Source organism: Furipterus horrens, unplaced genomic scaffold (genome assembly GCF_987537825.1).
Source record: "Furipterus horrens unplaced genomic scaffold, mFurHor1.1.pri manual_scaffold_15, whole genome shotgun sequence".
In the NCBI taxonomy this organism is placed as follows: Eukaryota; Metazoa; Chordata; class Mammalia; order Chiroptera; family Furipteridae; genus Furipterus; species Furipterus horrens.
In genome coordinates, this window is record NW_028327185.1 from 8,044,492 (window position 1) to 8,186,989 (window position 142,498).

General features: G+C 45.1%; 4 protein-coding genes, 1 long non-coding RNA gene, 2 other non-coding genes and 1 pseudogene across 15 annotated transcripts in view; all 8 read left to right on the forward strand.

The window, feature by feature from the left end:
* Window positions 1–2,933: 2,933 nt before the first annotated feature.
* On the forward strand, window positions 2,934–71,553 carry MARK1 (microtubule affinity regulating kinase 1). 5 transcript variants are annotated; one of them, XM_090263500.1, is made up of 19 exons: window positions 2,937–3,082; window positions 31,267–31,470; window positions 32,650–32,703; window positions 36,919–36,967; window positions 38,300–38,365; window positions 42,078–42,148; window positions 46,045–46,101; window positions 48,061–48,297; window positions 48,389–48,508; window positions 53,170–53,269; window positions 54,329–54,441; window positions 56,892–57,045; window positions 57,354–57,550; window positions 58,955–59,052; window positions 60,216–60,380; window positions 61,525–61,776; window positions 63,179–63,301; window positions 67,650–67,694; window positions 70,930–71,553. In XM_090263500.1, exons 1-19 carry the CDS (start codon window positions 3,032–3,034, stop codon window positions 71,282–71,284), a joined length of 2,511 nt encoding a protein of 836 aa, XP_090119626.1. In that variant the 5' UTR covers window positions 2,937–3,031; the 3' UTR covers window positions 71,285–71,553. The 5 variants fall into 5 exon arrangements, with proteins under 5 accessions (XP_090119630.1, XP_090119626.1, XP_090119629.1 ...); XM_090263504.1 differs by lacking the exons at window positions 67,650–67,694; window positions 70,930–71,553 and adding an exon at window positions 63,905–64,120 and having other exon boundaries at window positions 2,934–3,082; XM_090263501.1 differs by lacking the exon at window positions 63,179–63,301 and having other exon boundaries at window positions 2,938–3,082.
* On the forward strand, window positions 23,937–24,667 carry LOC149992341 (gem-associated protein 8 pseudogene; annotated as a pseudogene).
* Window positions 71,554–78,983: 7,430 nt separating the features above from the next.
* Window positions 78,984–86,984, forward strand: CUNH1orf115 (chromosome unknown C1orf115 homolog). Its single transcript, XM_090263426.1, has 2 exons — window positions 78,984–79,362; window positions 86,235–86,984. Exons 1-2 carry the CDS (start codon window positions 79,084–79,086, stop codon window positions 86,352–86,354), a joined length of 399 nt encoding a protein of 132 aa, XP_090119552.1. The 5' UTR covers window positions 78,984–79,083; the 3' UTR covers window positions 86,355–86,984.
* Window positions 86,985–95,195: 8,211 nt separating this feature from the next.
* Window positions 95,196–96,115, forward strand: LOC149992343 (uncharacterized). Its single transcript, XR_016508329.1, has 3 exons — window positions 95,196–95,302; window positions 95,382–95,529; window positions 95,986–96,115. It is a non-coding gene; the product is annotated as an uncharacterized LOC149992343 (long non-coding RNA).
* Window positions 96,116–97,002: 887 nt separating this feature from the next.
* MTARC2 (mitochondrial amidoxime reducing component 2) lies at window positions 97,003–110,661 on the forward strand. Its single transcript, XM_090263382.1, has 8 exons — window positions 97,003–97,401; window positions 100,890–101,063; window positions 102,780–102,942; window positions 103,942–104,082; window positions 105,943–106,004; window positions 106,093–106,164; window positions 107,153–107,295; window positions 109,786–110,661. The coding sequence occupies exons 1-7, from the start codon at window positions 97,115–97,117 to the stop codon at window positions 107,289–107,291; spliced, it is 1,038 nt and encodes a 345-aa protein (XP_090119508.1). The 5' UTR covers window positions 97,003–97,114; the 3' UTR covers window positions 107,292–107,295; window positions 109,786–110,661.
* Window positions 110,662–111,637: 976 nt separating this feature from the next.
* LOC149992345 (mitochondrial amidoxime-reducing component 1-like) overlaps window positions 111,638–142,498 on the forward strand; it is a 35,164-nt gene continuing 4,303 nt past the window's right edge. For 3 of the 5 annotated variants that reach the window (XM_090263333.1, XM_090263331.1, XM_090263332.1), the window contains exons 1-6: window positions 111,638–112,075; window positions 115,234–115,407; window positions 116,636–116,798; window positions 117,668–117,808; window positions 119,522–119,583; window positions 119,690–119,761. In XM_090263333.1, the coding sequence (XP_090119459.1) occupies window positions 111,789–112,075; window positions 115,234–115,407; window positions 116,636–116,798; window positions 117,668–117,808; window positions 119,522–119,583; window positions 119,690–119,761 (899 nt within the window). In that variant the 5' untranslated portion in view covers window positions 111,638–111,788. Of the gene's footprint in view, window positions 112,076–115,233; window positions 115,408–116,635; window positions 116,799–117,667; window positions 117,809–119,521; window positions 119,584–119,689; window positions 119,762–120,537; window positions 121,133–123,470; window positions 124,640–142,498 lie in introns of those variants that run through there. The other 2 variants (XM_090263330.1, XM_090263334.1) reach the window with 2 other exon arrangements.
* Window positions 118,380–118,514, forward strand: LOC149992346 (small nucleolar RNA SNORA70). The gene has a single exon (XR_016508377.1). It is a non-coding gene; the product is annotated as a small nucleolar RNA SNORA70 (small nucleolar RNA).
* On the forward strand, window positions 133,171–133,295 carry LOC149992347 (U6atac minor spliceosomal RNA). The gene has a single exon (XR_016508382.1). It is a non-coding gene; the product is annotated as a U6atac minor spliceosomal RNA (small nuclear RNA).

Here is a 142,498-nt window from a genome sequence, read left to right on the forward strand (position 1 = left end):
TGCATCATACGACTGTCAGGAGGCAATGCCCTTTTAGCGAATTTCAGTGTGTGCTTAGCAACCACAGTTCTTATTTTTCTTTTGTTTTCTCAAGATTTCATTCCCCACCCCCCGAAACCTTTAATCCCAACATCTTAGGTTAGACATCTCTAAATTAAACATGCCACATTTGGCTAATAATCCTGAAGAAAATTACTCAAAGCCTTAAAATACTCCTTTTGTCATTTCTTCATAGTCACGGGCACAAGAAGCTATCTGTAGTGACACAAGAAAGCTACCTGCAGTGCTTCTGACCGTCCTCATGAGTGAGGGCCAAGGCTACACTGTTTCGATCTAATTACTGCCTCATCCTGTTTTAAGAGGCACACGCTCCTTTTCAAAAATACAACGACTTTTCTAACCTATGCAGAGGGAATTTTCATTATATAACAAACCCCAAATAGCAGGGCATGAATTATTTAAATGCCATTTTTTTTAATAAACTTGTTTCTAGTCTATTTTGTTAACCAGAATTGTGGGTTTGAGTTACCCATCCAATAAAGACTCTTTTTGAATGTAGCCCCACTGTTATAAAACCTTTTCTTACAGATTGACTTAAAAAATAAGTATCCCTTACTATTTTTATGTGATTTTCAGTTAAGTTTCAGTATGTGAGCACGGTGTAGCACATATAGGTAAGGGATTTGCCCTTGACTTTCAGTGTACACTTTGAAGTCTTGGAAGCCACTGTGCCAGAATCCTGGGCTTTCCTTCGAGCTCTGTCTCTAATTAGCCATTATCTCTTACGAGTACAATGAAACATAGGGGATGAACAATATCACCTATCACAGTTATCTTCTGTACACTGTTATCCCGGCGCATCTGTGATCTTGAATAAGTCAACTGAGTGGACTTCTGTAAAAGTAAATATGTTTGTCTGACTCAATACAAAGATAAAGATGGGATAATACGTGAGTGCGCACTGAAAAGCAAAATCCTAGCTATCGGTTGAATAAATGATTTGTAGTCCAAAGGGGTTGAACACCCTTTCACAGATCCCTGTTTGTTCCCGGGTTAGGATGGATAGTATTGTAACACAAGGTGCTCTGGGGTGGCTGGCTGCAGCAGGCATGGTGCAGCCCCTGTAGGCTCTAGTTCATCAGAAAAGTACAGGCTCTGCCCTGGCAACCCCAGTACATCTTGGGGACTCAGGATGTCCGCGGAGGAGCTGTGGGATCTTGGCATTCCCAGTTGCCCACCATAATTCAGTTTGCAGCCTTGCGGTTCCAAAGCCTTACTGGTGTTTAAGGAGTAGTGATCAGCACCCAAGGGAGCTCGTGATTTTTATTTGCTTTGTGAAACTAGGAAGTGTTTACAAGACACAATGCTAAATAAACACCTAGATGGTGTTCTAGAAGTGAACATACATACACTGAGTGAGATTTTTTTTTCTTAGAGGATCTCTGTATTTGCTATTTTTAGGTGTTTTGAAACATGATGTAAGGGTCAAGTGTTAATTTTTCAGAAACCACCTTTAATAAGTCAAGAGAAAAGCCACCTGGTGTAGGGGTTCATTTTTTCAAATGAGTGAACTTGAGGAAAGAGGTGGAATTGCCCATCTTGAGATTCCCATTGGAAGCTTATGGAAGTGGCTCAAAAATGAGATCTGTCTCCTTCTATTGCTCCTTTTATCTGCCCGCCCATCCATGAAAGGAAGTGAAAAAGAAATATCAGAAAGATGGGGAAAGATGGTAGTAAGGGTTTTGTCCTAGAGGCTGAGTGTACAAAATGTAAGCTCTCAAATAAAAAGGCAGCAGCATCGCTTTTTAAGGGGCGGCCAGGCTCCTTTCATAGGGACGGACGTAGCACAATGTGAGAGGTGGCAGGTGGGGGAAGCCGCCTGGAGAAGGTAGGACAGGGCCAGAATCAGAGACTACTCGCCTCTGTCCCTAACCACGCTCGCCTAAGTGACACTTCCTTGTGTCCCAGGAAGTGACGATCAGCCAGTGTAGACGTTGTGACTCCTGGCTGTCCCCTACACCGGGGGAGCAGCAGTGGGCACTGGGTGACCTCTTCCACGGTCCCCATTCCCAAGGAGATCACGCCGTCCTGGCCACCGGGGGCGAGCTGCCTAGCCTGAGACCCTGCTGGCGCCTCTAGGGTCTTTTGTGCCCTGTGCCCAAGCCACCGGCTCCCTGAGAAGGGGACTGAGAGAGGACTCCAGGGAGGGCAGGGATTGGGAAAGCTTGGTCACGGGGGAATTAAGGATCGGAGAAGTCCTGGGGTAGCGGGTTGGCGGTGCGGGAGCCACGGTCCCAGGCACACAGTTCGTCCCCAACGACCAAAAACGAACCAGCATCCTCCCACCGCCACCCGGCAAAACCCAAACACCAAGAAAAAGAAAAGGCACCCCAGGCGCTGAGACTACTGTACTCGGCGGGTGGGGCCCGGACAAAAATAAACGGGGACCCGCGCGCGAGCAAGCAAGCCAGCGCGGGAGGGAGGAGGAGGCGCCCCGCATCCCTAATGAGGGAATGAATGGAGAGGCCCCGCGGCTGGCGCCCGCCCACCCGCCGGCCGCGCCAAGTGCCTCTGGGCGCTGCGTGCCGTGCCCGCCGCTGCTCCGGGCTCCGCGGCGGCGCTGAGCGCGGACCGAGCCGGGACAGGGCCCCGCGCGCGGCTGCGGCACGGCCCGCGGGCGCCGATCACGCAGGCGGGGCGCGGGGCGCTGTCAGGGCCGCGCTCGCCGCGCCGCGGTCGCAGGCGTGAGTTCACCTTCAGCCATGGCCCCGGGAGCCTAGCAGGGCTCGGACGCCGCCCCCGGCGCCTCTGCCCCGCGGCGCCTGCCCGCCCGCCCGCGCGGAGCCCTCCCTCGCCACCGCCCCCTCCCCGCCCTCCGAGGCCTCGTCCCCTCTCTGCGCCGGGGCCGCTGGTGGCACTGCTCGCGGCCTGCGGGAGCGCTGCGCTCGGCCTCGGCCCGCGCCTGCGCCCCCGGAGCCCGCACCCCAGCCCGGCCCGCGAGACCCCGGCCCGACCCCGCCGCCCGCACAAAATGTCGGCCCGGACGCCATTGCCGACGGTGAACGAGCGGGACACGGAGAATGTGAGTATCCCGGGCCGCCCCCCGCAGCGGCGCAGGCGGACCCTCCCGCGACCCCTGCCTTCCCCTCCGCCCGGCCGCCGCGGTCCCCGATCGCCCCCCCTCCCCGCCCCCCCGCGCGCCCGCCAGACCCTCGCCCACTGCTCAGCCCCAGGCAGCATCCCAGCCCTCCAGCGTGGGGCCGGGGGACTGCGAGTGGCGCCCTCTGCCCGGAGGTGGTCCTGCGGGAGAGGATGGGGTGATGGAGGGCAGAGAGGCAGGGCAAGGCAGAGCGGGCAGCCGGTGGCTCCTCTGCGCCTGGTGTCTGCATGCCCAGCCCAGGGCTCGCTCTAGGTCACAGACCAGCCCGCTTGCCTATTTCTTCCACCCTCGCTTTTCGGGCTCTTTCAGTCCCGTGCCCCCCACCCCCACCCCCACCCCCCGCATTGCCCCATGACTCTGCTTTTTGTAGCATTGTGTCCACGCTGGGGTCGGGGATGGAAGGGACGGGCGCGGTAGTAAAGACGGGTGTGTGCGTGGACGTATGCATTTGTGCACAGGAGTTTATTATAGTACTGCGATACTCCTCACTAGTGATGAGTGGAAGAATTTCACAAACAGCTTCTGTGGCCCGGGGGTCACAGCAAAATGTCGAAAAGCCAGAGGAAACCGATCGCTGTTTATTCTCTTCCTCCAGTCAGTGGTGATAAATCAGGGCAGGCTTTACTTGAAATCTCTCTCCTTCTTCCTGGAGCGTCACAAGGTGCATTTCTTTGAAGGTAGGATTTTCCGTGTCTTTGATCAACTTGCCCTCAGGAGTTTTTATCTAGAAGCAGATGTCCCTGGTGTTTAAACTCTCGAAAACCAGAGGGACAGGATCAGTTTGCATTTCCACCTTCCGAAAAGTACAGTTGTGTGCGTGTGTACGTGTGAGTTCTTTTGTGGGAAGGACATTTAAAAAACAACAACCACCAGACAACTCTCCTGGGCTGTACATAGGGCCTTAGCTGATTTTCGGACATGTTTTAAGGAGCTAGGGGGGTAGCAAGTATTGAGGGGCCGTCTGGTTAATTCGTGGGCTCTCCAGGTCTTAGTGTACAGATGCCCTCATAGGGTGGGTGAAATAACATAAGCGCTTGGGCGGTAAGTTCTTAGACTAAAGAGAGGAGCCAGAGGAGATGCAGGCTCACCTCTGAAGTGTTAGAGGGAGGTGTGAACAGATCATTTGACCTTGGACAGCGGGGGACCACAGAGACTTAGTATGATTATATGAAGGCAAAAGAAATTCTAGGAACAGAGTATTGTTAGAAGACCTTGGAAGGTGTTCCAGAATATGCTTTGTCCTCTCCAGGCAGTGCATTTAAAATAGTAAAGATAACGTAAGTCTGCTGCTCTCATAAATTATCACTGAATTTGCTTCATGACTGGTGATATATAGTAATTTTTAATTGAGAAATTGAAGAAGGTCAGGGAAAAAGATGAAAATTTTGATAAAAGATGATTATAAAGCCAACTTGGTGCAGAATTTTTCTAGCAGCAACTCTAAAAAGATTCATGTCATTCGGTGTGCACGAGAAGTAAGACCTTTGCTTTAATTAGCAAAACACTGTGTGTTCTCATTAACCTCAGAAGGGTGAGAAAATACGTTTTTAAATTTTCGGATTTTGAATGGTGCCTAAGAATGCAGAATCACATGTAAGATCCCCCCCCAAAAAAACATCTTTAAGCTAAGCAATAATTATGTGATAAATTTCATTTACTTGTATTTATTTATTTTTAAAGATTTTATTTTTTAGAGAGAGGGGAAAGGAGAGAGAAAGAGAGGGAGAGAACCATCGATGTGCAAGAGAAGCATCAATTAGTTGCCTCTCATGCGCCCCCAACTGGGAACCTGGCCCATAGCCCAGACATATGCCCTGACTGGGAATCGAACCGGTGAACTTTTCAGTTCGCAGGCCCATGCTCAATCCACTGAGCAACATCAGCCAGGGCTGTGGTGCCTCTAAAAATTTGCTGTTTCTGAATATGTTAATTCAAAGTCACTTTTATGGTCTTGTCCCTCGTCATTGTGTTGAACATAACTAGACCTACAAATACTTTACCCATATCCTGATTTTCTCTTAATTGCCATGGAAAATATGTATTATTCAAAGCTGTTAATGTATCAGTAAGTATACACTCAACTTTGGTTTTGAGCTGGAAGGGTCATAATAGTATTTAGGATGAGGCCTCTCCCCTCAAGGAACCTAAAGAGAAAGTTAAGTATAATCCCAAACAGTGTACAGTAGAAAACACAGTGTAAAAAGGGCTAAATTGATGTATAAGTGCTTTAGGTGTTTATCAAAGGGACCACGGTGATGGTTATTGAAATCACCAATTGGTGTCTCTATTCTCTGGCTGGTAGGAAATGTCATCCATTCTTAATTTACCTCTCATCAATGAAATAAAGTAACAAACCTGCCTGATAGCTAATAGATTAAGGCCAGGATTGCAATCAAAAAGTATACATTGGTTGTAGAGTTTCCGGTTAAAGAGGCATATTTTACAAACCGGTTGTGGAAATTTGCATTCATATGCTAATGAAAGACTTTGCAGTCTTTTGGAAGATTAAGGATGTAGCCAAAAGCATTTCATTGCTGCTAGAAATGAAAATAAGCAAACATGGTCATTTCAAAGTCCATCTCGGTATTTTATTGAAATCATTTGCAGTTTGTATAAAAATGTGTTTAGTTATATACAAATGTATTTGGATTTTTGTATCCTTGGGTATATGTAATACGTACCCTTCCCCATGTCACTAATATATATTGAGGATAAATTGTAAAATTCAGAAGAGGAATGTTATAACACTGAGCTTCTATATACTACCACTGTTGATAGAAGGGTGGGAAAGAATTGATTTCTTTGGGAACATTCTGTGTGTTCGTTTTCATAAGTATTTTCTTAGACGAAGGGCTGTTGCTAACAGGCCTCAAATGGCTAAACACAACAGCACAAGCAGTGACTCACTTGAATGGAATAAATACTTTCTCGTGAAGTAGAAAAGACGTGTCGCAGATAATGGAATTAACTTATGCAAAATGGGCTTGAATTTAGGTTGTAAAGAGTAAGTCCAGAAGAAGAATGGGTATTTGAAATATTTCTTTTTTGTTTTTCTTTTGTTAGAGTACTTGGATGATTCCAGCCTGGATATAGATAATATATTACCATTGCTCTTAGGTGCTTTTAAATGAAGCAAGAAAAATTTTTTTCCTGTTTTGGAAACACTCTGATGATGGTAATTTTTATGGATACAAAATGTCCGTACTGAGCTTTCTGTGTGAAATTTTGATCAGTATGAAAAGAATTGATTTGACTCCTTTCAGGGATGTCTTAAAATGGACTTTGGTTGAACTTATTTTGAAACTTTTAATAACACAACTCTGGATGGCAGTTCTTTTCACAGATCTCAGATTCACTGTGATGGCTGTAACAAGTACTGACTAATGAAGGTGGCCATCAGTAGTTTGTACCCTGGGAATCTCTGCGAATAACCACTGTCCTTGGGTTTGCTCAGTACCCTGATGCGGATTTCTCTTGTCTCCTTAATTCTGTATTTGCCAGTGCCCAGCACAGGGACTAGGAGTAACACACAAGGAATCAGTGCTAGAGCATTCCCTTTTGAATTTTTCACTTGTCATCAAAACGTATTAGTGCCTGGCTTTGGGATTCTGATTGGATTATGTCAGACCTTAACCCCCACTGTGCCTTAACTTGTCATGAGTTTATTGCCTCTCTGTCTACAGTCTCTGTGAGTTGTTTAGATCTAGACTCTGTGGATTCGTATCTTTCATTAGTTTTAGAAATGCAGCAACCATTATCTCTTTGGCTATTGCCTTGTCCCTCTGTTCCCTCTGTGCTCTGATTAGAGATGCAAGAAGTTTTTGTTCTATCCTGCCTATGCCTTAAACTCTCATCCATTTCTTCCCCTATGTTATTGTGTCTCAGCTACAATTTATAGAAAAATCTACAGTGCAGTTACTGTACGTAATGTTTCAGTTAACCGAATCTCCTTGGCTGTATTTAAATCACTGTTAACCCCTCTGTTGAACTTGTTTTTTTAATGTGGTAAAAAACAGATAACATGAGATCTGCCCTTCTAACAAATTTCTGAGTGTACAGTACAGAACTGTTAACTATAGGCACGTGTTGTCCAGCAGCTCTCTACAACCTTTTCATCCTGCATGACTGAAACTTTATACCCATTGAAGAACAACCCCCATTTTTCTCCCTCTCCAGCCCCTGGTAACCACAATTCTACTTTCTGCTTCTATGAGTTTGATGACTTCAGATACTTCATTTAAGAGAAATCATGCAATATTAATCATCCTATGACTGACTGGCTAATTTTACTTAGCATAATGTCCTCAAAATTTATCTGTGCATACAATGGCATTTCCTTCCTTTTTATGGTGGAAAAATATTTAATTGAATGTGTACGACACCGTTTCTTTACCCATTAATCTGTTGGTGGATATTTGGGCTGTTTTCATATCTTGACTATTATGAATAAGCTGCAGTGAACATAGGAGTGCACATATTTCTTCCAGATCCTATTTTCTTTTCTTTCTTTTTTCAATAAATACCGAGCAGTGGGGTTGCTGGATCTATTTTTACTTTTTTGAGGAACCCCATACTGTTTTCCAGAGTGGATGCATTATTTTCCGTTCCCACTAACAGTGCACACGGTTCCAGTTTCTCCACATCCTCACCAACATTTGTCATTGTCTGTTTTCTGATAATGGCCACCCTAACAGGTGTGAGGTGATAACTCATTGTGGTTTTGATTTGTATTTCCCTGATAGTGAAGTTAAAACTCTTTTCATATATCTGTAGCCATTTTTACATTTTCTTTGAAGAAGGATTTATTCAAGTCCTTTGTCCATTTTTTTAAAATCAGGATTTTTAAAAATTGAATGATGGGATATTAACCCCCTTTTCAGATAAATAGTTTGCTGATATTTTCTCCCATTCTACAGATTGCCTTTTCGCTCTATTAATTATTCACTTTGTTGTGCAGAAGCTTTTTAATTTAACGTGGTGCCACATGTCTGTTTTGCCTTGGTTGCCAGCGCTTTTGGCATCGTATCCATGAAATCATTTCTAAGAACAACACGTTAAAGTTTTTCCCCTGTTTTCTTTTAGGAGTTTTATAGTTTCGGGTATTATACTTAAGTCCTTAATCCATTTAAAATTGATTTTGGTATATAAGTGAAAGGTCTAATTTCCGGATATCCAGTTTTCCCAGCACCATTGGTTGAAAAGACTATCCTTTCCCCATTGTGTATACTTGGCACTGTTGCCAGTGACCATTTGACTATATGTGCGTAGGTTAATTTCTGGGGTCTTGGTTCTGTTTCATTGGTCTCTTGTCTGTCTTTACGTCAGTATCATAGTGTTTTGATTACTGTAGTTTTGCAATCTGTTTTGAGACCATACATTGTGAGGCCCACAGCTTTTTTGGTTCTTTCTCAAGATTGTTTCAACTGTTGAGGTTCCCAGTGGTTCCATATGAATCTTAGGGGTTTTTTTCTGTTTCTGTAAAAAAAAAAAATGCTGTTGGGGTTTTGATAGGGATTGGACTGGATCTGTAGATCTCTTTGGGTAGTGTGGACGTTTTACCGGTATTAAAATGTTCAATCCGTGAACACAGGGTGTCTTTCCATTTATTTGTATCTTCTTTTAGCAACAGTTTGTAGTTTTCAGTGTATAAGTCTTTTCCCACCTTGGTTAAAATTAATTCCTAAGTATCTTATTGTTTTTGCTGCTATTGTAAATGGTATTATTTTTAAATTTCCTTTTTGTATAATTTGTTCTTATGGTATGGAAATATAAGTATTTTTGTTTGTTGATTTTGTATCCTGCAACTTAACTGACTTTGTAGTTCTAACAAGGTGTGTGTGTGTGTGTGTGTAATCTGTGTTATTTTCTACATATAAGATTATGGTCATTTGTGAACACAGAGGTACTTTTATTTCTTCCTTTTCAATTTGGATGTCTTATTTCTTTTTCTTGCTAAACTGCTCTAGCTAGAACTTTTAAAAGGTACTATGTTGAATGAAAGTAGCATCCTGACAGGCAGGTTATTTTTTTTTTCCCTTTCACCACTTTGAATGTATTATCATATTGTTTCCTGGCCTCCCAGTTTTCTGCTGAGAAATCGGCTGATGGGCTTATGGGTTTACATTGTATGTGACAAGTTGCTTTTTTCTTGTTGCTTTCAAAATTTTATCTCTGACTTTTGAAAAGTGGATGTCTTTGAGCTCTTCCTACATAAGTTCTTTTGGATTTCTTGAATCTGGGTGTCCATTTCCTTTCCCATATTTGGAGACTTTCAGCCATTTTATTTTTTAAATAAGTGTTTTGTCTTTTCTCTCTTCTCCTTTTGGGACTCATCTAATGTGTATATTGTCAATTCGTTGATATGCCTTAGGCTTTATTCACTCTTTTTTTTATTATTTCTTTCTTTTTGCTTCTCTAAATACTTTCACACAACCTGTCTTCAAGTTCGCTGATTTTTTTTCCTGCTTGGTCAAGTCAGGAGTTGAATCCCTCTAATGAAGTTTTTCGGTTTAGTTATTGCATTCTTCAGCTCCCAAATTTCTGTTTGATTCTTTTTCAGATTTTCTGTTTCTTCGATGAAATTCTTGTTTTGTTCACGTGTTATTTCATGAGCTTATTGAGCATCTTTATGTCAGTCATTTTGAACTCTTTGCTTAGGGTTGGTTTATGGAGATTTAATTTCTTCCCTTGATTGGGTCATTTTGCCCTGAAACTTTGTGTCATATCCACACATTTAAATAAATGGCTACCTCTGCATGGAAAGATGTTCGCCATTCAGTGCAGCTGGAGATCCTCCACGCTCTCAGGCCTTTTCTGTTAGACATGTCTTCTCAACCTGTCTGCGTAGATTCCCAGTTAGTGGGATTTGCGGTTTCGTTTTCTTAAATGCCCATAATCTCTTGCTCCCTCTGGTGTCTGTCTGCTGGGCTGTTGTTCCTCTGAAGCAGCAGCACAATGAGCAGCTCTTTTTGTTCCCAGCAGACGTCTAGCATTTGCTGATTCCCACTAGCACCAGGAGTACAGCTGGACAGAAACCAGTCTTTGGGCCGGTCCTTGCAAAACTAGAATGTTACGTGCAAACTCTACTCTCCTCTTTACCCGCCTGTGGAGTTTTTAATTTTATTAATTCTGTCTTTTTATTTCTAAAAGTTTTAAGGTTTTCTTCTCAAATCAGTCTGGCCTTTTGCATAGTCACTTATTTTTGCAATTTCATCTTCCTTTTCTTAAACATTTATAGTCTGTGTCTGGATATTTTGTTATCTGCCATTCCTGGAGACGGAGCTTTATTGTTTGTGGCTACTGATTCTCATTTACTGTGTCTTGTTTCTTTGCTGGGTTTTGCTGATGAACTCCTATATGCCTGACTTTTATGTGTGTGAAATGTGGGAGTCTGAATAGATGGTTTCTTCTAGAGAAGGTTTGTGTTTGTTCCTGCTGGGAGTACCTGCTGACTGGTCCCGTCTAGTCTTCTGTAGGGACCCCGGCCCCACGAGAGAGTTTTAGGTTCAGCTCCCCCACTTTGTAGTGCGCCCGAGGCTTAGTATTTAACCCAGGGCAGCATGCCTTCGGGGTAGCTTTCAGCTGCAGTTTGTTCTGCTTGTGTGTGTTTGTGTTTGTGTGTTTATTGATTTGTTTTTGTTTTGCCCTGGGATGTTTTCTCTTCAGGCTTAGCAATGCATTTTTTAAAAGTCCTGTTTTATATCACAGTACGCTTCACAGTATTTTGTCTACTGCAGAGAGGCTGGAATTAGCTCTTTGAAAGTGGTGTTCTGGAATTTCCATACTTAGGTTATTTCTGAAATTCTCATATCTGTATACTTAAACACGGGGACAATTTTCTAACCAATTTATAAATTTTCCACATCAAAAATCTTAGGACATTTTGGAAGCCATTTGTTATACTATACTTATTTAAATGATTAGCTTTCAAGAACAGTTCATTGTCATCAGGGAAAGTATTTACTAACATTTTTATTAAAATTTCCACATAATTGGTGGATAGATTAAAATATGAACATCATATTTAAATAAATGCAACCAGTGATGCAAACACATTTGTGTGAGGTGCTCTCTTTAGCCACGAGAGACATTGAAATTAAGTGCCAACATAACTGAACTTACTATCTGTCCTGCAAATCTTTGTGCCACAAATTGTAAAATGACGATTTTTTAAAAAAGATCAAGAAAAATACTTATATTGCATAATTAATACTGTTTTACTAATCACCAAAAAGTTGGTATCATTACAATTTAATGTTTCCACAAACTTTCATCTTTTTTGAACTGTTTTTTAATGTACATAATCTGTCAGCATTTCTAAAGTCATCCATTCTTAAAACTTTTAAAGATGGGGGTACTTGATCTACATTTTGAAGACCGTTCCATACCACAGAGTTTAGCATCGTTCTGTAATTCCAGTGTGTGTAAACCTTGTCTTCCTAACCCTGTTGAAAGTGCTTGAGGTCAGGGAGTACATCCAATGTTACTTGTGTATTTCCTATATTTGGGGGGCACTTAACAATTTAATAAGTCAAGGTCATTTATTCTGAAATACAGTGAATTTATGAACCAGCTGAGGAGATTGTTTCAGATTCACAGTCCCTAACCCCCACTCCCTCCCACTCCCTCCCACTCTGTGTTCTCACTCAGTTTCTTCAGGGTGGAGCCCAGGAATCTCCATCTTCATAAACCCCCAGTAATTCTGATGCCAATACTCCCTGGCTAGGCTTTGAAAAGCTGTCAGTTTTGTGATGATGATTATATCATACTGAATCTCATCTTTCGATTAAATTGAAAAAGAATTAGGGTTGATGTTTATCATAGAAGGTAGGGTGGGAACATGAAGAATCAATCTTGTTAGCAGGTGATAAGCGCAGTAGAAAATAACAAGGAATTGTCTGGCTTGGAGAGAATGAGGTACATGTGTGTGGCATCGGGGCGTCTGTGGCTGAAGAAGGGGATGGTAAGGAGTTTCACGCCCTTGCCTACCTTCTTCCAGCTGTATGTGATTAACCCTAGTGGGGGGGGCAGGGGGCAGGGGACAACATAGTAACAGGTCACCCCCAGTGCTTCTGGTTACAGGCAGAGTCTTTTTTCTGAGAAAATATTATCTAATATTGTTCAGATCATGGTATCCGTGTAGTTCCGGTTGTAAACAAATCAGAAGCTCAGAAACAGCCCCAAGTTTTCATGGGACGCCCTGCGAAGGATATAGTAACAGGTTGGTTTAAAATCTTTAAAGCACGAGGACCTTTCTTTTGGGGATCAACAGTACTGCTTTCACAATCTCAAAAGAGGGTTCGCTTTTGTTTCCTTTTCTCTTTGTTTCACCTCAATCGGAGACGCTAGAGACACAAAGGGCAATGAAACCTGTTCCCTGCTCCGGAGGGACTCAAAGCCTGGGGAGGGAGACAGACATTCAGACAAACAAGTGCAGTAGAAAGTGGCAGTTCCTTGTCATCGAAGGGATCAGAACACAGAATAAAGGAGGGAGGGGGAGGCAGGGGGTAGTGCCCAAGGAAGGATCATAGCCTTTGAACTAGGCTTCAAAGGTCAGCCCTCCTGTGCCAAGTAGCTCAGGAAAATTGAGGTGGTGGGAAGAAGAAAAAGAATATTGGGCTGAAGGAGCAAGACAACAAAGGCCCTGAGCGTGCAATTGAAAGGAGGGTGACAATCGCCTGTTGCGGGTGGGGGACACTTCATTAGCTAGAGGACAAGGCAGGAGAATTGGCAGAGCCCTGCATGCCTTAGCCAGAACTGGTCCCGGAGACACTGGTCACCGTTGGACAGTTTATAAGTAGAGGGTCGATATGATTAGATTTGTGTTCTGAGTGTGCCTGCATTTTTAGAGACTCTCCAGTTTTTAGAGTTAGTGGATGCTTTCCCATGGTCCATGGAAAAGCTTTTCATACATCGGTAAATGCCTGACTTGGCATATTGGGAGCAGGGCTGGGTGCAGGGGAAATGTCAGTGCCGGTGCTGAAGACTCTCCTTCACCAGACTTCAGGTTGGCTCCTCTGAGTCTCCTTACTGGTCTTTGACCTCGGTTTTAGTGTCTGTCCTAGCTCTGTAGGACCTGCACGCCCAGTCTGAGAAAGGAATACTGTGAGGTCTTTTGAGTAAGAATTTGCCCACTTTTGATATCTGACCCCCCTGGATAGCTAATCAAGTTCCTGGTCCCCTGCTTTTGATGTCTAAGTTCTTGACCTGTCTTCAGCAAGATTCCTGGTAGGCTGGTTTAGCAAGAATCCCCCTAGCCCTGAGGCCCCCTTTCAGAAATTTTCCATCCATTGACCCCCCTTACCCTTCACCGTGGTTATAAATCCCCAGCTGTCATTGCTGTATTCAGAATTGACCTCTCTCCCCTCTCATGATGCCCTCACTGCAGTGATCTTGGGTACAGTCTTCCTTACCATTTTCACAAGTGTCCGAGAATAATTTTCTTTCATGCCAGTTAAGATTCACATTTCGTAATGAAATTCCATCCACCTTTCACTAGGGTAGTATATATTGAGAGTGAATTTAGAGAAGCCCATAGTAACCATAAAGTTTTTAGTAAACCAGAAATAAGAGCCCCTCTAGACTTAGGGCAGAAGAACAGTGTGATATAAACAGGTTAGTACAAGGATTTAGCAAATGCTAGGACTGGTAATTCATTACCCCTTTTACGGCATCCTGTCTTTGTGATTTTAATCAGTGGTCAACAGTTGACCTAAGGGGGGAAATTGTTTAGCTACTGAGTCACTAGCTTGTTTATCTTGGATAAGTCATTTACCCCTTCTTCCCTTCAGCACTTACTCGTACCTTTCATTTGGTGCTTTCTTATAAACTGGCACGCTTTTCTTTATAGGAACTATTTATTGACTGAGTAGAATTGCTAACTCATACCATTGATCCTTCTGGCCACTCGAGAGCCTTTCTGTTTAATGTTGAAATACCAAAAACTAGAGGGAAGTAAGTTATATGCCAGGAGCCACTTGTCTGAACCTGGGGGACTGACTCTAGTCAATTCTTAACTTCTAGCGTCCAAAGAACATGCCTTGAATAGAGACAGTTGGTAGGAGCTTGGTGGGCTACTTCTGCTTTCCTCTCCTACCTTCCTCTCCGGGAAAGGGGAAAACCAACAGGAGTCTTCTCTCATCTCTGTTCTGCTGGAGTTGAATATTTATCACGCTGCTGATTCTACCTTGTGTGCATTTTGCGACAGTATTTTCAAACTGTCCTGTCATTTCTTAAACTCGCCCCACCTATAATGCCGCAACTCCTTGAGATCAAGAAGGACCCTATGACTGACTCCCAGATCAGTCAAGCAATGGCACCTGGCTCCATTGGTTTTCAGAAGTTTTCAGAATTGCCTGCTGTCTTGTATTCAAAACAGCAAGAAGATGTCAGTAAAATACATTCCCCCTCCTAAAGTACTTTAGCCCAGTGCTGTGCACATAGCAGCTCCTTGATGGATGTTTAGTAAATATATGTGACAAAGATTCACTCAGTCACTGGAAAAGTTTGAAGTACTTTAAGAATCTGAGGTTGTGCTATGTAGATACAATACTTGCTTTTTAAATTCTGATTTTTTCTTTTTAAAAGAACTTCTGAGGTGTTTTCGAGAGAGGTTATCCCCCAAGCCTCTGTATTCATAATCACAAGTTTAAGTCATCGGTTAAAATTTTACTGTTCTTCACAAAATTTACTTAGAAAGTAAAGTGTGTTGACATTTAAGTTGATACGATTATTAGCTTATATTCGGGAATAATTACTGGATTTTGTTAGATTTACTCAATATATCTGAACTGAAGGTTTTAGAATAGAGCTTTGCCTACAGGAGTGTTGAATTAAATCAAATCTAGTGATTTAAAGAACAAACATACATTGTAATGTTTGGCATGAGTTTGCTATAAGGTTTTTGTGCTTGTGGGAGTGAAGGAACTAGGACATTTCTAAAAGAACTTAATACCATCATTATTTTTAGATATAATTTAAGCAAATATTTTCTTTTATCCTCTGGGGACTCGGTGGCTATCTTCTGGCGCGCAGTAGTGAATGACCTCCCAGAGGAGTTGGGGGGTGTAGAGGAGAGTATTTTAGGGACGAGTGCCTCTAAAAATAAAATGCAGGCTCAGTCACCCTCTGTCTACCTCCTGGAGAGGGAAAGTACCCTTTGTACAGCATGATTCAGATATGGAGTCAGTGTAACTTCTGGGCTAAGACCCACGCTCGGAAGTGAGAGTGTGGGTTCAAATCCAAGCTCTGCCATTTTCTTAGTTCTGTGACATTGGAAAGCCACGTAGTTTTTTTATGCCTCATGCTCTGTATCTGGAAAAAGGAATAGCAGTCACGTTCGCCTTATAGGGCTGCTGTGAGGTTTGAATGATTGAACACATGTGATGATGCCCGTAGGTAAGTGCCCGGTACCCAGTAGACACTGTAAGTCGCGGTTGCCGCTGTTACTGTTATTGCCGTCATTATTACTACGTTGAGCTAAAGGAAGCAAATATGCCAGGGTTTTGTTTACACAGTTTTAACTTTTAAATATTTAGGTTTATATTCTTTCTATACCAAAAATAATTGTAACATTGTACTAAACTTTAAGACAAAAATTGTACTGAACTTACGCTGTGAAGTATACTTTCTGGATTGCTGCATTCAGTGTCAGAAAGCCAAGTGGGAAGCCGAGTTACCTGTAGGTGACTCGGTGAACAGGGAGTGACAGCAGCGTGCCCAGGGCCATGGTGGCTCAGTGACACCCATGTCCTCAACGGGAACGGACATGCCCGTCTGTGGCGCCACGTGTGCTCATGAGCACAGACTTTGTAGACAAGACATCCGCGGGGTTAGTTTATCCCCAGTCTTAGTCATTTAAAAGGGTGTAGCTTTGGTATGATTCCTTACCTGCAAAACGAGTGCCATACATATCTGGTTGGAGGGCTGGCTGGTTTTAAGTCATCGGGGGTAATAGCAGCCAGTTTCTCCTCGACAGTCAGGATCAGTCACCCTGGCCAGCATAATTCCCCCTTCTTTGGGTAGTGACTCACAGCCACGGAGCGGTATCAATGTGCAATTTCATGGGACGTTGCGCTGACCCCTGGTATGACCCTCAGGTACTGAGACTTCCGTGCCAGCAGAACCCAGTTGCAGAGACGAGGAAGAAGAAAATCCCTGGTGGATCGCCAGGGTGAAGTAGTGAGAGGAGCCACTGCTATTTCTGTCTCTTAATTCCTGGACCTGTGTGTCTGGGCTGTGGGAGAAACAGCACCATGTATTAGTCCCCGATTCAGAGTCCATGTCTCGACCTAGAGGATGTTACCCCAGCTCTGCAAGGTGCTGTTCCCCCCCCCCCCCCCTGCTGCTGTCACAACAGAATCTTTAAAAAGCAACCCCACTGGTTTGTCACACCAGCTGCCTCAGGGGGTTGGGGAAGTAAAAGAAGGCCAGCGAGTTCTTCTAGCAGAAGCCCGTTCCCAGGCTTCGTTTGCTGTAAAGTCAGAGCCTTTCTTTGAAGCAGTGCGTGCGTAATGCCGTGAGGGTGAAACATGTGTGCTGCAAGTCTGCCCTGCGGGTTCCAGCCTAAGCCTGGTGGGGGGGAGGGCAAATCCGTGTGAGCAGCCGGTGTTTATGCCAGAGACCGGAACCCTGCCCCTCCTGTGATGAAAGCAGTCTAATGTGATCTACCTGCCACCAGGTAACTGACGAGCCTCACTGCGCCCCGGCCCCCGGGAGCTGTGGTATCCTTTGGGGAGCTCAGTAGTATTCTCTGCATTTGGGAGGCTGGAGAAGGGGGCTGACCGCTACCTGCAGCGTCGGTCCTCTGCGGCAAGGACACACCTGTCTGCTCTTGCTGTGCTCATTCAGGGAGACCCAGTCACATGCTTCCTCCTTGGCATGGGTTTTCAAATCATGTTCCTTCTAAGTCCTTGATCGCTCAGCCAAGCCCGGGCACCGGTCTGTGAATCTCTGTAGATCTCTACTTCGCTCTCTCTCTTTCTAGGCAAAACAAACAGCCAGGGGCACTGCCTGCAGTTCCACCCACTGAGGAAGTTTCTTTCTGTCACTCTTTCTTCAGGGCCACCCCAGAGTGGGGCTGTGGCATTACAGCTGTCCTCTTTTGGGTGGGACCAGGATATTGTGCAGAATTAACCATATACGAGACTTGAATTTTTTTTAAATTAGGATTTATTTAGGGTGCTTTTTTTTAATGTGTAATTTTGTGTTCTAAATATTTTATTTATTTATTTTGAGAGAGAGGGAGAGAAACATCACTATGTGGTTGCCTCTCGTGCGCCCCCGACTGGGGACCTGGCCTGTAACCCAGGCACGTGCCCTGACTGGAAATCGAACCCGCGATTCTTTGGTTCGCAGGCCGGCTCTCAATCCACTGAGCCTCACCAGCCAGGGCTAGACTTGAATTTTTTTATTCTTGTATCAGCTGGTCGTAGGGAGCTCCCCACGAGGGCACCGGTGTGGGTTTAGATACACCGAGCGGCGTAGCGGGAAGGCGGCCGGGCGCTTCTCAGGCAGCCGCACATACAACATGTGCCTTCACCGCTGGCCTGCACGCCCACACACCGCTGCGCTGGATGGAGGGACGCTGCCGTGCGTGCCCGACTTCTTGGCCAGCGAGTCGGACAACACCCAGGTCATAATGGGAAAGGCACCTGGGATGGTGACTGGGCGTCTTGAGGGCAACTCTTCAGTCTCTCCTGGGGCCCCTGGCAAGCCAGAAGCTGGTTCCCGGGCAGAGAACAGTTACCTACAGAGGATGGTGTAGCTTCGCTTCCCAACCTTGAACGTCTGCCTGGTGGTTCACTAGCAGGGACCTGCGAAGGCTCCGTACTTGGTCCCCCCTGCCATGTATGCTTTAAGCTCCAGGAAAGGGGTCTTCTGGCTTCAGTGACAGCACAGTGTGACCACCGCCTCAGACCTGTTACTAAGGATGATGTACATTGGTTAGCATGCTTTTTGGCCATTTGTATATTTTCTTTTGTGATATGTACCTGCAAGTCTTTTACTCATTTTAAAATTGTGTTGGTTGTCTTTTTGGTTCTTGATTTATAGGCATTTTCTTAAAAATATGTTCTGGATATAAGTTCTTTATCAGAAAACATGCCTAAAATTCAAGGAAGGGTCACGATTGTAGGTAAAGGTTTGGGAGTCAAATGACTGAGAAAATTCACTTAGGGAAAATATGCAGCTAGAAAAAAGAGGGGGAAACCAATACTGTAGTGGACTGAGTTGATATGCTTCCTCCCTTCTTGCTACAAACACCTGGATAGGCTTAAATACAATTTCATAAAGTTCATTCACTACATCAGTGAGATTTAAAGGAGGCAGGAACAAAGAATGGGGAGCCAGAGTGGGGAGCACAAGCCAACAGCGTGACCATCCTCAAGACTTGGGGGAGCCCTTGAGTTGTGTTAATAAGTGCAAAAACAAACAAGCAAAAGACAGAGAAATCAGCTCCAAGAAACCATCATGGGACAACCGGAAATTAATAAGAATATAAATTTTTTAAAAATAATTTTCTAAGGCAGGAATAAAAAAACATACTGAAGAAGTGAAAGGTATAAGCTAACAAAAAAGAGAGCTAAATAAAAATTCTAGAAATACATCATCCTTGAAGTTGAAAACTCAGTAGAATTCTCAAGAAGATTATTTCTAGCCAAACATAGACTTGCTGGACTGGAATGTGCATCTGAGGAAATGACCTGGAGTGAATCATAGAGAAATAGACATTGAGAATATTAAAGAGCAATTAAGAAGTATGGAGCATAGAATGAAAAAACATAACATACATTTGACAGACATTTGCAGAAGAAGACGGTAATATCTTTGTGAGGCAATAATTGAAAAGACAATGGCCGAGAATTATCTAGAGTTGGCGAGACCAATGCTTTCAGATTGGTGCACATCAGACATCTAGCAGAATAAATTAAAAAGAAAATCCACACCTAGTAGAATCGCAAACTCAAAATAGAAAGAAAATCAGAATAACAGTCAAGGAGAAACATGATTTCCGGAGTAACAACAGTTCGACAAACAGTAGAGTTCGCATCGTCAGTCATAAATGTGTTCGACAATGGGCTGATATCTTTCCATAATGTGAGAGAATATAACTGTCAGCCTCAAATTCTCTTCTTAATTAAACGATCCTTTAAGAGTAAAGGACAAAATAAAGGTATTTTTAGATCAGTAAAGATTGAGCTTTTTCTGCCTACCTTTCTTACATCTTGAACTACCAAATGATGTCATTTACAAAGAAGGGAATAGAATCTCGAAGAAAGTAGTTGGATGCAAGAACTTTTAAGTGAAGAAATTTCACGTTGGTAGAATAAACACTGACTATTAAAGTAACAAGAAATGAGCAATTGCTTATTTTTAGGATGCTGGGGGGGAAGGAAACACAAATGCTAGTTAAGAATAACATGGAAAATGGCAGGCGAAACATTGGAGCCAAAACTTCTGAGGTCTTGGGTTATGGAAAATGGATTATTTTTAAATTTAAGGCATAGCATGACATTTAAATTTAACCAAAAGACACAGAATGTATATCAGTTTGGAGTGGGGAGAAAAATGAAAGTAAACCAAATCCAGTGGAGGGAAGAAAAGGAAAAAAACTTAGGTAAAATAATCATGTAATAAATGTAAGAGGATTAGACTCTCCTTTAAAAGAAAGTGTTTCTCAGCTTGCATAAAAACTAATAAAATCTGACTCTAGCTATTGAAAATTGGGCTAAAGCTTAATGATAATGAAAGGTACAAGAAGGAGATAAAAAATAAAAACCTGGCATGTCACTATCAGACCAAGAGATAAAGGGCATTGTTAGAGGTAAAGAAGATCAGTACTCCAAATAATCAAAAATATTACTTACAAGGAACTATATTACTGAATCTGTAAGTATATAACAATATGACCCCTAAATATTAAAAAAAATTTGATATATTACAGAAACTAATAATGGTTTAAAAATATTTTTATGATGAAACAAACAAATAAAATTAGTAAGAGTAAATAAAATTTGAACAAGCAAAAGAAGTTTTATTCAATGGACAGGTATAGAATTTGATACTCAAAACAGAATATACTCTTTGGACATATACAAAATATTTCAGCTACAGTATAATTAAGATGAAAATTGAATGCACACATTAGAAAATAAGAGGCTTAGAATTAATTATAATTAAATAGATTCAGGTCAGTTTTACAATTTAAAGAAGAAGTTACACAGAGGGATAGTAGAGGAAGGGAATAATGAAATTTAGGGGAGACATGAATGAAACAGAAAAACAAGGGGAAATGAGAGAAATGAGCAACACCAAAAGGTGGCTTTGGCTCCTTGAGAAGATGGATAAAAGAGAGAAGGGTATTCAGGACTGGGCCCTGGTGCGCGCCCGCCAACATTTGAGAAGAGGGGTGAACGGCACTGAGGAAGTGTCCGCAGGTCGGGAGGACAAGCTGGAAGACGTTTTGCAGAAACCAAGAGAATAAGGAGAGGTCAGCTCTGTCAAACACAACTGTCGGATTTGTCCACACAGAGGTAACTGCTGACCGTGACCAGACGAGCCCCACTGGGATGGGGGGGTCATACCTGGTTGGAGTGGGTTAAGGCAAAAACTGAGAGGGAACAACTAACAGCAACTTACAAACAACTACATAAACTTTTAAGGAGTTTGTGTATCAAGAAGCAGAAAAATTGACCCATTGTTAGAAAGGGACATGTGGCCGTGGAAGCATTTTCTCCTTTAAGAGGTGCAAGGGTGTGTGAGATGCTATTGGATGAGCCCTTTGAGGGGAAGTAGTTGCTCCTGCAGGTGAGCAAGTCAGTTCAGGGCAAAGCCCTTGTAAACGTGAGACCGAATGGCACCCAGAGCATGGTGGGTGGTGCTGGCTTTCGAGAATAGCAGGGACAATTCATGAAGGCTGTGGAGAGGCTGTAGTTCTGATGTGAGTTGAACACTGATGATTGCTGTAGTATTAGTGATCAACAAGCAAAATATCAGTGGGCCAGCAAGGCTTTAGGAAGAGGGACAAGAAAGAATGGCGTGGACGTTTCAGTGCAGAGTAGGTGAGCGCCCTTACAGAACGGAGGGCTGTCGGGTGGGATCGAGTTCTCATTCGGGATCTGTAGCCCACATGTAAGTGAAATCAGGTGACCTGCATGTGATGAGTCCCTACGGATCTGGGACTGTTCAGACGCAGGTGAGGAGGAGAAGTGTGACTGAGTGTCACAATGGTGAGGGTTTGCCAAACAAATGTGAAAGAGAGAGTGACAGACATTTGCAAGGCAGTGGCTATAGCAGAAGATCATGGCATGTCACCTTGGTAAGATGAGTGAGGACACGAGAGGAATGAGGGACGGCGGAATGGGGAAGGGTCAGTGGATGAGAGGTTTTGAGGTGGAAGGAAGCTGTCACTATTCCACTGCCAGGCAGTGGGGACAAGAGTTCACTGCATGAAATAAATGCTCTAAATGCTACTCTAGTGCAAAACTTATGTAGAGAAAATACGTGGTAAAAAGATCAGAGAACAAAGTCAGGAGTGCACGCAGTTTGATCATAGGTTATTTATGTCCATGCATGGCAAGATGTAAGCATTTTCTGGAGAAGTCCCTACCATTCTCGAACATATGGGCAGAAGACTGTTAATATTGTCTCAGTCACCATTAAGACCTGCTGGAATAGTATGGACAACGGTTAATGAAGCTTGGGCTTGGGCCAGTGAAGAGGCAGCGTGTTAATGAGTATAAAGATCAAGTATTCCGTGTTTGGAGTCTGGCCAGGCAGCTATTAATGGTATTCTGTTCACTTCTAGATGCTCAGGAGTTCAGAATTTCACTGATAACATTTGTAAAAGAAAGAAATAAACAAATAAAATGAAATACCCTTCGAAAATGGGATGAGGTTACCAACTTTTTGCCAAGTAAGTCGGGAACATACTTAAGCAACCTAATCGCATACAAGCACCAAGCAAGTAGGGCGTGGCCTCCAACCAAGCAGCGGGCCTCCTAGGAGAGAACATTTGGTGGTCTCACCCTAACATACGTGCGTACGTTACACACACACCCAGATGCATTTTCCTTAGTTTCCCGAGGACCTGCATACACGTCCACTTATTTGGGAATATTTCAGAAACTCTGAACTTGGCTTTATCTGAGAAGCCGGGCAGTCAGGAAGCTTGCCTTTTGGTGATACAGCTTTCCACAGAAGCAGTACCCAAGGTAGAATGTCGGCCATGAGGAGTTAAGGAATTTGAAAGTCCACGTCGAAGCTGCTGAGGGTTTCTGATCAATGGTCAAGGCCCTTCCCCAAGTCCCTCCTCCCCCAACTGAGTTACGTTGGGCTCATAGTCCCTGACGCAGGTCGCACGCTGAGTGGCTCTCCAGGTCACGCACGTGGCTTGTCCAGAAGCAGCACCAAACTAGGACACAGATCTCCTGGCTAACTGGAACCGCTTTTCATCGCTGGTCACATAATGTGGTTCACGGTGTGGTGCTCAGTAACTGTCTGAGATGAACTGAAACGGGATACAATCTATGCCAATGGCCACTCCTAACAGGGGAAGGAAAAAATCCTTTCAAGCAGGACATTAATGCTCGATTTTGGTGAACAGTAAATAAAACCTGCAAAGACAATGGGGGAAAGTATCTGAAGAGATAACACAAAATGTTGAATTATTTACCTAAATTAATTATCTGACACATATTGACTGTTCACGAAGTACCTCTCACTCTATTGTGTATTTTTTATCCATTCACTCAATGAATATTTATTGCATTCCTCCTACTTGTGTGTTCTGGGCACCGCTTCTAGGCGCCAAGGACTAGAGGTAAATAAGACAGATGAGAATTTTACTCCTACAGGGGAAACCATAGGAAAACAGGTAACTTTTAAAAATCACATTAACATTAAATGGTAGTGAGCAATATGAAGAAAATGAAGGAGAGTCAAAGGGTGGAAAGGCACTGGCAGGAGACTCTTTCAGAAGAGGTGGTCGGAGAAGGTTCCCCTGTGTGGTCGGTGGGCAGGTGAACGTAGCTTTTCAAGTGGGTGCTGTTATCGCACCGTTTCCCACCGTGGCAACCTAGGAATACCCGACTTAAATGTCCTGCCCAAGGTCACACAGCTGATGAGTCACAAGGCCCGTATGCAAGCGAGGCCGCCTGCCCCCAGGCCCGCTTCTCTTCGTCACTGTGCTAAGTCTGTGGAAATGAGTAATTAGATCATATTTTCCATGGTGAATCCAGCCCCCTTTTTTTTTTTTTTTTGCATAAAAAACAGATAACCCTGTTTACGCTGCATGTCCTCCTGCACTGCGCTGTCTTCCTTTTGGCCATTTCATTGTAAATCAGCACTTCTAGGAGGGGACAGAAGTAGGAAAGAGAAAGGCTGCCAAGTTAAAATGGATGACATGCGTATTCATTGAAAACATTCATTTGGTGAAGAACAAGCAGAACCCATTGCATCAAATGGCTTTTAAATAGCCTGTGGACTTAATTTATCTCTATTCTCTATGATTTTCATTTAATAGAAATACTTTAGAAATGTTTTTGTTTGTTTGTTTTATGATTGTTTGGTTTGTAACTTCCTTTTGGTGGCTGGGAGCGAAACTATATTCAACTCGAAAGGCTCTGTCTGATCTGAAGAGTATCAGAGGCGGACTGAATCCAGGATGCCCATTCATAGGTCTGTGTCCTCACTCATTCCACACGACCCGTAGGAACCCGGTCGTTGCTGTCCCACCACCAGGATCTGCAAGCCACGTGCCCATGAGTTTTGGTGCCCCTTTGGACTTTCACAATCAGAGATGGAAGCAGAGGCGGCATCCTCGGAAACTGCGGAGCCTTGGTCTTCTCATCTGGCGTATGCAAGATATACTGGCATCATTATCATCAAGCAAAGGCTTGGATGCGACGCCACCAGAAGGCCTATCAGGATGCTGTAGAGTCTTCTTTCAGTTCCCTATGGTACCTCGCCCCTGAAGGTCTTCCGCAGGGCTCTTATGCTGAGGAGGGTGGACCTCCTTGGTCCTTCTGTGCCCATCCCTTGGCTTCCCAGGTCTCCCCTTGTGGTTATTCACATTCTCCAACGTCTGAGCAGCATCCACGTGACAGCGCAGTAGACGAGCAAGCGTGGGCCGCAGAGGAGGAGGGGGAGACCGACTCTGATGAGGGGGTCGAGTGCGACCTCGGCAACATGGAGATCACCGAGGAACTCCGCCAGTACTTCGCGGAGACCGAGGGGCACAGGGCAGAGTGGCGTCGGCGGCAGCAGCTGGACGCGAAGCGCCTGGAGGACTACGTGGACGCCGACCACGGCCTGTATTGCAAGACAGAGCGCTCCGTGGAACCCCCATCGGAGAGGCCTGGAGAGCGGCGCCAGGCCGAGATGGAGCGTCTGTCTGGGGACAGCGCCGCCAAGATCCAGGCCACGGAAGCCGCCGCGCAGCTGAGCTTCAACAAGCGCTCCGACCGGAAGCGGCCCAAGCACTGGCCGGCCATTCCGCTGAAGTTCTGAGCCCTGGGCTCCGGGCCCCCCTTCCTCTGGGACTCGCACCCTCATCTGCTTCTATGCTTTTTCTCGGGGAAAGGGGTCTTTATAATGGGAAATCGGCATGTTCACCCAAGCGCTGGAGGGCCCATCCCGGGGGTGACATAATAGGCCTTTTTCAGCATCAGGGTGGGTACAGTTGTCAAACTGAGATGTTTTCCTTCGACGTAAAACATCAAATGATTATTTCATTTACAGAAAAAGAACAAAACAACAAAAAACAAATCAGCCCTTTTTCTGCCCTGTGGAGATGGACGATTAGTTATTTGATTATAGTGACACTTGCCAGGAAGGTAAAAGACCAGATGTGTGTGTGTGAATGGTCTCCTCTGTGTCTTATCCAGATAGGTCTCCTGTGGCACAGGGCGGGTAAGAGATCTATGGAACCACGACTCAGGGGGTCCGGAGCCCCTGCTCAGTGTGGAGAAACAGCTCCAGCTGACACAAAGGCAGCCCCTGTGTGCCCCTGTCTCCTCCTTTCCCGCTTCATGTCCCAACTGGATGCGTGTCCTCACTCACCTCAAATATTTAGGGCCATTTCTTATAATCACGCTTATTCCTCAGCAGTCATCAGTTCTCAATTAATATCTGTTACATTAAACTAAGCAAAAAATAATTGAACTAAACAATGGGATGCTGAAGTGCAGTGGTTTCATCTTAATTCCTGAAATAGTATTCTTTTTTTTCACCTAAGAGAGTTTATTCCAATGCCAAAGAGGAAATTGTCCAAAATAATTTCCTCATTATTTTCATTCTCTTCTTTCGAGGATGATATTTTCTCCTTGTTACTCCTCCTTCTTTTCTTTTTGTTTTTTGAGGGAGGAGAATTCTGCTTATAATTTAGGGCACTACAAAGCTACCTATTTTCATGCAAAAGGGTGTAGAGACCCAAGTGTACCCTTTTGCTTTCTGGTCAGTAAGGTGTTGTTAGCACCAGCTCTTGCATTCAGAATGGAGTAGTCAGTATGAAAAACGGGTATAATTTAAGGGAGAATTTAGCACAGTTAAGTCTCAGCCATCAGAAATGTTTCCGTTCTGTTCTCACTGGTCGCATGGATGACCAGTTTTCTCAGCAGTGACCGTCGCTTGGAGTCGATAGTGTCTTTAATCAGCTGCACCTGGTTTCAGTTGCTGCCACCACCGTGAGGGCCCCGGGGGAGCCCCCAGTATCCCAACAGCAGCGTCCACAGAAGTTCATGTTAGCACTCGCTCGGGGAAACGGGCCCACATTCTCGGCTTGTTGAAGTTGTCTTCAGTGTTTCAGAGGAACAGAGGAAATGCTAGAAGATGCTAGGGTGCTGGGCTTGGACTGCTGTGTGGGTGCTGGCTGCTTGGTGAGCCCCTGGACCCACTACGAAGGGCGCATTTGGGGCTACAAAGCATAAATGGGAGCGGGTGCAGGCAAAGGTCTCCCAAGCCCAGAAACTCTGGCCGTGGACTCTGCCAGAGAAACTACCCGTGTCGTGGTGGCCCACGGAGTCCGTCCCCGTGGGATTTCTCCTTGTCTCCATCCTTCGAGCTCTCTTATCAGATCTCTGCCCCTCAGCTTCTTGTGTTTAGTGATTGGCAAAGCTGGACACCCACGGGCCTCTGGTTCCCGAGAGGTGGTAAGGGCTTGTGTTCTCCGTGGACACGTAGCTCCAAAAGGCGGCCTGAAGGATGGCTTCTGATATTTTCAGACACTGTGAAGCTGGGTAGGAGGAAGGGCTGGGAGGCGTGGCATTCTAGTGCAGAGCCTGGGCTTTCGGGTAAGGCGGACCTGGCTTTGACCCTGGAACTGCCTTTGGTTGACTGTGGCTGGGAGCAGTTTGTTTACCTGCCAGGCTTCTGATTTCTCATCTACAAAGTGGGTGATGTTATAGCTTCTCAAGTTCCCAATAAGGATTACATGAAGTCATGGCTTAAAGAAGCATTCTTCACAGAGGACATTGTCAGCGTTGAGTAAATGATGGCTGCTGTGACTCTTGTAGGACCGGGGTAACACCAGTCCAGTTCCCAGGAATGACAAGTAGGTGTCAGCACGTGCTGGGCAGAGTGCGATTAAACAAGAGAGGAGCGGCCAGGGAAGGGGACTTCCATTTAAGACATAGGTGTATGCTTTTCAGCTTGATATATAAATATATCAATAAAATAAATAAAAGGAGCAAATGTGAAGTAGCTGTACCTAACCTTTGCTTATTCTTATTTTCTCATCGATTGTTTATTATTGATTTAGCAAAGGTTTTAGTATTAAAAAATTAACCATTTGCCTGCTATGTGGTACGAATGTTTTTTTTCTTAGCTGATTATTTATCATTTTACTTTGATTTAAGGAGACTTTTTAAAACACTACCCAGTTATTTTTTATGATTTCAAATCTAACAACAAAATTTTATGGCTTCTGTTGTGTGTCATACTTGGGAAGGCATTTCCTGCGCCGAGACCATAAAAGTGGTGGCTAGTCTGTCATTTATTTTTTCTAGTGCTTACTTTTATGGCTTCTTCGTTTTTGTATTTTTTTTTTTACATTAATATCCTTAATTCATTGGAAATTAGTTTTGGTGTAAGGACTGATATCCAACTTATTTTTTTCTAGTTGTTACAAAACCAGTTGTTGAATAATTTTATTTCCTCTCTGAGATGAGATACTAACAACCCTGACACTGACCTATCGCTTATTGTCCTCTGTCTATGAGTCTGTTACTTAGATAAACTTCTGTAAAAATTTTCTCACCTGGAAATTCTATAAAATTTTCTCCCTCTTTTATTGCTTTGCCATTCATGAGTCATTCTCTAATGGCAATGACTTTCCAGTTTTCACTAAGTCATGATTCTAAAAAATTCAACCTTCTGAAACAAATCCAGAAATAAATGGGAAGATGTTCCTTTGTACCTGTTCTATGTCCAACTGAATTATTGTTTATATGTGAAGTTAAAGAAAAATGTGTGATACCACACAACTATCTGAACAGTTTTTCACAAACTAGAGAAAGTGAATCTGAAAGAGAGAAGTACAGGGATGTAAGAAACTATTGTGAATAATGTAACTGGTGAAAACTATAAACAATTAAAATAATTTCTAATCATGTGGCTATGATGTTTAATGCTAATCTTTAAAACATTTTAAAAATTAGAATAGGCATGTTTTTAAAATCTGAAAAAATGCGGAACAGTTCTTGGTGGTTTTGCAAACCGTCCTCGGCTGCTAACATGTGCTGGTCACTGATCCGGTCACCCGTACCTCTGACCGCAAGTACTTGGCCTCATAGCGGCGTTCTGAGCTCGTCTTGCTGTGATTATCCGCCAGCCTCAGTGCTGTGGTGATGCTGTGACTAAGAACCTCTACACCTATGGGCCCTCCAGGACACTGGCGTCTCCTTCTCTCTGTCCATGAACGCTTTCTGTCTGCGTTTCCTTCACTCTCCAGTTTAGATGTTAGAATCCGTCATTTCAATAACTCGCCCATAACCTAACTCATCCTGCCACTTTCTCATTGTTGGTGCCTGTCTGGCAACCCCCAGACCAGGATGCACTCATCATCCGTCTGCTCCCTCAGCCGTTTCTGTGGGCGTTTGAGTATTGCTAAAGAAAATGATACTACCGGACCGATTAGAGCCGCAATAAATGTGTGGTCACCAGTGCAACTAGACTGTCACTGCGGCCCAGCAGCCTACTGGGCTTCTTTGGTTCATGCATTTTTCCTCTGCAGAAATTATTTCAGATCTCTTCTCCTCTCTGCAAACCTGTGGCCTCCCTTTACTCTTAGCAAGTGACCTTACCTCCAACCCCACAGAGAAAGTTCGAGCTATCAGATTGGAACTGCCTCAACTTCCCACTACCAAGTGTACGGACTTTTCTACACCTAAGCCTGATTTCTCTTCCTTTCTCTTGTGAGAGGAGAAGCGATGTCTTTCTTCCTGAAGGAGGGCCAGCTCCCCATCAGTGCGCTGCCTCTTCTCATGTCCCACCTTCCCAGGAACTTCACTTACCTTTTCCCTCTTGTCTCAGCAGCTCCTCTCTCTCCACTGGATCCTTCCCTTGGGGTTTCAACACACTCAAGCCTCTCCCATCTTAAAACGAGCACATGAGCAGTTCCCGCCCCTAGCTGCCCCTCTGTCCCACCGGTGCCTCTTCGGCCAAGTCACGCTTCTCAGGGGCATCATCTGCCCTCGCTGCCTCCGTTTCCTCATTTTCCGCATTTCCCCGGCACACTGCACCGGAACTTTCACCCTTCAGATTTTTAAATAACCGCCAATGGAATAGACACTGGAGATGGAGCTCCCAGTACACTGGAGGAGAAAAAAGGGACAAAGGAAAACAAATGAATAGGAAAAATAAAGAAAAGAGAAAACGCTTAAACACACAACAAAATGCAGAAGTAAGTCCAAGTGTGTCAGGAATTGCTGTGAACGAAACAAGTTCAGCTCTGTGTGGTGTGATCGACTTCTCTACCATTCTAGAACAGCAGAAGTATGGTGTGAGAGAGGGGGGCGTTGACCGCAGTGGGGTGCAGGAAACTTTTTGGCATGGTGAATAGTTTTACATATTTACACTGATCGTGTTCCATGACTTCATCCATTTGTCACCAGTCATACTGAATAATGAACGTTGGTGGATTTCATTGTGTGTTATTCATACCACAATGAAGCTGACCAAAGAAAGTTTAATAGAAGCATCATACTATACTACTTGGCTTCCAGTGAGTTAGTATTTACAAGTCATAATTATATAAACACAATACTTTTTAACTAAAAATGTGATCATATTACACTAGGAGGATGAGAAGGGGGGGCTAAAAAATCTTAATTTGCCATAGTAGGAAATCGAGAGACTAAGACTGATGGACTAAGAATGAGCAAATACTAGAAGAAAAAGCTAAAGGAAAAGACTCAGGGGAGCGGGCTTGACGTCTGGAAAGGTGGTACTGGGGGCTGATATTTTATGTTAGCAGCTTATTACAGTTACTTGAAATATTTGACCGTGTATATGTATCATTTTAATAAAGATTAATTTAAAAATTGGAGGCAGTGAATTGCTAGAAATAACTATAGAAGGACCAAAAATGGGCATTGAACCCAGCTTAACTGGGGCAGGGGATAGAAGCTCTGATCTGCTGTCTGACTTTTCCTGGGTGGTAACATCTAAACCGAATGTGAAAGGATGAGTTAGGAGTTCACTGAATGATTCTTTCCAAATGTAATTGATCATTAAGGATGTTTCCTCTCTCTTGTAACTGTTGGACTCAAGTGGTGCTTCCAAAATATTATACTGATTTACTTGCATTTTCTAGGTTTATATTTGTGCCAGGCATGGAGGGATGATGTGCATAAACCTTCTTAAAAAGCACACCGGTCTCTGTAGTACTGCCATAATGTGGGATGAGAGCATCCCGTTCTTGTGCTTTTCACTCAGTGCTACTTCATGTTTTTCAAATGGAGGTGATAAATTGTCATATTTTTCTTGCGTACAGTTAACTTGGCCTACTGGCCATATATCTAATTTAATCTCGAGCCGAGTTTTTTTAAAAATCAGAAAGTAATAACAGAAGATGACTAACCTTGAGCCATGCTTTGCATGAGACTGGTAAGTGGGGTCGCTTTTAAGGTTGCTTTTAAGATACTTCTGATCAAAAATTTTTAGACAAGCTTTGGTCATGTAGGCAGGACAACCGAAGTCTGATTTAGTTGCTTGACAAATAAAAGGCATCCCCTTCTTTTGCTAATTTTTTCTACCCATCTTCAGTTATTTTTGCAAAGCTAATGGGAAGAAGATGTTATGTTTATGTGTGATTCTGTGTTTTCCCCCAAAACAGCTGAAGTTTTATATACGTAGGAATGCAGACAAAACTAGACCAAAGCAGGAACAGTCAGGGCCGGTGAAGTAGTTTGTTCGCAGCCCGAGCTGGGACCGCAGGTGCGGAGCTGGCAGGTGCACAGGATCCGCTCCGCGCGCCCGTTGTCAGTTAGGGGAAGACTGAGGCACGGGGAGGTCCTTGCCCCGGGAACCGCGGTGGGGGGAACGCAGTGCGTGTCAGTCACAGAGCCAAGCAGGACGCTCAGTCACTCTTGCCTGGGCGTGGTGAGCCGGGAGGCTGGGGGAAAGGAACTGATCAGACGTGTACCCAAAGTGGGCAGCTGCATGGTCAGCTGGCTGACTGACACGCCCAGCAAATGAAAGCGTGAACATGGCAAGTTTAGAGAAATAGAACTGTGCTCGTGAGGTTTTTTTGTCTTGGCATGAAACATATTTTAATGAAGCAATCCTGGACCATGATAGCATCTGAACTAAACAAACACACCCTCAGAGGAGTCACGGCCTACGGGGCTCCTTTATATCCAACCAGTTATGGTTTTGAGTCCTAAACGTATGCCTAAAGCTATGCAGAACAATTCATTTTCAATAGCTCTGCTCCCCATGGCAGGGGAACTAAACTCCAATAGAAATTATAAGTAGAACACCCAAACTGTAAAATCACGTACAGCCATGTATTTTCCTTGATGATGAATTATGAATGAAAAGTGGTTGTAGTCTTTTTGACTGTCCTTTATAGCGGAATGAACAATGAAATCGTGGATCCTTTTTCTTAGCATACCTCTGTGGATGGACACACTGAAGCACACGTCCAGCCTCCCAAATCGAGCAGCAGACAGAACTTCCCTCGGTGCAGAAACTCCATCACGGCAGCAGCAGACGAACAGCCGCACATCGGAAATTACCGTTTACAGAAAACAATAGGGAAGGGGAATTTTGCCAAAGTGAAATTGGCGAGACACGTTCTAACTGGTAGAGAGGTAAGTCTTCGTGGTGTCTTCTAATGTTTGCGTGGATATTGAATATTTTCCTCTCCAGAGTCTTGTTAGAGAGCTTTCCTAGGGCTGGTGCTGGGACTAAATGACACGGGCAGCCGGCAAAGGCTGGGCTGTGCTCGCTAGAACATGTCATAGCGGAACAGGTTGACCTTTAATGTTTAGGGAAGAGGCATCCCCACAGCGGCATCTCAGAGACAGAGTCGTGTGCCGATGAGCTTCTCTCAGACCTCTGTCTTCCGTGATAACACTTCTGGAAATATTTTGGATTGCCTTTGTCCCCCAACTTTAGGAACAGGGCAGGGATAAGTTTTTGTTAAAAATTAGGTATGAGTGTGCAGAAAGTAACTCACTAATTTTTATCTACATAGAGACCACCTTGAGCAAGCCTTGTTATACAGAGGTTTTATAAGAAAATTGGGTTTCTAAAATCCCATGTGTTTTAAGTTATGTGTATTTATATAAAATTTATCAATTTAATAACAATTATTACTATCAATATATTTAATACTTTATATGTTAAAGGTTAAAAATAGTTAAACATCTAATATTCTATATTCCATCATGCTTAGTGGATCCAATTAGGACATTATGAAAAATCTCAGTCACAAAATGTTTTTAGTAAGTTTTGATTTTGCTCCATACTTACTATTACTGTCACCTTTCCTTGAACTTAGTTTTCTCTGTCTGTTCTGACCCCAGGAGCTGCTTATACACAGGCTCTATTAGCCAGAGACTGAGAGGACATTCAGATCCATTTTCTTCGCCAGCTGAACTAAGCTTGGGTGTCCAGTTTCTCTACCCACCTAATCATTTTACTCAAATAAAACTTAAGTTACTGAAAGTTGATAAGCCCTCCTATCTGATCATTGTAATTTATCCAGAGCATGAGTAAAAGATTAAGATAAAGATGATTTTTACTTAAAAAGAGGAAACTTGGAAGAAATAATAAAAGTATAATTTCACTGACTCAGAATCAAACAGGTTAAAGACTTGGGTCAATGGAATATAGTCTACAGCTGCTAAATTGTCAAAACTTTGCCATCCAATTATGTGAACAATAAATTATAGCTAGTTAGAAATAAAACAGAGGTGTTTTCTTCATAAGATTTTATCCATTAAAATGTATATTCTCAAATATAGTTTAATGATTCTCTTTTTCAGGTTGCTGTGAAAATAATAGATAAAACTCAGCTAAATCCTACCAGTCTGCAAAAGGTATTTAATTATTTTAATAATAAGGAATTAGAATGTGAGTTTATTAATTAATATGAGTTCTCTAAAGTCAGATATCCTAAATTTTTGATTAGGTGCAACACTGCATCTCATCAATATATTAAGAAAAGACATGATATAAAATGCATTTATATTTAATATTTAAATAATGTTTTTCAAGTGGTTGTTGGAAAAATACCTACAACTCAAATGCATGTGTCATGTGAAAGGAATTTATGCATTTAATTCAGTGGAATAAAACTTGGTACCAAAGATTTTGAAGTATTCAGGATTCTGCTTCGTGAAACATCTATTTATGAGTTAATATTGCACATAGATGGGTTGCCTTTTATTGCTTCGCTTGCTTTTCTTCCTTCTTTCATAAGAACTAGTGTTTCGGCTGACTTATTGTAAAAGATATGAACATTTCTTCAAAGGGCGAAAATATAGAAAAACCGAGGAAAGAATAAAAAGCAGTTAGGATGGAGAATGTCCTGATAAAGCTGTTTCATGTTGCTTTAGTACTTGCTTTTGTGGGAAAACTTTCTGATACACATTTTACTACTTTAAAAATGAAACAGATATTTTAGCATTTCTGCCATATGCATTAATTTTGTATAGAGTGAGATAATATCCGTTGTGATTTTTATTAGAATATAAAGGGATCACAGTCACATATGTAAATGTCACATAAATAACTTTGGATTCCTAAACCAGAGAGAATCTTCCACATAAAGCCAGTCAACCTCTCTGGTAAAGCTAGTTAAGTTTTCCAGAATAGCTGCAAAATCATTTTTGTCATGTAGATGAGTTTGGTCCCTAAAGGTAGAGGAGGAGGATAGAACCGTGGAAGCAGTGTTAAGAATGAATAATTTAGCAAATGATCAAGAAACCAAACTTATGCAACCGATCAAAGTTGTTGGCAAATACTTTGATTGAGGAAAAAGCAGAAAAAGCTCTTTGGCAGATTCATCAACAGTCCCTCTGTTGGACAGGTCTTGAAATATCAGTTACTCACAGAGTCCTGCTTTCTGGCATGTTTCACTCCATAGCAGAACAGAACCACTTAGGTGCCAAGCACTACAGGTCATTGCACGTCTGTGGACCACTGGACAGAAAGGCCTTGTCCACTTCCTTTGTGGGTCAAATGAAAACCTGAGCGGTGAGAGAAGAGTTAGCGTTCTGTGAGCTTGGTGGGGTGGCCTGTAAGCATCCTTGCATCAGTGATGAGGAAGCACCAGGAGGGCCCTTTCTGTGTCTGCAAGGAACCCTACTGCCTTGTGATGAAATAAGACTCTCCCCAATGCCCATTCATCATGGCTTCAGTCTCCAGGAAATGAGTGCTCAGCAACACGCCCCTGATGTCCATTCGGTTCTGACGGAAATACTGAAAACAAATGATCATAAGGTCATGGCTATTGAAAGATGTGTCTCTCTAGCATGCAGTGGGAAGAATTGGTGGGAAGTGTACCTTCCCCACTGAAATATGATGGATTTTGAGGGGAAGGGTGTTTAAACAACTTTCTTTTAAAAGGTGGTACCAATAATATTAGTATCTAGCTGAAACACCAGCAGTTTAAATGTAAAGAATACCAGGTTTTCTGAAAAGACCACACTGACCAAAATCTGACTTTTCCAAACCTCGTGGGTGCACTTTCGTTTTCGGAGTCATTTCATCGGGGAACCCCTTCCTGCCTCTACAACAATGTTAAAGCCCCCTGTCCTCCTTAACACCGAGCACTCACAACCAAGGATTATTCATGAAGAATCGCTTAGTTTTTATTGGCTTTGGTTTTGACAGTAGTTTTGTGTCTTGTTTTTGTGGCTTGTATTCTGCCTCTGACTTTTAAAACCTCTGCTCTCATTGCGTGGACTTTATTGGTTGTAAAGGATGCACGTTCATTTCTATATTCTCAAGACGCTTTCAGATGCACTGGAATAGATATGGAAGAATTCTTTTCTTGGAACCGAGGAAGCTAAAATCTTTAAATCACCTATGAATTTTAGATTAACCATCTGATTCTTTTAAAAGTCAGATTCTCATTTAGTTAACAGTCAACTTCTATTTTTTTCTAAGTTGGACAGTTTGTTGACATAGTAAACAAGTCTATTTTTAATTTTTGGATGGGGACTTCAAAATGCCTTTCCCATTTGAGAAAAAAGTTGCTTTCTCATGATATTTTTTATTGGACTAAATTGTTTCATTTCTAATCTCGTTTCTCTTTTTTTTTTTTTTAAATAATGAGACATTGCAGATACAGTTGCAGGCCTGTGTGTCATTTCTTGGCCCTATTTCTATCTTTTCCTATCTAGAAAAGAACTACCATTCTGAATTTGGTCTTTCTCAGTCCCATTCAACTTTTAAAAAAATGTTCACATGTATGTATCTGTACATAAAAATACTACAGTTTTATTTTTAAACTCCCTATCCTCCTGCAACTTGCTTTTTTCATATAACATTGTCTTTCAGTTGCATTCAGGTCAGTCTGTATAGTTTAGCTCATTTATTTTTACTACTAGTATTGTATGAACTTGCCACCCTTTGCTCATTCTCGTATTAATAGCTATACGATAGTTTGTCCTTTTTCTGCTGATGGATATTTTAATTGTTCCTGGTGGTTTTGTGTTTCATTTTGTTATTTTTCTAGTTAGTTAACTTCTTGTTTTTGCTATTACGTACGCACTATGTTGCAATGATCATTATTGTGTATACCTTTTGGTGAATATATATATAGAAGAATTTATCTCTACAAGTGGAATTGCTAGGTTAAAGGGGGCACATATTCTCAGCTTCACTAAATATTGTCAGATGGCTCTTCAAAGTGGATGAACAAATGAGGACTTTCGGTAACACGGTATGAGATTTGCTCTACTTTCTTGCACTGTATATTCCAAGGTTTCTTAATTTTGCCAACCTTATGGATGCAAAATGATACCTCGTTTTCATTTCATATTAAAATGAAATCATACAATATTTGTCCTTATGTGACTAGCTTATTTCACTTAGCATGATATTTTCAAGCTTTGTTCATATTATGTGTCAGAATTTCCATCCTTTTCAAGGCCGAATGACATTTCATTTGTTTATTCGTTCATCCATCAATGGACCCTTGAGTTGCTTCCACCCTTTGGTTATTGTGAATTGTGCTGCTGTGAACATGGGTGTACAGATACATGTTTGAGTTTCTGCTTTCAAGTCTTTGGGGTGTGCATATTTTCTACACAGCCTTATCAACACATTATTTTCTGGTGGGTTTTTTTGTTTTTGTTATAATAGCCATTCTGTTGAGCCTGAGGTTATATCTCATTGTGACTTTGACTTGCATTTCCCTGATAATTATATTGAGCATTCTTGTGGCCACTTGTGTATCTTCTTGATAGAAACATCACTTGTGAAAGCACCAACTTTAGATTTTATTCTGACAACACACTTACATCCTAATATAGACTTTTTGGAATATCATCAATTACGTATCGGTTTTCCTACTTTCTATAGAATTAGTTGTTTGATTTTGATTTTAACAGATACTCAGAGGTATCATACAGTTAAAAAGAAAGCTAAATCATGCTTTTGAAAAGCAGGCCTTATATTGTTTAAAAGTAAAATAAAAGGAAGGGAAATTTTAGCATTCATGTTTCAAGTGACTTATTTTCATCTTGTTTTTGTTTTATATAAAGTAAATATATTTTTATTATTCTTTAATATTATGCGTCTCCCTTAAAATGCTGCTGAAAATAGTTTCCTTTTCAAATGTTATTTAAATAGGTTTATATCACTTAATCTTTAAGAAGCTATCTGATCAACCAGTAGAGATGACTTAAAGAGTCCACCCCTTCCCCAAGGAAGGTTGTTCATAGATAAAAATCATGTGAAGGATCATTTAGTTTCATTTCCACAGTATTTTTCTTTTATTCTTGGTAATGAAGAACAGTCAAATAAAAGTTTAAGATTTATTGTATATTGTTGGGAGAGAGAGATGGAGAGGGGGAGAGTGAGATAATTATTTGAGTACATCTAGATAAAATTGTCTTGGGAACCAAGTCTCGGCAAAGTTAGAGATGGGACTGAAAAACAAATCTCTTGTTTCTTAGTTCATTACCAGAATCCTGTAGCATGTTATAAGTAGATGAATTACTTCAAATGGATGTTTTGATTGGTTCTCTGCTTGAGTGTCTTTTTTTTTAAACAGGAGTATATCTACCTGTTTTCTTTAACAGTTGTTTCGAGAAGTACGAATAATGAAGATATTGAATCATCCTAACATAGGTATGAAATTTATATATAAGTTAACGATGAAGTATTTTTCTTCAAGTGAAATTGAAAAGATATAAAAGATATAATTTTAAGGGTGTTTTATATAAATTAGGAGGAAAGTGATAACCTGAGAAAGTGACACTTGGGTAAAATAGACCCTAAAGGTGTTAACTGAGAGCTACAGTGTACTGTTTTGTACCACCTTGCTCTCTCTGCTTTTCATTAAAATAATGGATATGACTTGGAGTTAATGCATATACATAGTTTTTTTTTTTTTTTTTTGTATCTCCTTACTTGATCTCTCTAGAGAGAGATTACGTGCCCTTTAGATATTTGTAAAAAATAAATTACAAGTGATTTGGTAATATACATTGTGGTTTGATCATAGTTTAAAAGCAAAATAACTAATTTGAATTAAAAATAGAGCTGATTACAATTTTAGTAAATTTATTTTCATAAATTCTGGTTTACCCTTATATTTACAAGTAAATATGTTGATTACATGTGTTATATGAAATCATTGGATTGTAAGCAGTAGAAATCAATTATTCTTTTAATCTGTTTTTTAAACATTTCTTTCTTGCACACTTAAAAATCTTATGTTTATTAGAGATGTTAATATAATTATTTGTAGTATATAATTTCAACTATATAAATTTGATAATTTGGTAGTTTTTAACTAGAAACTTTTATATTACTACATATTTATAGATTTTTTTTGTTTCTATACTAAAGATTATTTAACATCTTTGATATGCCCAGTACAATATAGCATCTTTTAAAGCTTTAGTTAAAATTTTATTATTGTAAAAAATATTTATCTTCTGATTTTAAGATATTCTTTTTATTACATTATTCTGATTAGGAAAAGTAATGGTTTTTTAATGCCAAAAACCTAACTCTCTTTTGACCCAGGAGGTGGTATCATATCACTTCATAGTAAGTAGTTTTCTTCCACAATAGTAATAACCCTTGAGAGACTTTTTCAATTTAAAATTGTTGCCCTGGCTGGTGTGGCTCAGTGGATTGAGTGTTGGCCTGCAAACCAAAGGGTCACTGGTTCGATTCCCAGTCAGGGCACATGCCTGGGTTGCAGGCCAGGTCTCCACTTGGGGACCTCACAGAGGCAACCACACATTGGTGTTTCTCTCCCTCCCTTTTCCTCTCTCTGAAGATAAATAACTAAATAAAACCCCTTTTAAAAGTAAATATGTAAAATTGTAATTTATAATCTGTAATAAATACTCAAAAATTTCCCCTTGTTTAGTATTACCTTAAATTTTATTAAAACATGTCCAATATGTGATGACAATTACAGAGTTATATTTCTCATTTCTTTTTCAGTAAAATTGTTTGAAGTTATTGAAACAGAGAAGACCCTGTATTTAATCATGGAATATGCAAGTGGGGGTAAGGATGAGGGGCTTGAAAAGTGATCTTTGGTACGACATAGAGCTGTCAACACCTAAGATTAATTATAAAATGTATGTCTTCATTGATGCTAATGAATTTATAGTTTTATTAAAATGTCCTTAAATGATACCATAAGGAAAATCCTGTGTTCACTTTCAACACCTATTGATCCTACATTTAAAAGTTGGATTTTTGGCTCATTTAAAAATTACTTAGGTACATTTTTAAAACTAAGTTTGCATTGTTATCTAAAAATGGTTTGAATCTTTTATCTAAACAGTATAATATGATATAATATGTCCTATTATGATGATGATTAGAAGCTTTTGGCTAAAAACAGGAAATCTCAAATTCAGAATGTATTTATTAAATCTAAGGCAAAGGCATATTCTAGGTCAGATGTTTATTCCACTGATTGTTCATGTATGACAGATTCTCAGTATATGTGCATTTTCAAGATAATCCATAAAATGTTTTAATTTAAACAGGTGTTGATCTAAATATTTTCTAAGTTAAAAGAGTGAGTTGACAGGGAAATAGTAAGATGCATTTGTAGTAGAATATAATATGTATTTTTAGTACGTAGTGTCAAAAATAGAAATGATTTTTTAAATACTGATACATATAGAAAACTATTTTCCTCTGCTTTTCCCTCAAATGATATATACACTGGCTGAAAATCACAGTTCTGTCGGGCATAGGACTTAAGTTTCTTAGAAGCAGGTTTAAAATATATGGAGTTAAATCATTCAGTAAGTAAAAAAGGAATACTTGAAGGTTGTAAGGGTTCAGAAAATGTCAGCAATTAAAGAAGAGGGAGGGAGGCCGTAAGTATTTAAACCACTTTGGCTAATTAAGTCTTTTGCTAATCAATAGAATAACAGTGTTAGTCCTTTTAGCTGATAAAGTATATAGATTTTCCTGGTGATTCAGATTTTATGTAACTAGAATAAAAGGATTTATTCTAGTCCACAGCATCTAAATTTTTAAAAACTGAAAGTTTTGGTAGATTTGGTGTTTTACAAAGCTTTTTTTCTATCCTGAAGATATTTCAGTGTAGATTTCTTTACTTAACTTGAAAACCTATGTTATTAATTTTTAAAATTTTAAACAGTTATTCAACTGTGGAAATTTACATAAAATGAAGGTCTATAATAAAATTAACAAACCTACAAAAAACACGTAATGAACTATTGTTCTACTTTCCAACCTTTAGTTAGATTTATATAACATTTTGTCAGCGTGGGAACCCTGAGTGTTATTTTTAGTTCAGTTAGACCCTTTTTTTTTTTATTTTAGTCATCTAAAGTCTAGAAAAGGGGGCTAGACATGCTTTGACAGGAAAAATTACAGAGTACTAAGCCTCTGTGGACACCATTCTGTGTTTATGAAGGTCCACTGCAAGCCGTGGTAATAGGGATACTGTTTTAATGATGAACAGTGGGTACAGTCAACTCTCTATTGGTGCTAATGAAGGGGGTCGATGGCTGGAGAGACGGAGCACACAGTGTCCCCGCTGCCCTCCTTCAGAAGCGTAGTGGGAAGGAGCAGCGTAAAGTAGAGGTGGTGTCCTGGGATTCAGCCCCGACCAGGTGGTCCCTCCTTCAGTTCGGATTCCTAGGGACCGATTGTCTCTGGTCTTGCCACTCAGTGATCCTGGAAATAAACCGTCATGGTTCTGGCAGTAAATCTGAAATCATTTTCCTGCCCTTTTAATCTAACAGTGGCAAAACTACTCTGAATAGTACACTTCATATTTTTCCTCTGAAATGTCCAGATATTTTAAGGTTGCATTTGACGTGCATGCACACAGAAATCTAGCATGAACCGGAGGAGCGGAGTCAGCTGCCTCTTGGCCAGGAGTGGACCAAGCGATTTTGGTTCAATAATGGGGCAAACGATTTCCAGTGATGGGGAAGGCCAGGATCTCCTTTATGATTTTGAACTACATTTTGTCCAAAAGAACCTTTTCAAAGTAGGTGTCAGAGCTACTCTGGAATGGTGCATTTATTCCTTCTCTCCTTCACGCAAACAATATTTATTAAATGTTTTCTATGTACTAGGTAATGTTCTAGGTGCTGGGTGAGCTAAGACTAAATCCCTGCCCTCAAGAAGGATACATTCTAGCTGAGAGAGCAAACCATAAACAGACAGTACATAATAAGTGGAGGACGGAGTCGTGTCAACATTTGGGATCTGAATGTTCCCGGTAGAACTGAAGAGCAGTCCAGCGTTTTGGACTCTTGTGTGTATCTTTCCCAGCCTAAGCTCACACATCCCAAATTAACTCCTATGATGAGTCAACTGAAGCATTCCTTCATTTCTCTGTCGTCGTCATCCCATTCAATCATTTAAGTAATTGCCGTCTGACATCGTAGACGTATTAGTTTCATCTGACATACATCATCGCATATTTGATTTTTAATATTTTACTTATATCCTAGGATTGGTATTGCATATCCATGTATATGTCATATATCTGTATACCTAGATACAAATATATAATTTATTGAGTGCTTTCTATATGCCAGTCACTGTGCTAAGCACATGCATTATCTCATTTAACTCCCCCAGAAGCCACGTGAGGTAGGCAGTAGATAGAATCTGGGTCTTAATGAAGTTACGAACCCTTCCTAATGCCTCCTGAAAGCTACCTTGGGCCAAACCAGGATTGGTACCAAAATCGGCCTGATTCTAAAGCCTGAGTTTTTAACCACTTTGCTGTACTTTACTCGAACCTTTAAGCCATTTTGTGAGTTTTTAGCATGCATGTATATCTATATGGTGCAAATGGTAAAGGACACAAAAAATAAATTTCTGCCTTAAACGGAGATTATTTTTTTTAATATTGTAACTAAACATTAATTTGAGGGTTTTTTTTTTTGTTTGTTTGTTTTTTGCTTTTTTACTATTATTGACTAGGAAAAAAATGAAGTAACTTACAGACATGTAAAGTAATGGAATAGAAAAATTTCTACAGTGTTCAGTTGTCTATAACTTATTTCAACAAATACGTATGTTTGTCCACTTTGTGTTCTGTCATGAGGCTGGGGGTACAAAGGAAGTACAGATTTGATGGTGTCCGTGTAGTTGACGTTCATTTGGGGTAGTAGAAGATGCACATAAGGACAATTTAATTCTATATAATAATAGTTAGATACAAAATCGATGAAGCGAGTATGAGGAGAATCAGTGTAATCAGAGTGTAGGAAGGAAAAGAAGGAAACCAGTGTGTGTGGAGATGGTGAGGTGGAATTTGAAAAGGCTATGTGAATTGAAAGAGAGACCCAGCCTACTAAGACTTTGGTTATTTTATTTGAAATGTAGGCCCCAGATTCAAAGCCAAATACAATTTCTGACTGCCCGTGCTGTGGCTTCCCTTTATTAGAACAGATAATAAAGAGTTGACTGTATTTTTCTTTTTTACATAATACTTGAAAAGCAGAAAGCAAGTTTTCTTGGTTATGTTTTTATGACTTATTCTTTAAAGAGCTTTGCGAAATCACTAAGCTGCTACCAATACTCCATTCTTTATGTAATCTTTTCCTTTTTTTTTACTTCATGGGATAGTTTGTGATTTACATAGAACTTTCAGAGAAATGTGGGCCAGAAGCTTCTTTAAAAACAAGGCAAACATTTGACATTTGCATATATTGTTAATTGAAAATCTTATGTATATTTTACTGCCTGCTTTACCTTTCTGATTCAGGTGAAGTATTTGATTACTTAGTTGCCCATGGAAGAATGAAAGAAAAAGAGGCCCGTGCAAAATTTAGGCAGGTATGGAAAGTAGTTTTCAACTTTGTTTTGATGATATTTTTAGTAATGTACAATGGACAGCGTCACAAACTGAACTTCAGGGTCTGTGGTATTTTAAAAAGGAAAATCCCTTGCTTTCTTATACTTTTTATGAATGGAAAACTGAAAAAGAAATCTGTTCCTCCTGAATTTAATTTAAGAGAGTTGCAAATGGTTATTTTAGATGATCATAAATAGTGAAATGCTTATAGGTGAGACTCATTAACTCTTTGATAGTCTTGGAAATATAGACTGGACTGGGATAGAAAGGAAATACTTAATCCTTTACCTAATAATTATTATCAAGTATTGTTAGCTCTGTGTGTACAGTATATATATGTGCTGTATAAAGAGGTTATTGTGTTATGTTCTTTTGTTATTAAAGGTGCCTTGGTATTAGAACTTATATTTTTATAGCTTTAAAGACTATGGTCAATTTTATTTAGTCAGGTAGGCAAGGAACCTTTCAAGTGTGACAGAAGACTATGGTAAGATATTTGTATTTTCTGTTCAACCTTAATATGACTTGCTACAGAACTGATAACATAAGAAAAAGTAATTTAGGTTGATTTAGGATTTTATTTTCAATTTTTAGGAATAAAGGGATTAAAATTAGCATGCTATATAAATTACTATAGAAATGACACATTAATACATTATAAATTGTTTTTAACATTTACTGAAGTAAAGTTTCAGCAGACCACTTACTATATCTAAAATCAGCTGACTGAAAAAACAGTAAGTGAGTAGTTAAGTCTTTAAAATATGCATTAAGATCCCAGTGGGAATATTTAATGGCAATTGGGATTTTCTTGCTTGTCAGCTACTAACTAAAACTACAATGACTGATATTGAAATCACAATGACATTAAAATGATGACCATACAGCACGTTACTTAAGGCAAGCCTGACCTGGACAGCCAGCTCAGGACAGGAAAGAGTTTAGCAGTACGTGAGCTGAACACCATTCAGTTTCTCAAAGTTGCTCCCTTATTACCAGTTGTTTTTAGATTTAGCTGTTGTAAGATGCATGATTCTAGGACTCTATCCTGAATAGAAGGTCTATGTATACCTTTGGCATGAAGCATTTTGGAAATTGTGTTCTGAAAAGTCATGATTCTGTGAGATAGCAACAGAGGTTTCACAAAACAAACTCACTCTGTGATTACTTTGGAGAATGCTATATCCAAAAGTTAAACAGGTTTTTTTCTTGCCCTCTTCTTCAAGACTTCTCCAACTGTTGATATTCTATGTCCTTGGCTCTACCATTAGACACAGCAAAGGCGCCAGACAGTTGAAGGCCACGTTAGCAGCCATTGCTTATACAGTGCCTCTGTATTCCTTAGGATTTGATGGCCTGCAGGAAAATTGTAGTATTGACTCAACTCTTCCAGTATCAAGGCTGTTGCTTCAAGCCTGGGAATTCCTGACCCACTTCATAACTAATTGCAAGGGAACCCTAGCAATCATATCACACTGACATGTCTGGTCTTAGGGGCAGTGTAGGGCTCACAGTGGTCCATGTTTTCACGATCTATAACTGAAGGACCATAGGGAAATTCCTACATCCTATTCACGGATGTTTTGAGAAGGAAGGGTCTGGCCACTGAATGATGCAGTAAAACTTGGACTTGTGGATGGGGTTCTCCCAATGAGTCAGAGTCAGACTTTCTTTCATGGCAGAAATTGTACCTGCTAGGTAAGTGTGGTAATACTATAAACCACACTGTTTGACTGCTAGAGGCCAGAGGTCATAGAGGTTGGGGAGAATGAATGCGTAATAAGGAGCATTCTCTTTAATTATCTTTCCATTCTTAGGACTTTGAGGCCCATGGGGTTTTTATTTCGTAAGTGCCTGTAGAACTGCTTTCATAGATTGTTCTGCTGACGTGAAATGCGTGTTTGGTAACCAGATCATTGTCTGTAACACGCCTTCACTGTATCAAGACAAAGGAACTTGAAAAAGATAATCTTATTAGCAAATTTCTGTCATCCACGGTACAAATACAGTCTTATAGTATGAACATACTATAGCCATGTATTATGTTCAGTAAGAAGTATTAATATCTATATATAAATATGTAGCTCTCTTGGCTAATGACCATATTTCAGAGGACATTGGATATTAGAATTTTGAAGCATATTGATTCAGCAAACAGGCTGTAAATATTCATTGTAAGGTTCTTCTGTATTCTGGGGACTCATGCTTCAAATTGACCATTGTCATCCATAATCTTTCTGCTCAGAAACACCTAGTGGTTATCTAGTACCTGCTTAGTTTGGAATTCAGAGACTTGCCAACCTGTCTTTCAAGGTTTACTATGACCATTTCCCACCAACTTTTCAAATAGTGTGTATCCTCAGCATCGGTACATTTCACCCCCTTCACCCCTTCCACCTCATCACCAAATCTGCACGTTTTAAAATATTACTGCCCTTCAGGAATGGCCTAGCTCAAGTATCACCAACTCCAGGAAGCACTGCTAACTGAATGGATTATATATTTTTTTGGTCTCCTCACTTCTTTGTACTTCTGCTTCTATGACTCTGCCTTGTATTATGGTCACTCACACACATGTCTCCTAAACAGACTGCCAGCTCCACAGGGGCAGGGGCCACGTAGTGCTAATTTTTGTGTTTCTGTAGCACATTTTCTTGCACATAGCAGGTACTCAATAAACTGACTGTTGACTCAAAATAAATTTAATCAAATCACATATTACTCATTGTGTGTTGATTTTGTGTTGAATTCATGTCTTCTCTGTCTTTGAACCATTTTAATATGCATCAGGATGATTTCAGAATACTGAACTGTCAGTTTCACTTCTGTTACCTAGAAGTTTTGTTTTAACCCATGTTCCTGTTCACATGGTCATACTCACATCATCTTTAGACTTTTTGAAATCTCATTACTATCTCCATTTGTAAATGCCTAACCAATACTCAATATTCAAACTGTGTTTACATTTAACTGAATCCACAGAATTGAATGTTCTGTTGTGCATTAAGATGGTTATCTTCCTAGACATCAGATATAATTATTGGTACAAAATAGCTCATACTTGATTGCTATAAGACTCTTTTCCAATTCTGTATGTAATGTAGTACATTACTATGAAAGAATTGCTATAACCTATTCTCATTTGTACCTTTGGCTCTTAATCTGTTGGGTTCCTCCCTATTTAGCTCTTGTCTCCAACAAGCCTGAGCTAATGGTTGAAAATTATGACTGCATACAAAGTCTAGTTGCAGATTTGCCCACCTGACTTAGTGACAGGTTTAAAACTAAATTTTATTTTTTTATTCTTTTCTTTGGATAATAGCGTTTATTGTGAAGGCACAAATTTTCCCCATATTTTTATATTCAAACACACAAAGGACAGTGCTAAATACCTCACTGATAAGTTCTCAGTCAGTTGGCTTCACTTAAGAAACATGTGTTGAACACATTTTATATAATTCCTAGAAGAGAGTTTTGCTTTTGAACTTAAACCAACTATCTTGGAATACTGATTTATGTTTGCCAGAGTTCTTATTCCAACATTAGAATAAATAAACCATTTGACCAAAACTATAAATTATACACAGCTGATCATGTAAACAGAGAAATACAATAACCCATAAAAATCCTCACAATTCTGATAAAGCAATAGTTTTTGTATACTTTAGCAAGCCAATGCTCCTCTTCCACATTTTCTATATTAAGAATGAATTTCATCACTTTAACTTTGATGTGTCTAGTTTTCTAAAGTAAAGGAACAGTGAAATTATTTAATATTAGTTTAAAATTCAAGTTAGTCATTTATCTAAATTGGAGGAAATTGTGATTTTTTTCCTATAAAATAATATTTAATCTTTTATCCAAATATTTATTTCAGATTGTATCTGCTGTGCAGTATTGTCATCAAAAGTGCATTGTTCACCGTGATCTTAAGGTAAGCCATTGATTTTATAACAGAAAATTTTAAACTACTACCTGATAGTTTATAATATTAGAGCTATCTGGTTGCCTAATTGTGCCAGGCACTATTCAAGGAAATGAGTTTTTATTTAATCTTCACAGCAACTTTATGAAAGGCAATATTTTCACTGAGAAAATGAAAATCTATGAGTAGATATCTAGCATTAAAGACTAGAGGATTTGATTCACCATTAATAAGCTTGTTTTAAATTGATAAATATGGAACTTCATCTCACAGTAAAAGTGCCTAAGATCGCATTCAGTCAGAAGCAAGGTCAGGGCACAAACCCAGGTTGATCAGATATAAGAGCCAATTCTCATCTTTACATTAAAGCGCAAAGAAATAAGGAAAATTTTTAAACATTTTCAAATGTGTCTGATCAGTATAAAGTTACGTACTTTGATGTAAGAAATGTTTGAAAGGAAAAGTTTGTGGCAGGAAACATGAGAGCACAGATCTCTTTGAGGTACCGATTTTATTTCCGTCGGGTATACATCCGAAAGAGGGATTGCTGGGTCAAAGGTAGTTCCGATTTTAGTTTTTCGAGGACCTCCATACGGTTTTCCATAATGTCTGTACCAATTTACATTTCCATCAATAGAGTACAAGGATTCCCTTTTCTCTGCATCCTCCCCAACACTTAGATTTTTTTATGCTAGCCATCCCCGACAGGCAATTTGGTACCTCACTGTGATTTTTGATGTGCATTTCCCTGATGATGAGTGATGTTGAGCACCTTCTCCTGTACCTGTTGGCCATGTGTATGCTCTTCGGAAAAATGTCTCTGGAGGGGCTTTGATTGTTTTTTGAGGGTTTTGTTTTGTTTTGTTTTTGCTATTGAGCTCTATGAAGTCCTTATATACAGGGTGGGGCAAAAGTAGGTTTACAGTTGTGAGTCCATGAAAGAGAGTTTATTCTCGTGTTATTATTTATCCATTGCTGTATTATTTTCCATATGAACAACTGTAAACCTACTTTTTGCCCCACCCTGTGTTTTGCATATTAACCCTTTATCAGGCATGTGGTTTATAGATATTACCTTTCAACCCACAGATTGCCTTTTAATGTTAATCAAATATTACTCCTTTTTGAAACCTGATAAAACACACCTACAAAGTACCCTATAGCTTTGTTAGTCGATCAGTTGTAACAGAGTTTAATGTTTTAAAAAACTTGTACAAAAGCAAATACTTTATTGAATCACTCGCAGTTACAAAAGGCACATTTCAAATTTTATCTGAGTGATTCTGATTTAGGATTTTAGAAAACTAGCGTCTTAAAGCACAGAGGGAGGGAGCAGAGAATCACTGCTTTCTACCATAAGATACCTCCAGAAGAGAACCTAGTTTTACAGCAGCAAAAGGAAGCTTGAACATGCAAGATCTAAAGGAGTCGGTATTACACAGTATTGTTTTAGTGAAGAACAGAGCTTTGTGGAGGAAGCATTCTATAGGAGAGGACGAAGGAGTGAACTCAGGAGTCCCAGAAGCCCCAGCGGGCAGTTACTGTAGGCATAGCGTTGCATTAACCGATGACCCTCTATTAAAATAGAGCATTGTTGGGTAAACTTGAGGATTTAAGCCCAAAACAGTTTGGTTGTTATGTTGACCGAGGTTCTTTTGGCTAAGTCATATGAAGATACAGTTCCAGGATGTCACTTACCTTGAAGAAAAAGTGGGCTTTAAATAACCGTTCTTAAATAGTTGCAGATATGCATAAAAATGAGCACTTTCCTTGTATAGTGTTAAAATCAGCCCTCTGCAGATGTAATTCTGAGCAGACGCCCAGTGACCCACCCTGCTGGGCTCCCGTATTTGCTATCACATCGAAAACCGGGAGGCAAAAGATACGTGTTTGGGATCTGAAAGTGATAACGGATACCTGATGTTATGTGGGTTCTTCACATTGTCCTTTTTATTATTTTTTTCTTAGGCTGAAAACCTTCTCCTTGATGCTGATATGAATATTAAAATTGCTGACTTTGGTTTTAGTAACGAGTTTACAGTCGGGAACAAATTGGACACGTTTTGCGGGAGCCCCCCCTACGCCGCCCCGGAGCTCTTCCAAGGCAAGAAGTACGACGGGCCCGAGGTGGACGTGTGGAGCCTGGGCGTCATCCTCTACACGCTGGTCAGCGGCTCCCTGCCCTTCGACGGCCAGAACCTCAAGGTACCCGCTGAGCTCGGCGGCCGCGCTTTCTCCGCGCGCGTGGGCTTCTTCGCAGAAGCCAGTGACACGTGCTTCCTCTCGCCTCTTTCAGGAGCTGCGGGAGCGCGTCTTGCGGGGGAAATACCGCATTCCCTTCTACATGTCCACGGACTGTGAAAACCTTCTCAAGAAGCTGTTAGTGCTGAATCCCATTAAGAGGGGCAGCTTGGAAGTAAGTCTGTTTTCTGTACTCCGGATTTACAGTTAACGATTAAACTGTTTCAGGAACTGAAGAGCATTTTAAAATAATTTTTTCTGCGTGTCTGTGTGTGTGTTTTAAGAAAATTGCCCAATTATCTAATTTGTCTTTTTTTTTTTAGAGCTAGAAAAGTTACATATTCTTTCACTATTCGCAAGTTATCACAGTACATTTCTGTAAAGACCGTTATTTCTTCTTTGTCCTGAAATGAAGTATTAACATTAAAACAACGTAAAAATAGGGGGAAACGGACTTTTAGTTGGGGAAGGAGGAAAACCTAGCCTTGCCAGACATTACCTGATCCAGTGCAGAAAACTTGTATTTAATAAGTACAAACGTTTTGAAGATAAAAGAAGATACTGAAATTTTTAATCTGGTAAATACTTCATGTCTCTATCTGAAATTAGGATCTGACATTAAAAAAAACGTTAACAGAAATCTCTCAGCATTAGTACAGAAAACTTGCAAATATTTAAATGAAACATTGGAAACAGGTATTTCATTTCTTAATACACTGTTGTTACCTACTTGTGAGTTTACCATATGTGAGGTTATTTATAATAATACATGCTATTATAAATGTACTATGTTATAGCGGAATAACCTCAGAGATTCATATAACCAAGATATCTAACTTCTGTTCCTTCTGATACTGCAAGTAGAACAACTTATTTTGAACTATTTTGCCCATCTCATATTTAAGAGTGATGTTTTATCTGTACCGAGTAAATTTCAGAGATTCAGCATGAATTTTTCACTGGGACTTCTTTATCTTCATTTGTTCGCCTTAGCAGATAGGGTAGGAAAATTCAGACAATTCAGCTCATTGAAACTGTACTTTTTTAGTGTAGCAATGGGGCTTTCTGGCATGGATCCCATGCCTTAGAGTGAGTAATGGCTGTGTACAGAGCTCCCAGCTTAGTATGGGCTTCACAATTTCATTTTCACAAATATTTTTCACTACAAGACACGGGATGTTTTGATGGAAGTTAAGGGATGATGACTTCCATTGTGAGGTTATTTTAAATGCTTTGTATCAATGAATCAATTATCAGATATTTTTTACTGACTTATTTAAATGTGATGAGTTTCTTCCTACGATTTCCGCCCCCCTTTGGGGGCGGGGGGGGAGAATATGTTAGTGTTTTAATAGAGAAATATGTGCAGTAGAAAAGCCACTTCCACATTGCTGCCTTTCTAAACTTGCTTTCAACCATTTTTCATAGAAAATTATGGGAAATAGTTAAAAAGCTAAAATGATTCAGTGTCATATCAGTTCTAAAATTTTATGGGAGCATAAGTCTCTCCTAATCTTGCTTTATGACTCACTTTTTATCATAAGAGCCCCGTTCACCTGAATGTCACTAAATAACATGTCCAGAGTTGAGGCATCAGCTCAGTTCATTAGCAGAGCAAAAAAATCATACAAAAAATTATTTGGGAGAATAGATGTTACATATATATATATATATATATATATATATATAGACAGTTGAGAAGATATAAGATGTACTTAGTGTCTTAAAGATGATTAATTTACAGTAGGCAAATATTAAATCTTTCATTTTTAGCATTAAAAGTCAAAGCTTAAAGTATTAAAATTCTCTGAGTTGAATTTAAGGGCCGAGTTATTATGATGAAAACATTTGATCATCAAAAATTCAACTTGATGTATTTGAATATAGTCTGGAACCTGTTCCAGTTTATTAAAACTAAGGTTTTAGCCCCAGAACCAGGAATCTACATTGCGAATGTTATAATATTGCAGATATCACCCTACAAAGGCTAGTCTGCTTCAAAGTTTCCAGAAATGACTTTCCGGGGAAACCTGACGCTATTTTTGAAGAGAGAGATTTCTGATACCAAATCTTAAGCAACTTGAAATAGCAGGGATGTCAAAAATTATATTAGTCTTCACTTTTATTTTTTCCTACAAATTTTATTATCAACTTGACAACAACAACAAAAACCCATAAACTATAAAAAACTGCTATTTTCAAAACACTACTCTTTAGTGCAGAAACATCAATTTTAATACTGCTGTACTGTTTTCATATCACGGTGCAGTCTTTTTATTTTTAACCTAAAAGTATCGGGTCCCTGGTTTTTGCTTTTTCCGACGAGTGAGCACCTTCCCTGTTGTTAGCAACGTCATTGTCCTTGGGTGTGTATCATACGATATTTAACTATTCCCTGCTTTTTGCACATTTGGGTTGTTTTCATTGTTTTTGCTAAAAATAATGTGACATACTATTTTCCCTTCGGGATATATACTTGGATGAATTCTCCAGAACGTAATTGTTGCGTCAGAGGGTTCTAACAGTGTTGTCTTGGTTGCCAAAAGATCGTGTGTGGCCCAGGGCATCTGAAGCTTCCTGTTCTCCACAGCTTGATTCAGTATCAGATATAATAATTTCTACAGTTTGATGCCTTTATGGTAGGACTGCAGTTCGCCGTGATTGCTTTAATTTTCATTTATTTCATTAAAGACAATGCTCAGTGTTTTTAATGACTAGATTAACCTGTTCTTCACGTGTGAGGTCTCTGTGCCGCTCAGCTGCTTGTCCCCACGGGTCTGATTCCTCAGCCTTATACATTTGTATTAGCGCTGTACATTTTAATATGAACTAGTTCCCATTAACCCCCATATTTTTTAAAAAATGAAACTTTATATATTTCTTTTCGGTGTTACTTGCATATCATGAGTTATTTCTTAGAGTAAACGCTAGTCTTTTTTTCAGTATATAATTTACTAACATTAAAATTTTACTTAGACAATTTTTGGTGGCGACTTATTTTCTTACTGAACTTCTTATTTAACTTATTTAACGCCTTCCTGTTGCTTCTCAGATACGAGTGCAAACTTTATGGAAGTATTTCTTAAAGCCTTATGAATGAACTACCTCCATGAAAATAAAATTAGCGAAATTAATTTTCTAGTCTGTTTGCATGACCTGTGTAGTTATTTCTGGATTTTAAATTGTTATATAATTTTGGGGGGTGAGTATATGAATGCTATCAGCTCTTCCTAATAAGGTACTAATAATGGGATGGATAATATCACACCTGATTTTAAAAGGATTTGTGTTTTTATGTTGTGCGCTAATTTTTTATTTCCTATTTATTTAAATATTGATGTATCTAGTATTTTTTTTTTTTATTAGAAAGAAACGGCAAAACTTTTGGGCTCTTCCATGTAAATATTCTTCTATTTTCCAGTTCTTGACCAGGACGGACTGTTACCTTTCAAAATAATGCAGAATTTGAGCTAAAGCCAAGCTCCTCCTTTCTGCTCTTTCTCTGCCATGTTCGGTCCCCCTGAAAAAGTACTTTAATACCTTTTTTTTTTAGCTGCAGCTAAGATCATCTTAAGCAATTTATTTATGTCTGGTTGGTACAAGTGACGGTACAGCCAGTAACCCTACTACTAATAAAAGTCCTTTCTTTAAAAAAATGAAAGATGCTTAAGTACAAACTCAGAAGCACAAGACGTACTTTACAAAGGTTGAAACCATTTAAGAAAAATTATTTCCATCTGGCCGTCCTAAAGTCCATAATTTTTTTTATGTGCACCCAAGTGGAAGGTGTGGATTCCCATTGTTCATTTGTTTAATTCCTTATCATCCATCTGAATCACTTATTTGGTTAGAATTTCCCAGCCAGTAGGCCATTCATGCTCATTGGCAGCAATGGCTAAGGTAAGCTTTCTTCTGTTAAGTTTGGGATCTTGTCTGACTTATTGTTTCTTGCTTTGAGATCTCAAGTGAAATCTGAAATGGTTTAGGCTAAGTCAACAGGTCCAGTGCGTTTTGGGGTCCAGGGACTCGTCCTCACCTGAAACCACGCAGCCGGGGTCCCATGAGCACCCCGCTGTCACCCAGCACCTCTGTGTCCTGGCGGCACTTCTCCCGTGGCTTTGAATGTTAACTGTGGTTCCCACGGAAGAATTTTGTACAGGCATAGGCTCACACAGCCAAGGACGGGTTCTTCTGCACTTCTCTTCTCTTTCATTGTGCATATTCTGTTACTTTCTGTTGTTCTTGGAAGAGGTCTTTGCATTTTGAATGAATAGCGTTGACTCCCCTGTATGCTCCCTTAAGCAGACCTTCTTCCCACCTTCACCTTTCCTTCCTTGCACGGAAGGAAGTTTTTCCTCACCTTTTGCCCCTTCCCTGCCTCCTCAAATGGCTCCTTTCTCAGTGCCATTTCAAAAATGTCGCTTGCTTTCCTCCTTAACAACACTCAGTTACCTGAACCAGAAACCTGGGCCTCCCCTTCGGTTCCTCTCAGCGCTTCCTCTTCTCCCCCCGCATCCAGCCACAGGGCCCTGTTGTTCTTATACATTGAAAGTGCTGCTCTCCTTTGCCGCTGCCTGCCTTTCATTGAGACCAGCCTCGTCCCTCCTACATCCCAGCGGGAGCCTCCGAGCTGATGCCGTGCTTGCGGCTTGAACCCTCCTGTCCACTCTCCCCACACTCTGTCCAGGGAGACTTTTCAAAGTCACACTCTCGCAAGACATTCCTGACGTGATTGAAAGAAACCTTCGTGATTTGGTCCCTGTTCACTGGGGTAGAGCTGTCATTAGTGGCTGGATGTTCTGGTTGGCCAAGCATAATATAGAATTTATTTCCTAGCAAATAATGAAAGACCGGTGGATGAATGTGGGTCACGAAGAAGAAGAACTGAAACCCTATGCTGAGCCTGAGCCAGACTTCAATGACACAAAAAGAATAGGTAAGTATTTAAATATTGTGAGAGGTGCTGTCTCTAGGCTGTAAGAAAGGGTTCTTTCGTGGTTAAGAATTAAAATGGGAAGTAATTGTTCTTTGACAAATACTTGCATTATCATCTTTTCTTTCCCCAAATATGCACTAAACATTGCAAATTTCGAGTTCCTTATTCTCATGCATATTATAATCTAATTCAGTTGTTGACAACAGTGATATAAAAATCAAAATGATGTCGATAAACCTCATTCTTTCCTTAGAGCAATTTCTAACAGGAAGAATGACTGATTTAAGTACGAGTGCACTGATCAGGCTGATAAATATCAGCAAAACATAGGGTGTGTTTCAACTAGAAATGTGGAGGCCCTGAGTTAATAGGGCCTCTTCCTTTCTGTTTTCCGAATCTCAGCAGGATCCTGCCTCCCAAGCCCAGCTCTATTCTGCTTCCAAACTGTTCTCTTCATTTCTTGCTCCCTTCCCACAGCCATTAGAGACAAAAAACTGAGTCATCTCACCTGTGCTCCTACCTGGCTTAGAGCGAGGGCAGGGGGGTGTTCTAGGCTGTGAGGAATCTATCCATAGAGCAGCTGTGGAATTCAAACCTTGCAAAGAGGAGTCAACCTGCCCTCAGATCAGAAAGCAGAGTGTTAAAGAGATGAGAGAAACCACTCCATGAGTGTCTGAGGGTGTGTTGGGGGGGGGGGGCGCGAGGGCGGAGAAGAGATTTTGTGTGTGTCACACACAGATAGACAGATATGGAGTCTCTGGGTGGACACAGGAATTCAGCTCAGGAATGTGCTGGGCAGTGAGAAGGGTACCGGGCCCCATCACGTACAACCCATGCTATAGATCATTTCTGCCTGGAAAATTGGGACCAGACAGTTTCTGAATGTACAGCATCTTAATAATCCAGAAATTTTTATAATTGATATTACACTTTAAAATTTCAGAACTTAGTTTTCATATTTAATGTTGGCAAACTTGGCTGATTTGTGTTCATTTGTTTACTAAAATAAACCCATTTTCAGAAATTTTGCGTTTTCTTTTTTTTTTATTTTATTTCTAGATGTCATGGTGACCATGGGCTTTGCACGAGATGAGATAAATGACGCCTTAATAAATCAGAAATATGATGAAGTTATGGCGACTTATATTCTTCTAGGTAGAAAACCACCTGAAGTAAGTTTCTCACTTTTTAATTGAACATAAATTATTTCTTGAGCTAGTGACGGCTAAGTATGAGATACAATGTGAGCAGATATATCCTGTGTGGTATCAGAAGTAACATACAGCCCCTAACATTGTTATGTATTAGAATTCAAAATTCAAGATGCTAAGTTATACACTGACTTCATTTCTGGGTACCAAGAGGTTCTCTTATGAAAAAGCAGGCCTGGTGCCTTGGCTCAAAGAGGCACCATTCACAAGCTAGCCTTTGAGGGTGGCACCCCTAGACTTGTGCACCCAATGGCAACAGCCCTGCCCAAGGCAACATGGTTGTTCTGGGTGTGCAGAAAAGGCAGTGACCTGAAACCAGAGGCAGTGACAGCGTTTAAAACAAAGTGTATGTCTTAAATGATTGGCATAGGTGGGGACCCAGGAAAAGGCTGGTGATATTTACCTTATAGCGTGTTAAGTGGCTTTGGTGCATTCCGGTGGGAATTCTCGAGGCCAGCACAGATCTATCATGAGATAAATTTAGGAAATAACTGTTTGCAAATGGCGACTGAACCAAATAAGCAAACGATCCTCTGGGACCACAGATGCAACAGTTTCAATCTAGAGTCAAGGACAGAGCCCAGAGCATTGATGGGTTGTTGGAAATCTGACATCTGTCAGAGGCATTTTATAGGATCGGCTGAAATTATTAATAATTAGATGGTAACTATTAATGAAGCAGTGCATTCAGCTGACATACCGAACCTACTCGATGTCAGAAACTAACTCTCCTCAGTACCGTGAATGGCAAGGCGAGGAAGTGTCTGCTCTCGGGAGCCCGCAGGCCCGCAGGCACGGGAGCAGCCGGCAACGTGTGATTAGCGGAAGGAGCTGGGGGCTCCGGGAGCTGGGGGGGGGGGGGGCGCATCTGCAACGGGCCACGCCGTATGAGAATTCACAGTACTCAGGTCCCAGCTGGAAATGAGGGCTAAAAGACCTGCAGATTTCTAGCACAAGTGCCTGGTTTCTATGTGCATTTGGCAAGACGGGAAAGGAGTAGATTTCAGGGGGAAGGCGAGAAGTTGGTTGAATTGGAGGTTCCTGTTAGGCGGAGCTGTCTGGTAGACATTTGGGCATGGAGACCTGGGTCCAGTGGGAGGGATTGGAATGACATGCGCAGATCTGGGAGTCATCCTCAGTAATGTGCCGGGCACTGTCCTAAGGACTTCACAAGTATTGATTCATCTAACGCTCTCAAGAGCCTTTCCAGGTCGGCACTCATATTGTAGCGGAGGAGAGGAGTCTTGCTTTACAGGTGGGGTCAGAGGAAGGAAGGAGAGGGAATTTTCAGAAATGGGAAATGCTGCAGACGGTTATTTGTGAAGTCTCTGAACTGTTTCTACTTGGATTTTAGGGTTGACTCATGAGATCTTTAACTTTCCTATTAACTTAAATATAAAGGAAGTACTGATCTGACAAGTGTGTAATCCAGCCCATGTGTGAATTAAAACGAAGTTTGAACTATATCGAATACAAACTACCGAGGCTCCTGTAAGTCATCAGAGCCTGACCTTTGGAGCCAAGTTCACTGGTTTTGAATCCCCACCCAGCCAGCTACTAACTATGCCATTCGGGCAATTTACTTCATTTCTCTGGGCCTCAGTTTCCTGTCCATAAAATGAGGATAATAATACTACCTACTACCTTGTAGGGTTTTGAGAGTTAAGTGAGTTAATACTTATGATGTCCTTAGAACATCTCCCGTGTGCTATTACCTATTATAATTTTCATCATCATGCTATTTGTCATTAGCATATTTACATATGAATTTAGGTTACCCTTTGGGATGCCAGTGATTCAGTAAAAAGTTGGCTGGCAACAAACATCTTTTACGTTACAGGGAGAGGGATAGCGTGTTAATCTCCAGTGTGCCTTGCTTAGTTCTCACTAGATGCAATGTCTTGATCAGAGCTGATAAACCACATTTGGTTCTGTAAATGTGGTAGAGAAGACAAAACACAACAAAAAAATATGTGCAAACTTTAGATTTTATCTTTACCTTGAATCCAGAGATGTCCCTTGGCTCTCTTAACCTCCACTTCCCATCCATAAAGTGCAGATTAATAAATCGTCGGTTTTTGGGTAATGATTAAACAAAGTAACCTATATAAAGAACTTAGCACCGTATATAATAGCCATTCAATAACTGGTAGCAGTTATTTGGTGTTTTGACTAAGGATCCAGAGCCATTTAGACAAGATAACAGAGGATCCCACGTGCTCCTGGGAACTGTGACATCCATCCCCTTCCCTTCCCGTTTGCCAACTTCCAGCTCTAGATCCAGAGTGATTTTTTTTAAGTTCCAGTGACTCCTTGTATGGCTGGGAACAGATTAGAAAATGAAGAGAGCATGTCGTTTTCATAAACATTGCTGTGTTTTGAAACCCTGGTGGTCTTTCTTCTTCTTCTAGTTTGAAGGCGGTGAGTCATTGTCCAGTGGAAACTTGAGTCAGAGGTCCCGGCCCAGTAGTGACTTAAACAACAGCTCTCTGCAGTCCCCTGCTCACCTGAAGGTCCAGAGGAGCATCTCCGCCAACCAGAAGCAGCGGCGTTTTAGTGATCATGGTGGGGGATGAGTCACATAAGTGAACAACACCCAGACTGATTCCGCCCAAACTCATATTTTTTAAGCGTTCTACATCCATGCCTTCGTGTGCCTGTGTCATTCCCAGTCACCGCAGATGCTATTATTGGGTGACAAATAGAATCCCTTCTGCAGGGACTGACCTCATTTTTGTAATTAGACACCTTCAGCTTCCTTCAGTGTAAAATATGCAAATAAAGGCACTTTTAATACAGAGTCCTTGTGCGTGAAAAGAAACTATGTCAGCTGTTGTGTAGCTAACTCGGCTTTTTTATTCTTTTCACTGTAGCCGGTCCATCCATTCCCTCTGCCATATCTTACATGAAGAGGACTCAGGCCAACAGCGTGGAGAGTGACCAGAAGGAGGAGTGGGACAGGGATGTGGTCGTGCGTAAGCTCGGCAGCACAACGGTCGGCTCCAAGAGCGAGGTGACCGCCAGCCCCCTCGCAGGGCCAGAGAGAAAGAAGTCTTCAACTGCTCCCAGCGTGAGTGCCCGGGCTGCCTGGCCGGCTGCCGTCCGTGGCGGCTAGCTGTCGTCGGAATTATTTGTCTAAAGGCCTTTTGTTTTAATTTTTTTTTAATCTTTTTAAAAAAAGCATTTCAAAATTTTTAAGTGGATCATGCATTTAAAGAACATGCCAAAAGGCTCAACCTTCTCCTACTTGCAATTTAAGAACAAAAAAGTAAAAGATGAATTCTTTCAATTGCACTGAACCTCACCACAGAATGGCACCTGCAATTTCCCTCTGTGATACTTCCTGACTATTGGTGCATTTAATTTTATGTTTACACATCAGGTGTTCCGTGAAGGCAGACTCTGTTCATTATTACTTTATAAATGGGGCTCACGTTATTCACTGAAAACAGCAAACTCAAGAAATTATGTAATGGGAGTTAGAAGGGAGGTTGTGACGTTCTGTAAGGCAACAGGAAAGAATAAAGATAGAAAATATAAAAGAGCACTAAGATATATATACATACACATACACACACATACATATATATACATATATGTTATGTCTATTACCTTTCTAGACCTTATGATTAAACACAGTTTAAGCTAATGAGTATTTTTAAAGAATCCTGAAAGCCGGCTTAGGGGAAAAGTAGGGAAATTTGGTCTGTAAGCGTAAGGGCTAAGCAGAAGAGTGTTCGTCCCTTTCAGAAACCATTCCTAAGCCAGCGAGTGCTTGTCCCGCGTCCTGGGCGTGGCAGGGGTGTCCTGCACGCTCAGGAGGGTCGGACCCACAGTAAGGAGACTCTGTCCCTTTTTCCCTAGTCTTTCTTTTTTCTCCGAGCTCTCGGACTCAGCCAGCCTCCCGGCTCAAAGCCTGCAATGAGGGTGTATTCTCAGAGTGGGACTGGTGGCCTCTCCCTCGGTGGCCTTGTGCCTTTGACCACGTGCTGTATTCTCCTCGGCATTACCCCGGGCTGGCCCACCATCTTCCCCGCTGCGGGCTTCCAGTTTCTGCTAATATTTCCGTGGGCTCGACCCTTGCTCCTAGTCCCATAAAGCTGCCTGTACCACTCGCCTGCCCTGTCCTGTCCTGTCCTGTCCCCACCCCTGGCTTATAGAGAAGAGAATAAGGCCCCTGCTTCTGGGCTGCTTCCAAACTGCTGCTGGCTGCTGCCGGAGGACAGTGAACTGCAGCGATGATGACCTTATGTGCTCTCCCTTTTACTCCTACAACCTACTGGAGGGAGGGAGAGAGAGAGAGGGAGAGGGAGAGAGAGGAGAGCGGGATGACACAGGACTCGTTCAGACATGGTTCTCGTCAATTAAAACCAACCATGCGTTTTTATCAGAGTCATTTGCAGCTTCAGTTATTTCTTTGACTTTCCACAACGGCAGTTAGGATTTTTAAATGCTCTTTTTTTCCCTCTTAAAGAACGTCTATGCTGGAGGCAGCATGGCCAGGAGGAATACGTACGTCTGCGAGAGGACCATGGAGCGATACACGCCCCTGCAGAATGGGAAAGACAGCAGGTAACGCCACAGTGCCAGGTCACGCGACTGTGCGACTGTCCTGCATCGGCGCCTCGCCCGCAGCCCCGTGCTGATGGGTCAAGAGGAAAGGGAGTACAAAGCAGGAAGACTGCAGGCAGCCGTTCTCACTGGGGGGCCTTCCATTCTGGGCTGGGGGGGTCGGGGGGGATATTTAGGGAGAACAGGAGGTAAATCTCTTAACCTGAGAATTTCTGTATAACATCTTTTCTAAAGTTACGTACTGCTTGCCTGGAACAAAGCAGATCATAATCTAATCTTCATCATTCGGGTCTTATTCTCTGTGTATCCCCTCTGCTCCCTTCTTCCTCTGAAGAAATGTGGCCATCTCCATGGATCGTTGAGAACAGTACAATTCTCCAAGGGTTTTATTTCAATTAATGATAAGCCATGTTATTTTCATTTTAAAATTTAGCTTCTTTTCATCATGAGTTATAACGCAGGACTGTTCATCAGCGTAGCACAAAAGGGCAGAGAGCTTATTCTAATAAAATTCTGTGCTTCGCTTCCTTACAAGTCATTTCAGTAGACTGGACAAACCATTCTTACATTTGTTTCCTCTCAGGTCATAGATGCGTAAAGTAAATGTCTGTTAATTGTAAGGCATGGGAAGGTATTTTCCTTGGACACAAGATCCTTGAGACTAGAAAAACAGTTGGGGATTGGTTTCTGACTTACTATGTTTCCTGTACTAAGTGCTAATCTGGAGTTCCTTTATAATCTACAGAAGTTAGACCTATTGATTCACGACAGGAGCTAAAGGTGTTTTACTGATGCTCCCAGCAGTAGTATGTGTGCTCCAATTATGAATGACACACCAGACTGTGGTTTTTTTGGAAAGTGAAAGGTGTCCCCAGTCACAGTCATCTTATCCATCCATAAACATCATTTCCTACTGCCGCAGAGGCACGTGCAGAGAGAGGGGCAGGGCGGGCAGACCCTTCCCATGGAAGGTGGCGGCAAATCACCCTGCGCCTCTCTCCCCAGAAGAGTGACTTGTCCGCTACCGACAATGCACAGATGTTCATTTCTCTTAAGTGCTTTGGTTATGAAAGGTGTCATCCATTTACTTTGAAGTGTCTAGTTCTGAAGTTTTAGTGAACTGTAGTTTCCTTCTTCTCTCCGTTTCTGCTCCACGCCGAAAGCCTCTCGGAGATGTCGGCCAGCAGCATCTCCTCCGCGGGCCCCGCTGTGGCGTCCGGCATGCCCTCCGCACGACCTCGCCACCAGAAGTCCATGTCCGCTTCTGGCCACCCCATCAAAGTCACACTGCCAACCATTCAAGACGGCTCTGAAGCTTACCGACCCGGGTAATGTGCTGGCTGCATTTTTTTTTCTTTTTTTTTGGTTTGTTAGAGTTTTTAAAAACATGGCAGCACATGAGAAGCCATGGTAGACACCGTGACAGTAACAGCGTTGTGACAAGATGCAGGTGTGACAAGATGCAAAACGCAGGAATGTGACAGAAACTTACCACATCCCCTGCTCTTCAAGAATATTGCTTATCATGAGGTCCTTTCCTAGAGGCATTTTCTTGAATGATTTTATTTTAAATCCATTCTTAAAAGTAAAGCATTGCTACCTAATTGATCATTTAGGTAAATTGAGTGTTTTATGATTTAGAAACAAATCCTGAGATGTGGGGGTGGAGACCTCTGGGCGGTGGTCCTGGCTCCTGCCTGTTCCTCCTTCTTCACAAAACTGGCCTTTTAGTTTCCCTGTTGAGGAAGCCAGTGCTCTCAAAGAGCCCTTCCGGGTAGAAAAGTGTGAGACTATCTTTTTTAGTATTTGCCTGCATTAGGATTTTTTCAGGTGGGGGAACGTCTTTGACAGTCAGGTTTGTTAATCCTCCTGGTGGTGTCATGGAGCTATGACCGAGGCCTAAATTGTAAGTAGGAAATGATTATAGTCACATGCTTTTTCATAAACAATAAAATTCATATTCCACGTTGCTAGTGCATTAGATTAAGATAAGAGTAAAAAAAAGAAAGAAAAAAAGAAAAAGCGTATGCAAGCACCCCTGTTTCGGCATTTCTGATACTAAAGAGTGTGTTTATCTTTGTATACCTGTGTCGGTAGTATCTTAATCTTTAGTGGCTAAATGGTAACATTTCAGATGGAAATGTTATCCTTCCGCATATGATAACACATTAGTAAGTCTGGTTAACCCTGCACCACTGTCTTATAGGAACACACAGAAGGGGTCAAATAAAAGTAGCCGTAGCTGAGCACACAGCACAATCAGTATACAGCTGGTGCATTATAGAACTGTACACTTGCGACATGTATAATGTCATTAACTAATATCACTCCAATAAATTTAATTAAAAGAAAAAAGATAGTAATAAAAATGCTTACTGCCCTAAAAATAAATAAATAAGTGGCCATAGCAAATTTTGTCTAGTTTCGGAGTCGGTCACTATTCTGAACAGTGTGTGGTCACCTGTCCCACAGGATCACCCAGAGAGTGCCTGCCGCTTCCCCGTCTGCCCACAGTATTAGTGCCGCCACCCCAGACCGAAACCGGTTCCCCCGCGGGAGCTCGAGCCGAAGCACCTTCCACGGGGAGCAGCTCCGGGAGCGGCGCAGCGCCGTGTACACCGGGCCGCCCGCCTCGCCGTCCCACGAGCCGGGGGCCTTTGCCCACGCCCGGCGGGGCACATCCACCGGGATCATAAGCAAGCTCACCTCCCGGTTCGTCCGCAGGTCAGTACCGCCGCGTGTCCCTGCGGCCTTGGGGGCGTATAAAGGAAGGGTACATGTGTTTGGTTATTTCACCTTTATAGCGCTTTTCCAAAACGGTGTCATGACATTTTATTAGAACTGCTGTTTTACAGCTGTTGGAAGAAAACAATCAGTTCTTTTCCCTCTAGAGAAAGAAGGAGAATGGACAGAATGAGAATTTAAGATTTTTCTAGAGTGGGAAGAGCAAAACTTGACAGCAAAAACGTGCTTTAACAAAAAGGCTATCCCCTACTTAGAAGCCTTGATTTAGAAAAAGGAATTAAGTAGTTTACATTTATCCTTGACATATTTCTTATCTCCGGAATAGTTTAAGATTTCTCACTAGTAACAGTTGCCCTTTTTTTCTCCCATGTAGAAAGTCAGTATACGACAGCCACATAGATTACTTATAAAATTTAACATCATAAACTCTTAACCTCAGAACACAGTCAACACGAAATGCATAGCAAGTTTCTGCTCTACTAAAACAGTAAGATTGTACTTTTTTCCAAAAAACAAGCCTAGACGTGCAGTACACATTGATTTCACAGTGCAGGGTGATGTCAGCGTGACCCGTTACGAGTTCCTACTCAGAGCCTTCCGAAGCCCCGTGTGTCCCCAGCACGGTGCCCATGCCCCGCAGAACGATTCACAGACGAGTGCGGCAGCGCCTGTGCCCTGCGGGTGTGCACAAGCCCAGAGGAAAGGCCTGCACACAACGAGCCACGACTTAAAGCAGAGTATGCCCGACGTGGCCGTGCGGGCCCCGTGCTGCGGTGCCCCGACACCATGTCTGCCTAGGGAGGAGGTTAAGGCTCCAGGCCGTAGAGGAAGAAACTATGGGTGTGAAATTATCACCCTTGCTCTCGAAAATATTAACTTCCTCCTCGGTGTCGTCAGCGTTCCTGGGATTTCAGAGAACGGGCATACAAAGAGAGGAGGCAGCTCTAGTCTGTTGGCTGTCTGTGGAGCTTTATGGACTTAGTTTATAGGTCAGTTTGCCCAGGATCCCACAGCTGAATTTAAATGTTTAAACATTAAAATGCAACATCAATTTGTAATGAGACCAGTCGATGGTTTTGTGCCATTTGGGCAGTTACCATGCGGCATGACACCTTGGTAGAGAAAGACCTAGAAGCTCACCGACAGTCAGTATGACAGGCAGGCGTGCATGCTGACATCTGCGGGGTACTGGTGAGGTTACCCGTACTTTCTGCTGTGGGAGGTTGGCGGACTATTTAAGGACATTTTAAAAGCCAGTACTTCCTCATGGTTAAGCTGGGATTAATTGTGAAATGAAGGTAAAATAGATTTTGAGTTTAATGCTTGATTGCTAATAGTACATGGAGCATTATGCAAAATATTTCTCTTTACTTTGCAATAGAAATGTGGATTCTCGAGAACACGCAGTAAGGAGCAGTGGACAAGAAGTCAAGGCAATGTCAGAGCACCAAAGTCTGCTGGGAGGTTGGGATCAAGGATTGCCATATAGTCGCTTCACAGATAGGTGATGACCTACTGCGTGCTGACGCGGCCCCTCCCTTCCTGTGAGCAGCTTGCTGTCTTACAAGGTTCCACACAGTGGAAACATGTGTCTCACTTGGCTTCTGGTTTTCCTCCTGCCTCTCAAAGGAGCTGTCCCTTCCCAGGCTCCTTCGCGGGTGGTTGTTAGGTCCCCTTGCCTCTCCTCTTGACCTCTAATATCAGCACTGTCTTTGGACACATGGTCTTACTCACTCTCTTGGTGACCCCATGCACTGAATTCCATCTTCCATGAACAGCTCCCAAGTGTATGTCTTCAGCCCAGATCTCTTCTCTGAACTACAGACCCACATACTTTGTTGGCTACTTAGCCTCTCCACTTGGGTCTATAATAGAGTCTCAAACAGAGCTTGTCCAAAAATTCACCTGCCTCTCCTCTTCCCCAAGCCTGTCCCTCCTCCTTGGCCCACATTGGAGGTAATGGCAATTCCATCCTTCCAGTTGCTCAGACCATGACCTTCACTTGTCCTTGACTCCTTTTCTCAAAGACACACCAACTCCATTAGCAGATTGTGTTGGCTCTCCCTTCACAGTATTTCCAGAATTTTAATCTTTGGCCTCCTAATAGGTCTGCCAGCTCCAGCCCTCATCCTCCTGCTCTGTTCCCAACAATGTAAGCCCTCGATTGAAATCCCTCAGCTTGCTTTCATGTCACTCAGAATTCAGCTCAAAGCCTTGACAGTGGCCTCCGAGGCCCTACCGATTCCAGCTGCCCTCTTCTGCGCTGACCTCTCGCCGGCTCCCACTCTTCGCTCGCTGACCCCACACCTGTCATCAGGACACCTGACTGTCCTCCAGCACACCTGTTCCTTCTACCTGCAGCCCTCTTCCCCCAACACTGGTAGGGCAGGCTGCTTCTGCACCCCCTTCCGGTCCTTGCTGAAATGCCACTTCCCCAGTGAGGCCTTCCCCACCCTCCCTGTTCAAAATCGCAGCCTTTTCCTCCCAACGCTGCTGCTGTCCCCTGCTTTATCCCTCTCTGTAGCACTAACGCTCCCTGAAGTGACAGATGCACTTCATTTATCTGTTCATTATCTGCCGCTCCCGGCCAGAAGGGGAGCGCCATGGAACAGGGCCCGGTTTGTTTTCTCTGCTTTATGCCGAATCTTCTGCTGAATGTTGAGTGCCTACCGCGACACCAAATACGGCATTCAATAAACGTTATCGAATGAATGGTTGAAGAGTATGGAAGGCAATTTAAAAAGCCAGTGAAAAAATGAGGTTATAATAAATTCTGGTAACGGCTTAAAGGAAGCAGGTTCTGAACCAGAGAATGAGGTTGAGGGAATAAAGATAGATCAGAGCCCCCTCTGATGGGAGCCAGCATGAAAGTTTCCATAGTTCCCCAATGCTCTTCAATTTTGAACACTGTCACTTAGTAGAAATTGTGGGGGGCAAGCAGGAGGAGAAGCGGGGGAGGAGGTTTTTGCGATCCTTTGTCAGCAATTTGGTAGGGTTTTTCAGTGTCTTGATTTTTGACACATTTCAATCAATTCTGCATTTGGTTAAAGAAGAGAAAAAAATATCAGTTATCCTCCAAGGTCACGTGTCACCAGCTTTGGCTTTGCGGATGTGTTTGTGTTCCCTGCAGTCTGTAAGGTCTGCCCTTAAGTCGTATTTTGTAGCTTGTTATTGGGCTACATAATCTACCGCCACGATTTAATGCAGGAAGACAAGCAAAGCATTGCTTTCCGCCCCAAGAATGAACCTGCTGCGTCCTGTAGCAAGTGGGAGGCAGAACCCAGTTGTTCTTTCTGCATTCACAGCATATCGAACTTCAGGGGTGGGCTTGGAGGCTGGGAGATTAGAAACTAGAGGATTTCTCAAGTTCAAGATATAGCCCAGCCTTAGTATTAAAGACTCTCAACTCATCTCCCAGGTGATCTGTTCTTCCCATTTGTCTCTTCTTCTTAAGTCTGTCATGGGCTCCAGCCCTGTTTTTCTCTCTGTTCCTTCTGCCTTTTCCCACTTCACTGTGCCTAAGGCCTGAAGAAGGGGAAGCCACATGCTGACCCCCTTGTGTGACCAGAACAGGGTGTACTCAGAGGCAGGGCTGACTCGGAGGGCAACTTGGGAGCCGAGACACCTCACAGACTTTGGGACCAGCTAAGTGGACGTACCACTAAATGGTTAAAAAGATGAAGAAGTAGGGTTTTTATTAGGGGAAAAAATTAAAGGAATTTGGGTTGCTAAGCTTTAAGGAGGAAGGGATAAAGAATACTTGAGGATTCTTCATTCATGTACTTGGAAACTATTCTCACAAAGAGGAAGCCAGGCAGTAGTTCTTCTTGGCCAGTAAGAAGACTATTCACTAAAATGACCACATGAGAGAGTTGTTTTCTGGTCTTAGGGAAATGTCTTACCCTACAATCATCTATCAAGGGAGGATGTAGATGCATTATTTCAAAAATTCGTTAAATAGCCTTTAGGCCCATTTGCTTTGGGTAGGTCTATGTAACTACTCTGTAGGCTGGAGATTACCTCAAACCTGCCCACTTTGTCAACCATAGCTCACGCTTCTATAGGGAATAACCTGATTCATGATTGGATCCTAGGTGGCTATGTATACGAGCCTTGGCTTGTTTAGACATTAATGTTGAAGATCCTGCAGCATTGCATTCTGCTGTTAGGTCCTTCCCCGCTCTCTGCCTCCCACCGTGGCTGCCTCCAGCTGCCTCCCTGGCCTATGAAATCATTGCCAAGGAGCAGACATTCTTCCAGTCACTGCTCCTGGCCGCATCCAGGAAAAGCAGGACCACGGCATGGGAGTCGCTGTGACGGGGCAGTTGCTCCATCCATAGCCACAGCAGGGGAAGGCCCGCGGGAGTGGAATTGGTTTCTGCTCACAGTGATGTATCAGGCAAAATACAAAGAGGACAGAGAAACCCAGTCAGACAAGGGCCCCTCCCTTTTAAAGGAGTTGGGTCTTCCCAACACAAGTCAAGGGCGTGACTCTTGCCGGGTTTTCGGTCGGCCCTTCTGTAGATACCAGCACAACCACCTGCTACTGAACACGGACATTTCATGCTGTGCCCCTCACATCACGTCTTGTTTATGTCAGTGTGCTGTGATAAAAATAGACTGGTGTAGGTGGGATTGAATTTTTACTCTACTTCTCAATGAAAATGCCAGTTACTAAAACTAGAAATTTAAGAAACCATATTTGAATGTGAGAATATGTCTATTACCCTTTTTAATTCAGACAGGAACATGATTTTTATGCAGTGTGTTTGTCCAGAAAAGCCTGTAAGTAAAGACCCTGAGAAGCAAAAGACAGTCATAGCCTTTTAAATTTTGTTTATTTATTTACTTTCAAAAGATGTATTTTTAACCACCAGGTCGTTTTAGAGCTCGATGAACGGACGTGTTTTATAAATTTGGGGGGTGAGGAAAGTGGCACTGATTTTATTCCTATTACATCATTTTAGACACATGTTTCAGGTGTGGTTAAAACACTAATATTAACTTGCAGGTGCAAGGTGATCATTTTTCCCAGCTATTTATTAATATCTTGCTATCCCACCCCATCTCTTCCTATATTTAAACTGGTTTTTAACTTGATACTCCTATGACGATATTTAATTACCTTTGAATATGACAAAGTAGTTCAGCTTTTGGTAGACTTTGAAAATGTTAATTACATTCAACAAAAGGACAATTAGTAGAGTTTTCTGGTTTTATTTCACAGGTGGCTATCCAGGTAAGATCAATGTTTCTGTAAGATTGAGTTCATATTTGTAGACTCACCCGCTTGGATAGGTTGTTTGTCAGCTGTAATATTCTGTTATGTGCATGAATCATTGGCTTAGCTTCTGAAATAATTTAATTGCTTATTTAAAAACTGGTATTGATTTTTAGAAAAACTTATTATTTGTTGAGCTTTATTTCTAACTGCAAGGTTAATGTATATGTTTTCTAAATTGAGCGACTACTAGAATTCTGTTTTATAATATGAAGTTGAATCTTGCTGTTGATAATTATTAGTTTTAATTGTAGATTGAACTAAATTAAACCAAAAGATAAATTATAAAGTGAAAATTACGTCTGAGAATTGGAAGATCATGTAAAAAAATCCTAACCTGTCACCTAGCATCTCCTCGTGACAATACCCAGTAGACGCTCAATAAATGACAGTGAAGTGTGGTTATGTTAAAAAAAAAAACATGAGACGTAGTGTGAGCCTGACTAGTGACAGAAAACTGTCACGCTAGACGTTTGCTCAACAAGTTAATTTTAAGATCATTTTAGATGTAGGTTTTCTTGGTATATTTTTCACTCTTATCATTAAATCTCAACCTTCACTTTGTTTTGAGGGATCCAAGTGAAGGCGAAGCCAGTGGCAGAACAGACACCTCAAGGTGAGGAGCCACTACTGATACTTCGCTGCAGGGTCCCTATGTATGCAGACATGCTCTTGAAATACCAACAGCACTTAATAAACACGACTAGAGCTAATAACTAGCTAGTATGTGTATTTTACATTTTTATATCGGGATGGGTTTTCCTAATGTTGCCTAGCATTTAATGATGTGGAAGTTAATTAACTGTCAGTTTGTGCTTTCTAAACATTATTTTGAATTGTATGCTTAGTAGAGAAATAGCCTTTCTGTCCTATAATAGATGTATTGGCAAAAGAATGAATAGGTTAAAATGGACCGATCCTTTTCCCACTAAAATGATGTAACTAAAATTAGTCTTAAATGACCCCGAATACTGAGGTACCCACGTGCGAAGGAAGACTGGGTATTGGTAGTGTGTTTTAGGTGAGTATCCAGTGGCGGACCGCACTTAGAAATGCTTACCCCGCTGTATTTCTGATTTTTTGACATTGAATACTGGTTGTGTGTTTGATCTGGCAGTGGGTCTCGAACTTGAACACAGTCAGAACCTGATAAAACAGATGGCTGGTCCCCTCCATCAGGGTTTGTGATGGGCAGCCTGGGGGGTCTGGGACCGTGTTAATGACGTGCTACTGCTTGGGGAAATTTAAGAAACAGAGGCATTCTATTATTTTGAGTGGACAGATGCCCTGGCTTCCTTCAGGAATTATTTTGACCAGATGAACACAAGCCTTATTTTAATTTCTACTTTTTCACATCCTTTGAAATGTAAAACATCCTGAGCTTTGGGAGAACTTTATGAAGCGTTCCCATGTAGTTCTTTTTACAGACTGTGCTGTATTTGTGTTTAGTCATAATAGCTGAAATGCTTCTGTCTTGAGTTCGGTACCCAACGCACTCCAGGGAAGGAAGCCAAAGGCAAGCAGCAGAAATATTTTTAACTCATTTCTGCCTGTTAAGTAAACACGATGGACTTCAGTGGTCAGCCCCTCCCTCACTCATCCCTTTCTCGGTCTCGTCTCTTTTTCCTAAATTCCCTCGGTGACATTTAGTGGTGTGTACTGTCACAGGTGGCTGCTAAGGCTGCAGTTCATTTGCACACATCTTATCCTTTTAGTGTGACTACATGGCCCTTCTGTGCAGTCCTTGTTGGCCTTTTTTTTTTTTTTTGCTTTTGAACAAACTTCCTGAATCCCTCCTGTCCGGAAGGTACTCGTTCATCATTTAATCCCCACAACCACCAGGAGAAGAGTAGCCCGTTTTGCAGAAGCAGCAGTGAGGAGCACAAGAGGGACCACACCAGTTCTAACGAGGTCCTGTCACTGCAGAGAGACAGCGGAGGGCTCAGACCCCGGGGGCCCAGACTGTGGCGGCGGGCTGTGTTCTACCACTTAGACGTGACTGTGTCACTTGAGCAAAGCGGCTAGAACTCCTTGTGCCCCCAGTCCCTCGTTCTGACTGTCTCCCAGGGTTGTTGTCAAAGGTGAATGAGGAGGTAATACACGCTGGGCACTTGGAACAGTTCCCGGCACTGAGTCAGGGCTCAATAAATGTTAGATGCTGCGATTAGGATCAGCATTTCCAGGAGCTTTCTACGATTAATGCCCCCATTGGCGATGCCTCTGAGACACCTGTACAGAAACATCTTATATGTGCTTGTTGTCCTAGGTCACCGGCTTTCCTTGGTGGAATGCAAGGGAAATCAGACTTAGAATAGGACAACTGATGCCTGGTCTTTCTTTTCGTTCGTTAGCTGTGTGACTGTAAGAAAGTAATTTACGTTTCCTAGCCATCAGTTTGTTTTGAAAGTGAGTGTTGGATCAAGTGACCTTTTGGGTCCCTCTGGCCCTCTCCTGCTGACTGAGGGATAGTATTGTACCCCGGGGTCCTGATAAATGACTCCCGTTGGGTCTGCATACCCAAGGCCTGTGGCTCAGGGAGCCAGCAAGCAAAAAGGCAATGAGAGAGAAGACACTGGAATATGTACTGTCCATAGTTAGCTGATAGTCTTTGAAAGTTTCCTTTCTCTACTTCTTTCTTGCCTCATTGTTTTCGGGCTGGCATGGTTTGTAGGGCTTTGGGGGCTCAGATACCTAGGAATGAGGGGGGAAACCAATAAACATGTATCCATGTCAGTTCATTTATGAATGTATACCTGAATAGAAATTATAAGATAATATTGATATAAAATGTTTAAAATATATATATAGTAGATTATAAACTCCTTTCAAAGTACATCATTTCTTTCAATCCCATGTATGTGAGATGGGTCAACAAGTTAAAATTATAACATCTATAGTTGAATGATTGCTCATTAAATTTAATAACAGGGTCTTCTGAATCATATAATCTATTAATTTTACCTTTCTTTGATTATGTGAAATAGGTTCTCGGGTTCTGTGTTATTTACGGGAGACCGATAGGAAGGAAAAGGCAGCAAGGTTGATGCATTTAAGAAATATATGTTGATCCTCTGCTCTGGCGGAGGACACAGCCAGACAGACCCTGTGGCTACAAGGAACAGTGGGGAGGCCAGTCGTAGGCAGTGAGGGTCGGGTAGGAGTCGGGGTGCAGGCCACATGGAGCCTTGCAGGCCGTTTTAAGGATGTCTTCTGAAGGGCGTTGACGCCACGAGGGGACCCACGTCTGCACGCCTGTGTGTGGTGCAACCTGACGTCTTTGCCTCATTGCAATGCAGCTTTTTTCTTTTCAACATTACCAGGTATAACTAATCTCTGTGTAGCACTTAATGCTATCCTGTCCCCAGTCTTTCTGCTAGCCCAAAATAAAGATAGAAAAAGGAAATTTTTCTTTATATTTCAAAATTGTGTATTTACAAGCAGAATGCTAGTGGGCTTTTTTTTTTCTTTTTTTGTACAAATTTACAGAAAATGGAGAATCCACTTTTGCAAACTTAAACAGAAAAATATGGAAGGCCCTGAAGAAGTATTAAGTCCTTCTCTTATGGCTGCAAACTGGTTTCCCACAAGCAAATATATTTCGGAAAATAGACCATTTTAGAGGGGAGATTTCGTTAATGAAAGGCAGAACAGATGGCGTCCTGGGTCCGTTTTTGTAACAGCAGGACGACACAAGCCTCTGTGTCTGCCTGAAGGGAGTCTGCAAATCAGGCCGGCTTTTTGTTGTTGTTGTTCTAAGCGCTGAAGCGTGACCACGAGCGCTCAGGCGTGTCTCGGTCTCTTTGCTGAACGAGTTTCTGTTTGCGTTCTTCCCCTCTGCCCTGTTCCTCCAGAGGCGCAGCAGGGGAACCAAAGGAGAGGGACAAGGAGGAGGGCAAGGACCCCAAGCCGCGCTCCCTGCGCTTCACCTGGAGCATGAAGACCACCAGCTCCATGGACCCCAGTGACATGATGCGGGAGATCCAGAAGGTGCTGGACGCCAACAGCTGTGACTACGAGCAGAAAGAGAGGTTCCTGCTCTTCTGCGTCCACGGGGACGCCAGGCAGGACAGCCTCGTGCAGTGGGAGATGGAGGTCTGCAAACTGCCGCGGCTGTCCCTGAATGGGGTCCGCTTCAAGCGAATATCAGGAACGTCTATTGCCTTTAAGAACATTGCATCTAAAATAGCAAATGAGCTCAAACTGTAAAGAATCTCACATTTGCAGGATCAGGGAAGATACGTCCGTGTGAGGTACAGTTTTTGAATGTACTGGTAATGCCTAATATTATTGGCCTGTGAATCCCCCATGTAGAATTTGCCCTTAATGCAATAAGGTTATACATAGTTATGAAATGTAAAATTAAAGTCAATATGAACTATAATAAATATCTGTAGTTAAAAAAACAGTAGGCTCACATGTACAGGTAAGTATATTGTGTATTTCTGTTCATTTTCTGTTCATAGAGTTGTATAATAAAACAGATGATTGCTTAAAAACTTGTATAGTTGTCTAGATTTCTGCATAGAAATGTACGTTTGATGCTTTGAGTTCAAAATATTCTTCCCTGTTATTTCCATTCAGGTGGGTTTTTTAAATTCTTACCTCCATCATGCAATTTTGAAAATTGTGTCCAGAATTAAAAGTGTACAGAAATAGTCTTTACTATTGTGGCATGGACTTCTAAAATTTATTTTCAAATCATATTTAAATGGAATCAAGAAGCTGATAAATAGATTGGCTTTATTATACACAGGATTATTTCTGCTTATCTTTGCTCTTTTCCTTGTTACCAGACAAGGTTTTAGTTGAGAAGATATAAAATGTTTACAGTATTGGCACTTCAGAGTTTTTAAAAGAAAGTACATGAAAATAAATGACAGCTTTGCCTTGAGCTAGCTAGAAAGCCCTGGGGGTGGGGGAGGGTGAAACCGACATTCAATTTCATTTGAACTTGACAGTGTTTTCTGACCCACTGCTAATTGTAGCAGCAACATGAAAAAAAAAGAATCAATACTCTATCCGGCTATGATCATGTCCGCTGCCTTCCCAATACTGCCATGTCCTTGTGGGAATATAGTAACATCGGGACCGTTCCACAGCACAGACCCGTCTCGACAGTGTTGGTCAATGCACCGGTTAAGAAATAATGCCACCTCAGGAATTAACGGGCCTTGGGAAGGTTCGCCTCCTTCTCTCCGCCTTTGTATCAACCCGACCCAGCAGTATCTGTAAGTACTTAAGAGATTTTTGAGCAAAACCTCCTATTTATAGCAGTATATGATGAACGCTTATGTGGTTCTTCAGTTTGTGTTGACTGTTTTGCCAGATCTCTTGTATTTATTCCCCATCGTTATGCCCACACTGTGCAGCTTTGTAATTGAGCATTTGCCCGCTTTTCTTTCGTAATCAGTGGTCTTTGCGATGTAAAACCACTAGTAAAGGTACATTTTAATACGTGCTATTTTATACTGCATTAGCCTCGGAGGTTGGCTGTGCAATGTTATTTAATGTTGTAATTACTGTACTCTCCACGTATGGGCCCGTCTGCACACTCCTGAGAACTAGCAAGTGTATTCACATGTTATCCGTTCGAAGAAAACTAAAGCTGTGATCAATCCTGTCGTTCCAACCCACGTTCGAAGACTCTCGCGTAGGCGACGCGCCGTTCCCCAGGGCTGCCGCGCCGGGATGGGTTTTACCTGCTGTGCTGAACTGTGCCGTCGCGCTCTTCTGCGTCAGTTCTGTTCAGAACTGGAGTGTAGTTTTGCCTGAGCCAAGGGTAGTGTTTGGAAAACAGCCACCATGTAGCCCCTTTTTAACCTAGTGTTCATTCCAGACGACGGATACAGACCTTTCCACTTCCACTGGTGTGCACTGCAATATTACTTGAATGGTTATAATAAAGCACTTGTCTTTGACTCTTTATCAGCATGTGAATTCCCTGTTTTCTACTACAGAAGTATTCTCCGTGGGGGGTTTATTTCGTGTATTCTAAATTTAGTTGGGGGGAGGAGGAGTTATGTAGGCTTTCAGGGTGTCGTTATGACAAGTAAATTTTAAACTTTTTATAGGCATTTCTGTTGTTGAAATGGTTTTATAAAAACAGACATTATGCCTTTTTCAAGGTAGAAACTGGTGGTTTTTTACATTTTATCACTCTGATCAACTCCTCTGTGTTTGTGGTAAGGAAGTGTACTTCAATATTTTTTATGAACTAAAAATGAAAATCTTGATAGTCACTTTAGATTTCCGGTTTTATATATTCACAACAACATAATTTTTGTTAAAGATTTAAAGGAATTTTATAATATGTTTACATAAATAAATACCAGTTTATGCTCACTGGCTATGTGATATCAGGATGTCCTTGGTCTCTGTTTAAAGATTATTTGATGTGACATCCCTAATATTAAGTTAATTATTATGTGGAGACTGGGGCACAGTATTAATTTGAGAAATTAACATTTGATAGATAATATGAAATCTGTTTTAGAACCTTGGCCCAATAATATTCTCTAAGGTAGAATTTGATTTAAAAACCCTTAAGGCCTTATAATGAGGTGATTTTCATCAACTGCCATTTGGGCAACAAAAATAATTGTGATGAGTGAGGCACCAATTTACTGTAAATAAGTGACTTTGTTGGCAGGTATAAATTAATCAAGGTGATCTCTGCCTTAATTTTTAAAATATCTGTTGAGGTACTGGCTGTCTCTTAAGAAATAGAAAGGGATTATCAAAGATGGTTTTTCTTCCCTAAGATTTTGTTCCATGTGGGAAGACCAGGTATAAACACACTCAACAACAACAACAAATCATACCCAAACAGGAAACAGCAAAAGTGTTCAAACAACAATAGGTTCTCCAGAAGTTCAGAGAAAGGTCCTTCTGTTTGGCCATGAGAAAGAAAGGCCTTTTGAGGGATGTGAAGGGTGGATAATACTTAAGAGGTAGAATGCAGAAGACCCTTCCAGGGGACGGAATATGTGAGAAAAGGCTTGAAGTCAGTCATGGTTGTCAGACATGTGTCAGAAATGAACTACATATTCTACGGATCGTCAAAGTCCACATAGGCTGGTCAAGAGCAGATTTTGTAAAACACTGATTGGCAGCCTCAGCTTGGACTTGGTCTGTGGTTAGAGGGGCAATTAGGAGACACAAATAAATGGAAAGATGTTCTATGTTCATGGACTGGAAGAATTAATGTTGTTAAAATGTCCGTACTACCCAAAGTGACCCACAGAGTCAATGCAATCCCTAGAAGAATTCCAATGGCATTTTTCACAGAAATAGAAATGACAATTCTAAACAGCATGGAACCACAAAAAACCTGAATAGCTAAAACAGTCTTCAGAAAGAACAAAGCTGGAGACAACACACTCTGATTTTAAGCTATGTTACAGAGCTATAGTGATCAAAACAGTCTGGTGCTGTAATAAAAACAGACATACATATCAATAGAACAGAATAGACAGCCTAGTAATAAACCCATGCATTTATAGTCAATTAATTTTTGACAAAAATACACAAGGGGGCAAGGCCAGTCTCTTTGATAAATGGCGTTGGGAAGACTGGACAGCCACATGCAGAAGCATGAAACCAGACCCTTATATTACACCACACACACACACACACACACACACACAAAGATCAACTCAAAATGGATAAAAGGACATTAACATAAGCCCTGAAACTGTAAAACTCCTGAGGAAACCAAATAGAGGTAAACTTCTTAACATTGGTCTTGACAATATTTTTGATTTGACACCAAAAGCAAAGGAAACAAAAGCCAAAATCAATAGGTGGGACTACGTCAGACTGAAAAGTTTCTGCACAGCAAAGGAAACTACCCACAAAACGGAAGAGCAATCGATAGATGGGAGCACATAATGCAGACCACATACCTGAGAAGAGGGTCATGTCCAAAATAAAGAAGGAACGCATATGACTCAATAGCAAATAAAAGAACCCAATTTAGAAATGGGCTAAGGACTCGAATGCACATTTTTCCAAAGAAGGCACGCACATGGCCCACAGGTACGTGAACAGGTGTTGAACATCACTAATCATCAGGGAAATGCAAATCAAAACCACAACGCAATGTCGCCCCACACCTGTTAGAATGACTGTCGTCAAAAAGAGGAGGTAACAGGTGCTAGTGAGACTGTGGAGAGGCAGCCCTTGGACCCTCTTGGTGGGCATGTAAACTGCTGTGGCCGCTCTAGGAAACAGGATGGAGGTTCCTCAAGAAATTAAAGAGAGACCTACCGTATGATCTGGCCTTCCCATTTCTGGGAATATAGATCCAAAGGAAACAAAGTCATGATCTTGAAGACAGAGCTGCACTCCCGTGTTCATGGCAATGTTACTCACAATAGCCAAGATACGGAAACAAACGAAGTATCCAACAATGAACAAATGAATGAAGAAAATGTGTTGCTATTAATAAATACAATGAAATAATATTCAGCCCTAAAAGAAATCTTGCCATTTTGACAACATAAATGAATCTGGAGGACATTATACTAATGAAATAAGCCAGAAAGACAACTACTGCATGATATCACTTATATAGGAAATCTTAAAAAAAAGGGGGCGGGGAAGAAAGTCAAACTTATAGAAACAGAGACTAGAATGGTCGTGGCCAGGGGCTGGGAGGTGGGGAAAATAGGGGGAGGCTGGTAAAAGGGTACAAACTTTTATATACATAAGATGAATAAGGTCTGAGGGTCTTATGTACAACATGGTGACTGTAGTTAATAATACTGTATCGTGCGATTGAAATTTGCTAAGAGTAGATTTTGAGTGTTCACACCAAAAATAAAAGTCTATGAGGTGATGGATGTGCTAATTAACTCTATAGTAGGAATCCTTTCATGATGCATACGTATATAAAGCCATCCCGCTGTACACTTGAAATGGGTTATAATTTGTCAATTATACTTCAATAAAGCTGAAAAAACAGAATTACAATTTCACTCCTAGGCCGTGTCATTTCTTACACACTTTTTGACACATTGAAATTGTTGTTAGTTCCAGTTATTATCAACAGAAGCATAGGGCTGAGAAGAACTGGAGACAAGAACTCAAACAGGTACTGGTACGCCAGCGTTCACAGCAGCATCAAGCACAAGAGCCCCAAGGTGGAAGCCACCCAATGTCCACTGATGGCTGAGATGACAAACCAAAAGGAGTGGATGAACAGAGAAATATGACTCAGCCCTAAACAGGAGGGAAACTCTGACACATACTGCAACATGGATGAACCCCGCAGGACATTGTGCTAAGGGCAGTCAGCCACAGAGAGAAAAGCACGGTCTGATCCCGCTTCTGTAAGGGAGCTCGTAGCCAGTTTCATGGAACAGAAAGTAGAACGGTGGCTGCCAGGGGCTGAAGGAGGGGAGAACGGACCGTTAGTGTTTAACAGACGTAAGAGTTGCCGATTTGCAAGATGACAAGACTTATTTCTCTCTCCGTCTCTAAAAAATTTTTTTTAATTTAAAGAACAGTTGCCTTTTCCTGTAGCTTTCTTGCAGTCTTTTCCCCCATCAAATGAAAAATGCATCATCATCATCATCATCATCATCAGAAAATTAAATGGTCTTAAACAGGCATACAGCAAACAATTCCTTTTTTCTCAGTTCTTTGCAAAGGGGCTGAAAAGGGTGGACTGATCCCAGCCCTTTGCTCTGGAGGTTAAGTGCGGAATGAGTTCTCACACATGCGCAGTAATGTTTTCTTTCTTTTAAAATATAATCCAGTTGGTGAAAAGGTTTTACGTAACTATGGGAAGAAATAAGTCCAGACTGAGAAATTGGTTCCCATTTTTAAACCTCTACACTTTGTCTTCCCGGAATACCAGGGATAGGTGTGGCCTGAGAAACCGTGGCACTCACACCCTCGTTTCTGCTGAGGAAACTGGGTCAGAGATGTCGTGAGTGATCTGGTCTCAAGCCTGGCCCAGCAAGGTTCTGCACCCCCGATTCTGAAACCCCGGCTTGCTGTGCTTTCCATCATTTTCATCCACGACCATCCCCTTCCTTGCCCCTTTGTGAACCCAGTTTTAGAAAGTTTGGTCTCTCGAGCTGCATTTCGGTAGCAATGCATTGATCAGTCAATGTGAAACAGTCCCGTTCCCACGCTGAATGCACAGCGTTCCAGCCCAAAGCCTGCAAGGGCCACGCCCTTCTAAGCTTTTGGACACATTGAACTTGTGGTTGGCTCCTGTTATCACCAGACAGAACCACCAGGGGGCAGAGCCAGGCTGCATGGCTGGGTCCTACCACCCACAACAGTTGAAACCCAGTGGACCTAGCTATAAAACAAGCACCCCACTGCCCCCCCCCCAAAGTGCTTGCTCCTGTGGCCTGAATTCCCTAGATTGAACGAATCTTATTCTGTCTGCTCACAGATTTGATGTAACTGCTTCAGCTGGATTTTGTACCTTTCTTCATTCGTGTGGGACATTTAGATCTCTTTCTGTCTGGCTACAAAGGCACCTAATTCCATTCCATTGTACTCCTCATATCCAAATGTAGTGCTTTCATTAATTTTCTAGAACTTTATGGGATTCTGGTTTTTTGTGTGTGCAAATCTAGCAGGGTCAAACATGGAGATAATTAAAATGATACTCGGAAATAATACAGTCTTATAGCCATGTTCTTTTTATATCACATACTTATTTCTCTTAGAATAGTGGGATGAACCAATGGCTTTTCATGCTGTCAATTTGTTTCCATTATTTGTAGTCACAAGTGCTTTTAGGGTGACCAAAATATCACAATTCTGTACACAGAAAAGGGATCATTAGGATCTGCTTTCGTTTATAAATTAATAGTTACTTCAGTGAAGTCACAAATCTACAAGTCTAGCTTCCAGTAACCTTTGAAATTAAACTTATATATTATTTTATTGTATTTACAAATCTAATCAAGTTTAACAATCACTACAAGGGGCTTTTTACCAGTCACTTAATTTAATTATCTCAAACATTTTAAATGACTTTTACAAACTTAATATACTTGATTTTCTTTTCAAGTACTTCAACTGTGTACAAATCATTAATATAGTAAATTAAACTACTTGTATTTTTTTCAATTTAACTTATTAGGTACTTGATTATACATTTTAAATTACAATCACAAAACTAGTTTTTAATATTTTAGTATGCTAAATTATATTCTATGTATTCATAGCGATATACAAATCATTCTTAAATGCGTCACACGTTTTAAAAGTATTTAAATAGTAATGAAATAATAACCCATATTATTTTATATTTAACTCTAAGCTTCCAAGAAGTGTAAGATACTCGTCCATGTAAGAAATCAGGCCGCCTGAACAGGTTGACATCACAGGCACTGAGAATGTGTATCTGCCAGAACTGAGCTGTCCCCACCCCCTTGGTCCGTCCCACTTTTTCCCTGGAGGCGGACTGGGCCTCACACCACGGACACACTTGCTGCGCCTGTCTGAATATTCCCTTAGAAGAGGCACCTGGAAAGGTACAGCCGTTTTTCAGGACTCTTGGTAACTATTTTCTGATTGCCTTCCCAAAAGCTTGTCACCAGTTTGCACCCCCAGGAATATTGTATTGTCACAACCACCTCGCGATACCTTTAGCAGCACTGAGTATAATAATGTTTATGATCACTGATCATCATCATCGTCATAGCAGCCAATTTGCACGTGGGCAAACGAAGCCTCATCCTTTGGGGTTCATCTATTTGGTGGCAAGTGCAGTTGGACGTGGTGTAGAAGTTCACGAGGCACTGCCCTTCCGGGGTGTCCCCTTGGCCCACAGGTGGGACGCCGGTAGGTGGGGCCGAGCGCGCGGGGCATCGGGAAGCCAGGCCCAGGTGGAGGCGCCGCAACCCCAGACCCCACGGCCAGGGGGCGCTGCGTCCTCAAGGCCCCCGCCCCGTCCGGGCTGGGGTGGTGCCGCGGGCGGGGAGCAAAGGTTGGTGTCTCCACTCCCCGAGCTCAGCCCGAGGGGCCGCGGCGTCATGACGGTGGGAGCCAGGCTCCGGGGCAAGGCGGCGAGCAGCCTCCCGCGCCGCGGGCCCCGGGGGCAGGGGGACGAGGAGGCCACCGCGATCCTGGAGCACCTGGAGCTGGAAGACGAGGTGGCCGAGAGCGCGGCGAGCGCGGGGCGCCCGGGGGCCCGGAGCGCGCGGCGGGTGCACCTGGCCGTCCTCCCCGAGCGCTACGAGCCGCTGGAGGAGCCGGCGCCCTGCGACAAGCCCAAGAGGAGGTACCGGCGGAAGCTGAAGAAGTACGGCAAGGTAGGCCCCCTGCCCGCTGCCCCCTGCCCTGGGGGTCGGCGGGGCGGGGCGCCCCGGCCCCGGCTTCCCAACTGTCCCGACGGAGAGCTGGAGTCCGGCCCCCCGCCCTGGGACTGCGCTCAGCCTCTCTGGGCTCCCCCTGCGTCCCCTTCAGCCCCCCGCAACCACCCTCTCTCCAGCATTCACTACTAAAGCCCCCCCAGACTGTTCCTTCTGTGGCCGGAAAGTGAAGGGAAAGTTTCATTAAGGGTAGAAACTGAAGCAGAAGTGTCCCTGGGCACCAGTCCACCCGCTACCCGCTGCTGGCTCGTTAATGACAGCCCTCAGGGTCGCTTCCCAAGATGGTTCTTATCCTAGGTGTGTCTTACCCTCCCTGTGTGTGGTGGGCAGGGCAGAAACCAGCGTCCCCAGTGTACTGGTGGGAACACTGAGGCAGGGGTGTGGTCGGCCGGCTTGCAGAAGGTGGCCCAGCTGGAAAGTACTGAGTTGCAGCCCAGTCTGTCCCTCCAGCTGAGAATTGTTGGAGGTATTGCTTTCAATATCCCCACCGTTATTTCAAGGGCCTGGGAGCTGAGCACATACACAAATATGCACAGTTACCTGTGTGTTCTGGGGCCTGTAGACATACTTCCACGTGCCTGGATTGGGGGTGTAGGGGTGGAGAGACAGAGCAAGGAGAAAGAGAGATGGGTATGAACATGGAATAAAAGTGACTGTTTCTTCCTTGGAGATCCACCTGGAAGCATTTGAAGTTGCCCCCCTGTTCCCTGGGGCTGGAGTCCACCACCCACAAGAAAAATCACAAACTAATTTTGTCGTGGCCAAAGGCCAAGGGTCTCATCTGATTTATTGCCCTGTTATCTGTGTCCTCTAGTGGCCCTTATCATACCTGCAACCAGCCAGTCTCCATACCTAGAAGCTTAGGTTTATCAGCCTCTCTAAAGGCATGTCAGCAGCTTTGGGAGCAGTATACAAGCAGGCAGTTGTAAAATATATTAATAAAAACCATAAAGCTGGGACTTGCAGGCTGAGTCAGGCTAGAACTAATCATCCTCCTTCCTGGCCCCAGTTGAGCACAAACAAGCCATCATTTTCCTCTAAGCAAATGGTGAACAGAGAATGTGGAAACCTCAGCTCAGAGGCTGGTTCAGAAGATGCTTTTGGGGGTTCTTACTATGTGCCAGTCACTGTGCTAAGCGCCAGAGATATAACAATGGGTACAATGCAGCCGGGCCCTAGAGATGTCCACAGCCTCTCCAGGCATAGCCGGGGCTGGGTGTTTCAGAGCCCGGGCAGGCAGCCCTCCGGGATGAGGATGGAAAGACAGGGAGATTTTCAAGTCAGTCGGGACAGGAAGACGGCACAGAAGGATGCATTAAGGTTTCACAGGTTAACGATGAAGTATGACTTCATACTAGCATGGCTGTTATCAACACACACACACATACACACACACAACACAGAAAATAACAAGTGTTGGCGAGGATGTGGAGAAATGGGAATTCTTGTGAATTGCTGGTGGGAATGTAAAATGGTGCAGACGCTGTAGGAGACAATTTGGCCATCCCTCAGAAATTTAAATATAGATCTGTTATATGATCCAGGAATTCCACACCTAGGTATACGCCCAAAAGAATTGAAAACAGGTATTCAAACAAATACACACACACACATGCACACACACACACACACACACACACGTTCATAGCAACTGTATTTACAATAGCCAAAAGGTAGAAACAACCCAAGTGTTCCTCAACTGATAAATGAATACACAATGCAATGCACATGTACAATGGAATATTATTGGGCCGTAAAAAGAACAAAGTACTGATATGTACCACAACACAGATGAATCTCTAAAACATCATGCTAAGTGAAAGAAGACAGACATACAAAGTCACATGCTGTATGTATGCATGATTCCATTTGTACAAAAGATCCAGAATAGGTAAATCCAGAGAGACAGATCACAGATGGGTGGTTGCCAAGGACGGGGGGCAGCGGGGGTAGGACTGGAGCCGTCTAACGGGTGTGGGTAGTCCTTTGGGGATGATGAAAATGTCCGGAAGTAGGTAGAAGTGGTGGTCACACAACGTTGTGAATGTACTCAATGCCGCTGAACTGTCTGCTTTAAAATGGTTGGGTTTTGTTATGTGAAATTTCACCTCTATGAAGGAAAAAGAAGAAATTCACCAGGTAGACAAAGGGTGACATTCCCCACGGAGGGCCCGGTGCAAGCAGAGACGAGGGTCACACACTAGGTCACTAGACTAAATCAGGTGAGATGACATTGTCACACCGGAGCTGGTGTGTCCTTTCTGCCTTTCAAAAGAGCAACTTCTCCCTGCATTGTTTTCTGAAGCACCTGAGAAAGCAACCCATTGGGTTTCAGCCTGAACGCAGAAGACAGCCAACTGCTCTTTGCTGAGAATCCGAGAACAGCCACAGAAGGGCCAGAAATGTGGGGAGGGCGTTCTCTCTGCTTTCTTCACTAGGTGGAAGTTTACCTCCCTTGGGCCCCATGGAATAGGGAGGGACCTGCAAACATCTCCACGTGACAGCCATGGGCTCCGTAATGGCATTTCAGCCGACTATGGATCGCACATCCCATGGTGGTCCCATGAGATGATAACAGAGTGAAAAATTCCTGTCACCTCGTGAGGTCCTAGCCATGGTTACATTGTAGCACTGGGGGGAGGGGGGCACCTGTCGCTTGCTGCCTGCCCTTCCTGTCCAAGCCCTTTACTTACCACTGCGTAGCAACTGCCCACATATCCAGTGTGTCACGCTCTGTACAGGCTTGTAGCCTAGGGACAGTGGGCGATCCCGTGCCCACCAGGTGTGCCGGAGGCTAGCCTGCCCCGGGCTGTGTGAGTGGGCCCTGTGGTGTTCGCACCAGGATGCCATCACCTAAGGGTGCGCTTTGCAGAAGCTTTTCCATTGTTACCATGGGGGGCTGGCTTTTCCTTTAAGGAAGGGCAGTGAAAGTTGCTTTTCGTGGAACGGCTCAGACTCTTCACCTAAGTCCCTTCCTGCTTCTATGTAAAGAAACATGTTTGGCCTTCGTGACTTGGGGAAGAATTGGCTCGCACACCCCTGCCACCCCGTGGCCGCTGCCAGGGAGGCTGTGCCTGTGGAAGGCGGTGCGTCTGGGGCCGCGTGCGTCCCCAGCTGATTTTGAGTAATGACACTAGTGTGCTCTTTTCGGGGCTCAGGGAAAGGGAAGGGATGTGCATGTGCCCGTGCTGTGCTCCCCCAGGGTACCTGCCTCATGTTCTGTGCACAGGTTATACCTGGTATCCCCCCCCAAATCCTCGCAACAACCTTGGAAAACTGGGGACCCCGTTTTCCAACAAAGGAAGGTGGAATGAATGAATGTTACACTATTTGTTCAAGGCTGCACAGCCAGAGAGCAGCAGAAGCCATTGGGGTGAGGGAACCCACCCCAAAACTTAGCTTAAAATAAGAGGTGACTTTCCAGGGCACCTCCGAGAGCCACAGGGGAGGTGTGGATAAGGAAAGGAATGAAGTTTTGTTAATGGAGCAGTTAGGAGAGAGCTGGAGAAGGAAAGCATAGGGCATGGAGTAGCCTTTAGCTCAAGAGGGAGACAAATGTCACCATGTTCTAAGTAGCTGGTAAGGACCTGGGCAGTGAGGCCACGCTGCCCTGCCACCTCAGGCTGTGCTCCCCTCTCTCTGCCTCAGTTTCTTTCTCTGTCGCATGGACTAACTCCAGGGTTGTGGGGTGGGGTAAATGAGTGATTGCATGTGGAGGTCTTAGAGCCCACGTGGCGTGGGACAAGCGTCTTGCAACTCTGGTTCACAGGTGGAGGAGAGACCCCAAGGTGCTTTTTCTTTTCCGAATAGTTTTAAATGAGCTCTGACTCACAAAATATCAGCTTCTGTCACCGACTGTCCAGCTCACTTTTGTGCCTGCGTCCTGACACAAGGTCACAACTGAAGACTCCATGTTTATATTTAGGGGAGTGTGAGCTTTGTTGAGAGATGGTTCCCCGATTGAGTCAAGGGGGCAGGGCATCCCCAACATCACTGGGGGTCGGTTGAGCCCTGAGGAACCCCCAGACAGCTTCGCTGTGACGGCTGTGGCGAATGACCACAGAGGTCCAAGGCCACACACATGCATTCTGTACAGTTCCGGAGTCCAGAAGTCCAACTCAGTCTCCCTGGGCTACAGCGTCAGCAAGGCCAGTTCCCTCCAGAAGCTGCAGGACAGGGCCCATCTCTTGGCTCTTCCCAGCTTCCAGAGGCCCCTCCCCCATCCTCACAGCCAGTGGCAAACCCCTGTCCCTCTGCCTCATCTGACTCCTCCTCCTTCCCTCTTGTAAGGACCTGGTCCTTATGCAGAATCTTCTAAAGCTATAAGGATCCCTATGACTGGGCCTACCTGGGTAATCCAGGGTAATCTCCCCATCTCAAGACCCTTAATTTAACCACATTTGCCAAGTCCCTTTTTCCATATAAGGGAACATGTTCACTGATTCTGGGGATTAGGATGTGGACACCTTCAGGGTGGGGCTCATTCTTCCACCTGCCACACTCTCCTGTGCTCCCCCACACCCCTCCGCCCCTCTGGCAGATTATTTAGGCCGAAAGCTCTACTCAGATCAAAGAATTCAAAATCTCTCTCCGATGACGTGGAAAAGGCTGTCCATAGATGTTTCCCATTTCTTTGCCTCCCGTTTTCTCAACTCTGTGCATTGACAGTGTTCCCATTAATGAGCTATTGTAGTAGCTTTTTTCCCCTAAATTGCAAAAAGGAATGACAAGCAGTTTTTTAAAATAGCAGGTTGAGGGAAATGGAGGTACAAATACCCCAAATGTCAAGTTTAATGCAGGCCATCTGTGACTCTGGTGGCATTACTTCCAAAGGATGCTCTTGACTTGAAATTGCTCCCAGGGGACGACTTTGTCATTGCTGTTATTTCAAACAGGTAAATAGAATTCTCCCGCTGGGTCTTATCACACGTTTGTAGAGCAGTATCTCTCAGTAGCCTCACCCCTAACACCCACACGCATGCACACACACGCACCCCAAATTCTCATTGAGATGTCAGCTGGGCAATGCCCCGGGGATCAGTGTATACAGAAGCCACTGACGCACCCGGCTCTCCCAGTGCTCCTCCTTTAGTCTCCGAGTAAGTGAAGGAAACCCCCAGACCCGTCCTGAGTGCTGGGAATGCAGTACACGGTCCCCACCCTCGTTCTCTTGTCCTGAGGACATTCATAGGGCAGTACGCGCTTCAGGAACTTTCCTGAACAGAGGCTGAAACATCTTAGATTTCTACAAAATATACCACCATAAACCTAAATTACCATGGAAGAGCTCAGGGCTCAGGCTGGCAGAAGGGAGAATCCCATCAAGAAGGCTGAGCACAAGGCTGCATGCGAGGTTGGGGGAAACGAAGGGAATATGGCGTCCAAGAGGTCAAATGGTTGTTCATGAAGTGTCAGCAGCTGCTAAGAGGAGGGAAGGGGAAGGCAGAGAAGTGGCAATTGGATCAGGCAACGTGGCGGCGGCCGGCGGCCATGACCTAGTGTCCTGGATTGGGGGGGCGGGGAAGGCAGCATGGAGGCCATGCGTGGGGACAGCTCTTCCCGTGGGTTTGGCATGAAGGAGAGCGGAGACCCAGGCAGGATCTAGCGGAGGATGTGGAGTCAAGGTAACGGGAGGAAGAGAGCGATAATTCTAGAGAAGGTAAAGCCAGGGCCTGGGTGACAGAGGGCACTGGCAGCAAGTGTCCCAGGAGCAGCCGTGGGGGAAGAGGGCCGTTCTCTGCACGGGAACACAGGCCAGGTGGGAGCAGCCAGGTCAAGGTGGGTGCGAAGACGGTGGTGGAAGGCGCCTGGGCTGCCCGGCCTTCTGACCTTTTCAGTGAACAAGGAGGTGGGGCACCTAATGCAGGCACGGAGATGGGGTGCGTTTGTCTGTGTGTGCTGGAGGTGGGGAGACCTGCGGGGAAAGAAAAGGGCGAGAAATTGTACCTGGGAGAGAAGGAAAGTTGGCCCACTGGACAGACAGACAGGTATGCCAGGCCATGTCAGAAGTCCCAGTGAGGTTTGCAATTGTGATTTTTACATGAAACCAGGTTACCTGGTTATAGGAGCTGGACAGGTCATCAGGCTGAGAGACAAGGTGGATAATGACATCAGGTCACCTATGTGAACGTGACGTCATCGAGAATGATGAGCGAAGTTGGGGGTAAGGAGAGGAAGGTTGGGGACAGGGACAAGCACACAATCAGTGTCAGTCCATGGGCCGTGGACTTCACTGTCCTGTTGTGATTCCGTTTGGATCTCTGGAGGTCCCCCCGTCTAGTACCAGTTCTTGCAGAAAAGAAGGAGGAGCAAGAGTGGAGATCGAGAAAGCCCAGCCCAGTCCTTACCCTTTAGGGGTCTGTAACTGTGTCTGAAGTCAGAGGCTTTAAGGAGACCAGGTGGGTCAGGAATATGTCCCAGAAGAGAGGCAGGACCGGGTGGGCTTGGGGAGAAGGAGAATAAAGGGGAACTGGGCCCCGCCTCCAGATGGCCTGGTAACGTAGCTGGAACAGAGAAGAGGAGTCAGCTCTGGTTAAAAAATAGAACAAGCCCCTTCGGTTTTCGCACAAGCAGGCTGTCTGCTGTCTCCCAGGCTCTGAGTTACCTGGAAATGTGCTGGAGAGCACTTGGCACGGGGATGACATCTGTCCTGAGCCCCCACATGTTCCCAGGCTGGGGGTGGGCAAGAGACAGACATGGGAATTGCTGATTTGCCCTGAGAGAGTGAAGCCGAGGGAGCCTTTCGGTACGTCCCTTCTGTGCAGAAGTTGCCTAACCCAATTCTTTGCTGTTGTCTTGGTTCCTCCAACCAGAATGTGGGGAAGGTCCTCCTCAAAGGATGCCGCTACGTGGTGCTCGGCCTGCAGGGGTTCGCCGCGGCCTACTCTGCCCCCTTCGGAGTGGCGGCCAGCGTGGTGGCCTTTGTCCGCTAGCGGGAGCCACCGGGCGCAGGCACCCCCGGAAGGACGGGCGCCTCCGCTCTGGGAGCCGTGCGATCCAGGAGCACCTCAGACTGGAAGCAACAAAATACTTGGAAGAAAAAAAGTCTTTCTCTGTTGACTCGGACTGCTGCTGCGAATGGGACCTCTTTGCCCGTCTGCTGAGCTTTTCACATTTCTTGGTCACGGGTGGCACTGAGGGACGATCCTGCAGAGAATGAGGCTGAAGTTATGTCTGGGGTCAGAGTCAAGTTTGATCACACTGGAGCCTTCATGCGCAGCCTCCAGATGGGAAGGTGTGAGCACTCTCGTGGGCAGCAGAGTGGGGGTTGGGGGTTGGGGGGACTTTGACCTGCAGTGAGATGATTTGCTACCTTCCCCTGGAAAGGTCGCAGGCGGGCTGGCGCTCACAGCCCCTCGCAGCCTCTGTTCTGAGGGCACCGAAGGAGCAGTCTGCTTCTGAAGTCACGTCCCCCATCTCCTCTCCCATCCCCTGTCACCGGGAGTTTAATTACAGGCTGGAGAAAAAGGAAGGAAGAAAAATGTCTTTGAAGGCTGACACTTCGAAACTGTGCTGACAACGTGTCGTGACTGTTGAAAGTAGATAAAAGCTTGTCATTGTCACCTTTCTCTGACATGAGTGTGCAGCGGAGACAGGGGAGGAGGAAGGGCAAGTTCAAGTGCAGGCTGCGTGGTGGGAAAGGCTGGGCGAGGGAGTGCTCCTCGGGGCTGATGTGCCGGTCCAGCCGGTCTGGCCCAGCCCTGGGTTTGAGCCTCAGCTCAGCATGTCTACGCCGAGCCACCAAAGGGGGCTTGGTCTTGGGCCCGAGGGAGATGCTACATCTGGGAATGAAAGTGTGTGATTTAGAGAAGGAACCAGGAAGTAGGACGCAGGTGCAAAGGAAGTAGAAACAGGACAAGAAAGGTTGGGTGAGCGAGGTGGACGTACGGGACCGGGATCTGGGTTCTGAGCGTTGGGAGGTCTTCGGTAGGCTGGGCCTTTGGCTCTGGGAGGGAGCCAGGGGCAGCTCCACGGCCAGAGGTGCCGTGGCTGGTGCGTGGACGCCCTCTGGGGCCCATGAGCTCACGCCGTCTGCCTCTGTAGCCTCCTTTCCTCTTCTGTGCTGCGCACTTTGACCACGTCTCACCTGGATTCAAAGGTTAGGGTGAGCGTGGGCCTGACACTCCCCCAAGCTGACCCATTGACTGACTTTGGAGCACTGGACAGGGAGGTGGAAGAACGAGGAAGTCCCTTGTCCCATGCCCTCTGCCAACCCCTGCGATTGGCCACCATTCTGACTTTGATTCCAGAATATCCAAAAGTCTCACATAGTTATTGGGGATCAGTCTGTAGGATCAGTGGCAGCACCTACCTGTTGCCCCTAGAAATTTCCAGGCCATGCAAAGGAGGCCTCGGTGCTCATGTTTCACCAATCAGGCCCAGCCAGGTGGCACTGGGGTGTGGAGAAGGTGGGAAGACAGACAGATGGACAGAAAAAGGAGTGGGCAGAGGAGAAAGCTACGGCCAGGAAGCTAGACTCTGCTCCCCGTCCCGGAAGCTCAGTGCGGGGATGAACTTGGATCCCATTTCTGCATCATTAAGATTTGTGAGGAAAAGAGAAAGCAGATGTTCTTGTTTGAGCCCAAATGCTGACAGTTGATAATGCCACATGTTTACACATGTAAGGTCATCATAGCTTGCCCGGCCACACAGCGAGCTGCGGGGAAGAAAGGTGTGTGCGGAAGAAAAAGCGAAGAGTAGTTTGTGAGAGAGGCAAGCCTGCTGCTCACAGGAAGGAACCCAGGAGGGATTCTGGGGGGGCTGGGAGGACGCCCCTCCCCGGTGGCGCAGGGCTGCCAAGCAGCCCCAGAGCCACACGCTGAGTCTCAGGAAATGAAAACATCAGTCCAGGAAGGGATGAGACCTACAGAGGCCTGTGCAGGAAGGCCTTCCTCACCCTGCCCCCAACATCGGAGACTCTCAGGCCAAGTTCATTTGGCTCTGAACTTCTTAAAGTCCGGTTAAGAATTAACCCAGAAATTTCAAAAGTTGAAACCTCATGGGGATTGCCCTGGGAGCCATTTTCATGCGACAGAAGGTGAACTTCAGACTGTCACTCCGCCTGAGGGGTCATTGACTGCAGGATAGACCACCCATGTTGCTGGTGGCCTTGAAGCCTTTTCTTTCTCTTCGATTTATTTTCAACACCCGGGTCTGCACTCTACCGAGAATTGAGTTTTAGGGGTGTTTTTTTTTCTGTATGCTTGACTTTGAGGCTTCTTTTGTATCCTTTTTCTTGCTCAATGATGTAAATAAAACCGCAGTTGGTTGAATTTTCTGAGCGTGAAGATTTTCTGCCAACTCCCTTTCTAGCCTTGCCTTAGAGAGATGTCTGCAGCGTCCAGCCAAGACTGAGGACTTCATGCAGCAGGTGAGGGCCAGGCAGGGGACCTCAGTGGGACAAGGCAGGAGGAGCCCAGTGTTACTCTGAGGCCCACGGACAGGGAGAGAAGCCTTGACTCACCTGGAACTCTGCTCAGGAGGGGTTAAAGGTGGGGTCAGTTTCTAGAACCCGAGCAGAAGAGGCTTTGTGTGCAGGAGTCTCAGCTCACACATTTGTTACAAATGGAAATTTATAACAATTTGGAATTAAACATTCGCCACAAGCAGCTTCTGGAGGAGCTGTTGCTCTCCCCAAGCTGGGAAATGCTGGCTCCTAGGGACTTCTGCCCTCTGCCATTTGGGGTGGGGGGGCTCCACAGTGGGAGCCGGCGTCTGGCCTGAGCAGGGGCACAGACCTGCCGTGCTAGCCCCAGGCTGGGCGTGCATGCAATGCCCACTCACTGAGTCCTGCCCCCGGGGTGCTCGGTGCCTTCCACCCTGCAAGTCCCTCTAGAGACACAAATTAGGATCAGAATTCAACACCTCCAAGACAGGCAGTGCTTTTTTAAAAGGCGTTTCTCAGGTGGTTCCTCTTGCATAACCCTGTTGACAAGGCCCGAAACAAATCTGCGTGGTTCAGAGCAGCCGTAAAAATCAGGGCGCAAGGCTTGCAGACAGAGCCCAGGGTCACCCTTCTGGCCACACTCTTAATTCCAGAGCGAACCGCCTCCACCCAGATTTGCTGCCTTCATCCGTCTCCATCTCAAGTGGAGAGAAATCATTGGTTTGGCTTTGCTTCCCGTGAGAGATGTTTAGAATTCCTGCAGGAGAAAAACTGTGAGGTGATGCTTTTCTTTCTTTATTTTTTGCAGGGGACTTACCCACTGGAAAAAACCAAAAATCAAAAAACCACTATACCTGTTAATCTTTTTTTTTTACACTTCTTAAAAACTGAATGTATTGGGGTGACCCCGGTTAATAAAACCATACAGGGTTCAAGGCTGCAGTTCTATAATACACCTGCATACGGCATCGTGCGCTCGCCCCCCAAAGTCAAGTCTCTTTCTGTCTCCACTGACCCCCCTTTGTCCTCTCCCACCTCCCCCAGCCCCCTTTCCCTCTGGCCGTCCCCATACTGGTGTCTGTTTCGTTTCTTTTTGATTTTGCTTTGTCCCTTCACGTGTATCACCCAGCCCCCACCCCACCCCGACCACTGTCAGTCTGTCCTCTGTCTATGCGTCTGTTTCTATGTTGCTTGTTAGTTTGTTTTGTTCATGAGATTGCACATGTAAGTGAAGTCACGTCGTATTTGTCTTTCTCTGACCAGCTTCCTTAGCTTGAATCATTGAAAGGACCCTGCGTTAGGTGTTATTATCAGGCCCCCACTCAGAGCTAGGAAACAGGGAGTTCGTGTTGTGGGTGATGATTTGCATATTTGGAGATCTTCAGAGGTGGGGAGAAAAAAGGCATAGAAGTTACTTATGAACTTTCTTTATCGCCATCATTTTCCATACAAAATGAGACTTGTCTTTCAGTGTTTTCATTGCAGTAAATTGGTCCTTCATTTATTTTTTCTCTGTTCTTTTTATTTTGTTCTTTCAAGTCCTGCCTGGTGGGAACTGAGAACCATCTTCTGCCAACATGGGACAGAGGGAGGAGGGGTCTGGGTCCCTTTCTCCTGCTCTCAGCCCCAGGAAGTCACTGAGCACTACACAGCGACTCAGGAAAACATTTTACTGTGTGGCCTTGACCCAGTTGTTCCCCCTCTCTGGGCCCAGCATCTTCTGTAAAATAAGGAGGAGTTTGTGCATTAGTCTGTCCTTGCTCTGTTAGAGTCTGAAGGATTTTCTAGCAGCCTCCCTCTTGCAGAGGTGGACTAAGGTTGGTTGAGGCCCTGGGTACAGAAGAAAATATTGGGCCCTTTAAAAAAAGAAAGAGACAGGGAAAATAAAAATACATGGTTTTGCAGGGCTCTTCAGAAGTCAGGGCCCAGCGCGTGCGCCTGTGTGCCCACCATTAAATCCCCCTCTGCCCTCTTGATCTTTGGGAACTCTCAAGGCCACTTGGCGGCAGCAGCGGTTCTCAGCAGCCCCAGGGAGGAAACGGGAACAATAGGAATCCCTTCCGCAGCTGCCTCTGTCCCAGGCCAGGAGAGGCATGAAGTTGTTTTTCTGGCAAAGCTGCTGTTTTCCCCACCGTCAGCTCTGCTGTCCCTCCTGCCCAAGGTTCCCTGTGGCAGAAGGAGCGTCCAGGACAGGCCATCCCCTGGCCTGTGCCCAACCCAGCCCTGTGCTTGGAACGCTGCTTCTCTCTCAAGACTCAGCTCAAGGACCCCTCCTCCAGGAAGCCCTCCCTGATCTTAGCCTCTGGAAAGCATCAGTTCTCACGGACATGGCAGCCTCATGCCTATCTGAGTCCTAGTCCCCTTTTATTCTGCTCTGTGTTAGAATTAGCTTCCTCCATACCTGCCCCAGCCTGATGTTTGCATGTGGTAGGTTTGCATGCTGGAAAAGGAAGGAGGAAGAAGGATGGAAAGAAAAGAAATGGCGTGGATTTCTGTAGGAAGCTGAGCGGTGCTTTCCTGGCCAACAGAGAACAAAAATCTGTGGAGAGCACCCGAGCCCGGCCACTTCCACAGGCCAGCGCTGTGCACGAAGGTGGGTGAGCAAGGTCTCCCCGTGTGATTACTGCAGCACTGGAGCGGCCGCTGGGCGTGAGCCTGCTGCCGTCTTCACTTGCCCCGTCCTGAGTGCACAGACATGGTGTGTGGGTTGGGGGAAGGGAGGGGCCCTGACCAGAAGGTTCTGAGGCCCCGTCATCCTGGGGTTGCCCAAGGCGTGGGAGGAGTGGGGTGGGGGGCGGCCTGGAGCCTATTGAGAAGACCTCCCCAGTGACGGGATGTGCTGGGGAGGGTGCCGGGGTGAGGAGCAGAGAGGAATTGAGGAATTCTCTCCGATTCTGGCCTGAGCTGGGAAGAGAAGCAGAAGAATGTCAAAAGTCTTTTGAGTTCAAGGCCAAGACCGCTGCTTGTTTCATTTGTACAAGGCCTCTCTGCTGGGCCCGAAGTACAATACACAAAGCCGAGGCCTAGGGTTTTCTGCTGTGGCCACAGTCTTTCCTGAGCTGTGGTCATTTGCACCTTGGAGCCTGGGCAGTTACGTGACTGGCCCAGTCCTTGACTTTGGCCTCTGGGTGGGGGGGGGGGGGGGAGGGAAGGCGGGGACTTACTGTACACTCCCCCCAGTCTCTGCTGGCATTGCAGTCTGCTGAAAGGCACATTCCAGACCCGGTGGGGGGTGGGGTGAGGAGAGCCTGTGAGGCAGGGCTATGTGGAGGGGAGTCACACCCCAGTGGCAGCAAACTCCAGGCCCTGCTAGGTGCCTGGTCCCACCTGTGGCTTGATCCTCCTAGCAACACGATGACATGGATGTCATTACCCCCATTACTGAAACATGGAGACGGAGGCAGAGGGGCCTCACAGGCACATTGGGCCTTCTGGGGCCAGCTCAGTCCTTAGATTCCAAACCCCACCCTTGGTCTTGCTTTTCTTCTAGGTGGACCGCAGCGATTGCTTTTCCTGCTCCAGCCTGCCCCCTCCAGCCCTGCCCCCTCACATAACTAATGGTGGGTGTCCGGGCAGTCTTTACACTAGACTTTATGTGGCTCCCACAATGACAATTGGCCCAAACTCTTAGGAGAACTCTGGATTCCCCCTCCCTGGGAAATACGGGGAAAGCTTTGGCAGGTGCATAAACAAATGAAAGGGAGCCAGGCAAATGGAGGTTATTTTGTGAGTTAGCCTGGGGGAGGGGACACTTTGTATATTTTCATGGAGTTGGAGGGATGTATCAGCCAGCAAAGAGACTCTCTCCCTTCCCAGACACCGGATCCAGCAACGGTCCTCCCTCCCCCACTCTGAGCAAGGCACACGCTGCTGAAATGAAAAGTGTGTCTCTGGCCACAGCCAAATAAAGCAATCACCGAGAAAAAGCAGCTGGAAAGGGAGCAAGGAAGCAGGACTCTGCATCCTGGCTGATTACAACCTCAAAATCAAGCCGCAGAGACAGGCAGTCACGGTCATCGAAGGAGCCTGGGGGACCCGGCTGACCAGAGGTGAGAAGGTCTGAGAAGGTCCCTGGCCCTCAGACTCATGAACTTCAGTCCCCACAACTCTGCCCTTGCGGGACCAAGGAATATAAGAGATCCTCCCATCCCAACGAGCTCCTTAGAGCACCATTTATTGATCAAGTATGAACTGAGATTTTACTGTGCCCAAGGTACACGGGTACACACACAAGTCCCTGCTGGTAGGCAGAAGGTCACCTTGCACTGAGGAAGTTTGCTGTGACAGACACAGCTCCACTTCTTCCTTTTGGCCTGTCCATTCCTGGCTCCCTGCCTCCAGCCACACATTCGGGGCCCCCTCTGTTTCCCTGGGGCTTTGTCTCTCCTCTTCCTTCCCCAAGGGCCAGTGGGAGGAAGCCACCGTGGTGGGGACCTGCCTCTTTCTGGCTGGGTGCGGGCTCTTAGCTGGGACAAGGGACTCTGAGTGTCTCAGCTGGTATAGGAATAGACACCTTATCCTATTTCTGACACAGGATGGCTGCGAGGACCGAATAACGTTCTGTCTCATAGACTTTTAGAGGCTGCAACAACATATTATTCAAATGTAGGGAGTAGAATCAAGTGTGGCTCTTTTCTCCCCAGTGTATTCCAAAATACCCGGCCTCCATGAGACCCACAGTCCTGACTCTTTACTGAGTTGGGTCAAGGGAAGTTGGGCCTTAGAATTTATTCTCCAGGAAGGAAAGGAGAACTTCCTTTCTCTGCCCCAAAGAACCAGCTGCAAGCACTTCCTCCCCGCCCTACCCTCCAAAACGCTGGTGGCAGTGTCCCCTAGTGACCATCTGGAGCAACTGCCTGGAAAAGCCCCCATTCACCCAAAGGCACAGAGAGAGGGCTGGGGTCCATCCACCTCAGTCAGGAAGGGCAGGAACCGGGTGTTACATAGGGTGTGATGGGGTGGGGGTTTGAAGCTCAAAGGGAACAGGCTCACCGTCCTGTCCAGCCGATTGTTGTCGTGAAGAATTAGATTTCGCATTATCAGATATTTTGGTTTTTCAAGACAAGCTAGAAACTTCCCTACTGAATAAAATGAAACCAGCTGTACAAGCCAAAGAAAACAGGAGGCAGGCCACAGTTTGGGGCTGCAGACCACCAGGAAGCCTTGATTTCTGCGGAAAAGATGAAGCAGTAAAAATAGTGAATCCCAACACATAAATGAGGAGCTGTCTTGGTAACAGAAACATGTTATATAAAATATAAAAGTCACAACCAGACACATATTTGACAAGGAGAAAAAAGTAAGCTTATCCACTCACTTCTGAGTTGTCCCATTTTTATTTGCTTGTTATACTTTTTTTTTTTTATTTCTTATATTAAGCAGCAGAAGTTAGGAGGTTTCAGTAAAAATTATTGGAGAAAAATTCTAAATAGAAAAATTATTTTTATTAAGTCTACCCCCACCCCCCGCTAGTTGTAAAAAAATAAATCAACTATCTTAAAGATACACATTCACCAGCTTCCAGAATACCAATGTCCATGAGGGTGTATTTGAACTTTTTAGGGAAGAAATTCATATCCCTTAACCCAACATGCGAAGCCTGGACACTTTGGTGTCAGGCTGCCTGAGAGCCTCACCTCCTACGATTTCCCAGGCTGCCCTGACCATCATTCCAAACTGTTTTCCTCTGAGAACACTTCAGGCTTTTTCAGAAATGTCTATGTCTCTTTAAAGAGCTCTTCTTCACTTTTCCATTTAGAAAAATATGCATTTTTCAAAACCTAGTTGGCATGTTACCTCCCACCAAAACCCTGTTGACAGAACACCTCCCAAGCCTTCAGGCCCAGTACCTACCAACCCCCAACCAGTGCTTTCAAAGTTCTAAGCCCACATCTCTAGGATAACAATCATGTTGCGTATGTTACAATTATTTCTTTGTACATCTCCTGAAATCTACCCAAGATATAAAGCTTTGAAAATACCTCATAGATTAGAAGCTGGTAGAGTATGTCTTCCGTCTGTTTTGCTCACCCAGAGCCTAGTCCCTGGCCAAACTGATTGCAGTAGAATCATTAAAAATATATTTTTTTAAAAATTATTTTAATTTTGAATTTTTGGAACAAGTAATAATTTTCATGGTTCAACATGCAAAAGGTGCAAATGTGTATAAGAGTGAAAAGTGTCCGTTTCTCCCATGTTTCCAGCCACTCAGTGTCTCTTCTTATTGGTAAGTAATGTTACTCCTTTTTTTTTTTTTTTTTAATAATCTCTGGATGAAGTCCACATTCCTTTCGACAGCGTAATTCTTTCTCCCCTCTGGGCTTGTTTTTCTTCCCAGCCCGCTCCCTGCACTCAGACTTTGCCCTCTGCTTCCGCGTCTGCACTGAATTTACCCATGTGCTCTGTTGCCCTCTCCCCTACCCTCTCTGAATTTAGCAAATGTCCCTCATCAATCTGGCCTCAGTGTCTCTGTCCGCAGTGGGTGCCCAGTGTCCTGTGGGTACCAGGAACCCCCGCCCGCTCCTTCTCCAGTTCTTTTCTCCTTGTAACTATTTGCTGATGGGATTCTTTGCAGGCTCCTGGCTGCTTGAGGTCAGAGACTCTCCCTCCGTCATTGCTCAAGACTGAAGACGCAGCACACAGCAGGGCTGGGCCCCGTTGCCCTCCCCGTGAACAGTCATCGGCCATTGTGCCGGTTTCCTTGCGTCCTTCTGAGCTCTCAGGTCAGAATTTCTGGCGCTGGGTTTCCTGACCACAACCCCCCAACTCTAACATAATCTGGGTGTGTCTCTTCTGGCAGCTTGGAGCAGGGACGCACCTGACCCACAGCACCCCTGTGAGCTGGGCACCCTCCCTGTGGGAACTGGACACGCGGTCACGGGGATGCACTAGCTTATGGGCGCGCGGGGGTATTTCTGATTGTGGGTGAGGAACATGGCAAGGGCGTCTTTAGCATCAGTCTCTGATGCACGTTGTTAGAGACGCTCCTGCCCCTGAGCCCAGGGGAGTCTGCACACACCTCATCTCCACTCCGTGCTTGACAAAGAAAGCTCCTGAGCAGGAGGAGGATGTGTCCTTATCGAAGAAGCAGATTTCACTGGCCTGGGCTTTCAAACAGGAACTGTCTGGGGGCGGGGCGGGGGGTGAGACCCAGGCCAGTTTTGCCTTTCACTTTATAGAAGAACCACCACAGGCAGCTTCTCCCTTCCAGTCTCTGCCCGCCCCTGGAAGACAGAACTCTCATCCAGACGACAGCCAATCAGAATTGGAGAGGCGCCCTCCTTAAGGTCTCCGAGAACGTTGCCACGACATCAGGGACAACGTTTCAAAAATAAACAAATGACCTCACACCTTAACTTGTCGAAGAAAAGCCACCATTCACTAAATAGCCTGTTTGAACGGAGGCGCAAGGAACAACGAGCCAGACATTAGTGAAAACGTTTTACTCAGCAACTATGAACAGTAGCGGAAAGGGCTGAGCTCCATCCAATTTGTTCAGAGGTGACAAGGCCTTTTTTTTTTTTAATCCTCACCCAAGGATATATATTTATTGATTTTAGAGACAAAGATGATATTTGAGGAAGGTGGGGGAGAAAGAGAGAGAGAGACACACATCCATGTAGGAGAGAAACATCAACACCCAACCTAGGTATCTGCCCTGACCAGGGATTGAACTCACAACCTTTTGGAGTACAGGACGACACTCCAACCAAGGGAGCCACCACCGGCCAGGGCAGGACGGGGCCTTTTAGAGGGAGGGGCAGGGAGTAAGGAGGAGGAGAGGGCAAGGGCTCTGTGAAAAGGGAGAGGCCAGCTGTGTCTGCTAGCTGGCAGTGCCTGAAGGGATGACGGTCCTCCCCCAGAGACTGGGAGACAGGCCCTGTTCTTCTTGCTGACATTGCAAAGAGATGGCTTCAGGTCCTTGAGAAGGCCATTTCTGAGTTGCAGGCCGTACATACGCATCCCCAAGGGACACAGGAAGGGTCAGTGCGGAGCCCGGAGCTCAGATTCCTGAGCGGCCAGCGGCGGTGGGGAAGCAGAGCCCCGGACAGGGGGGAACTCTCCTTCCCAAATTTACAAACTAGCCTGGGAAGCAGGAATGACAGAGCGCGCATTTGGATGCGCGCGCGCTCCCTCCCTGCGCGTAACCGGTTGGGCCACCTCGGCGCGCGCGCGCACAGCCAGTGTCCCAGTCAGGGGTTGTCCCGGCCAAGGGCTGGGCCAGCTCTGGCTCCGCCCCGCCGCTGGGCCTTCCGTGCTTCTGCGCCCGCTCCTGTTGGAAGTCACTGTCCAGCAACCTCTCCGGCCATGGGCGCCAGCGGTTCCTCGATGCTGGCCCGCTTCGTTCTCCCCGTGTCGCGACGCCCAGCGCAGCTCAGGCCCGCCTGGCTCGGGGCGGCCGCGCTGGGGCTGGCCGCGGTGGCGCTGGGGACGGTCGTCTGGCGTCGCACGCGGCCCCGGCGGCCCCGGCGGCTGCAGCAGGTGGGCACCGTGGCGCAGCTCTGGATCTACCCGGTCAAGTCCTGCAAGGGGGTGGCGGTGAGCGAGGCCGAGTGCACCGCCTTGGGGCTGCGCAGCGGCCACCTGCGGGACAGGTACAGCGGAACCCTGGAGTTGGGGGTGGGGTGGGGAGCGAGGGACCCGCTGGGGACGCAGTGGGGCAGGCGAGGTGGGGCTTGTCCCCCGTACCTCCGGAAGGAGAATAGAGGTTCACCACCTGGTTTTCCGGAGCTGCTTGTTGTTGCATCTGCCTTTGATCCTTGAGCAGGGAAGGTCAAGTTCACGTCTGATTCAGATTTGGAAAGGTAGGTAGGGGCAAAGTTCCTTTTGTGTAAAGGGGATTGAGCTTTATATCTAAAGCTCTTGCTCCAAACGTTCTTAGTTTATGGCACAATAGCAGACAAATGAAATGCCATTGGCACTAGTGGGCAGGCTGGAGCAACGGAAAAACCAACTTTTGTTCAAGGACACTGGCTTTGGCCTTGCCGGGGCTTGTTCCTCACCATCTCCAGTCCTGGGCAAGGTGGGGGACACCTGACCCCCTTTCATGGATACTGAGCAGAATGGAGTCCTGTGTTGGGGAGAGAGGCTGGGGCTGGGCGTGGGATTTCAAGGGAAATAGTTATCATTAAAGAAATAGTGTGTCTCTGGTCTCCCGGAGCTGGAGTGGTCTTCAGGGTCTGGCACGTAGAAATGTCATTCTCCTTCCTCAGAGAAGACAAGGCGTCTTGTCATTTAAGTCACCCCAGAGGTGAGGCGCAGACACAGCATTCACAGCAGGATGCAGCTGGATACCTGGAAGGCTCAGGGTGCCAAACCCTAGAAAGAGTGGTGGAGGAAGAGCGTGTGAACCCCGAGGAAGAAGACACCTGCTGAACAGGGCCCCTGGCGGCTAACTGGGCTCCGATTAAACAGCAACAAGAGAGCTTAGCAGCCAGTTCTACACAGGCCTGCACTGTGCTTCTGCCACCTGAGAGCCCTTACGGAGGAATTAGTTACTGACATCCTATGTGAACCCATAGGAATGAGGCTTTCCCATCCAATCTGAGCTGCACAGCCCGGAGCAACCAGCGGCTCTTTTCTGACCAATCAAGGACAGTGCCTTTTGGACCAGTCAAGCTGTGGGGATGTGGGGTCCTTCCTTGCAGGACAGATCGGCCTGGGACGGCGGCAGACACTTCGGTCCATAGGAGCCAGCTTCTCTCTGGCTCTGCAAGCGTACTTGCCCTTTTCAGCAAAGATTGCGGCTCCCTGGCGGAGCTGCGAGACCAAAGATGTTTCATGGAGCAGAGCAGACCAGCACAGACCAGAGCAGACTGGCACAGAAAGGAGCAGACCAGTGCAGCACAAAGCAGACTGCCAAGGGGCAGAGCAGAGCACACACAGCTGATCTAGCAGGAGAGGGCTGCCTGGCCTCAGGGCTGCCTCCCAGCCTCGCTGTCTCACAGTTGAGCTGTTTTGCAATGAATAAACTTTCCTTCTTCACTGCGTTCCACACTGAGGATTCCTGCTAGTGTTGAGTCAGCAACCATCAGTTGACAGACGAGAACCTCCTTCTTTGCTTCCTTAGGATTCAGATGCCTTCACATCTGGCCAGGATGGTTTAGCTGTGGTCCTGTGCCTTGGGAGAGGGAGGTTTGCACGCTGGTTGTTCAAGGAACCTTCTAGCAGAGGCAGGCTGGCTGCCCTGAGTTCACTCTGGGACACACACACTCACTGTTCTCTGAATACCACTGTCCTCTTAAGATGTAGGCTCCCAGGGCGTGGGAAAACTTCAGCTTGGTTTAGGAAGTGTTGTGTTTGCAGGCTAAGGAACTCACAGGGGATTGTCCAGCCCCCCACACCCCAGGTGTCTAAACATGGAGAAGTTTTTAAAGCTGTAATTTCCTGAGACTCCCCTCCCAGACCTACGGAATCAGAATCACCAAGAGTGAAGTCAGCCAGCATCTCCCAAGTGACTTTGATGCTCTGCGTGAAGGCTTTATCGGGGACTATTAGGAAGAAGAACATGTTTAGGGTGTGTGCAAATATGAAGGTCTAGAAAAGGTTTCTTCTTGAACTTCGCAGACCTTGCTTGAGACCCCTGTCCTGTCTCTTTGGCATGTCATCAGCATTATAAACAAAACTACATTGAAGAAAACAGTGTGATTCGAGGACCTATTGTATCTCACCCAAGATCACAAAACCGTTATGTGCTGGGTGGACTTGAACTCGGATCTCCATGAGCGCAGCCTTCATCCTCTTTCTGTGAAGCCAGTGTGTGATCTGGAAGGACAAGGGGTGCAGGCCAGCATTGGGAGACCCTGAGCAGAGTCGTTAACCTCCCCGAGCCTCTTTTTTTTTTTCATTTTTCATTTTCTTTATGAAGGGACCATTGAAACTCAAAGGCAGGCTGGAAGGAACTCTGCTACATGAGCCCTACTCTTGTCGCAGCCTGAGACTTCAAACACAAAAGAACAAAGAGCTAGAATGCAGGAAAAGTCCTTTATTTAATTGCATTTGAACCTGAGTCTTTGCAACTGGTCTAAGAAGCTGGGACCTTCCTCTCTCAGTGCTCTGTGTCTGGAGATATTATATCTTCGTTGAAGCTCTTACCACATTCGTGAATGCTTGGCTTGAACACCCGGAGCTGTGAGCAGGTTCAAAGGCCACCCAGCGGAACCCTGGCACGAGCTCTCTGCACAAAACATGGCTGCCCTCCTTGACCTTGTACTTGCCCATCTCCTCAGCTGCCACCTAGGACTATACCACATATGAATCTGTCCAAACCTTTGCTGAAGTCAGCCCCCTATTCTTCTGCACAGACTATTCGTATTACGCTCGGAGAAAGGAATTCCCCAAGTTCATTATCCCAAGTGTCCTTTTCTCTTGGATTCTCCCTGCCTGCACCCTTCTCTCTGTGGTGGGGTCCCTGCTCCCCCCTTTTTCAGCCTCTGGCATTCCTGCTTCCCAGGCCAGTTGGCATATTTAGGAAGGAGAGTTTCCAGCTGTCTGGGGCTCAGGGTACTGCGGCTCCTTTGGGGAATCTGAGTTCCAGGCTCTGCACTGACCCCCACATGAGACCCTCATGTTTTATGAGTGAAAGGAAAGTGCTGGGTTTTCAGGTGGCAGACCAAGTTGGGATAACTTGGTCATTAGGAAAAAATCCACACTCCAGACCTATTCTTTCTTTCAGACCTGGCAGAACAGAACTAATTCTTCATTCATGGGCATCAACTTGCCTGTGAGAGGTGAAGAATATCATTACCCCACTGAGGAGGCAATGAGGCTGGTTGGGGTACGTTAGGGACAGCAACTTTGTGTCTTTTATTGTCGCCTCTGTCGACTTTGTATCTTTTATTGTCGCCTCTGTCTTAGCCCAGCGTTAGACTGCTTGCAAGTCGCAGTGGCCAGCACAGAACTCCTGGGGGTTAATTCCCACATGATCACACCACAGGCTGGGGCAAAGTTGGGGTCGGCAAGCCAGAGTGAAGGGTTGAAGTTGAGGGGTGGATGGGAGGTGAGAAAACTCTGCTCAAGGAGGGACTGGCTGTCGGAAATAACGGGCAAGCAGATGTGTGACTCTCGACTGGTGTCTCGGCAGGTTTTGGATGGTGATTAAGGAAGACGGTCACATGGTCACGGCCCGGCAGGAGCCTCGCCTCGTGCTGGTCTCCATCACCTACAAGGACGACTGCCTGACCTTCAGGGCCCCAGGCGTGGGCGAGCTGGTGCTGCGGAGCAGGCTGCCTTCCTCCAACAGGATCCATGACTGCAGGTACCCTGCCTGGGAGCGTGGGGGACCGGCGCCGGGCCTGGCTTCCCTTAGGCTCCTCCCCACACTCCACAGTTTGTACACTAGGTGGTGAGATTGGTAAAGGAAATATTTACGAGAAGTCTAGTTTGGGTGAGGCTAGAGCCAGGGGTCAGGTGAGAGTGGATGAGGCAGGCTGTTGCTTCAAGGGTACCTGGGAGTTGTTTTAATCCACCTGATAAGACGCGCAGACACAGAAATGACTGTTATAAAGAAAGGAGTATTTTTATATTCATAGATCCCTACAAATGGGCAGCACTTGCCGCCCAGGGCTCCGTGGGGAAGCCCCTGGGATTGGTCAGGAGGCGGCAGAGGGAACGGGAAAAATGTGAGCCAGAGCCTTTTTTGTGGTTTTGAAGGCAGGACTGCGAGGCAGGATAAAGGCTTAGGACTGGCCAGTGACAATAATTTCTGTGGTCTCGGGGCCCTATGGACCAGAGGAAATCCTGACATTTGTGACCACACGGATGGACCTCGAGGACCTTGTGCTGAATGAAATCAGTCAGAGAAGGACCCACACTGTGTGATCCCGCTTCTGTGTGGAATCAAACAAACAAACCAAACCAACAAAGAAACAAAAAACAAACATCCAACCCATAGAAAAAGAGATCAGATTTGTGGTCACCAGAAAGGTAATTCGAGGAAGATGGTCATAAGGTACAAACTTCCAGTTACAAGATAAAGTAAATACCGAGGAGGGACTGCACACATGATGATTCTGGTTAATGCTGCTGCATGTGCTGTCTGGTATATTTGGAAGTTGTTAAGGGAGTTGATCCTGAGAGTTCTCATCACAAAGAAAAAAACACTCTTCTTTTTTTTTGGTACCGTTACAAGAGGATGCATGTTAACTAAGCTTATTGTGGTGACCGTTTCACAATATGTGTGAGCCAAGGCATTATGCTGCACACCTTAAAATAATAGAGCTGTGTGTCAATTATATCACAATAAAACTGAGAAAAAATAATCTTTAAAAATGTGGGCCATAAAAGAAGACCTTAGTCATGTATTTTTTAAAAAGCAGAAGGTTGGGTATCAAAATGTGGTGGCATTTAGATTCCATTGCATACTTTTAAAAGCATGATTTTAAAAAAAATTTAACATGTTTTTCTATATTTAAATATTAATATATAATATACTTTATAATATAATTTTATTTTGAATGTTACTATTTATATTTCAATGGAAATTATATCTCTCAGAACAAATTAAACTTGTAAAAGTTCCCATGTCATCTTAAAATTCTGTGAGTGGTACAAAACTTTAAAACATTCTTTTCAAGTTACTTGAGCAAAATAACCTTGAAAGTCATTGTGTTATCTAATGAAATCTGCATACCAGGTAGCGTAGGGACTATATTATTATCTCCGATTTACTGCTGGAGACAGACGGTCAGAGGAGTTAAATGACCTGGTAAAGGTCACAGACTAGAGACCCGGGGAGTTCCATTGGAACCAAGTCTGCAGACTCCCAGCTCAGGGTGCATCTACCACACCTGAGATGCATCTTTCTCCCCCTCCTGAAAGTATCCTAAATCCTTGCTACTCAAAGTGTGGTCCACGGAGCAGCAGCTTACGCATTCTGAAGCTTGTTAGGAATGCAGAGTCTCCTAACCCAACCTACTGACCCTGAATCTGTCGATGCGAGAAGTAACCCTGGTCCTTCTTGTCCCCCTTCCAGGGTTTTTGGTCTTGACATTAAGGGCCGGGACTGTGGCGACGAGGCAGCTCAGTGGTTCACCAACTTTTTGAAAACGGAAACTTTCAGGCTGGTTCAGTTTGAAAAGAACATGAGGGGAAGGGCATCAAAGAGCATTTTCCCATCTTCTGTACAGAATTACGAGGTGAGCTGCCAGAGAGCTGCCCTTCACCTCCACCCGTCAGTCATGCACCCCTTTCCTCCTCGCTTGTGGCCCACGGAGGGCCTCCTGGGGCCCCCAGTTAGGAAATTGCAGGCAGGACCAGGTGAGTGGTACTGAGGCGCCACCTGGGCAGGTGTTAAGGATGGAGAGGGAAGTGGGTACCAGAGCCCGGAGGCACTCCAGGGTGCATGAGGACGGAATACAGGAGGCACCTGTGCAGGGAGAAACCAGGGTCCACTCCTGGGGAGATGGGAGCTTAGGAGAAAACGGGTTGACGAGGCAAAAGTGAGAGGTTTGTTTGGGATTAAATCCAGGTTTCCTAAAACTACAGACTCTCAGGGCGCTGCCTTCACGGTGAGTGCTGCGGTTATTTCGGGTGCTGTGAGAAGGCGCCTCCTCTGGAAGTAAACAGCCCTCTGTGCCTTTGACCCTGCAGTAACATTTGCTGTAAAGTGCAAGTTCCTTGGGGTCTCCCCCAGACTCCCTGATGTCAAGCTTTTGAATGCAGGGTGTTAAATCTGCTTTGTTTTCTGCGGTTTCCCCACCTAGAACAAGGCTTGATAGATACACAGTAGGTGCTTAATAAATGCATGTTGAGGGAATGGTGGCGGCTGAAAGAAGCCAATTACTAGAGTCAATTGGTCACAGGCTCTTCTCGATTGATGATGATGATGACGGCCTAGGAAGGGGATCACCTGTTAGACACTGGAGCAAGGAACAGGAGAGAAAGTGGGGCCGGGGGGGGGGGGGGGGTGAATTCGGCCCCAGGCCTGGCTGCTGCCTTGTGTGCGTGGACCAAGCCCCGCCCGAAGCCCGGAGCTGAGCTGGCGTTTCTGAGCCCGAAGCATGGCCGCTCCTTCCGCGGCCGCCAGTCCCCGTCCTGTACTCCCGAGGTTTTTTTCTGGAGTTCGCTCAGCGTTGCATTTGGCCCGAGGAATTTCACGGGCAGCTGGGCCTGATGCGGGCGCGTTCCTGGCGCAGGTGGCCTACCCGGACGGCAGCCCCGTCCTGATCCTCTCGGAAGCCTCCCTGGCAGATCTGAATAGCAGGCTGGAGAAGAAAGTGAAAATGGACAACTTCAGGCCAAATATCGTGGTGGCAGGCTGTGACGCCTTTGAGGAGGTAAGTGGCCCACTGTATTTGCGCGTTACGCTCAGACGAGCTGTTCAAGACCCTAACGGAAACTATCGTCGCCTTTAGCGAGCACCAACTCAGACCCTCCAGGGTTGGCAGTGCGGGGAAGCTCCTTCCCCAAATGACCTTAACCTTGTCCAGTCGTTCATGCGTTGCTGCCGCCATCTCCTCGCCGGCCTCAGGGGGGCGCTGCTGACCCTTTAATGCTCAGGCCCCGAAGCCAGGAAACAGAAATCCCAATTGTAGCAAGTCTGGGACTGGGTTACAATGTATAATCATAGCTCAGAGGCAACTACAGGGACCTGAAGAGAACAGCCATGTCTTTCTTTCCTGGACCACTCACAAGTGGTTTGAATCCCAGCTCCCGGGTACGATCCGTTGCAGTTGTTGAGAAACAAAGCTTTTGCAAATGATCATAACCAGGATTTCCCATCTCCAGTAACCAGAGTCGGGATGAGTTAGGATTTTATTTGGGTGTTCAGATGAGACGTCTCTGGTCCTGGTATAAGGACAGCAATCCCTGCCTGGCTTCAAGGATTTCCAAGGTAGCAACAATAAAAATAACGATACATAAAACCGTAACAAAAGTAGTAACAGTTATGGCTCGCAATTATCAAATGCTTATTATATAGCAGGCACAGTGCTGGACCCATGGCATTGCATTATGTCATTTAATCATCCTCGTTACCCAAGCCGCAGGTCACAACCCGTTATTGGGTTATAACATCGCTTCAGTGGAGGCTGACCAGCATTTTTTTTTCAAAAAGGAATACAATAGAATAAACAATATCAGAAGAGATATCAGAGTAAACTATATGTAGAAAGGGTAAGAATTGTTTTGCAAAACTTTTGTTTAAGTTATAGCTTGGATATGTGTGTGAAAGATCATTAAGAAATGATATAAAATGTAATTTTTAAAAAAGGCTATATTTAGAGCAATTGTAGGTTTATAATAAGATTGAGAAGAAGGTAAAGAGGTTTCCCATATAACCCCTACTCTTATATTCACCTACTGAAGGCCATCTTGGATCCTTCCAAGTTTTGACAATTATAAAATGCCATTTTCTACCTTGGTTCATAATAGAAAATGCTTGGTAGTCACTGAGGTGAGTAGTGTTTTCCACATGTGGAAACTGAGACTCAGAGAAGCTGAGCAACTTGCCCAACATCTCACAGCTAAGGCGTGGCCATGGGAGGACCTGTGCTCCACTGCCCTTCAGAAGCTCAGGAGTCTAAGCTGCCTATGCAACTCCGCCTCCTTCAAGCATGGCCAGGCCTTACAGCAAAACCACATCAGGCCCCCTCCCACCCTGGCAGGTCTCTGGCTGTGGAAGAGGCAGGACAGTCAAGGTCAATAGGGAATGGACAGGAAGGGCAGGGCCGGTGACAATGGGATGCCAGGACCTTGCTTGGGCTCCCTCTGTGCACAGATGGGAGTGTTGAATGTGTCAATCTTATGACTGACTCCCTTGGGTACTGTCCCACTCACCAAAAGTGTCCAGTCTTAACTTGCTGAGCTGTGAGGAGAGAGTGGGCTTGTCTGGCAAGCTTTCCATTTCTCATTGTCTGCACTTACATTTGCCTTTGAGTTAATTTATGATTTTCAAGGCGACTGTCCCCCAGAGCAGGTCTGTTCTTGTGGCTAACGGCCATGTGTCCGAGGCTGAGTCAGAGGTGGAGCCTGGTTTCACCACCACGCTGCCCACCTTTGAGTCTTTTGGGGAGACATTTCTTGGCGGCTTCTTGTGCTGCTTTCTTCTGCTAGCTTCTTAGCTAGTGCCAGCTGAAGAGGGAACTGCTTTAAAGACAAAGCCTGAATTCAACAGCTGCTGTTTCCTTTTCTCCTAGGATACCTGGGATGACATCCTAATTGGCAACACAGAGATGAGAAAGGTTTTGGCTTGTCCCAGGTAAGGACCCTCGGGGGACTTGGCCTCTGGGGTGTGACACGCCCATTGGTTCTTGATCATCACCTAACCCTTGGTTACTGCATGACAGGTGCATTTTGACCACAGTGGATCCAGACACCGGAGTGATAGACAGGAAGGAGCCACTGGAGACCCTGAAGAGGTAGAACGCGTATCCAGTGTAGTGTTAATATTACCTCCACCTGGAACTACCTGTGGGTGGAGGTGCTCTGCCTGGGCGCCTTTCTCTCTGCCTCCTGGTGGGTTCGGTCTATGGAAGTGAGTGTTGCCTCCTCTTTCTTTTCTGGACACGTCTGGTGCTTTGGATGAGTTATTAATGGCAGAATAGTATGTTTTGAACTTCTCATATCTCTCATATCAATTTCTAATAACATTTACATAGTATTCATTTTCCCAAGTGAAGACATCATCTCCTTTATTTTTATTGCAACTCAGATTTCTTTATAAGAATCAATGTCAAGGACTGTGAGGCTCATTGAAGTTGTATCACAAAATATTAGAAAAAATAGAATGTAATGAGTTGTTTATCCAGGAGCCTCTTCTATGCCCGGGTGTTCACATTTGTTCTGTTTTGTTACTTAAAGAATTTGGGCTGCCTTTAGTTCTCAATATAAAATGTGTTTCTAAACCCAAGTTAACACTTCGGGGGAGGTGTATTCTATTTCCTTTCTGCTCCCTCTATTTTGTTTTTGGTTTCTCATGAGTTTGGGTTAGAGGAGAGGTTATTTCTTAAAGCATTTGGAGTTATAGTTCTGTTCTGTTTTGCTTTTTTAAGATGCAATGAGGTTTTTTTTGTTTTTTTTTTTTCCCCATGAGGTTGCATGCACATTTGTTTCACTGAGTTGTGAAATTGGAGGTACACAGAAAAAAAGTGTTTAAGTAACATATCCAAGTGTTTTCCTCTTTGGTCTCAAACTGAAGTCATGGAAAAGTTGTTCAGCCGCTCAGAAAAACTTCTATTTCTAGAAAACCAGTGTGACGCATGGTCCCTAGACTTGTCTGTCAGCATTTCAAGAAAGGCTGGCCCTGTCTTTATAAACAAGCTGGGAGTGAAAGCTTGAATTCTCTTGAAAGCACTTAGATTATCGTTCACCTTTTGTGCGCAATGATCCATTTTTGCTTTTTTTCAGCTATCGCCTGTGTGACCCTTCCGAGAAGGAAATATACAAGTCATCCCCACTTTTTGGGATCTATTACTCGGTGGAAAAAATTGGAAGCTTGAAAGTTGGTGACCCTGTGTATCGGATGGTGACGGAGCCCCAGGGCTGACACGGTAAAGGGCCAGCTAGGCTTCTGGATGGTGCTGCCTTGAAATTACTGCCACGTTTTATCACGTGATTGTCATGTTTCACTGCTTTCACTGTTGGGAGAGTGAGTGGCTTATGTGCTGATCTTCGGAGTTGGGAAATGCCCTTTGTTTTCAGGGCCCTCAGTCCTCAGCTTCATCCCACTTTCCCATTTAGTTATAAAATGCAGAGGCTGTGGCCTATGGGAGGACAGGTAGGTGGGCTCGGCCCATTAAGGGATATTAATCAGGGATAAGAACACAAAGGTGGGCGACCCTCCAGAATTACATACTGATTTTTTTTTTTTTCTGTCTCTGACAAAAAAGCAAAGGGGAAATGTTGAAATTATTCAAAATCAAGTTGGGGGAAAACACATGAATGCTTTGTATCAAATGAGTTTTTAAAGTACAATCTAAAGACTTGAAAAAAGTCAGTGTATCACAGTGCCTGGATTCTGAATCAGAAGGTAGAAAATCATGCTCTCACAGTGACGTCACTGGGCCAGACACAACCTGGAAGCCCTGGAGCATGAGCCTGACCCGCATGTTACAGGGAAGTCAGTGTGAAGACCTCACAGTGAGGTGGTTTTAGTAACTCTTCTTAAAATCCATAACCCAGGTATTAAAGTTACCTGATGTCGAGAACGCTTGCCCATCCTCCTCCCTCACTGTGGCCTGACCTTCTCCACTGTCTCACCTGACCCTCCTTAGTGACAAGGGGGCTAGTGGCCCAGACAGTCTGCACCTCGCATAGGACCTGGGTTCCTAATCCCAGCAGCATCGTTTTCCCACTTGGCTGAGTATTTAACTCAACCCTTTAAGCCCCAGTACCCTTATCAGCACAGTGGGAATAAGGACAGTACTCCAAAACAACCAATAAAAATTATATGGAGGATTAATTCATATAAAGGTACAGCATTGCCACCAAAATACAGCAAATACTCCACCAATGTTAGCTATGGTTTCTATTGGAGTCATTTCCAACAACGACTCCATGTGGGACCCCATCTTAGGCGCCATAGTGTTTATAAAGATGAGGTGGTCTTGGCCCTTGTGCTGAGCAGAAAGGAGAGAAACTTCTATCGGCTACCTGTCCCGATGTGGCATTTTCATCACCATAACCATATGTCTTCCCTTCTAAAATGCCAACTTTGCCCCCATTTTCACATCTCTGAACTCAGAAAGATGATAGCATTCAGGATGCCTGTAAAAAATTCTTTGCGATACATAAGAATAATGGTAGCTCTTAGGATCTGAGGAAGTGTGGCAAACACTGCGGTGAAAATCCCTAAGAGCCTCCCATTTCTAAAGCCCCGCCTGGGGAGCCGGGCCCAGCCCGAGCCTGCTGAGTCTGGGAAGCCTGTAAAGGAAACAGCGGTTCCTCCGCGCACCAGGTTACCAGACCGGCCCACTTGCCGTTTAAAATTTAATTATGTAAACGTTTATGTGTTCCATTATCAATGCCATACATGCTCACCATCGCAAATTCAGAAAATAGAAAATAAGAGGAAAGTGGAAGAAAGAAATCACCAATTGTCCGTGTTTATAAATTTTATTCTGGTTGGTTGGTTGGTTTGAGGTAGCTATGTAATATGATAATTATGTATAGTCCAGTGATCCCTCACTTATCGCGGGTATTACGTTCTAGACACCCCGTGATAGGTGAAAATCCGCGAAGTAGGAACCTTACATTTATTTTAGTATTTACTGTACAGTCAGTACTGCAAAATCCTGCAATATAGCGAAAAATCCATGCTAAATAATTAAATATAATATTTTTTAAAATCCCGCAATACCGTGAAGCCGCAATAAGCGAACAGTGATATAGAGAGGGACTACTGTATACATCATACAGATATATAAACAAATATATATCATATGCTATATATACAGATATTGTACATATATCATGTTTCAGTCATATCACATATATGCCATTTATTTATATATCTATAGATAGATATATCATAAGCACTTTGTAGCCTTCCAATCTATTCAAATGCCATTTTGATGGTTTGTAACATTACATTATATAAATATGACACTTTTCCAACACCATTTTACAGTATTTGACGCTTAGACTATACCCAGTTTTGTTATAAACAATACTGTAGTACCTGTGTTTGTACACAGAGCGTTTAAAAATGAAGAGTTTTTCTGTAAGTTAGATTCTTAAAGTGGAATTATTCACTCATGGGGTACAGGCATATTTCTTTTAGCATCTTGACCAATGGCTTTCAAAAGGGTTATTCCCGTTTGCACCCCCTCATGTCATGTGACATCCCTTGCTGGGGGCTGTTGCCCAAACTGGGAGGGTGACTCTGTCTGAAGGCTGCTTTTTTCCATTATGATAATTTTGTGCAAGACATGGCTTATGGTTCCTGCATTTCAATAAGTGACTGTTTTGTGGGCATTTGAATTATGTATGACCGGTAGGAGAAATAAGCAAATAATTAGAGATTCTTATTATTTATTCAGGTTCCAGCATCCAGGAGACATTGCTCTGGATTTTAACTTCAATAGCAGCACCTCAGCAAACCCTTACCCACCAGCCTCTGATCATCTTCGCCCTAGAAACGAATCTCTGTTCTTGACTTTTTGGAGTTATGCACGTGCCAGGTTAATGCAAGGAAAGTATAAGAGGTGATTTTTGAATAAAAGGTTATGTAGATTTTAGATAAGGAAGACTTTTTAAATAAATAAAATTGTCTTAAAATTACTTTGAATGTTAACTGCAGCTCTCATACTTCTGACATTGATATTGATGAGTTAAGAAAGTATAAAGAATCTTCTCAAAAGCTGCAACATTTTTTCTCAATGTTTACATTTTATTACCTACCATTTCGTGTTTTAGGTGAAATGAGGAACAACAGGTTTTTGGCTGTGCCTTTACATGGGAACACACAAGATTCTCTTAGTTGGTTTTTATACGACTACTGAGTCCTGGTGACTTTCCGCTCATGTGATTTTGACCCAACTGTAATGGAATCAGGTTGTACTTGGGTATAGCAATTATTTTATTGACCTCGTTTTTATATTCAATTATGCCGCTCTTCAGCCATATTAAAGTAATTGTGTGTAATTGCCAGACCCACCACCTGGAATTCCAGGTGCGATAAAGAAGAGACGGGGATTTAAAAGGGAATGGAATTTAGTTAGAGTTAAGTGGGAAGAAGGAAGGCTGCCTGTTGTTTTTTTTTTTCAGGTGCAAATAATTTTTTTTTTTTTGGTAACAGAAATGCACTCTTTTGGTGTGATTAAACAAAAATTCTTACTGAAGTAATATGTGAATGAATTAACCTTCTTACAATTTTGTGATTTCTTTGGTATTAATAAACGTGGCTTTCCATGGTACTTTTTGTTGGGTATTGATGAGTCTGTGTAGCGGTCTTTCTCATTGTATACTGAAACTTAAGTCCCTGCCGTTCACCCTTTTTGATTGCTCAGCAGATACCATCGGACTCCACAAATGTTGCCTCCTGTCATTAGTGGGGACAGGGGACAATCAGGAAGGACACGGAGAGCGCATCTGAAGCAGGTGGCCCGTGACTGGCCGGCGTCTTCCCAGTGGCCAGCAAAGACCAGCTGTTCCCTCTCTGTTTTCCTTTTTGGGGACCGGAATTAACCTCCTGTCTTGTGAGGGGAAGGTGTTCGCTGCGCTATGAGGGAATTGAAAAATCATGCCAACCTGAAAGTGAACCATTAACACAGAGGCAAAAATTTCCCTGTAGGGAGAGAAACAGAAATACACAACATGTACTGTTCTGAGGTGTGTTGTTACTCACTCTGTCCCCCTGGGGCACCAGCATTCAGCCTCCATCATAGACCCTTGGCCTTCTGGCTCATTCCTGGAAGAGGGGACTCATGGATGGACCTGATGGCTGATGTAACACTGACCTGCCGCTCTGAACAAGTCCCTAATTTCACAGGCGTGGGGAGAGGCAGAGAGTGACTGGAGGTTGGAAAGTGAATAGAACAGATTAATCTTTTCCCCAGTTTCCCGCTGGCAGCAAGTTCCCCGCCCCTGGAGGGAAGGGGCGAAGGGGGCGGGGGTGGCGGGAGCCCGCTGGACGCTGTCCAGACCACGTTGCGCGCTTCCCACTCAAGGACAGGACTCTCTGCCCGCTGCCTGATTTCTAACTCAAGTCACGCTTTGTGCGCAAGTTTTCTTTTTGTCCCTTTTAGGTAAACAAACAACCCACAGATACGGAAAGCAATCGGTCCCCAGCAGCGCTCTCGGGTGCGGGGTGGGAACCCGGGAAGGTGGAGCACCGGAGGCCGAGCAGAGCGGCGCCCGGGACCCACCCCTGCGGAGAAGGGCGCGGCCCTCTGATAGGCCCGGAAGGGGTTCCGGTGCGGCCCTCCCTCTGCGCTCCGGCCACGGGTCGCACCACCGCCAGCAGCCCCGGACTGTGGCCGGCCTGGGACAGCGGTGACCCAGCGCAGCTCCGGCCTCCTCCGCTGCCCGCAACAGCTGGACCATGGGCTCCGCCAGCTCCTCGGCGCTGAGCCGCCTCGGTGTCCCGCCGCCACGCTCGCCCGCGCAGCTCAGGCCCGCCTGGCTCGGGGCGGCCGCGCTGGGGCTGGCCGCGGTGGCGCTGGGGACGGTCGTCTGGCGTCGCACGCGGCCCCGGCGGCCCCGGCGGCTGCAGCAGGTGGGCACCGTGGCGCAGCTCTGGATCTACCCGGTCAAGTCCTGCAAGGGGGTGGCGGTGAGCGAGGCCGAGTGCACCGCCTTGGGGCTGCGCAGCGGCCACCTGCGGGACAGGTACGGCGGAGCCCTGGAGTTGGGGGCGGGGGATGTCACAGGTCCTGCCAGTAACCGAGAGCTGGGTGGCTCAGGGGCGAACAGAAAGGGCCCCATTACCGCCCAGCAGCACGCCCCGGGGTCCCGACCCGCTTTCCGGGTGGCTGTCCTTCCACCTCCACATCCTGCGCCCTGAGGAGGTGTGGCCTCGGTCCCCGGGTGTCAGCCAGGACAGGAGCAAACTCAGTTTACCTCCGTCTAGCAGGCGCCGCAGCCAGGACTGGCCTCCGCCTCTGTGTTTAGTCCCTTGGTGCCCCGAGCCCAGCCCCGGAGCGCGCACCGAAACCGAGCACAGGATCGCATCGAACGGGCGGCAGTTGAAGCTCACGTCTCTCGTAGATTATTCGCCCCGATTCTCTCCAGCACGCTTTCGTGGACTGAGGAACTGAGATTCAGAGCCACACTGCAGTGGAAGCCGGTCTGGGGTTGGTTCTCTGGTGCACTCTTGCTTTGTGGAATAGCGGTGTTATTCTTGCCTTAGCTAGGTAGGCGCACTCGGTGGGAATTCCCAGGGTTCAGCAAAGGCCGCGAAGGCCCAGAGCAAGTGGCTTTGACCTCTTCTGGGTCTGACTTCAGGCCATCCCCGAGCTTTATTGTAAGGCTGAACCTCAAAATCCTTCCTCCCAGAGCGGCCCTCACAGCTTCTGGGGGTGACATGCAGACGGAGGGGCTGTAACTTTTCTCCCAGCTCCCCAAACAGAGGACAATTCATGAGACATTTGACCCGTGAGCTATGCACCTTTGCTTCAGAAAGGAACCGAAGAATCCCAGCAATTCCAGACTCTGAAAGATGGTAGGCCCAGAAGCCAAAGGACATTGTAATTTTACTGCATCAGTTAAAAAAAATGTATTGAGCTCATATTACAATGGATAATAACAAGAGCTGGCATTTGTACGAGACACTATGGTAAATTCTCTATTGTCATGCTACCAAGAAATGTGGCCAAGAGACATAAGCAAAGGCATTCAGTCCGATGTGACCACTGATGCAATGTGACAAGAGCTGGGAACCACGGAGAAGGGAGCACCAGAAACTGTCTGGTATGGTCAGGAATGACATCAGAGCCAGGACTGAGAATTTTAAAAGAATTATGAATTTTCCAGACAAGTCAGTTGAGAGACAATCATTCTAGAGAGAGGGAACTCGCCGGGTCAAGACCCTGGGTTTCAGAGGACTGGTGTGCCAGGACAAAGGCTGGTGTCCTCCTACGTTTTGGACATTTACTGAAATAATCGAAAGCAGGGACTTGAATAAATACTTGTCCCCCAGTGTCCCCTGCAGCGCTATTCACAATGGCTGGAAGGTGGAACCAACCCAGGTGCCCCTCACAGATGAATGGATGAACAACATACAGTATATACTCACAATGGAATACAACTCAGCTAAAAAAAATGAATGCAGGTCTGGCACATGCTATAGTGTAGGCCAGTCTTGAAAATGGTATGTTAAGGGAAGTAAACCAGACACAAAAGAAAAAAAATATGACATGAGTCCACCTACATGAAATAACTAAAATTAGCAAATTCATGGAACTAGATCAGAGGTGACCAGGGCCTGGTGGGAGAGCGGAATGGCAGGGTTCTTGCTTCATGGGTACAGAGTTTCTGTCTGAGATGACGAAAAGATTTTGGACGGAGGTAGTGCTGGTGATTGCACGAAGTTGGGAATGTGCTTGATGCCACCGAGTGGTGCGCTTAAAAATGGCTGAGATCACATTTAAAAAATACTTATTGATGGCCATTGGGTGGCTTCCACCCTTTGGCACCCTGCATAATGACGCTGTGGGCTCTGGTGTACAAGTCTCTGTTTGGGTCCCTGCTTTCGATTCTTTGCAGTATATACCTAAGAGTTGATGTCGCATATATTATACTGCCATCAAAAATGAGAAGCTGGAATGTCCGAGGGCGCGGGGAGGTGACAATACCTGCCTTGCTGAAGAGTTTGGGTTTGATCCTGACAGCGGGAACCGCGGAGGGACTTTGCAGGAGGGGGGGACGTGATCAGATTTGTGTTTTAAAAAGATCAGACTACCATTATTACTAGGGAGAATTGAGAATTACTAGAAAGGATATTCATGTGCTGGTCTCAGGCCAGAGCTCCGCCGCCGCCCAGGATGAAGGGCTAATAATGAAAGGGCATTTCCAGAAAAGGCTTACATTAACCTCTTTCTGCTAGTCTGCTGGACACCTTGACCGTGATCACTGGCTGGAGGTGATGATCCGAAGCACCTGCCAGATTTTTCCCCCTTACACCTATGGATCCCCAAAGCACACATTCACTTCTACAGTGGTAACCATCCGATCCAGTGTGGATCGAAACGACCAAAACATCTACATGTTTAGCTTCCTCTGTAGCTGAGAAGCAACTCAAACAATTGCCTTGTTCTTTTTCCGGAAACGGTTGTTTCTATTGCTCTTATTTCTCGCCCCCCTCCCCCCCTTTTTTCCTTTCTGGGAAGTACCTCCAGACCAGGAGTACTGACCAGAAATAATATGGTCCATGTTAACAATAGACCTTTCAGTAAATTGCAGAATTCAGAGTTCTGCATGTGGAAGCTTTTTTTTTTTTTTTTTTTTTTTAAGGGAGGGCGAGTTTGGCAAGGTGTACGTGGCATTGAATGTGACCAGCTGAACTCCAGGCTCTGCGAACAATACAGCAACGGTGTTGTTACTGCTGCTGGCAGGAGCCCAATGCCCACTGTGTGCCAGGCACCGTGGACCCTTGAAGTCTTTCTGGGAAATACATGAACATCACTTCCTTGGGGCCAGCTGAATGAAAGTGATCAGACTTTCTGGCACTTGAGCTGAAAATAGAATTCACATCTTTGATTTCTCTGCCATCAGGGAGCTCAGAGTGGCCTGTAGAAATGATGTCGGATGCTGAGTGGTTATTAAACCCTTTGAAATGAACTGAGAGGCTCAGTCCTGCTGGGCTGCTGGTTGGTGTTTCAGACAGAGAGACACACACGAAGTCACACATACACAGACACACACACACACGCACGCACACCACAGGCTGATGGGCAGGGATTCAGAGATGACAGTACCTGACTGCAGGTCCTGTGGACGGGTGGCTGATCCCTGCGACCCACACAGATCTTGTGCTTTGATAACGGCAGGTTCTGGCTGGTGATCAATGAGACAGGGACCATGGTGACCGCTCGCCAGGAACCTCGCCTGGTCCTGATTTCCCTGACCTGTGACGGGGACGCCCTGACCCTCCATGCACCCTCCACAGAGGACCTGCTGCTGCCCGTCAAGATGCCCCCCACAAATGCCGTGTTCAAGTGCAGGTAGGCAAAGGCCATTCCTAGCCCTGGCCTAGGGCTTATTCATGCAGTTTCGAGAAAGTTCGAATTATGGAGGGAATCCTGAGAGAGGTGATCAGTAATTAACCATTGATTGCAAGTGCCTCACGGGTGGGGTCCAATCCTCAATATCATGATGATCTAAAGGCAGGAGGAGCAAAGGAGCAGTTTCAGAAATGTATGTGCATGGGGGGGTGACAGGCAGAAAAGTCCTGTGTTAGAAAACCTTAGGGACAGAAGTGAAGGGACAGGCTAAAGGCCCAGAATGGGGTGGGTGTGACCGGGGGGAGTGTCCGGGATGAGGTGAGAGTAGATCTCTGTATGAATTTAGGACTTGCCCTACTTTGTCTGGAGAGACTAGAAACCTTCCCAATCCGAATGCGGAGTCACAAATGGCTCTGTGACCCGTGACAGGTCAGTCTAATAAAAGGAAGGTCCAAAATAGAAACAAGCCACTGCCACCAGCAGGGTGATCCAACCTGCAGGTGCCCAGGGGTCCCAGCCCCAGGGAGTGTGGAGAGTCAGCCAGGAGCACCTCTGTACGGAGGCTCCTTCCCTAGCATCAGGAGGGCTGCCAGGAGGCAGTGACTCCCGGAGAACTGGCCTTGCTTCTAGGAAATCATGTCCAGAATTGAATTTTTATCCTCTCATGGCAAAATTAAAATTTGGTCTAATTATACTTTTGTTCCAGTTTCTGCCCTTTGAATCAGAATGCCAGATATTCTTCATCGCCTATTTAGACTGTATCACATCCCTATCAGAATTCTAATGGCATTTTTTCACAGAAATAAAAGAATACAATCCTAAAATTTACATAGAATCCCAAAAGACCCATAAGTGGGATGCCTCCAGCATCTCACTTCCTCATTTCAAACTACACTACAAAGCAAGAAATAATCAAAACAGTACCGGCATAGAAACAGACAGTAGATTAATCAAGAGCCCAGAAGGAAACCCATGCCTTTATGGTTGAATAATATTTGACAAGAGAGCCAGGGATAATCCATGGGGAAAGGACAGTCTCTCCAATGAATGATTTGGGGAGAACTGGGTATTCACAGAGGCAGGGACAGGGTAAAATCGCGTCTCCTGATAATTTAGGAATGACAGCGACATCACGGTCTGGTGCAGCTTTTCTGTTGTGGGCAGGCCATGGTACCGTATCCAGGTTTTCGAAGCCATGGCCATTCTTTGCTCCTGCCACTCCCCGCAGAGTTCACGGCCTGGAGATCCAGGGCAGGGACTGTGGCGAGGCCGCGGCCCAGTGGGTCACTGGCTTCCTGAAGACCCAGCCCTGCCGCCTGGTGCATTTCGAGCCTCACATGCGACCCAGGAAGTCTCACCAAATAAAGGACGTGTTCCGGCGCGCAGACCAGGTCAGAGGAACGTTCCTTGGCTTTGGCCTTTGGGGCGTCCTTTGGAAGCCAGGCTCCCTCTGGTGCTGAGAGCCTTCTGTCTGCAGCCCATCAGACAGGGTGCCCAGCTCAGCTCTGTCGTTTTGCCAGGCAGCCCCCAGGCAATAGCAATGGGCAGTGGCGTCTGCATTTCCTGATTTGGGGGAGAGGCTTGCGTTTTGGGCTGGGAGCGTCTTCCTGCCTACCTACAGGAGCCTGTTGTGCTATTAGGGTTTCCAAACTGTTCTGTGCAGTTCCGATTCTGCTCCATCCTGCCATTGCATGGGGTGTCCAGCCTTTTTACACTTTGATTGCACTTGGGGTCAGATCACAGTGGAGCAAGGGTGTGTGGGTGTGGCAATCCCCAGGCTTAAACTGGCCAGACTGGCCCTTACAGGCACGAGGCTGCAGTGGGGAGTTCAGTCCCTAGGGCCATTAAGAAAGTGAGGCTCAGCCAAAGTCCCTGACGCTGATGGGCAGGTTGCATAAGAAATAAATAGCCGTGGAATCAGTGAATAATTTTTTGTTCACGCATAATGAGGTCATTGAACCCAGCCGCCTTACTGAAATGTTTGCGAAAGTAGAGGCTTAACAAGGTGGATTGTCTCCAAGGGCACTTGCCCACTGGCCACTCCTGGGATCCCAAGTTCATGTCCTCTTCATCCATCATATAATTCCTGTTCTCTGCAAGGTTAGTAAAGCTTCTGAATCACTGGCTTTTCTGCACAATGGACTAGAGAAAGACTGAGAAAGATGTAGCTGGGGGTGGGGTTTCCAAGGACTAGACCCGCTTGGCCTCTGAGAAGTCCCCTCATGCTCCTGGCGCGGTAACAATTCTGTCTCCTTACCAGGTCGCTTATGCGGACGCCAGCCCACTCCTGGTCCTCTCGGAGGCCTCGCTGGCGGACCTCAATGGCAGGCTGGAGCAGAAAGTGAAAGCGGCTAACTTCAGGCCCAACATCGTCATTTCGGGGTGTGCGGTCTTTGCAGAGGTAACACGGTGCCTCCCTTGCCCTTTTCCTTGACTGTTAAGGTACGAGAGTCTCTGGCGTTACATGAGATGGTTTGGGAAGATGGGTTATTTATTGGCCCCATACGACACAGCACCCACCTCTTCTATTTCCTGAGCCCCGGGTCAGTGTGGGGGATACGAATGCAGAGGAGGTAGAGATGTGGTTTCAGGGTCCAAGGCTTGTGAGGAGAACCCCCAGGAAGCCGGAGAGTCTCTGAGCCTGAGTTTCTGAGCAGAGCGCACGCCAGGTGTGCGGACCAGGGCACAGAGACGGGGGCGCTCCGTCTGGTTGAAGGGGGCTTTCCTGTTTAGTCCATGGCCTGGGAGGCGGGGGGACACACTGTCATTCTTTGAATAGACAGTAGTTTCTTCTTTTCTTCCCCTTTGCCGGATAGATTCTTTCCTTCTCGTTCTCCGCTTTATGGATTTTTTTTTATGACAACAGTGCCCTCTGGCGGGGAAATGTACACAGTACCGGCTGGGGCTGTTCAAACCGAAGTGCCCAGCTTTCTGGATTGTTGAGAAAGAGGCCGTTAAGAGACCCATTTCAACTGCAGCCAATTAAGCCGACCGAGCTCTTTTACCCATGGGGGCCCGGTGTGCAATGTCTGCAAACAGTAGCATCCTTGGTAGTGTATGCAGCCTATTGCTAGTATGGGTTGCTTTAAGGGACCTTGGATACAGCCCTTAAAAAAGAAGAAAAAAAAAAAAAAAAAAAAAGAGACCCATTTCATGATTGAAGAGAAAAATCTGTGATACACATATTAAGAATAATGCGCGGTCCTAGAGTTAAAATTCTGAGTCTGGAACTCTTCCTCTGGGTTGTGGTCAACAAAGCCCTGGGCAGGTGCGTTTTAACTTACGGATTTTTATCTTCAGCCCAAGGTCAAGGCTTTAGTCAGATGGTCTTACCTCCCAGGGTCCTCCCTTCTCATGACTGTCTGGAGCCCCTAGTGCTTCCTTGGTGCCTCTCAAAGGCTCCGCCCTGGAACTCAGTTCAGACCCCGCCTCTTCCGCAAAGCCCGAAGATTTGTTCTCTAACCCCAGAACAATTCTCTCATGCTGTGGTACCTTCTAAGTTCTTTTCTCAGCTTTTCTGGAACGTTTCAAAAGAACATTGATCATTGACTTTTCATATCTGTATGTCGCGTCTCCCCTCCCTGGTTTGAGGGGCCTCGTCCATTGCTTTGATTTGTCCTGAATAGCAGGGACCAGGGTCGGATGCTGCGGACCTTCCTGGGCTGGCACGTTTTGTGCGTCGCCAGTGAAGAAGCTGCAGAGAGGGCAAGGCTGTGGGGCTGGCTGGTGATTCGTTTCTTTCTGGCTAGGGGAGATACAGACTCACATATGCAAAGACTTCTGGGCCTTAATCCACCTTCATCATGCACGAGGCGACCTGACCCAACCCCTCCGGGTCCCCTGCTCTCTTTCACCCACTCCTCTGCCCCCTCCTTTCCCCGCCCCCCACCTCGAGACAAGCAGGATCAGTCCTGGAGACTTCCTGAAGGAGGCAAGCTTCACTCACAGTTTGACAAGCAAGAGGAGAGGGAGCATTTCATTTCAAGTGAATGACCTGACCCAGCAAAGGCACAGGGAGAGGGCAGGAAGGTGTGTGGCTTCTCAGGACTGATACGAAGCTGCTGTCTTTGACGTGAGTCCCCAGCTCATGGGAGCTCTGTCTTCTGGCCCCTAGGATTCGTGGAACGAGCTTCTTATTGGAGACGTGGAATTGAAGAGGGTGATGGCTTGTACCAGGTAAGGTGCTTCCACCGCTGCCTACGACGGGGGTGGGGTGGGGGTGGGGGGTGGAGACCAGGTCACTCCACCCCTTGTGTGATGCTCTGTGGGTCTGTATGTCCAGGTGCGTTATAACCACAGTGGATCCCGACACTGGTGTCATGAACAGGAAGGAGCCGCTGGAGACCCTGAAGAGGTAGGAATGGGCGATTTAATATCTCTGAGAAGAAGCAGTGAAAGGCCACCCCACATACACCTTGGAGCTGGCGGGGTCCTGGTGACTGATAATCTGGGAAACATTCCTGCAGGTTTGGGTCCCGAGAATGCCTGCTGGTACTTATGATTTTAATTTTTATTGAGAATTCATGATTCAGACAAACCAGTCTTTAAAACAAAAACCAAAAAAACACTACTCTGGCCCCTCCCTGTTGGGGACCCTGGCTCTGCCACACTCCACTGATGTGATTACTAGGTCCCCCTCTCGCTCAGGCACTGGGCGTTCTTCTCCAGGAAATGAGCAGGACAGGACAGAACTGGATGGTTCTGGGTCAAACCAGCCAAGTGACTGGGGGAACTGGCCATGGCCTGGTTTTATACGCCTGGTTCTCTCTGCCACCGACACGAGGCTTGGTGTCTGGTACCTTGCCCTCTGGGTGTGGACAGTGTCTGCCCCGGCAGACAGAGCCTCCTGAGAGCATGCTCTGTGTTTGGGCCGCTCCTCTGAATCTTCAGTGCCCTCCCGCCCCCCACATCGGGAGCCTGTGTTTATAGAGGATAATTGATCTCAAACACAGGCAGGCTGGGGTCACAGGGACCGGCCAGCTCTCCTGATCTTCTGAAGACTGTCCCCCAATCCCCCCTAATTGCCCCTAAGCCCCCAGGAGACAGAGCAGCCAGACTAGGTGTCTTCTGCCTCTCACTGAGATTTAAATTGCCACAGAGGTAGTAATTGATGATCCCCCCCCGGGACAGGTAGCCATAAATCGTGCAGAGGAAGGCCCAGCCACAGGACATAAATCACGGGAAGCAAAGCCAACGTGGGGTCCAGAACACCCCCTGGTGCGGGGCAGGGCACTCGGAGCCGCCTCCCACCCTCCTGTGTCCTCGCGGTGCCCACGGCCTGTGCTGCTTCCACATGCAAGTTCTCAGCAGGGGGCCTCTCTGCTGGCCTGTCACCCACGGCCTTTGTCTGTAAAACAGTCAGGAATTAGTCTTTTTTTTTCCTTAAGGGGCAGTGGCTTCCATGCATACAGTGGCAGGAGGTTATTGTTCTTGCTCCCAAAATATCTTGCTCCGAATAGAAAGGAGGAAGCCCCTCTGCCTCGTGGCTGCATCGGCTTGTTGGCTAAATGAATAGTGTGACAGTAAGGACATTGGCGCTGGCCCCTTGTGTCTGGTTGAGCTGAGCCCCAGGTGGAAAGATACAGGGATGGTGACACACCCCACCCCCATCTGGCTCGTCACCTGCTCAATGTGTGACGTGAAGTCCCTTGGCTTCTCCAAGCCTCTCTTTATTTGCAAAAACAGGACTCATAATACCTCTCCTGGTTGATCAGAATAAGGCAATAAATATGATTTTAAAAAAATAGATGCTAAAATATTGTGCACCGTGACCACATAGGCTGTGGTCACTGATGAACTTGACCCCTGCTGGAAGAAGGAGAATTCTGGAGACACCTCTCTGCCTTCTGAGGCTCTGTTAAATGCCAGCCGGACCCAGCTGGCCTGGCCTCTGACACTTCCCTCTCCATGGACAGCGCTGTTCAGGCCCTCACCGTGCTGGTCTCAGCGGCGGCCTGTGACCCTGGGTGGGGACCCAGCAGTGGCCAGAGACGCTGCCTAGTCATGGCCAGCGCATGGACCCGTTACTGAGCCAACCAGGCAGAGTACGGAAGGGGTGTCTAAGCTACACAAAACGGCTTGCTTGGGTCTCTCCTGCTGATTAGCATAGTGGCATGTTTGGTATTCACTGAGAGAGGCATTATGCGAGGGAAGGAGCTTTTAAATGTTTTTAATTTATTAATCCCGACAGAAATCCATGTATATTTGAAAAAAAGCATGTAAGATCCGTGGGTGCGACAATACTGTTCCCTCTGTTGAGCCAAGGTTGGCGTGCGCAGGAATTCATAACCGCCCGCAATACCGCCTCATGCCCACGAGAGGGCGCCGCCCACCGCATTTATGGCGTCCCCGCAGCAGGGCGTGTGAGCAGGAGCTGGCGTGGGGCGAGACTAATTCCCACGGAGGCTTGTTGTGAAGATGGAGAGAGAAGCGGTGTGATGTTCCTGATAAACTGTCAGTGTGTGATGCCCAGAGCGCCTCCCGGGGATTATCGGAACCCCAGACTCCAGAGCTTGGCAGTGAGGTGAAACCCCAAGTCATAAAAGCAGCTGGCCCACCCCCCGCCCTGATCCTGTAGAGGCCACCCTGCGACATACACAACCCCCAAGTGTCCCTGGCGTCACATGCTGACAGAGGAGAGGCAGGCTGGGAGAGGTGCCTGGGTGCATGGCAGAAATCTGGCTGTGGAGATTCAGCCCTCACCGTTTTCTCATTAGCCATTTCTTATTTGGAGGAAGAAATTAGGACCGAGTTGTTGCAATAGTTTTTGGGTTTTTTTTTTAAGTGTGATAAAATGCAATGAATGCTTTTCGTACAAAGTGTTTTATATATGAAAGTGATGGAAAATTGGAGTTCGTTTAAATGAGGCACTGAAAGAAAACTTTCTCCTGGTGGGGGGAGGGGGCTCTTATTCCCACGCCTTTGCTCACTCCTCCTGGGGCCTCTTGCGTCCTCTGTCGGACAAAGATGTCCATACCACTGCCGATAGAGGATTTCAGTCACCCACACGTTCATCTGTTCCACAAACGATTCTGGGTCAGTGGTGACACTGGGCCCACGTTGGGTGGGGTGGGAGCAGCACAAAGGACTTAGACATAGTTCCTGCTCTCCAGGGACCCCCGCCCCCCATCTTGTCGAACAGAGACATGTGCCCTGACACTGCCTGACCAGGCATGTGATGTTCAAGGGGCAGGCACAGAGAACTGGATGGGTCTTTACTCCTGGCAGGGGTGTCCTGGGCATCTTCCTACCTGGGACTCTGCCATTTGATCTGGGCCTTGAGGACAGGGTCGAATTTGAATGCGTGGGAACGGGGGTCGGGCATCACACCGAGCCAGTAACATGCAAAGGGGACAGGACATTGAGAGTCCAGGGCAGAGTTGCCTAGGAGCCTGTAAGGGGCAGGGAGTGACAGGTTTGAAAGGGCTGCCCCGGGCCAGGTAGACACGCTGAGCTGCAGAGCTGGAATGTTATCCTTTAGGCACCGGGGAGCCATGGAAAGTGTCGGAGCGTAGGAATGACCAGACCTGGGTAAGATTAAGGAAGTAACATAGTGTCGTGCCAACAGTGAACTGGGAGGGAGGGGGAGGAGCAGGGGTAAGAGAGACTGGGTGGGAAGTTCGTACCACAGGCTGAAGCATGATTGTGGGAGAGAACGGAGCAGATCCACAGGGTGGGGGCCGGGAGGAATCTCAGGACTTGGCAACCGTGCACGAGCTGTGGGAAGCCAGGGCAAAGGTGTAAGGGATGGGCTCAAAGTGACTAGTGGGGTGGTGGCCCGGGTGACAGACATGAGGAGTCAGAAGGAGAGATGTCTGGGAAAAGGCAGGTGGTGACATGGCTGAACATAGACGTGCAGGAAGCATTGCATGGAGAGGAGATGGGGGGGGGTGTCTGACTGTTGGTTGCACTTCTGCAGGGTGTACACTGGGACGCGCTGTTCTGTTAGACTCGACTGGGCAACGCGGCTGTGGCTTCTCACCTCAACCACCAGGAGGCCACGTGCCGGTTGAGTTCTTGCTCATATGTGGCTGTGACTCATCCTAATCTCTCTCCTGCTGTAGTTATCGCCTGTGTGACCCTTCTGAACAAAGACTGTATGGAAAGTCACCTCTCTTTGGACAGTATTTTGTTCCGGAAAACGCAGGGACAATCAAAGTGGGAGACCCTGTGTACCCGCTGGGCCAGTAAGAGGCATCACGGGTCCCGGAATATCAGATACCCTTAAAAGACGTCCTCAGAAGTGACAACGCTTGAAGTACAGTGTTTAGGAACTGACACCTCTGCGCTTTCTTCAGATCTGTGATTTCCAAGTCTTCCCTCTTTTGGACTTCCTGTATCTCAAGGCTTCCAGGGTTCTTGGTGCTCAAAGCCAAGAAATACATTCTCCGTAACGAAGTAGGTCTTCAGGAAGTCATGTAAATGACAAGATTCTGGAAACTCCATGTTTATAACTATGATTGTGGAATAATTCTCCTTCTTCATTTGTCTACCCAGAGCCCTAAACTCTGTCATCTCATTACCACTCCCTACGGAAAGAGAAAAGAGGAGAAAGAGGAAGGAAGGGTGACTGAAAGCAATGTTCTGGAATGTTCTGGAAGGTTTTATTGCCTCATGCGCGGGGCATGTAATGGAAATTAAATACCTCCCCAAATAAGGCTGGAATATCCCTTCACTTTTCCCCTCAAGCCCTGGGCCAGCTTTTGAAAGGGTGTAAAGACCATGACCTTCAGGAAGCACCTCAGAACCACAGACCTTGGATCGGGCACGGTTGCGCCTCAGACAGTGTCCATGAGAATCTGATGAACCCTTCATAGCACGGAGCCTCTGGGCTGCGGGACAGAAATGTCAGGCTGGAAAGCCAGCCTATGAACCAACGTGGCTGTCACATCTGATAGGAAACGTGGGAAAAGCAAGACCAACCAAAGTGTCCCTTGGAGTGAAACAAGAGTCTCAAAATGTATTCCATTCATGAGCCAGAACTTCTCCTGACATATGAGAGTGAACAGCAGCACCACAGAGGGCGAGCCCCCTGGTTTGATGGTGCCCGCGATGCCACTGAATGGTGCCCAGAATGGTGCCAGTCAGGTAAGAGCAAAAAGGAACCTTCTTGAAAGGAGGTGGTGCCATCCAGTGATGCTGAGGGGCAGCACAGCCCATGCTGTTGAAAAGACTGAAAAAAATACCTGTGGGTGGGTTTTTGTTTTCTATTCTAGAATTTTTTTTTTTTAAAGACGTTGGGTACCATCCAAGTGTTTTCTGCTTCTCTGCCAGAGTCGGAGGTGTTCCTGAAAGGCCGGCTGTACTGTCGCAGAGCCCTTCTGGATCCTTGCAGACCCATCAATGCATGACTGGGTGCTCCTCTTCAAGTTCTAGGTGAAAAACTTCTAAGCCCACGAATATGAAGAAATGTGATTGTGTGATTCAAAACGAACCACCGAAGACTTTCCACAGGAGAAAAGGAAAACATAGGTCTGCTCCCTTCAAAACCAATATCTAATTTTTCTGTTGATGGAATTATGCAACTAAATTCTGATAAAGTATATCATTGCCATTTTGCCCTTGGATGGAATTACAAAGAACTGACCAAATCACAAAAAAATGTGTCAAACACGTAAAGAAAGGGAAGCTACTTGGACTAGTTTCAGGTCTTGTTAACTCGTTGGCACTGAGGCAGGCTTCAGAAGCTGAGGTGTGGGAAAAGGTAAGCCAAGAACTCTGGGCCCGGGGCTCTCACAGGTGGGTTCTCTCACACAGCATCCCCAGCAAACCCCCATTTTGGAAGGACTGTCAAGTAAACATGCTTTTTACCAAAAGCTGTGCATTTTTCATTGGTTTTATAAAAGGGGTCAGAAATGGTTGGAACTGAGCCTAGCTCGGAGGTAAATTTACAGCTTAACAGGTGGTTGCGTATATGTTTTCTGGTTGGTGAATTATTGTAATTTGTTTTCTGCATACTTGCTGTGAGGTGAAGGATTAAAAGAATTGAATAATAACCTGGCCCATCAGCTTCCCCAATAAATCCACTTAAAGTTGAAACTGCAGAGAGATTGAAGCAAAAATAAACATTCTACAGAATAGTATCACCAGTGGGACCTCGGGAACCCAAGGGGGAAAGCCCACGGGGGAAAGCCCACAGGATTTAAGAAACTGAATATTGGCTTTCCAAGAGCAGCCAATCGTTAGGGACCGATGAGAAACTCAAGACTGGTTTTGTGGCTGTTCCGAGAGATTTGTAATCGGGCAAACGAAACGGCTTAGACGTGAATTTCTGACCCCTCGTAAGCAGTAACGCACCAGCCCAGCGCAGACGCCATCTGTGCAAAGGCCACATTGCACGCAGACCCAGCATCATCCTCTGCATTGCGGGGTAATTCTCAAATGGAGGGGCGACCCGGACACCCTCCTCATTTGGGGGAGAGCCTTTTCCTGTCCCTCAGAGTGTGGGGAAAACTCCTATTCCAAGACAGAGGTTCCAGTGGCCTCAGGATCTCCAAGTAATTGCCAAGCCTCCTGTCAGCGAGATTTAAAAGCCATTTACTTGTGTTTATTTTATATTTATGAGTCGGCTAAGGCTAAAGACAGGCATGACGTCTCGTTATTCTGGATACTGAACATTTGCACACGATTCTGCTTGAACTGCAGGATGAGGGATACAGAGCGCCCCTGGCCGTCAGAAAGGTCCTGCAGCTGAGGGGGTGGAGAGGCGAGGTCAAAGCCACCAGCCTGGATGGGGGCTTCCTTCTAGTGGGGGCTTCAGGCTGCAGTCACAACAGGGTCACGAAGCCAGAGCTGGGCATCTTGCAATGGACAGTGTGGGAGGGCTCTGGGAGGCTGCTTAGAGGCCCTACAGAAAAAGTTAGAAATTTGCGACCTGTCGATGCAGCTGCAAGCTAACGCAGTGCTTCCCTGCGGTTTGCTGGTCCTGCAGTTCCGCAAGGTTGCCTGGAGGGACGCTCCTCAGAGAACCCAGCGCCCCAGTAGCTTTGGGGAGTCCTGTCTGCCTCCGTCCTCTGCGAAGGCCAGCAGCCTGCCACAGGCTCTGGGGACCTGCAGGGAAGAATTCTGCGGGTGGGCCACACCGCCCACCCCCCAGGGGGTTCTATCTCTGATCTCCTTTGGGAAACACCTCTCTGATCTCCAGGGGCCGCCAACCAGGGGCAGGCAAGGAATCGTGGTTAGCAGGAGAGGTGCGTGCACGGGCAGCTGGAGAAATTCAGAGGCCGCTGGTCACAGGGAGGGGTCCTCTCTGGGGCTGCTTCCTCTTCTCGTCTTCTCCCCCGTGGAAGGATGGGCCTGGGGCTTCAAGGTTAAAGGAGATTCAGAGAGGGTGCCTTAGACCTGCTCTCCTATTATGGGTCATAAGGAGAAGCATTCTTTTTCTTTGGACTCGTTTTCCAAACCTGCATTGACAGATGGGTAGGTGGGTGAGGGGGAGGAGCAGGGCACAGACTCTGTCCCGGCCTTACAGCAAACCACGTAGTATAGATGCTCCAGGATGTTCCATGCGCCAGGAGGGGCACCATCTTGCTGTCTGCTAGCCTTACCCTCCACGGCAGCTCCTCCCAAAAGAGTTGCCTCTCTGCGCCTGAAGCAGAATTACTCCGGCGCCCCTGACCATATGTAAATATGCACTTCATACTATGATCTCATACCAGGAGGAACAGACTGCTTCTACCATGTTCTTAGAAATGGACAAGTGAGTTATGGTAGCATCTCGAGTTACCCCATTTCAAGCAAGGGAAGGACTCTGGCTCGGCACCACAAGTGCTTTTGGAATTAGGATCATAAAAGTGTACTTTTTTAAAATCAGGGATCTCAGTGTCTTTGGAGGAGGCGGCCCAGGCCTCAGCTTTGACTGTGATCCTGCCGTCTCCCAAACGCAGCTGATGCGGGCCTGGTGGGCAACCTGGTCCCATGCTCTTGGAAGGAAGAGTTGCCTTAATCACATCATTGGTCTTCGTGGACAGGCTGTAGGTTGTATTAAGTAACAAAAGGGGCTGAGAAATAACCTCCCATCCAACTTCTGCCAAAGCCGGTGCCTAGGTCAAGTTCACTCATGTTTGGCTGTTGATGAATGTAATCTAATCACCCTTGGTGGTCCTCAGTCATGCTCCTTTACCTTCAGAGAACATTCTAGACTGCTCTTTCTCCTACCTCCCTCCTAAGCCCATAGCCCCTGATCATTTTCTCCCTTCACCCCCTTCCTTCCAAGTCTCCACCAATTCCTGATCTACGTCTTCAAGTGCGGCTCCAAGTCTAACTCTCTCTCTCTGTCTTTGGGATTTGCCGGGATTACTGTCAATAGCATATTGCTGTCCTTGTTATTTCTGACGGATATTTTTACACCTAATAAAGTCCCAGAGAGATTGCATTTGCTTGGTCTCCTGTAGGGACACCTTCCAGGGGCGGGACTTGCCTAAGCAATTAACTGCTTGTTAGTCAGAGGCCCTCAGGGCCGGGGACAGCTGGAGAGCTCTTTGCAAGCAGCTCTGGTTAACATCAACCAAGAAGGCTCTCTGTAAACACATGAATAATTGATTGTCCGGCGCTCACATCGCTACCGAGGATCTGAGCCCGTATGACTCATTTGCGAGGCATTCCTGTCGTCTGGATGCCATAACATTGGAGGAATGATGATCGTTTCTTGGAGATTCTTCTGTGGCTAGAGTTGCCAAGACCAAGGCTGTAATGGTTTGTTATGATGACCTTTGTTATTCCATTAGGCTCAATTGCTTTAAAAAATGATGTGTGCATACTTTCGGAACGTTTTTACCCTTTGCGTTGACCTGACATCATAGTTTATATTACAAAATGTATTAATGACAGAGGGGTGTTTTCATGTCCCAGGGACAGATTTTAACAACCATAATCTGCCCTTAGTCATCATAAATATAAATGTATTGGTCAAACAGATCTCGTTAATGTGGCCAAGATAAATGCGAGCCTATTTTTTAAGGCAGTTGAAGTCCTAGAGAATATATTCGGAGCTTTTTGTGGGGCTGAGAGGTCGTGTATACCTGCTATGAGCAGGCTGAGAGAATTAACGTCGCCCTCTCTGGTTTTATGTTGGACAGATATAAACATCTTGGGGGCGTCGAGTAAGATCGTTCACGTAGTTTCTGGACGCCATTGGTGCCTGGTGGGGTGACTCCTAGTTCTTAAAGCTGTATTCTTCTCCTTAGGCTGACAAAACAAAGATTTTTGAAAAGCAACAAAGTGAAGTTTTCAAGTCTTCACCGTGTGTTGCTCAACCATGATTTCTTGAGTTCCACCACCTCCTAGTTTTAATTATATCCGTTCTCAACGGTCCCCGTGTTGCGCTTCCCGTGGGAGGCGTCCCTTTTCCTCTGACGTTTCTGACATTCTGCATCACCCCGGTTGGCAGCCCATACATTGGCCGACAGCGCCCTGGGCCTGTGCAGCAGGACGGATCAAACACTCCGCCTTCCTCCTCGTTACACCACACTCAGAAGGGTGGGCCTTTCTTCGTGGTGGCCACGTTTTAAGCTTCTCAGGCAGGATATAAATCCTTGTTTCAGAAACCTTTGTTCATTGTGTTTTCATTCTGCACCATGAAAATGTGTTGAAGGCAGTCACGTCGCAGATGCCAGGCCCTGAGAAAGCAGACTGTTTCCAGGGGTCAGTTCACCCCCAAGATACAGTAAACATGGGGCCACAGTTAACCTCCGTGTGGACCATGGTCCGCTGGCAGTGACTGATGAGCACTTCAGATACAGCCGTTGACCTTCTTCCCTTGGAGAATCTTCCCTTCTCCGTCTGCTGGGGCCTTTGCAGGCATCACATCTGGGCTTTAGAGACGTGATTTTGCCTGGAACGTCCCCGGAACTAGGGACTGGGTTATTTTCGAAATGTTGGTGTGAGGACAGCACTGTGTCCTGTGTGTGGTGGGAACGTTTCACTCTTTCAAACGTAGGGCGCGTACAGCTGTGCTCACAGCAGCGCTATTCACCGAGCCAAAGGGGCAGCAGCCCAAGTGTCTGTGAACGGGAGAATAAATGAGCAAAAGCGGCACATGCACACAACGGAATGCTGCTCAGTCTTACACGGGAAACGGTGGCACAAGGGACAACATGCGTGCACTTTGATGACACTAAGTGCAACAAACCACTCACAGAAAGACAGATCCTGTAGATCCCATGTATAGGAGGTGCCTGGAGTAGTCAAATTCAGAGAGAGAAGGCGGAAGTGGGGCTCCAGGGACTGGGGGAGGGGAACGGGAGTTCTTGTTTCTTGGGGACAGAGTCTGAGTCTTGCAAGGTGAAAGGAGTTCTGGAGATGGAGGACGGCGATGGTGGGACAGCCACGTGAACGTGCTTAACCCTCAGGACTGTGCACTTAAACACGATGAAAAGGGCAAAGCTTGAGTGTTGGGTTTTTTTTTTTTTTTTTCTTTTTTTTTACCACAATTAAAATAAAAATAATAGGAAAAGAAATAAAGTGAGGCACATCAGAGACGTGGAGGTGAATTCTTCTGAGATCTAAGGCCCGTCCTGGGACAACAAACAGCCACTGATAAAAACCCCCCAACCCCACCCAGCGTCTCAAAAACCCTTCTTGCTGAGACTGGGAATAAGAAATTGAAATGTAATGTCTTTGAACTTCATCTTGATTGAGGGTGAGATTTTAACTTCAGACGTTAACTTCTTATTTCAACTCCTTTGGGCCTGAACTTGTAAAGAGGTTTAATTTCCGAGTTGGGACTCTTTGGTCATTTGATATTTTGGTGGGGGTTAAGTTCAAGTACAGAACATCTTGTCGGGGTGCCTTTATGATTCACTGGGTTTCACTGCATAACCTCTGATAGGCTGTGTTGGTCAGTGTGGCTAGAGATGATTTGGAAAATAAAAGAGGATCTGCATTTTTCTTCTGGACTGCAGAAAGGCCTTGAAGAACATCATGGGCTGTCCAGACCCATCTTAGAAATTCCATTGCTTCTATATTCCTAAACTACATCCTCCAGCCTGGCTTTATCAGTAATGAAACAGATATTCTGATCTAAAAAAAAAAAAAAAAAAATAGGACTTCTTTAAAAATCTAAAACCAAGTCCACATTTGAATTGTGCCTCACGCGCATGCGTAGACTGCCGTGAATTCTGCAGAGGGCTTTCACCCTATAGAGGCCGTTTGACCTTCCGGACGATCCAGGGAGGTCAGATGGTTGTAAACGCCTTTGTTAGCTGCTCCAGCGTGATGGCCACACTTTTCCCTGACTGCATAACTCTTGTCTGTGAGGTTTGATAAAGGGAAGTAACTTGCCCAGGTTACAGGGGATGGACTGGAATTAGGATTCGAGGCTTTCGACTCCTGGTCATAAGCTGCTAAAGCAATTTATCTTGCCAGCAAGTTGCCAAGAATTAATCTGGGCCCTGGCTGGGTAGCTCAGTTGGTTAGAGCATCATCCCAAGATGCCAAGGTTGTGGAATGGATATCCGGTCAGGACACATACAAGAAGCAACCAATGGACACATAAATAAGCGAAACAACAAATCAATGTTTCTCTCTCTCTGTCTCCCCTTCTCTCTCCAATCAATCAATCAATCAATCAATAATTTTTAAAAAGAATTAATTCAAAGAGTGGTAGTATCTTCCACTGGGAACTGGCTTAATCCAACAATCTTGTTCAGAAGCCTTTGCTTATGACTTCGTGGAGGGAACCTCAGGACTGGACTGGTGTGTGGAGGCCATACTGTGTATGTGGATGACCTGGGAACTTTGTTTAAAATGGATATTTCTGTATCTGATACCCAGACATCCTGGAGTGGGTCTGCAGTGAGACCCAAGAATTCCCATTTTTTATAAGGACCCCACTGTTCTAATCTCTCGCTCAATTTTCTGTAGATCAAGTTGTCACGCACATTCTTACCCCACTTTAGTGTTGACATTCTCTTTAATGGTGTGTAAATACCAGTGTGACCAATCCTGGCTTTCTTAGAAAAATAGAACTCACTCGAATACATCATGGTTAAACAAGGATGTGCCCATTTTGGGTAATGGGCTTACACTGACCCAAACACCTGTCCTTCAGCCCTCAGGGGATGACACTATCCATGTAGGAATCCAAGTAACTGAGCTAACTACCCCGTTATTAGCCAATTCAGAATTAATTAGCCAGGAAGGGGTCATGCTTGGGGCTGAACAATTGTGTACAAATTTCTGTCAAATGCCTGTGTGTGCATGGGGGTGAGGGTGGATAAATGAGAAAGGATGCTTTGTAAGACTATCTGCTTCTTTTTAAAATCAATTAGTGTCTTTTAATGAATCCACAAATGCAAAGCCCCAAACATAGCATGTAAAGAGCATGAGAACCAATGGCGTAGTTTTTGTTTTTTGTTTTTATTCTGAAGACAAGGTCAGGATTCGGAAAAGCTGGTGAGTGATGGCCTTGCTCTCTAAGAGCCGAGGGAGATTATTTGTGCCAACTGGTTTTTCTCTCTTTCCACTTCCCAGCCAAGCTTCAGAGGAAAAACTCTTTGTATGTGAACTGGAAAAGATGAATTTCAAACTTCATGGAGAGCTTTAAAATCTTAAATCCTTCTCCCAAATAACCTGTCTCTCAGGAATCTTCAGGCCCAAAGAATTATAAAGCTATTCCTTGGATAGTGGAATGGCCGCATTATTAACTAGGATTCCTGGAGTCTCTGAATAGAAGGATGTCATAAATCTGAAAGTATTTGTTCTGGTTTGTGATGAAGCAAAACTGTATAATATTAAATCAGATGCTGTTATAAACATATGAAACAGCACATTTTTTCCAACTTGGGGCATCATGGCATGAAGTTTCTGGGAATGTAAAAAAAAAAAATTGTTTTTCTAGTCTTGGATACTGAGTTGGGTTTTCGCTCAGTTTTCTTTTTTCTGAGCGTGAATGCTAAACAGAAGTTCTTCTGCTGAGCTGTGTTCCCAGAGAGCTTGCAAGGCTGAGTAGGGGCGATCTCACTCCTTCACAGGCTATTCTATGAGGTGAAACTGGAGGCTGCGCAGTGTGTGCATGTGTGTGCATGCATGTGTGTGTGTGCATGTGGGTCTGTCGGGTGGAGGGACGAATGAGATCCTAGCCCCTTGGGGTGTCTGAGTTGGAAGGGGTCTTACACACAAGCTAGTTCGCCGACTTCCCCATCACCCAGGTCAGGCCCGCGGTCTTGTGTAACGACAGCCATGATGCCTCACACTTCCCCTGGCAGGCTGTCACCTTGGCCTCCAGTTTCCCTCCTCCAAGTGACGGTGATGCGGCTCTGTGGCGCAGACAGTGACAAGAAAAGACCGACAGAGAGGTCATAACACACCAAGTGCTAAAAAATAATTGCGTGCTTCCTTGTGCTGGCGCTTATGGCTAATTTTTTCCTGTATAGTTTACAAATAATTATTTGTTATAATTAAGAAAATAAATTTACATTTAAAATAAGACTACAGGCTCAGAATGCTTATGTGTGTAATAATCACCTTTTGAAAAGGTGACCTAGGATGGCAGCAGCGTAGTCTGCAGACAGTTTAACGCTGCCGTGTCTGACGTGGTGGCTTAGCCGTGGAGGCGTTGAAACGTGGCCAGTCCCAATCGAGACATGCCGGGCCTGTAAAATGCATACCAGATTTCAAAGACTTGTACGATTATTTTGATCATGACGACATGTTGAAATGATAACAATGTAAATAAATTGGGTTAAAGAAATTATTAGAATTTTTTCATCTGTTCCTTTTTATCTTTTGAACGTGGCCACGGGCACATTTACAATTGCACCGTGGGTGTCCTATAAACGAGAGAAGGTTAGCAGTCCCCTTGACGAGGATGGAAAAGGCCCTTGGCCCGTACAGCGCAGATACAGTTAAGGCATCGTCACCTACCTGTTGGCATCTAGCCACAGTGTTGAGAAAGGAGAGTGACTCATTTGTGCGGTTTCCTTCTCCGGCGACAGAAACATTCTGGATCTAGACAGAGGTGACGGCCACACAATACTGTGAATATACTAAATGTCACTAACGGTATGTTTATGTCATGTGTGTTTTAACATGATAAAGAAATAAAAATCACGTACGTGGCTTGCATTATACTTGTCGTTCGATGCCTGTTTGAAACAGAGAAATTCAGGGTGTGGCCAGGAGCGGTTGGAATGCTTTTCTCCCTCCCTTTGGTCAAAATACAAACATGTGTTTTAGTTTCCAATGAGCCTGGGACACCGCCTGGGCTTCACGTGGCCCCTGTCTCCGCACAGTGACCCCCCCTTTGTCTCATTCCCTGTTCCCCCCGCAACTTGGCATTCTGTCTGCTGCTAAGTTTCTCACTAATTCCCCCGAATTCCTCATGGTGTATAGGGTGGTAAGGAGTTAGGGCCCTTGGCAGTTGAAAATAAAATAGGACACCCAGGTCAGCCTCAGCAAGGGAAGCAGCGGTCCACGCCCAGCTCTGGCTGTGTGACTGGGGGCAGGATTCCTAACCTTCCTGGGCCTTCTTCCAGACACCCACAAAACAGGGTGCTGCTGCTAACACAACACGGACCGTAGGTGATGGTGGTGCCTTAGCTACGAGGCCGGCTGCACTGGTCTGGATGTTACGAGCGAGGCCACACTTCGCTGCTTGGGGCACCCGCTGCCTCTCGAACGGCCCATGCAAAACAAATGCTAAACACCATTTTCCCTTTTTTGCCTTTTTTCGTAAAAGCGAAAATCCTCTTTGGATGTCTTAAGGTTACTGAATATGGGTGGATGTAGGTCTTTCATGAAAGCAAAGGTGTGATGGTTACTAGCCTGATTGTGATGATTATGTCATAAGGTATATCAATGTGGAAGTGCTATGCTGTACACATGAAACTAATAGAACGCAGAATGCCAACTATATCTTAATTAAAAATATTTAATTAAAAATAAAACCAGGAAACAAAAAACATAGGTAGTCCTGGCCTGGTGGCTTTGTTGGCTGGAGCATCGTCCTGTACGCCAAGAGGCTGCATGTTTGATTCCTGGTCTGGGCACTTACCTAGGTTGTGGGTTCGATCCCCAGTCAGGGTGTGTATGGGAGGTGACCAATCCATGTTTTCTCTCTCTCAAATCTATAAATATATTTTTGGGCAAGGATAAAAAATAAAAAGACATAATGGAAAATTTCAAAAAGTGGGGGATACATGCATTTGCCAGTGATGCGTGCTACAAGGGGGAAGTACAGGGTCTCAGGGTGACATTTTGAACCCTGAAGGGTAACGTCTCAGCCCAGGGGAGGGGGTGCTGGTGACTGGGGAACACAGGCCCATATCTATTCCTCCATGAGAAGGGACTGAATGCCATGAATAGTCTACCTACCCCAACACTTTCTTCCTCTGCAAGAATGCAAACGTGGTCTCTTGACCAGACCCAGAGAGGCCACACTTACCGTGAAACCATCCCAGTTTGTGCATTTTCTTATTATGCTCGGAGCACCTGCCTCTGCCTTTTGGCCAGCCCCTCTATACCCTTATGTGACCGGCCAAAGCACCCACTCTCAGAGTTTATTATAGTTATTATGACTCCGATTTGAAGACTAGAATTTAATGGAAGGTTTCCTAACAGTCCTTGGGCACTTGGAGAGCTTTTTCCCACCAGCCATGAAGTAGGATTATAAAAACACATTTCGTTCTTAAAAAATAAAAGAACCCCTCTGATTTCGAAGTTCTGATTATTCTGAAAGCCGAGCACCTGCTCCAAATTTCCACATTGTCTTCCCATACCTGCCTTTTCTCCCTCATTCTCTTTTATTTTTCTGGGGTAGTAATAAGTGAAAGAAAGCAGGAGTTGGCCTTGTTCTTGACCTTGCTATGGCCAAGGAACTTCCTCTCTCTCAGCCTCAGTTTCTTCACTTGCGAGAGGTGGGGATGAATCTCGGGAGTCAGGTTACATTCCTTGCTTTTACTGGGAGGACCACAGCAAACAGGCAATTCATTCCACAGCCCCGAGTCCCCAGGGAAAGCCTGGTCAACCGAAACTCTTATTTCTTAGAGGATAAGAACTTCCTTGTCCTCAGCGATCAGCTTGCTGAAGTCAGTTTAGGTAAAGGGTCTCTTCTACCCCGGGCCAGCCTCCCTCTGCACCTTGGCCCTTCCCTACATTCACTGCACTACACTTCTATAGTCCTTGAACTCCAGAAATCCTTTCCCAGTTTTCCCAGGTACACCTGTGGCTCCCCACGCCTCTCCACTCCTGTGAACACCAGACCGAGAAGTCAATGCCTCCAGGGTCCGAGTCTGTAACACAAGCTAGAGAAGAAGTCTCAGGGAGGTTCCCAGGCCCGTGCAATATGACAGGTAGGGATGCGGCCACCTCCGGGGCTCGCTCTCCATCGAAGGGGATCTCAGATCGATCGTATCGGGGAAGAAGAAAGTCCAGAATCATGACTTTTTGCTGAGTTTGCACTATTAGTTCAGCTTCTGGGGATGGATCACGGGAAGTCACTATCATTTTCCCTCGATTTATACTTCTTGCCATTTGCGGGATTCCCTCCTAATTCCTGGTGTCTGCAATGTATTATCAGTTTTGCTGGATTAACTGGGTCTGTTAAACTGCCCCATGTACTTTAAGAATGGTCTGCAGAGTTGTGAGATTCAGTCTAAAATCCACTTGAACTTGGCACTAATTGTCCATCCTGTTCAGGGGGCCCTTGTTGCCGTCTTTCACAGGAGTGTCTGGTAGACATGCCAGAACCTTCTTCTGAGAATGTAGGCCCTTTCCACTCTCCTCACACCTAAGGCAATAAATACTCAGTTCTATTGAACTAACAATTGAACAAAGACGTGCTGACGTTAAGCCTGGAATAATCTCGTTGTAACATCCTGACCCTTGGTTTCTGCTATGCGTGCCGTGAGGTCTAATCGGTCTGCTATTTCGAAGAAAAAGGAATGTAAAGCATTTTTACACATCTTAGCCTGAATTACTATATCTTTTTGTCAGTTGTCAGCAGCTCAGGATCCAACTCATGAGAAATATATTTTCCCACAGACAGTCTAGGATGCAAACACATTGTTCATATTTTTTGGTGGCGGGGGGAGAAATAATAAAATAAGATATTGTGTGAGCTTTGAAGTGCTCAGGGGATGGGGGTGGAGCACAATGGCAGGTTCCTTTGTTGAACAGCGGATTTTCCTCACGGACCTCAGCTAGATCCTTATCAGACGTTTCTGAGCAGGAGACAATGAACATGACCCAGTGTGAATAAAAGAACGATGACAAATGTGCTGTGAAAGGAGCTGGGGTCCCCATTGAAAACAAATGGCCGGGACAGCCAGTGAGGCACACTTTATCTTCAGCATCCTCTTCAGAGCTGGGGTCCAGAGTTGTTTTCCCTGGAAAATGAATGGAGTGCTGGGAAGGCAGGCTGGCCCTCTCTTCTGGCCCTTCCCTTGCACCCCGCAGCCTTTTTAATGAGTTATTTCTTACCGCCGCAGCAGCGGGCAGGTCGTCATCAATATCCCTGCCTTAGAGGCCGGGCTGGGAGGTGACTCAGTAATGGACCTTGACTATGTGAGGGTCATGGGGCTGAGGACGGGGAGCAGCTGTCTTCAGAGTCTCTCCTGAGTTCAGAGGCGAAGGGGTGAGCAGAACCTGAGCAGGGAGAGAGGGAAAGTGGGTGAGTGAAAAGAAGTTCCCGGTCTAGGGCGTAGTGTTTTCTGGGACACCGCGAAGCTTTCTGAGGGCAGGGATCTGTCTTCCACCTCTTGGTTGCATAATCTATGAGATATATGTGTCCCCACTGAAATCAATATTCAATTGCTTGATTGATGAATGGTATGGACAGCTCCATAGGTTGGCATCATCCAACCAAGGCTAGAGACACGGGGATCTTCACTGACTTGATCTACCAAGAAGGAAGGACCAAGTGACCCTATAAGGTCCTTACTGTTTTGGGGGTTCCATAATTGGCTCCTGATAGTGGTTCTGCTCGAGTCAATTAAAATTCAGTCAAGTCAGTACTTCTTGATCATTTATTACAGGGAAGGTAATGGACAAGACTTTGGTGGATTGCAGAAATGAATTAGTCATGGCTCCTGCCCTCAAAAGCAAAAGATTGGAATGGGAGAGAAAGAGATGCATGTAACTTCTTACAGTAGAAGTATTTGTGAATATGAGAAATATTATCTTAGAAATCCAATCAAAGTCCCCGAGGCCATGGAAAAGGGAGTGATGGATTCCAGTTTAGGAATTGGGAGTGGAGTGATGATAATAATGCGAACTAACATTAGGTGCCATGCAAGTGATAAATGACTTACTTAGACTATTGCATTTAATCCTTAGAATAACTGTGTACAATCAGTGCTAATGCTGATTTCCTTTTACTCATGATGAGATGGAAGCAGAGAGAAGTTAAGTGACATCCCAGCAAGCAGCAGAGTCACAACTGAAGCTGGCAGTTGACATAAGGTAGCCTAAGTTTTGAAGTAAGTTAACATATTTAGTACATTTAGTATAATCCAGTCTCTGGGCAAGGTACTTCCACGTAGATAATTCATTTACTTCTCATGATAAGTCTGAAACTTGTATTTTCATCCCCATTTTACAAACCTGGGACTCAGAGGGATTAAATGACTTGATAGAATGACATGGCTAATAAATGTCAAAAGGGGCATTCAAAGCCAGGCAAGCGCGGTCTCAAAATCTGTCATTTGCCCCCACTACTGACAATGCTGCCTCAATAAATGAAAGGCCAATAGTCCCTCAGGGCCTCAGAAACCCCAGGAAGGGCAGTCATGCCCAGCTGAAGGCAATTGGGGGTCTCAGGCATGGACCCTGAAAAGTCTTCCAGCCCATTGTAGGTATGTCCTCACAGAGGAACTCTCACCTGTATACCTGCATCAACAGCAGACTTCAGAGAGAGCTCCTAGCATTTTAAAACTGGTCATACTCTCCACAGGCAGGTGTACCAGTCAGCTATTGCTGTGTAACAAATTACCACAAATTTAGTGGCTTAAAATAATACCCATTGCTATCTCACAGTTTCCACGTGTCAGGAATTTGGATACAGCCTAGCTGGGTCCTCTGCTCAGGGTACCTCAGGCTACAATCAGATGTTGGCCTGCTGGGTTCCCATCAGGAGCTCAAGCTTTGCTTCCAAGCTCCCCCCGATTGTTGGCAGAATTTGGTTTCTTGACGTTGTCAGACTCTCAACTCCGAGAATCTGCCCCCTCCATCGACTGCTTGCCCCATAGCTATTGGCTTCTTCAAGGCCAATAGGAGAATGTCTCTTTCCTGAGGAAAGATCTAGTCCTCCTTGTAAGGTTCCTCACTTGATTAAGTAAGATCCATTCAAGATAATCTCCATTTGGATTAACTCAAAATTAACTCAATTACATCTGCAAAATCCTTTCATCTTTGCTGTATAATGTACCCTAATCAGAAGCGCTCTCCTACCCTATTTACAGGTACTCAGGGGGCAGACATTATATAGGACATGTAACCTGGGGAGTGAAATTTGGGGGCCATCCTAGTATTCTACCTGCCATGTGGGACTCATTCTTTTTTCTTTTTTTTAATGTTTTTTATTGATTATATTGTTACAACAGTTCCAATTTTCTCCCCCTTGCTCCCCTCCACCCAGCACCCCCCTCCCCCAGCAATCCTCCCCAAGTCCATACCCCTGGTTCGTAAAAATTAACTATCCCCCCCCCCTCAAATATTAGGACCCTTTGTAATCTTGTAAAGGACAATGGGCGAAGGTCTCAAGCTCCTCTCTTGATGTCTGTGGAGGTATTGGCCACCTTCATGTTCAAATAGGACCCCATCATGTTGGCGGGGCCAGGGCACAGTTCGTGTGTGAGCGGCATGCACTTGGAATTGTACATCTCCATTTCCTCCTTTTCAAGGCTCAACCACAGTGCATTGGTCAGTTTTGGCCATGGGTCAGCGTTTCTGATGAAAGATTCCATGGAAAAGGATGACATTTGTGTCTAAAGTTGATTTGGTGATTAGCTTTGGTGATTAGCTTTTAGTTTATCTCTGCTTACCCCCCCCCTCCACCATTGTTGACCATCAAGACTTAGTGGTTTGTGTTATTTGTTGAAAGAGCTACAGAGGAAAAGGCCAAGGTTAACGCCAAATAATTGAAAGGAAACAACGTGTCTGAGGACATCCAAATGTTAACAGATGGAATCAACTTCTAGACTTGAAGATTTTATCTTTAAACAGTCTTGGGAAACTGCATCTTATTTCCACCAAGAAACTCTTGCAAGTGAAATTTGATGGCTTTTTCAAGGGTTGTCTTTTGGCATCCCAACTTAGGGGTTTTTTTATTCAGTTTTGTTTTGTTCAGCTTACCGTTTTCACATGTACACACCTAGCCCCAAATCTTAATGCCCAATAAAAGAAGGCTACACCTGTGATACTAAGCAAATTTGTAAGAAATCTATTTAGGGACTTCGGTCTCATTTTAAAATGTCCAACCTTTCAATCTCCTTAGTTCATGCAGCAGTGCTGCCAAAGTAGAGGCAACTTTGATGCGGAACCAGCTTCTACTGAGCAAAAACCAAAACAAACCAACAAGCAAAATAAACACCATTCGGATCAAACACTGATCTTTAAGATGTCCGTGAGACTGAAGAGAAGTTTATTCCTACCATCCTCCACCACTTCAATGATCACCTCTGTTCAGAACACAACCAACTACCCTGGCCGGTGTGGCTCAGCTGGTTGGGTGTCTTCCTGCAAGGCAAAAGGTCGTCAGTTCAATTCCCAGTCAGGACACATGACTGGGTTGCCGGTTCAGTCCCTGGTCAGGGCAGCCAATGTTTCTCTCCTCCTCTTTCTCCCTCCCTTCCCCTCTTTCTAAAAATAAATTTTTTTTTTTTTTTTAAAGAGCATAACCAACTCACAAAGCCTCAGTTCCTACAGCTCCGTGAGAAAGGATTTAACTAGATAGCAGGCCAGAGAAATTTTTGACATCTGGGCCCAGACTGGGACCAGGGTGAGCCTGGAATATTCTTTCATATCCGCTCCTTATCACCCGCCCATTCCAAACAGCCCCAGCCTTGAAGACATTGGTGACTCTAAATATCTTCTTGTAATGAAGATGCTTATAAATATTACAAGAGATTTATCACTTCAGTGTGAAATTCTCTGATACCAACAGGGAGTTTTTAAACACAACTGGTAACAAGAAGCATATGGTCAGAGATTCAAGTTACTGCTTTTTTTTTTTTTTTAATTGTTGTCTGCCAAGGACAATATATTTTTTTCCCCTCCTTCAAAATAAACATTGTGCAGGAATGTGCCTCAGCAAATGGGGTTCTATTATATTTCATGCAGCTTTCTAAACAATTTCCAACCCGGGGCTGGCTTGGTGTCAAACAGAAGGCAACCAACAATAGCAAAATCCCATTAAAGTCGAGAAGGTTCCTTCCTGAGGTGAGCCTGGCCAGAAATAGTCATCTTGGCTTATTCTCCAGTTTGGCACCAGGGACTAATAATGCACAGTCTCTTAATGGAAATTATCTAATTTCATCCAAGAGTTCCTCCAGAGAGAGCCGGGCTGACGCACTAACAGTCAATATAACAACATTCTTCTTGAAGTGCCGGACAATAGGCCTTTGGAGGGACTGATCCGCGACGTCAGACGCAGGACAAACACGAGGGTAAAAATAGGCCTAGAGGCATTGACATGACCACCTAATTTCTCAGGAGGGAGGCCGCAGAGGAGGGTGTGTTCAGAGCACTTGCTGGGAATAACTTCATCAGACCTGCAGGGAGAAGAACCGTGAAGACAAAACGGAAGAGGGGTGGCAGAGGGAGAAAGAAAAGACACAGCCAGATAGAGAACGGCGGAAAAATGAGGAACGTGGTCAAGAGTTCCCTTCTCTGTCTACGGTGCAAATAAGCATTCAGCAACTGTTTGTGGTCGCTTCACATAAATCCTGCTTTGGGTGTAATTCCCATTAACATCACGCGGCGGTTTTCCAAGTGCTCTCTGCAAGGAGCAGCCAGCGGGAAAGAATGCTCCATTTAAAGCTATAAAGGCCCAGTTTAAAAATAGCAATTCTACTTAAAATATAAAGTGCTAATTCCATTACTTAAATGTTCTTTATTAAAATAACTTTATGCTTTCCAGGTATTAATAAATATTGAAATATACACAGGAAAAAGGAAATCTGAATATTATATATAAAAACCATTGGCGTTCTATGAAATGTATGCATATAGATGCACGCGTGTTCTATAACACTATATAATATATAGAATATAGCTATAAGTATATAACTATAAAGCCCTGGCTGGTTTAGCTCAGTGGATTGAGCGTCGGCCTGTGAGCTAAGTGTCGCTGGTTCGATCTTCCAGTCAGGGTACATCAGAGAAGGAAAACTCTGACTCCAAAAAACCTCCGCTGCCTTGCGGCATACCTCTTCAGGGGAAAGGCTAAGGGAGTAAACCCCGACAGAAAATCCGGAGCCGGAGTCCCTAAGGCGGTTTGATGTTGTGATCAACACCGGCAACTCCTGCGGCGCACCTGAAGCCAAGCTGTATCGACTCCGTCTTTCCCTTGGACCCTTCAGCTGCGAAGAGAGGGGGGGTCTGCTGCATGGGCAACAGCAGACCCTCCATATTACCCTGCCCAGGCTCTGTAGCTTCAGCGTCATCGCAAGATGTCGATTCAACACGGGAGGAGACAGATACCATGTCACTCCCGAGTCGGACTGCACAGCCATTCTCGGCGGTGCAGATGGACTCTTAAGAAGCTACACCATCGTCTCTCGAGACGGACGGCTGCCGACGACGATATAACTATACCTGCCTATCTATCTACCTGACCTGCAAACTATCCCATAACATTTTTCTAAGACCAACAAGATCACCCTGAGATATACATCCGATTTTATGTTTTTCATGTTGATACTTGTTTCATAAATATTTCACTCCATGTGAATTTAAAGCTCTCTAAGGGTAGGAGCTGGCTTGTGTCTATCATGGTTATCCACATTAAGATAGTATCAGTTAATCGATTGAGTCCCACAGTCTTGAAATGTCAGAAAGTCTCACATGTGGGCCTTTCAAGGACTAAAGGCTGAAAGCTTCTCCAGGACGAGTTAAGGCAAGGCTCAAACCTTTGTCCACACTTCCACGTCCACCA

Coding starts and splice junctions, on each gene's coding strand:
- MARK1 (XM_090263500.1), top strand. CDS start 3,032: ATGTCGGCCCGGACGCCATTGCCGACGGTGAACGAGCGGGACACGGAG. Junction 54,442..56,891: donor TAGGTAGAAAACCACCTGAA/GTAAGTTTCTCA, acceptor TTCTTCTTCTAG/TTTGAAGGCGGTGAGTCATT. Junction 57,551..58,954: donor AGTCTTCAACTGCTCCCAGC/GTGAGTGCCCGG, acceptor TCCCTCTTAAAG/AACGTCTATGCTGGAGGCAG.
- CUNH1orf115 (XM_090263426.1), top strand. CDS start 79,084: ATGACGGTGGGAGCCAGGCTCCGGGGCAAGGCGGCGAGCAGCCTCCCG. Junction 79,363..86,234: donor AGCTGAAGAAGTACGGCAAG/GTAGGCCCCCTG, acceptor TCCTCCAACCAG/AATGTGGGGAAGGTCCTCCT.
- MTARC2 (XM_090263382.1), top strand. CDS start 97,115: ATGGGCGCCAGCGGTTCCTCGATGCTGGCCCGCTTCGTTCTCCCCGTG. Junction 101,064..102,779: donor AACAGGATCCATGACTGCAG/GTACCCTGCCTG, acceptor TCCCCCTTCCAG/GGTTTTTGGTCTTGACATTA. Junction 104,083..105,942: donor GCTGTGACGCCTTTGAGGAG/GTAAGTGGCCCA, acceptor CTTTTCTCCTAG/GATACCTGGGATGACATCCT.